Source organism: Rhamphochromis sp. 'chilingali' (assembly GCF_963969265.1).
Source record: "Rhamphochromis sp. 'chilingali' genome assembly, chromosome: 15".
NCBI lineage: Eukaryota > Metazoa > Chordata > Actinopteri > Cichliformes > Cichlidae > Rhamphochromis > Rhamphochromis sp. 'chilingali'.
In genome coordinates this window covers 26238327-26357915 of record NC_137942.1, presented here as the reverse complement: position 1 = coordinate 26357915, position 119589 = coordinate 26238327, and the positions used below count along the sequence as shown (strand labels likewise).

At 42.2% G+C, this 119589-nt stretch overlaps 8 protein-coding genes and 2 long non-coding RNA genes across 17 annotated transcripts; 6 read left to right on the top strand and 4 right to left on the bottom strand.

Moving 5' to 3' along the window:
- The first annotated feature begins 16452 nt into the window (after positions 1 to 16452).
- Positions 16453 to 19135, top strand: mgp (matrix Gla protein). 4 transcript variants are annotated; one of them, XM_080905591.1, is made up of 5 exons: positions 16453 to 16581; positions 17820 to 17907; positions 18040 to 18069; positions 18260 to 18365; positions 18651 to 19135. In XM_080905591.1, exons 2-5 carry the CDS (start codon positions 17847 to 17849, stop codon positions 18805 to 18807), a joined length of 354 nt encoding a protein of 117 aa, XP_080761717.1. In that variant the 5' UTR covers positions 16453 to 16581; positions 17820 to 17846; the 3' UTR covers positions 18808 to 19135. The 4 variants fall into 4 exon arrangements, with proteins under 4 accessions (XP_080761717.1, XP_080761719.1, XP_080761718.1 ...); XM_080905592.1 differs by having other exon boundaries at positions 16459 to 16581; positions 17823 to 17907; XM_080905593.1 differs by lacking the exon at positions 18040 to 18069.
- Positions 19136 to 24854: 5719 nt separating this feature from the next.
- bglap (bone gamma-carboxyglutamate (gla) protein) lies at positions 24855 to 27174 on the top strand (the record flags this gene model as incomplete). The annotated part of the gene is made up of 4 exons (XM_080905871.1): positions 24855 to 24912; positions 25021 to 25068; positions 25334 to 25418; positions 27072 to 27174. The coding sequence occupies 4 exons, from the start codon at positions 24855 to 24857 to the stop codon at positions 27172 to 27174; spliced, it is 294 nt and encodes a 97-aa protein (XP_080761997.1).
- Positions 25847 to 26948, bottom strand: LOC308411835. The gene is made up of 2 exons (XR_013974453.1): positions 26680 to 26948; positions 25847 to 26095 (listed from the first exon to the last, which is right to left on the bottom strand). It is a non-coding gene; the product is annotated as an uncharacterized lncRNA (long non-coding RNA).
- Positions 27175 to 36986: 9812 nt separating the features above from the next.
- LOC308411847 (pleckstrin homology domain-containing family F member 2-like) lies at positions 36987 to 38918 on the top strand. The gene is made up of 2 exons (XM_080905884.1): positions 36987 to 37607; positions 37877 to 38918. The coding sequence occupies exons 1-2, from the start codon at positions 37361 to 37363 to the stop codon at positions 38470 to 38472; spliced, it is 843 nt and encodes a 280-aa protein (XP_080762010.1). The 5' UTR covers positions 36987 to 37360; the 3' UTR covers positions 38473 to 38918.
- A 7880-nt stretch (positions 38919 to 46798) lies between these two features.
- LOC308412008 lies at positions 46799 to 47489 on the top strand. The gene is made up of 3 exons (XR_013974515.1): positions 46799 to 46846; positions 47003 to 47292; positions 47402 to 47489. It is a non-coding gene; the product is annotated as an uncharacterized lncRNA (long non-coding RNA).
- Positions 47490 to 54627: 7138 nt separating this feature from the next.
- On the top strand, positions 54628 to 62098 carry cd9r (CD9 molecule related). Of its 2 annotated transcripts, none has more exons than XM_080905764.1 (9): positions 54628 to 54765; positions 55022 to 55133; positions 57018 to 57123; positions 57227 to 57324; positions 59532 to 59606; positions 59700 to 59801; positions 60063 to 60158; positions 60271 to 60354; positions 61420 to 62098. In XM_080905764.1, the coding sequence occupies exons 2-9, from the start codon at positions 55068 to 55070 to the stop codon at positions 61507 to 61509; spliced, it is 717 nt and encodes a 238-aa protein (XP_080761890.1). In that variant the 5' UTR covers positions 54628 to 54765; positions 55022 to 55067; the 3' UTR covers positions 61510 to 62098. The 2 variants fall into 2 exon arrangements, with proteins under 2 accessions (XP_080761890.1, XP_080761889.1); XM_080905763.1 differs by having other exon boundaries at positions 60613 to 62098.
- LOC308411747 (uncharacterized protein) lies at positions 62060 to 76539 on the bottom strand. Of its 2 annotated transcripts, XM_080905761.1 has the most exons (14): positions 73099 to 76539; positions 72598 to 72753; positions 72303 to 72421; positions 70578 to 70749; positions 70348 to 70466; positions 68535 to 70194; positions 68160 to 68270; positions 67738 to 67913; positions 67314 to 67405; positions 65947 to 66080; positions 65659 to 65839; positions 64789 to 64918; positions 64593 to 64653; positions 62060 to 62853 (listed from the first exon to the last, which is right to left on the bottom strand). In XM_080905761.1, the coding sequence occupies exons 1-14, from the start codon at positions 73604 to 73606 to the stop codon at positions 62834 to 62836; spliced, it is 3639 nt and encodes a 1212-aa protein (XP_080761887.1). In that variant the 5' UTR covers positions 73607 to 76539; the 3' UTR covers positions 62060 to 62833. The 2 variants fall into 2 exon arrangements, with proteins under 2 accessions (XP_080761887.1, XP_080761888.1); XM_080905762.1 differs by lacking the exons at positions 62060 to 62853; positions 72598 to 72753 and having other exon boundaries at positions 63938 to 64653.
- Positions 76540 to 76732: 193 nt separating this feature from the next.
- LOC308411749 (epithelial membrane protein 1) lies at positions 76733 to 86673 on the top strand. 2 transcript variants are annotated; one of them, XM_080905766.1, is made up of 5 exons: positions 76733 to 76881; positions 83715 to 83802; positions 84348 to 84456; positions 85157 to 85297; positions 85410 to 86673. In XM_080905766.1, the coding sequence occupies exons 2-5, from the start codon at positions 83725 to 83727 to the stop codon at positions 85574 to 85576; spliced, it is 495 nt and encodes a 164-aa protein (XP_080761892.1). In that variant the 5' UTR covers positions 76733 to 76881; positions 83715 to 83724; the 3' UTR covers positions 85577 to 86673. The 2 variants fall into 2 exon arrangements, with proteins under 2 accessions (XP_080761892.1, XP_080761891.1); XM_080905765.1 differs by lacking the exon at positions 76733 to 76881 and adding an exon at positions 82022 to 82191.
- A 437-nt stretch (positions 86674 to 87110) lies between these two features.
- Positions 87111 to 92551, bottom strand: gsg1 (germ cell associated 1). The gene is made up of 5 exons (XM_080905802.1): positions 92069 to 92551; positions 89339 to 89386; positions 89086 to 89250; positions 88869 to 88980; positions 87111 to 88020 (listed from the first exon to the last, which is right to left on the bottom strand). Exons 1-5 carry the CDS (start codon positions 92361 to 92363, stop codon positions 87540 to 87542), a joined length of 1101 nt encoding a protein of 366 aa, XP_080761928.1. The 5' UTR covers positions 92364 to 92551; the 3' UTR covers positions 87111 to 87539.
- Positions 92552 to 96315: 3764 nt separating this feature from the next.
- On the bottom strand, positions 96316 to 111324 carry tcf20 (transcription factor 20). Of its 2 annotated transcripts, none has more exons than XM_080905013.1 (6): positions 111004 to 111324; positions 100621 to 109047; positions 100267 to 100360; positions 100088 to 100137; positions 99817 to 99917; positions 96316 to 97882 (listed from the first exon to the last, which is right to left on the bottom strand). In XM_080905013.1, the coding sequence occupies exons 2-5, from the start codon at positions 107818 to 107820 to the stop codon at positions 99858 to 99860; spliced, it is 7404 nt and encodes a 2467-aa protein (XP_080761139.1). In that variant the 5' UTR covers positions 107821 to 109047; positions 111004 to 111324; the 3' UTR covers positions 96316 to 97882; positions 99817 to 99857. The 2 variants fall into 2 exon arrangements, with proteins under 2 accessions (XP_080761139.1, XP_080761138.1); XM_080905012.1 differs by having other exon boundaries at positions 96317 to 97882; positions 100074 to 100137.
- Positions 111325 to 119589: the final 8265 nt, after the last annotated feature.

Sequence of the window (119589 nt, the reverse complement as noted above, 5' to 3'; positions counted from 1 at the left end):
ACTTACAGAATGGCACTGAAAAGGTGGCTCCAAGCAGCCCTGTGTTTCCTTCAGTGTGGGCGTTTTGCTTATGGCTCTATCAAATCTGTTACTGCCAACTCCCCACAGAGTACTTTTGGTCGTCTAAAGTGAAAAATGCAACTCCTGGAATCTAATATTAAATTATTTTTAAAATGCCGGGACCTTTTACATCAGGCCATCCATCCTGTGTTACTCTATTCCACAAATGTGTCCACTGGGGACATTTATTTGCATATTTACACCACACATCAAAGAGCCAGACACATTTTTGCTCCAGTATTTATGGTTACATATAGATTGGAACCTCTTCTTCACTCAAATTGCGGCAATACGCAGAAGGATGAGGGAAAAAAAGAATATATTGTGAGAAGCAAAGGAAAGACTGAACAAAGAAAAGAGGTGGAAAGAAAAAGATGAGAAAGAGATGCTGCGATTCCTTTTGAGAGGGAGAGGTAAAAAACTTTTGCAATGGTGCTCCAGGAGAAGAGAAAAGAGAAGAGGGAATAGCACTTTCCACCCCACCCCAGATACCGCTGTCAGTGCTAATATCTCATTACTAGCAGGCAGCTCTCAGGCAGTCAGGCGGAGGTCAGGAAAGCTTCGGAGAGACAGACTAACAGCGAGGCACTCATTGAGTCTAATAGCATAAAAGTCTAGAGACATGCAAAGACTCTGAGGAATAGTCTCAGAAGACAATTCAGAAGGAGAAACGTCCATATTGGCACTGTGTGGGAACTGGGTTTTTGCAGCACTCACACAAATCAGTCTAAAATAAAGGTTCTCGTGGTGATCACTTGGTGGCTTTCTTATTTTAAAAGAAATACTGGAGAGAGGACACAATAAGTAAATAAAGGTTTAACTGAGGATTTGCAGAACCAGCAGGTGAGAATGAAGAAAGTCTCTGAGCTCACTCACTCAGCTGCAGTTCAATCAACTAGCTCTCTGTATTACATCTGTTTTATTTATGTGCTCTGAAAATAAACAGGAAGATAAGAGTCACATTCGTGTACCGGTAATTACTCTCTTCCACCAGTAGGGGGCGTATGGGCACACTCAGAGAGTCCCTCCGTTCAGCACAGCAGGCAGGTGAAAACCACTTCTAGTTTCAGGGGAGGTTAAAGAGGACAGATTACTAAAGTTTCTCACTGCTGCATTTTTGGTCAAAGCTCAGCATTATACATTTTTCATGCATACCACAGTCAGCTATGAATAAATAAAGTGGTTTCGTGGACAAGCTGAACTTGCACTCTTCTGCACAATAATATCTACACTTTGTAAACAGTGCACAGGGGATCTTCTGCTAAAACCTGATCTATGCTTACTTTACTTATAAATACATGCATAGATAAAACTGTGCATTGATCTGGATTATAATATGTACTGTAAATGGTAAATGGACTGGTGCTTATAAAAGTGTATTCTCTTCTTAAGGCTACAAGACCCCAAGTGCTTTTTTTTACTATCACCCACACGCTGATGCATCAGTGGTGATTATTTCATTATCAGTTATAGCACTTTATCATTTTATGTGTAACATTTCAGCTCCGTGTTAAAGCTTCTTGCAAAAGTTTGGTTTCTACGTGCTGCTGTTTATGGTTTGGCTGAGTACTGAACACTCCATGTGCCTTGGACAGAATAAATAAAGTGAAGGCCTCAAGTGGCTGCAGGAGGAGCTGCATTTTTTCCTGCAACTTCTGCAGTACAAAGCAAGTGTTACACACTCAGTGTGTATCGTCCTTAGGGACTAGAAAAGCGCTATACAAATGCAGGCCATTTACCATTTGAAGTGCACACCGTCCACCCATGTTGGTGTTTATTATAAAAGAAGCCTAACATTCAGCCACAGCTCAGAGAGACCGGAGAGCGCTACCTAAACAGGAAACCAGGGGTATAGACCTCATGACTCATCTTGTAGCAATGTGAATAGTTAGATAGACAAATATTGCTCATGTTGACTACGATCCCAGTTTTCAAAAATGAATGTTTTCCATTCATTTTCTCTTTACATCAGAAAAGCTCAGACACATGTGTCACATAACTTTATTGCAGATTGATTCACATTAAAAAGTTCCACTTCTGTGCTTTAAATCATATTTTAATAACATGGTGCAAACGTGTTAATTTCATCTCTATAATGTTCGTCAAGTCTGTGGGGACTGAGCTCACTTTTGGATACCTTAATATCAGTAATCTGGCTCAGCAGTCACACGAAGGTTGTTCTCAAGTCAATAATTCAACCCAGAGTTTCCTGATCTATGAAGCTGCGACTGCATTCGTGTGAAAAAGGAGGCGTTGACAGCATGTGACCAATCACAGACACGGATAAATCTAAAGGCAGCACAGTGGCACTTTTTTACAAAGAAATTCAAACCATAATAAAAAATAATATAAAAAATTTGAAAAATGAGCAGGTCAAATTAAACCAAGCACTACTACTACCAGTGCTGTGACTGTGTTAACAGACTTGTCAGTTGCAGCTCTTTTGTTAGGACATGAAGTCAATGGATCTGCTATGATCTGCATGTTAAATGAACAAGTTATGTTGTTTGATGTGAATAACATCACTTTCGTCTTGTTCTTTCAGCTGCAGCCTCTTACATGGTGAGAAAGGAAAGAGAAAGATTTGCTGTTTTAACTTAATGTCTCTATTAAAGATTTTTTTAAAATTAAAACTTGCTTGCACCAAAGCTCCTCCTACAAATCTCTATTATGGTCCCTCAGTCTTGGATTCAGAGATTTGAGAGTTTATTATACCTTTTGGGGTTTTGGGAAGTAGTTTATGTTCATGGTTTTCCCTTAATGTTGTTTGGATTTCCTTGTGCTCACGATTGGTTGTCTTTCTCTCTTTCCATGTTAAATTTGTCTGTTAAGTCTTTGTTTTGGTGCAGTTGATTAGTAGTTTTATTTTGGCGGTCTCTTGTGGTTTGCATTTTATTTAACTTCCCCTTGTTTTGTTATCCCTGATTTGTTCCTGCTGTGTCTCCCAACTGTTTTCCCCATAGCCTCATTATCTTGTGTATAAACTGTCTCTGTGTCGTGTTGTCCCTCAGTGCTGTGTGCTCACCTTCTCCAGATTCCCTGGTTTTTGTTTTCAGGTTGTGTTTTGGACTTTGTTTATTTTCTCATCTGACAGCTATAAAGTTGCATTTTGAGTTTATGCTGTGACCCCCCCACAGCCCTACTTCTACTAACTCAGGGGTGGGCAACTCCAGGCCTCGAGGGCCGGTGTCCTGCAGGTTTTCGATGTGTCCTTGATCCAACACAGCTGATTTAAGACATGTTGAGGAGGTAATTTAGCCATTTAAAGTTCTCCAGAGGCTTTCACTACTTTCATAATGTTGAAAGTTCAGGGTCATACCTGAAGTTACCTTGCCAAGCCCCTATTCTTGCTTCATATTTCAGACCTCTAACCCTGCTTGAAGGTAATTTTCTAATGCTAGACATCCTGACTCCTGACACAACCAAGGCTCTTCCATGGTGAATATTTGTACGTTAAGCTTTGATGGTGGAAGTAAAGCTTTTAGAGGCTTTTTTGTTAACAGTTTATTAGAACAAATTACTTTCCCCCCTTATCCTATCCCAGACAGAAAAATGACGAGCTTGTGGGTTTGGCACTGCTTGCTAGAACAATCTCTCTCTGGATTACTTTAGATTACTAGCTCATGTTTACCAGATTAGTTCACTGTGATTGTGAGCACACTAACCTTTGCCAGATGGCACCAAACTCAGACATCTGTGGCTCATTGTGATGTCATGATTTTTGAATTTATTTCAATTAAAAATACTAATAATTAAAAAAAAATCCCAAGGCTTTATTTAAGTGCTTCACAGGAAGCTGCCCTCTAACAATGTAAAAGTCCAAAGTACACACTCTGCAATTTGCTTACTTTGGTGAATGAGAACATTTTGAAGCGCAGCAAGTTAAATCGGCAGACGTTTGAAGCTGTACACGTTTCCTCACTGAGCGTGTCCATGTAAAATAAGACAACAGCTAGAGGAATGTACATCTGAAAGAGCTCACAGAGGTTGTTAGGTCCAGCTATGGGTCCTCGACCCTTTGTGCCAGTAGCTGCATGCGTGTCACAAGTCCTTTGCAGACGAAGTACCGGTTTACTGCTTGGCCTGTTGTGTTAGTGGCTGCATGCATGTGATTACAGTAACCGAGCCTTGCTGCCACGAAGGGAAAGAGAAAAGATAGAAAGCTGGGGTGAAAAGGACAGATAAAGAGAGCAGACACAAAGTTACTGGCGAGGAGAATGAGAGAGCATGCCTAACAAAATCAGGCGATTAAATGAAGCTGAAATATCAGAGGGTGAATAAAAGAAAAAGTACAGCAACAGAAGGAAGCAAGATAACAAATTGCTATGGTAGTATGGTGCCGTCACATGAACACGGGCAACAGCAATTAATTATAGAGATTAGACCTGCGATCACCTAAAAAGCATGTTAGTCCCAGTAACGCAGGTCTAGAGACCAGTCTGTAACCATTACCTTGGCAAGTGGTTATGGGATGTTGCTTGCCAATTCTATGCAAATTGGTTGCATACATCGTGCTGTACCAAAAACCTAATTGCAACATGTCTGCAAACACGCAGCAAAAATTCACTTAGCTGTTGTAAAACTGTGAAGAGCGTGATGTAAACCAGAACCCGAGACGTTTACTTTCAGAGTAAAAGTTGTATGTTTTGAAACAAATTGGTTTCAAGACAAAGAGGATGTAAAAGATGGCTGCAACTACTTTGAAACCATCCACTGGTTTCTGAAGCTCTGTTTGAGCGTTTCTGCAATAGACAACTTAGTTCAAAAAATACAATAAATAGTCTAGTTCTATGTGGTGCATTAAAATGAATAAATATCTGCAGCGACAAAAGCAACTGCACCTTTTTGTGACTGTTTTCACCCTGAGACAGCGAGCAATCACTCACCAACCAAGTCAGGAATCCCATTTTTCCCTAACAATGGGAGGTTGTCCAGGGATCACCAACAGGTCTCTAGGCCAACAAACATTCCCAAACATTTCATATGAATGTTTCTGCATAGTTATATACTTTGATTGATGGGGGACAGCTTGAAGGTCATGTGTAAAGTTCTATTTCAGAACCCCCATGTACCAATGTACAGTCCAAGAATTCAGCTTTGGATAATTAGCAGGAACACAGAGCCAAGAGGGGAGGATGCAAGGCAACAGTGGCAACTGGGACCATTTGACATTTTTCTAAAAAAAATGGCAGACAACCTGATAAGAAAAGTGTGTAAGAGAAGTGGAATGTGTGGCCGCAAGAAAGGCAGGTAGAAGCAGGAGGAAAGAGGCAGAAAGATGAGACAAGAGAAGTTGCTTGTTACTTAAGAGACGCCGAGCAGATTGTTGCATTTAGGGCGTTCGTGGTCATGCATAACAATCACTGTCTCATCTTGGTTGAGAAAATTCCTCCGTGGGCTTAGGGCAAAATGCTCATGGCATTCTCTCACATTGCTTACAGAGCCACAGTCTGCGATCGCTTTGTGGTGTCTGTCGTTCGGTGGATTTACGTGTGAACTTCTTTGCAGGCTGGGTGGATGCTGGTCACAAACCCCGCAGGTCTGTTTGTTGGACTTGGCTCCACGGCAGAGTGTGTGTCTCTGGTGGAGTGGGATACTAAAGTAAACAGCACATAAAAGGGAAAAAGCTGGATGGTGCTCTTATGAGAACTAGACCCAGACGATGCACAGCTATGCAGAAACAGAAACATGCGCTCCCACACAGTTAGATGCACACAAGCATGCAGCAAAGGTTCCTTATTTGACCCCTTTATTAACAAGACATATTTCAACAATTTAGCCTGTGTGCAATAAATGTAACACCAAAGCTAACATATAGCCTTTTTTCCCAAGTGTTTTTTTTCCAAGGTACACAAATAAAAACCTGTTATGCAACTATCTGTGAAACCGACCCCTCACCAGAGATTAAAGCCCAAATTATGCAGGACTCAACCTGATGCTATGCTCTGGTATCAAGGTAAACTATTTCCTAATTGGAGTTGTGTGTACTTATGTGATCTCCCTGCAATAAGAGAGATTACAGGAGATGAAGAGCAAGAGCTAAGACACCAGGATTCCCCATGCTGTCTCTCATTTCTCCACCTTTTAGCTTGAAGCAGGAAACATGATTTTTGTTTTGGAGTTCAACTGTGATTCCAGTGTTTGAGAGAAGGACATCCTGATTATGAGAGCATAAATATAATGCCTCATTTGCAGTTTGCAACCCTGAAGCCCACCTTAAATACTGATTTAGACAGAGAAATGCATCATACATCTTCGATTACACTGTCTTCATCATTAGCACTGGTTGGCATCATAGATATAGGCAGGTGCAGGAAAGGAAAGTCAGATGATTAGCTTTTTAGTTGATGTGTAATTTTTAGAGATGCAAAGGTGAAATTCAAAGACATTTAGGGGGAATATGCTCATTTGGTTCTTTGTTAAGCATTAATATGAGAAAAACAGCAGTCTACTGTAAATATCCCATGAAGCACACTGACAGAGGTTCAAGAAAGCAGCCTGTGTATATAGTTTTTCTACTTCAGGTTTCAGGAGCGGAGCAGGGCTGTTGCATGGAGGGTAAGGGCTAATCAGCCAGTCACATGGCAACAACTCAGGGCAGATGAGCTACAGCAGCAGAAGACCACACTGGGTGATGCTCCTGCCAGCAGATTGTAACCTGCCTGGTATGATGAACTTTCGGGTGGAGTCATTTTGCACAAACGACATGAAAGCATGGATCCAGCCTGCCTTGTGGTTCAGCCTGGTGACATAATGATGAGGAGAATGTTTACTTGTCACACTTTGAACCCCATAGTGCCATCACCACAGCTCCCCTCAGGTTTGTTATGTCCATCCCTTTATAATCATAGCTGTCTGATTGAAGCCAAAGTGGGTCCAAACTCTACCTGCAAAGTGTACCTAATGAAGGGCCCACTGAATATATAGTAATGGAAAGGCAGGAGTAAGTCCTTTAAAACAAACACTTCACCCCCCCCCCCCACCCCCCCCCCCCCCCCCACCCTCCATAACCTGCTACTTTCTCCTGCTTCAGATCCATACAGACATTCAGATGCACCAAAACCAGCCAGCACTATGCAGTCCTATGACTTTAAGAAGTCAGCTTTCTCCACCAGTGCCTTATTTTTCAGTATTTTTTATTGCCTTGGGATTCCCTTATTTTTTTATGACAGCAATGTACTAAACCTAAATTCAAGTCAGTGCTGCAAGGAAAATATTATATTAATGACTTCTTTTTCTTCTTCTTTTTTTGCTGCATATAGAGGCAGGGCATGCTGGTGGATCAAGATCTCTGAGGCTGGGTCAGGATCCTGAACTGTATATGTGCACTGTATTTTGTAAATATGTTGTGATTCTGAGATATATATATATATATATATATATATATATATATATATATATATATATATATATATATATATATATATATATATATGTATATGTACATACAGTGGGGCAAAAAAGTATTTAGTCAGCCACCGATTGTGCAAGTTCCCCCACTTAAAATGATGACAGAGGTCAGTAATTTGCACCAGAGGTACACTTCAACTGTGAGAGACAGAATGTGAAAAAAAAATCCATGAATTCACATGGTAGGATTTGTAAAGAATTTATTCGTAAATCAGGGTGGAAAATAAGTATTTGGTCACCTCAAACATGGAAAATCTCTGGCTCTCACAGACCTGTAACGTCTTATGTAAGACGCTTTTCTGTCCCCCACTCGTTACCTGTATGAATGGCACCTGTTTGAACTCATCATCTGTATAAAAGACACCTGTCCACAGCCTCAAACAGTCAGACTCCAAACTCCGCCATGGCCAAGACCAAAGAGCTTTCGAAGGACACCAGGAAAAGTATTGTAGACCTGCACCAGACTGGGAAGAGTGAATCTACAATAGGCAAGCAGCTTGGTGTGAACAAATCAACTGTGGGAGCAATCATCAGAAAATGGAAGACATACAAGACCACTGATAATCTCCCACGATCTGGGGCTCCACGCAAGATCTCATCCCGTGGGGTCAAAATGATCATGAGAACGGTGAGCAAAGATCCCAGAACCACACGGGGGGACCTGGTGAATGACCTGCAGAGAGCTGGGACCAAAGTAACAAAGGTCACCATCAGTAACACACTACAACGGCAGGGAATCTAATCCCGCAGTGCCAGACGTGTTCCGCTGCTGAAGCCAGTGCATGTCCAGGCCCGTCTGAAGTTTGCCAGAGAGCACATGGATGATACAGCAGAGGATTGGGAGAATGTCATGTGGTCAGATGAAACCAAAGTAGAACTTTTTGGTATAAACTCAACTCGTCGTGTTTGGAGGACGAAGAATACTGAGTTGCATCCCAAGAACACCATACCTACTGTGAAGCATGGGGGTGGAAACATCATGCTATGGGGCTGTTTTTCTGCCAAGGGGACAGGACGACTGATCCGTGTTAAGGACAGAATGAATGGGGCCATGTATCGTGAGATTTTGAGCCAAAACCTCCTTCCATCAGTGAGAACTTTGAAGATGAAACGAGGCTGGGTCTTCCAACATGACAATGATCCAAAACACACCGCCCGGGCAACAAAGGAGTGGCTCCGTAAGAAGCATTTGAAAGTCCTGGAGTGGCCTAGCCAGTCTCCAGACCTCAACCCCATAGAAAATCTGTGGCGGGAGTTGAAAGTCCGTGTTGCTCGGCGACAGCCCCAAAGCATCACTGCTCTCGAGAAGATCTGCATGGAGGAATGGGCCAAAATACCAGCTACTGTGTGTGCAAACCTGGTAAAGACCTATAGTAAACGTTTGACCTCTGTTATTGCCAACAAAGGTTATGTTACAAAGTATTGAGTTGTATTTTTGTTATTGACCAAATACTTATTTTCCACCCTGATTTACGAATAAATTCTTTACAAATCCTACCATGTGGATTCATGGATTTTTTTTTCACATTCTGTCTCTCACAGTTGAAGTGTACCTCTGGTGCAAATTACTGACCTCTGTCATCATTTTAAGTGGGGGAACTTGCACAATCGGTGGCTGACTAAATACTTTTTTGCCCCACTGTATATACATATATATATGTATGTATGTATATATATATATATATATATATGTGTATATATATATATATATATATATATATATATATATATATATATATATATATATATATATATATATATATATATATATATATATATCTATCATCAGTAAAAACTGACACACCTGAAGATGTGTGTGCCCTGCTGGATGTCGGTATTATGCAACATCAATAAATCCGTAGAAAGTTTTGTTAACGTTCACATGGCAAAATTCACAGCCATCAGAGGAGGACAGCCCTGACTAATGTCTGTCCTTCATCCAGTCTGGCCGGATCCCTCGGCCATCCCACGGGTAGGGCCGGGGAATGAGCTTACATCACATGATGTTTTCATTGACTCAGTGTGAGTCACTCACTCCTTAATGTGTCTACTGTTTTCAAACAGAACGTAAAGTGAATCACAGCAATGCCCGTTAAGGAAGGAAAGGGTAAAAATAGCAGGAACAAAAATATGGAACGAGTGTTTGCCTGCGCTCTGCCCGCTCTGACCGAGCAAGCCGCAGAGCAGCCTGAGGTTCACCTGCTCGCCCACTGAGGGAAATGCAACCCTGCCCAATTAGGTTACAATATGTGTTTATGCAGACACGACTTGGTTAGCGTACACATTTGTGGCCTTCTCTTAATTATGAACTCCACGCTCATTCTTTCATTTAATCTATTTATTTTTTTCCTTTCAATTTCCTTCGGCCGAGCGTTCATTCTTTCCTCCTTCCTCCCACCAGTTTCCTGCACGCCTTGCACGGACATGTCTCTTGCTATCATATGTTCAGAATCAACTGAGTCTGATGCAGAAATTTTCCTCCCTCAAGCTTGTTCTGTGTCTCCCTCCTACTCGATTTAATTAAAACCACATTTAATTCAAACTATCGCCAGTTCAAGCACAGATGTGCCATACAGGTGAACCGTATTACTCACAGCAGTCATGCACCAGTCCCGCCAGTTGACTCCCATCCTGTTTTTCCAGTTTTTGTGCGTCTGGGACTCTGGCACACTTCGCTGCTTACAAAAACATGATTCTGGCTCTCCTAACGTGCAATTTAAATATTTCTCTGGAGATAGATAGTGTGTGTTTTGTTGTTGATGTTGTTGTGCCCTGGTGTGACCAAGGAGGTGACAGGTCAGGACAGGAACTTGCAGAAAAGAGAGTGAGATAAGAAGAGGGAAAAGTTCCACAAGATTATCAAAGGATTATCAATTGTCAGAGAGAAAACACTGGGGTAGCATGACTGGAACAAAACAGAGAACATCTGACAGCTTTTTTCCTCTCCGCCTCATCTCAATCACCCATCTGATCCCCTTTTGCCCGTCTCCAAATTTAAGAGCAAATTTAGAGCTGTTAACTAGCAAGCCTCCAAAATCTCCAAATCCCCCCCTTAACATGCAAACAACTAAAAATATGGAGACTAAAGACAAATCCCTCTCATTCACTTTTATTCCCCTCGTTTTTGTCGTGTGGAAAGAGATCGGAGCTGCAGCTCAGCGGTTCCACAGTTAACAGCCTAATATGACCACATCACTGAATGTGTCTGCAGACGAAGTGCCAAAAACATCCAACCACAGCAACATGTGCTTTCTCTGTCCCTGCACCATCTGACTCAGTTTCTCTCTTTCTGCTTTTTTGAACCCAAGCACCCCTCTTCTTCTTATCTCTATCGTTATGTCTGTCTTAATGTTTATCTGTCTGTCTGAGCCGCACTGGTTCCTGGCATAGGCTGACCTCCTGTTTGGATTTGTTTATCATTGGTGAAGGCGGATTCTACCTCAGCTATTCACAGAGAGCTCTGGCTGAGTCAAATGTGATGGTGGTGTTACATAACTCTCAGATAGGCACTATAGGGGTATTGTGTAACTGCAATGTTAACTTTAATGTAGGTGCCTTTGGAGAGCTGTCTGATGAAGTGCGACTTATGCACGCATGCTTCGGTAGATATGATCTGTTCTTAATAGATTGGCCAGCCCACTATATATCAATTTAAATCCTGCTCCTGCTTTAAATACACCTGAGGTGAACTTGAGCAGGTGTTAACTATATGATTATAGGATCATACACTATATAAAAGATGCAATGTGATGCCACAGTGAAGTCACCCATTAGCTAGTGGTCTCCATTGGCCCTTGGTGTCTTTTTGGAGCCAGACAAAAAGGCTGGTTAGAAGCGGCACTGCGAGCTGTACAGGTACATCAAATTAACAAAGATACCTACTGATTAGCTTGGTGTGTTCAAACAAACTGCTATAAAACACTTAAATACTAAATTTTCACCCACTGAAACTGAAGCAACAGCTTTTCGGATGGGCTGCTAGTGTAATTATCCTCACAGTAGGCCACATTCTTTACCAGATAATTGCATTAAAAATACTCCAAAAGGTGCCAATACCACAAACCCAGTGGAGAGGTCCAGTCAAGTGGCTGCCTGTGTGGCTGAAAAATAAAGTAATTGCAGAAGTGCCAAAAAAGGCTTCTGATTCCTAAAATGAGTCAAATCCAATTGACTCCCATGTGAAAATGTCCAACTTTAGAAAATTAATAAGCTTGTTTTCAGCCTACAAAAAAGGTTTACCTGTGTGGATAGTTTGCTCCTTCACAACAACTGATTCATCTATTTGGATTCTGGATTTAGGGTCGCGGCTATTTGGACTGACAAGACTCCCAGTGTTTAAAGATAGAGCTAATCAGTGGTGCTAAGCTGCACCTCAGCTAACAGCTGAACTGAATCTCTTTGTCACGACTGTTAGTATCATGGCTGACTGCACGATGCAGACCATCACAGATGATTGTGTGTTAGTTTTGATGAGCGAAAGTGCTTCATTCATTCATCTGTGTGACATGCAGCATGCTAACCTAGCTTGCTAGCATTAGCTAATGCACGAAGGGGGTGTCCAAATTCATAGGCTGCATCCTACTGAGGCCTCATTTGTAGGCCGATTATGTCACAGCAATGCGACAAAGGCTGTCCAAATTCCTAGACTCCTTTAAATGCAGTCAACAAATGCGTCCCCCTTTTCCCCAGATTCAAAGGCTAGGTCGGGTGTATCCTTCGTAGCCCACCATATCCCAGAATTCATAGCGTGGGCCAGCCAATTCCAGTTTCCAACAATGGCGGCGGCTACTTAGTTTTAATATTACTCTTATTACTCTTTCTGGGTCACAAAATAAACTTTTAAGATGTTTCAGGCGAGAATGTAGCTTTGTAAATGTCAAATATCTGCTCGATTTATCAAGACATCACATATTTGCAAAAGTGCTCTGACGTTTTTGGAGATGTCTGTTACCCACCAGCTCAATAGCTAGAACAGCGAACTCCCGGCACATTGTTTTCAGACCTCCCGCGGTCTTTTGCTACTCAGGTTAAACATGATATATAAGTCACTTCGATACCTTAACAATGTTATTGTTTGCCTTTTTTTCAGTGTTTTATTTGTTCAAGAGTAAATCGGTTTGGCTGAGATCACAGCTGAATAAATGTCAAACAGAAAACTGATTAAACAGAACTACGCCACTTTCCTGTTATATTTTAGATAGCAAGGAGCAGGCAGCTGAGTTTATTAAACTCTAGTGAGACAGCTAGTGACGCAAAACTGAATGCTAGACCGTCCAATTTCACAGCCGCTCACTTCCGGCCAACCCGGCTTTTGGAGGACCTGGCCCACATACACGGCGAAGGCCGGGTCCTCGGGAGGATGCAGCCTACAAATTTTGACACCCCCAAACATTCCAGCTTTCAAATATGGAATTTCTGTCTTCAAAACTCCAACATCGTGATGGGAAGAGCACCTTCAAAATCCAGAGTTCAAAACCAGTGGGTCACAGCACAGTTGTCCATCTTTTATATACAGGTCTGTTTCAGTGATTGCCTATAATGATGTAAAACTTGAGTTTTAACAATATTAAAACAGGCAATATATAAAATAAATTAATGCACACTTGTTAGCAGAGTAAAACTGAATATAGAGACCAAGACATGTTTTCATGAACATGCTTTTTTCTGCAGTAAAGGTTAGCATTTTAACACTGGAGCCACCGTCAAGTGGGCATTTGAGAAACTGCAGTTTTGGCAAATCTATGTTGGTGTCCTTTTTCAGCAAAATGCTTTGCACCGTTTTCATAACAATGAAAGGGAACATCCATAGCATTCTTAGACAGGGGCTGAAGACAAAAACACAGTTAATTATGTTTTCTTAAAACTCAGGGTCTTCTACTTCTACTAACTTCTACTAAATTTATGTGTGATACCTTACACTCTCGCACTAACCCAGAGCCCCACATGTTCTCCTTCTGATGGAAAACCCCTTCCACTATTATACAATAGCTTCCTTTCATAAAATTTCCCTTGAAACATCTCCAGTCTGCTCTCGATAACAACCTACTCACTTTACTTTAACGATCCAAACCCCACCAAATGGCTCGCACTACAGCAAGCTGATTTAAGGGCATACACATTGATTCATATATGTGGGTTTTTATTTCTTTTTATTCAGACTTCTCCGCAGGGAAACACTGACTATTACTAAAGTTGTGCTTTACTTCAGTGTCACTTATTATCTGTTTACACAGTGGACTTCTTTTATGGTAGCGCAAAAGAAGAGTTACAGTTATTGCTGACCACAATCATAAATGCTTCTCCTTTAAACCATTTATTAAAAATGTGCTTGGCAACGGGAAGATTTAAAGTAAAGACCAGCACTGTCGTATGTGCTATTTCTGTGCTCTCAGAGACATATTTAGATCACAATCTGCAACCATTTCATGTTTTATCTGAACTTTTTTGTTATCTCTCATATCATGCAGGCATGCTGGCAAACAGTGGCAAATATTATCATGTACCTACTATGAAGCAGCTTAGTTGTCATCGTGCCACCCTTTCCCTCACCCTCTTCTCTGTCTCTCTGTTTACCCCCGGCTTGTTTTTCTCCAGTTCTGAATCTCTTTGTCACGACTGTTAGTATCATGGCTGACTGCACGATGCAGACCATCACAGATGATTGTGTGTTAGTTTTGATGAGCGAAAGTGCTTCATTCATTCATCTGTGTGACATGCAGCATGCTAACCTAGCTTGCTAGCATTAGCTAATGCACGAAGGGGGTGTCCAAATTCATAGGCTGCATCCTACTGAGGCCTCATTTGTAGGCCGATTATGTCACAGCAATGCGACAAAGGCTGTCCAAATTCCTAGACTCCTTTAAATGCAGTCAACAAATGCGTCCCCCTTTTCCCCAGATTCAAAGGCTGGGTCGGGTGTATCCTTCGTAGCCCACCATATCCCAGAATTCATAGCGTGGGCCAGCCAATTCCAGTTTCCAACAATGGCGGCGGCTACTTAGTTTTAATATTACTCTTATTACTCTTTCTGGGTCACAAAATAAACTTTTAAGATGTTTCAGGCGAGAATGTAGCTTTGTAAATGTCAAATATCTGCTCGATTTATCAAGACATCACATATTTGCAAAAGTGCTCTGACGTTTTTGGAGATGTCTGTTACCCACCAGCTCAATAGCTAGAACAGCGAACTCCCGGCACATTGTTTTCAGACCTCCCGCGGTCTTTTGCTACTCAGGTTAAACATGATATATAAGTCACTTCGATACCTTAACAATGTTATTGTTTGCCTTTTTTTCAGTGTTTTATTTGTTCAAGAGTAAATCGGTTTGGCTGAGATCACAGCTGAATAAATGTCAAACAGAAAACTGATTAAACAGAACTACGCCACTTTCCTGTTATATTTTAGATAGCAAGGAGCAGGCAGCTGAGTTTATTAAACTCTAGTGAGACAGCTAGTGACGCAAAACTGAATGCTAGACCGTCCAATTTCACAGCCGCTCACTTCCGGCCAACCCGGCTTTTGGAGGACCTGGCCCACATACACGGCGAAGGCCGGGTCCTCGGGAGGATGCAGCCTACAAATTTTGACACCCCCAAACATTCCAGCTTTCAAATATGGAATTTCTGTCTTCAAAACTCCAACATCGTGATGGGAAGAGCACCTTCAAAATCCAGAGTTCAAAACCAGTGGGTCACAGCACAGTTGTCCATCTTTTATATACAGGTCTGTTTCAGTGATTGCCTATAATGATGTAAAACTTGAGTTTTAACAATATTAAAACAGGCAATATATAAAATAAATTAATGCACACTTGTTAGCAGGGTAAAACTGAATATAGAGACCAAGACATGTTTTCATGAACATGCTTTTTTCTGCAGTAAAGGTTAGCATTTTAACACTGGAGCCACCGTCAAGTGGGCATTTGAGAAACTGCCGTTTTGGCAAATCTATGTTGGTGTCCTTTTTCAGCAAAATGCTTTGCACCGTTTTCATAACAATGAAAGGGAACATCCATAGCATTCTTAGACAGGGGCTGAAGACAAAAACACAGTTAATTATGTTTTCTTAAAACTCAGGGTCTTCTACTTCTACTAACTTCTACTAAATTTATGTGTGATACCTTATACTCTCGCACTAACCCAGAGCCCCACATGTTCTCCTTCTGATGGAAAACCCCTTCCACTATTATACAATAGCTTCCTTTCATAAAATTTCCCTTGAAACATCTCCAGTCTGCTCTCGATAACAACCTACTCACTTTACTTTAACGATCCAAACCCCACCAAATGGCTCGCACTACAGCAAGCTGATTTAAGGGCATACACATTGATTCATATATGTGGGTTTTTATTTCTTTTTATTCAGACTTCGCCGCAGGGAAACACTGACTATTACTAAAGTTGTGCTTTACTTCAGTGTCACTTATTATCTGTTTACACAGTGGACTTCTTTTATGGTAGCGCAAAAGAAGAGTTACAGTTATTGCTGACCACAATCATAAATGCTTCTCCTTTAAACCATTTATTAAAAATGTGCTTGGCAACGGGAAGATTTAAAGTAAAGACCAGCACTGTCGTATGTGCTATTTCTGTGCTCTCAGAGACATATTTAGATCACAATCTGCAACCATTTCATGTTTTATCTGAACTTTTTTGTTATCTCTCATATCATGCAGGCATGCTGGCAAACAGTGGCAAATATTATCATGTACCTACTATGAAGCAGCTTAGTTGTCATCGTGCCACCCTTTCCCTCACCCTCTTCTCTGTCTTTCTGTTTACCCCCGGCTTGTTTTTCTCCAGTTCTCCTGCCATCACCACCAGCTCTGTTTATTTCGGTAAAAGCGTAGGAGTTGGGGAGAGAGTGAGCTAATACCCCGGTCTTATTAACTGGTAGAAAAAACGGTGGGTGGGTGGGTGGGTGGGTGTGGGGTGATAGTAAGGGAAGGGAGGAGAAATTGCGAGGACTAAAAGGGAGGTGGATGGAGACAGAAAAATGAAGGGGTGGGGGGACAGAGATGAGTATAAAAAGCTTTGCCATGAGGAATTAGGAAATGTTCCTGAGGAGAAGGTATTGAGACAGTTTCCATCACTCCATAATTTTCCTTCAAGGTAAGTAAATTACAGCAAATGATCTCTTAAAACTCTTTGCAGGTGAAAAGTAGGAGAAGTTTTGAGTTTTGGACACAATCAGGCAAACGTAGCTTTTATTTTGTGACTATTTTTATAGTACTTTACTTTTTTTTTTTTTCAATTATCTGCCAATGAAAATACGGTAGAAAAGTAGGCCTGTGGCCCTCCTCTTTTTGTTAAAGAGTTTTTAATGTACACCCTCATCTTGGTTCTTTGGCTTTTTCCAATGATGTGTGCACATTCTGTCTGCAGGGAAGGAAGCTGGGACTTCACTAGGACCCCTATTGAGACTCAGACAGGCATTAAACTCTGTAGACACTCTTGTCAGCACCACACACACACACACACACACACACACACACACACACACACACACACTCACTCACTCACTTAGCTATCCTTGCCAGTCTTTGGGAGTCGCTTTTTGAACTTTAGGCCCCAGGCTCGCTGTTTCTGTGCCCACTGTGGGTCTGGCTTACACTGCAGACAAATATGCCTGAGGGGATCATGTGTCAGTGTGTGTGTGTGCTTCTGAATGTATAATGAAAGCTGCTATTGATGGTGAAAAAGAGCGCTGCCGAAACAAGCGCTCCATCCAAATCCCACAAACAGAACGTGGGGATGAAAGCTTTTCTGCAGACATCTGGCACTGCTGTTTATACAGGTGGCACTTACCCTACCTCAGGTCACTCACACTTACACGTTGAGTGTTTACATGTAGACACGTGCGGTGCGAGCGTACACCCCGAGCCACCCTCAACTTCATAATTCCAGTCTGTTCATTCGCTGGCTGTTAAGCAGCTCCTCTCGGCCACAGCTATTCTCTTACGGTTCTTCCTTGCAACCTGAGGTTTCATTGCGTGGTGCAGATTGGCCTCAACCTAAGGCCAGCACAGTGAAAAGACTTTTTGACTCATATCTGTGGTTTTGTGTTTGTTCCATTAAAAAAAAATCTGCAGCACTGTGCCAGCATGCACAGAGATTTTTTTCATATATTGGTTGTTTATCTGCACAAAACCCACAGAAATGTTGTCACTTTTTACCCCAGCTTGAGGTTTTGGTCTGTTTACCCACCCTCAAAATGCAAAAAAGTGTTCTGCATCCTTCCCTTTGCCTTATTTTGTCTCATTTTTTTCTATTTTTTCCCTACTGCCTATCTAACTCTTACTTCAGCACTACCACGACTTACCAAAAATACTTGTCTGCTTTGTTTCCAGCAGGCAGGCAGATAAACAAACCCCAGGATGAGGAGCCTTCTTCGTCTTCTGGCACTCTGTGCTGCAGTCTCTCTCTGCGTCTGCTATGGTATAGATCCTCCCAGACGCCCTCACTTTGCTATCGCTCGGCAGCCATTATTTATTCATAACCTGCAACATAACAAAATGTAATAAGACATTCATCATTTATGATTAACCCGATTCCATGTTTTTCCCGTAGAGTCTCATGAAAGCACAGAATCCACTGAAGGTGACTGAAATGTTGTTTCTCGGTTCTGGAAAAACATGCATGCCATTATAACAAATGTGATGTATTTAATCCTCATTTAGTCTTTACTAACATGCCCTCAGCCCTTGTTTCACCTGATCTGCTGCATGACCGGCATGCCAGATGCTGATTGAAATCAAATTTTCCCACTAGTTAAGTTTTGTGGTTTCAGATTTGTTTGTGCCTCCAAACCGAGCCAACTCATTCATCCCACCACAGAGAGGCAACATATACATCCCATCCAGAGGGAATGGCTTCGGCAGTTACAACTTCAGGAGGTAAAACCTAAAACCATGGGCAGGCATGCAATGCAGAGCACTTTATCTCCTGCATGTTTAAAACCACAAACCCACAGAAAATGCATGCTTGCCATACATATACGGCACTGTGCCTCATTAAGACAAAGCCTAATTGGACCATTAAACATCTACATGTGCTTCAAGAATCCACAGACACAAACACAGAGCCTGGAGTGCAGGATAAAAGAGAATTATTAAATTCATTTCTGTTTAGAGTTCCTCTACTTTTCTTCATTTTGAAAACCTTCTTGTTTTAATTCCCAGGACATTCAAGTCTCCAGCAGAAAGACGCGCAGAGATCTGCGAGGACTACTCCCCCTGCCGCTTCTATGCCTATCACCACGGTGCCCAGCAGGCCTACAACAGATACTTTGGCGCTAGAAGTCAACCACGGCGGCCTGCTGTGACTCGCCGATACTAAGCTGGACCTCACATGCAAAAGTCTCATTATCATCTGGTCCTTTAGTCCACATATCATCAGTTTTTAGATAATTTATGTAATTGTTTTTGTGGGCTCTTTTGGCAAGAAAACTGTTTTTTATATATAAACACCAGAACTTCCAGTCAATGTGGCTCAAATCACACAGCAGCCCATCATTATATTCATGTAGAAATTTACAGCCTGTTTCTTGTGTAATCTCAGGATGACTTTTATCAAGTATCACTGCATGATCCCAGCATTTATGAGCTTTATGGGATATGCTCGAGTGAAGCGTTTGGCTCACTTTCCGCTAACCATTTCTTACAATCTCCACTTACTTATGCTGTCAATAAACAAATATAATGACTTTTAATGGGTTTGGTCTTAATCCTGTTTTTGCAATTTGCTTGCCACATGAGTTTGTGAGAACTTTGGGGATTCTCAGTGTTTTTCAATATATGCCAGATGTTATATGTAATATAACAATATTTGGGAGTGCTTAAGAACCATTAGGAAAGTTAAATACGGCCTTGTGCATAAATATGAGACACATTACAAGAATCAGAATCAATACTTTATTAATCCCCAAGGAAATTATATAAATGTAAGAAGCCCACTTTAACACAAACAGTCTATAAATACTGGAAACCACTTGGTTATTCTAGTGTTTATCACATGGTTTAGAATTCAAATGTAAATCTGGTGAGTGCTTCTATAAAACAAAGTACAGTAATGTAGTGCAGCAGAAGTACATAGTGCAGTAAAATGGGAAGAAATCAAGTACAAGTATCTAAAAAGCTCTACAGAACCTGATTGAATGTGTTGTTACACAACTGACGTGTTGAGGAGTTACATTATGATTTCAGTATGCACTGTCGGTGTCTGGTCTCTTGCAGTCTTGAGAAGAATGTACTGCACATGTGCAGACAGACACAAGGACAGCTCAGCACATGGCAGATGTCAAAATGCTGTAGAAGTAAAATGACAGTTATACTGGGTGTTTGTCTGTCTGTGCTGCCACATGGCCACGAAAGTGTATAATTATAATTGTCCTGAGGGTAAATCCTTGTAGTCTGTCACTGAAACGAGACAAAAGGCACCAGCATTGACCCAGACTGTGAAATTACAACCCATATGCTCTACTACTGTCCGGACCGGTCCAGCTTCGAAATCTCTAGTTAGAAATAGCAACAAAGGGCATCCATGTCACAAAGTGAACTTAAAAGGCTCAGCTTTGAAAATAAAAATGATATGTTTGTGTTACTGGGACGGTATTCAGTAGAGCATTGACATTATGATTTCTAGTACACCATTAAACTACCATGTGATCGCTAACCTTGGAGGTAATCCAGGGTACCACGACTAGATCTCTTAAAACAGCTGTTACAGCTGGAGGCACGATATGGTCCTTACAAAAATGTGCAAGTGGACACAGACAGCCTACAGAGGGTCAAAGGCAAGAAACAACAGATCAATGTCGTCCTTTCTAAACTTGTGACTGGAAAAATGCGAGTTGACCTAAGGAGGACAGAAAGACCTCTGTGACCTTCCTCTGATTAAACTTGATTCTATGGTCCTGAAGCACAAAAAAATCTTAATAACTGAACTTGAAATGACCTGGGAGGGCGGGTTAGTTATCTCTCACCACCTGAAGAAAGCCAAATACCAAGATTTGATCAACAAGGCTCTAGTTCACGAATGGAAAACAGCTGCCATTGTTTCCAAGGATGTGAAAAACAACCACATTGCTGATAAGTTACTGAAGTGCAAGCTGCGTTTAATTTTTCAGTTAAATTCAGTCAACTACTATCATTTCTGCAGCAGTCGTGGTGAGTCGTATGACTGAGGAGGACATTGAGTGGATGGATGCAAGTCAGATTTAGGACGTATCTGTCATGCTTCTTTGAAACTAAAAACGTGTTATTCATCAGCTTGTGCAGCTAGTTGTACTATTTGAGTCGTGACTGTACTCAAAAGCTGCAAAACAAATGGGAATTGCAATGTTAAAGATATCGTGCGCTCACAGTCAGCTGTCCTAGTGTGTGGTGAACTCAGTGATCGACTTCTGCACCTATACAAAAGTCTCTCCTCTTTCTCTCTACCTCCTAAGACATGTGGTCTACTTTTGTAACTGTGGTCTCTGTGAGTGTACTTTGTGTGCATGTTTGTAATTATGCATTGCAAGTGTTAGTGGAAACACATTTTCTTTTTCAGTTTTATGTAATAGCAAAGTGACTTGACTCAAATGTCCCCTGTCAAAGCCGTTTTCCTATCCACATCACCTGGTCTGGTGCCAACGCAAGTTTTCCAGGTACAACTTTCCTGAAGGTTCTAGGTAGTGAACTGTTTAGCAAGGTACACCAACAGCTGAACACAGTTAACAAGCCAGCACAGCTGAGACCAGTTAAAGAAGGCTATGTTTGCCTATGTTAAAGCTGGAGGCTAATTTGATGTAGGATTTTTCGTGTTGCAGAGCACATAATTTTGGTGAGCAAACAATGCCAAGTGCTTGCATGCAATAATCTGACAAAACTAACAGTGCATAACATCTGTGTAGGTTCTCAGTGATTCCAGTCATGGTACCCAGCATGTTCAAATCTCAGCAGTTCCTCAGACGCAAACGCTCATTGTGGTTTCACCCTTGACCCCTGGTGAGGACCCATACCTTGTTTTTGGTTTGGTTGCCTTCTTTTTTTCACACCTTAGAACAAAACACAGCCAAGTTGTGATGATGCTATGTGTAGGATGAATATTTATTGAAAGTTTAGTTAAACTGGAGTGGTATATCACCACAAAGAGGAAGACATGCAGAACATTAAAAAAAAAAAGCAGTGTGAGAAACATAGACGATGCCTACAGCAGACAGATTGATTTTAACACTTTTTCACTTGACTTTCACCTCTTACAGGTTATGCCACATATTTTTCACACTGCCTCCTAGTGACTGTACAGAGCTACAGCATGTAGATCTGCTCTGCAAAGCTATGATAGCACCAACCCACAACTATAACCCTGGTATATGAGGATCCCCCAACAGTGTGAATGTTCTGCCCACCCTGCTAATATCGTATGACATCAAGAGAGGAGCTGCCGAACCACAGGTAATCCTGCAGTGTCTGCTTGAAACAAAAGATGTTTGATGTGTACCCCACAAAAGATAAGATAAGATAAGATAAGATAGAACTTTATTAATCCCTCGGGTGGGTTCCTCTGGGAAATTCGATTTCCAAAAAAGCACAGCACCGACAGAAGTTACAGAGTTACAGAATATTATACATACACACACACACACACACACACACACACACACACACACACACACACACACACACACACACACACACACACATATATAAATACAGAGACAATATAAATAAAATATACGAAGGGGATAAATAGAATAAATAGGAATAAAAAATAAAAATACAAGTGAATTGCACATTTCAAGTATTGAGTCTATTGCACTGTTGACTATTTACAAAAGTATTGCACAAAAGGTATTGCACAGTGAGGTGAAGAGGCACTACAGCTTAGTTGTTCCCCCCTCCTTTGTCCTCCTGTTTCCCCTCCCTCTCCCCTCCAGAGAGGAGTTAAACAGTCTGATGGCGTGTGGGACAAAGGAGTTTTTAAGTCTGTTAGTTCTTGTCTTTGGGAGAAGCAACCTGTCACTGAACAGACTCTTCTGGTTGTTAATGGCCGTGTGCAGAGGATGCCTGGCATTGTCCATAATGTCCATCAGTTTCTTTAATGTCCTTTTCTCTGCCACTGTCACCAGAGTGTCCAGCTTCATGCCGACCACAGAGCTAGCCTTCCTGATCAGTTTCTCCAGCCTGGATGAGTCCTTCTTTGCTGTGCTGCTCCCCCAGCACACCACAGCATAGAAAAGTACTCCAGCAACCACCGACTGGTAAAACATCCTCAGGAGCTTCCTGCAGATGTTAAAAGACCTCAGCCTCCTGAGGAAGTACAGTCGGCTTTGTGCTTTTTTATACAGGTGCTCTGTGTTGCATGACCAGTCCAGTTTATTGTCCACCCACAGCCCGAGGTACTTGTACTTGTTGACCACCTCCACCTCCTCCCCCTCTATCTGAACCGGCAGTGGACCTGCTCTAGACCTCCCGAAGTCCACAACCAGTTCCTTAGTCTTTGAGGTGTTGAGTTGCAGGTGGTTTGTGTGACTCCATGCGACAAAGTTCCTGACCAGACTTCTGTACTCTTCTTCCTGATCATCCCAGATACACCCCATGATGGCTGTGTCGTCTGCAAACTTCTGAATGTGGCATAATTCAGAGTTGTAGCAGAAGTCAGAGGTGTACAGGGTGAAGAGAAGAGGGGACAGCACAGTTCCCTGTGGTGCTCCTGTGCTGCTGACCACTGTGTCAGACGTGATGTCCTTCAGCCTGACGTACTGTGGTCTGTCGGTGAGGTAGTCGGAGATCCAAGCGACCAGGCAGGGGTCCACCTCCATCCTGTTCAGTTTTTCCTGAAGCATACAGGGCCGGATGGTATTAAAGGCACTGGAAAAGTCAAGAAACAGGATCCTGACCGTGCCTTTTCCCCCATCCAGGTGTGAGTGAGCTCTGTGTAGGAGGTACAGGATGGCATCCTCCACTCCGACACCCGCCTTGTATGCAAACTGTAGTGGGTCCTGGGCATGTTGTACCTGTGGTCGGAGGAGGTTGAGGAAGAGCCGCTCTAGAGTCTTCATAAGATGTGACGTCAGTGCCACCGGTCGGAAGTCATTCAGCTCATTGGGCCGGTTCTTTTTGGGGACCGGGACGATGCAGGATGTCTTCCATAGGGCGGGCACTCTCCCCAGTCGCAGACTGAGGTTGAAGACTCGTTGTAGCGGCTCCCCAAGTTCAGCAGCACACGCCTTTAGCATCCTAGGACACACCTTGTCTGGGCCTGGTGCCTTTCTGGGGCGAAGCTTCCTCAGTTGTCTCCTGACCTGATCCACTGTGACACTGGGAGATGTTTGGGAGGAGGGGAGGGGGGGAGATGTCTTGCTGCTGAGAGAGGGATTGGAGGAGGGGGGTGTCATGGTGTCAGGAAAGGATTACATTTTAGGAGTGGCATGAGAGTATTAGGCACTTTGCTTGTGGGAAGTCTTGTTTTCATTAAAAATCAAACGACATGTTCCACTCGACATCATGCAGCTTTCCTCTGCTTAACTGTCGAACCACCCACTTGTTGTGGTAAAAATATCTGTGCACATTTAAATGGCCCGTCTACAAAGCTTCAAACAAACATGGTTGTTTCTAAATGTTGCTTTCTCTATGTAGGAAATCACTGTGGTTTGCAATAAAAAGAAAGCCCTCAGATTAAAATAATGCAGCATAATGTGGGACAGTGGTTTTTCCTTTTTAGTGAGTAAGCCATGGTTTTTCTCTGCCTCATGCACTTACTGAACTAAATGTACAAGTGTGTGGGCGCTTTAAAAGTCTGACCTGTCCGAGCTGCTTTCCTGAAAGAGTTCATTAAATTTTATATTACTACCACTACGTATGATGAGATATCGGTGACAGTGATTTGATTTGATTTCATTCTTTCTGTTTTTTGTCTCCTTTTTGTTTGTTTTTTTATTTTAACAGAGATAACTGCAAATTTTGCAAAGATGAGGAAAAGGAAACTGTGATTCTTAACACAAATCTGGTAAGTAGGTCAAATGAAGCTGTAAAATAATGTTGATTGAAAGATCCTTCCAGTGGCATATATTTGTGGCTCCTCACCTATGCTTTAAAACATTGCCCACCTTTTGGACCCCTTATTCTGCAACGCTGTGAGTGTGGATGCCCTTTTCTTTCTTTCTTTTTTTACACATACATATATATATACTTCATTTTTGCAGAGGTGTGTATTTCTGCATCTGTGTGGGTGTGTGATACATGATTCCCTAACCAATCACATATCCATGTCACACAAGGGCTACATCTATAAACCGAGTGTGTTTTTACATAATGTCTAAGAGAAGGAAAGACGGAGAGAGTGAGTGATACAGCTCGGGCCATTTTCCCTTAAACTGAAGGCTGAAAAAGAAAGAAAAGATGAAGACCGTGGCTATCCTGGCTCTCTGCTTCTTGGTAGTTATCTGTGTCGCTTCGGGTAAGAGCTGTAGCAATATTTGCAATGTAATTTTTTAACCTTAAACCTTTAAACTAAATTAGTTTTTTAAAGTTAGTCTGTTCTTATTTTTCCCCTTCTGTTTGATAGATGCTGCCACCGACCCTCAGACTGCTGGTGACAACCCTGCTGAGGAGGGTATGATTAATATTAGTTTATTCGTCCAGAGTTTAATGGAGAAGGGGTTCGAACTTTCAGGCACTGCATGAGTGAAATGATATACCAAGAATGATGAATGATGAATGACTTTTTGCAAAAAATTTTCTATACTCTTGTTTTTTGTTGTTTGTTGTTTTTTCTCTATGACTTTTTTTGTTTTTATGCTATACTGATCTTTAAAAAAAAAAAAAAAATTTCATAAACAACAGCAGGTTGACAGATGTCTTATGACTGTGATGTGCAGGTTTGTTTGTGGAGAGGGAGCAGGCCTCCACGGTGGTGAGGCAGAAGAGAGCTGCTGGACAGTTATCCTTGGTACAGCTGGAGAGGTATCTCACACCTTATCTACAAACCTTATTGCTGCATGTTTTTAGACATGTTCTTATCTTTAATAGGGTTGGGTTGGATATGGAAAGTTTTCATGAAGGTACACAGCAAATCCAGCATGTCCAAATTAACACTGTCGGATTTGATTTCAACACTATTAAAGTGTCTATATGGGTCCACACCAGAGAGTGTTAATTTAACTCTTTTTGGAGAGTTGGTACGTTAACTCTGATTTAGTGTTAAACACCAAATCTGTCTGGAGTTGATAATTTAACACTTGGTGTTAAGAGTTTATATATTAACTCTCAAAGAGTAATTTAGTTTAACTACGTAAGAGTTATCTTCTAATTCATTCTAAAAAGCGGTAATTTTACTGTTCTGAACTTCTAGAAATTTCTTTTGGAAATAAACATTTACTAAAAAGACGCAATGGTTTTTGAAAAACATTTATTCTGAACTGTGCACCACAATTTCAAAACATTTTCTGAAAGATGTAACAGTGTACATGTTCTCACTTTCATTAGAATTTTGTTTATCAAAAGGTCTGACATGGTAAATGCAAATAACAGCATTCTCATCCCTTATTTCTTCAATACAATATGCATGTCCTTCATTCATCCCTTTGTGGAACTTCAACGCACTTCTGCTCTCCCCCATATTCCATCTTCACAAGCATATCCTGTGCGGAGATTGAATAAAAATTAGTTGACACTAATTAATGGCACAAATAATCCAGTAAACAATTGCAGCACAGTAAAAAAAAAAAAAAGGAATCCTCTTTGAGCCATTACTTGTGTAAAGTATTTTCCCAAAAGACAAGGACACAGGCAACAGGTAATACTGAACTAAATGTAAAACCTCAACCTTTTTCATTTTTACCTAAACCGTGTGCACAAAACTCTGGAGGGATCTATGCTAACGTAGAATCCAGTCAGGACGTCTGCTACTGCTGTTTGCTCGGTTTTTTTTCATGGGCGATCGTTTTCAGGCTTCAAGTAGCACCATTATACCAACATTTCACATTCTAGACATTGTTTTAGGTGTATTTGACCAAAAGTTTGACTGAAAATTCACATGCAAGCTTTTTTCAAGGCTGTGGTATTTGCCTGCAAACAATACCTTTCAGCTAGCTAAAACAGAATATTATGCTATCAGCGAGCAACATGGCTAATGCCTTTCACACAGCTTTGTCTCAACTCCAAAGAGCCACAGAAGTAAAAGCTCATAATAATAATTGAAACAATCTTTGAAAAAATGACTTACCAAGCGTGGCAAACAACTCAAATATGTAGAGCAAAATGTTCTGAAACGGCTTCACTTCAGCTTCGATTGGAGCCGTGCTGGGGGCGGAGTCTGTGAATTTACTCTATTGGTGTCATAGCCCCTGTAGGAGTTCAGAGTTAAGAGGTCAAGAGTTAATGTTTCCATTTTAACACCTCCAGATTTGACAGAGAAACACTCATTTTTAACACTCGATTTTAACTACTATCATTTTACACCTCAGAGTTACATTAAAAGAATGTGACTCTGCTTAGAGTAAAATTAACTCTACTTTTGCAAGAAGACTATTAACACCAAAACATTTAACACTTTTGAATTTGCTGTGTATGAAACATCATAAGTAACTGTGTGTGTGTCCTCTCTCCTCCATTCAGCCTGAGAGAAGTGTGTGAGGCCAACGTGGCTTGTGAGCACATGATGGACATAAACGGCATCATCGCCGCCTACACTGCCTACTATGGACCAATCCCCTATTAGAGGCTACAGCTGACTGCGCACCAGAGCTGCCTTTTTTCTTGCATTGCCACCTCTGAGCTCGGCTTTTTCTTTGTCTAAAAGTGTGGCAGACGGATCAGACTGGAAGAAACCAAACACCAGCAGGTGGATTTACTTTCTTTCCTAACTGCACCTTCAAGAATATCTCTGTAATTCTGTCATTTTTCTCCGCCTGTAGAGTTGAAACGGAATAAAAATGAATATCATTCTGCTGTGTGTGCTGTTTTCTAAAGCCTTATTTGTTGTATTGGATTAGGAATCATTCACGTAACTCATGAAGCAGATTTGACAAGTTTTAGCCACTAGATGTCCCTATTAGGCTATATTATATGTAAGGCTAATGAACCTTTATCATCTCTATAATATAACATTGCAGTTCTTTTAAGGTATTCAGTTTGCTTTTTTTTTTTTAAAGAATACTTTTAGTGAATACAGTTTGCAGTAACTTTAAAAATCACATTTCTCAGACTAAAGTGATCCAGTCCTACTCCTTTATCAAAAGGGTATCCCTACATATCAGTGACCACGGTAAACAGGGCCTGAGAGTGGCTCAGAAATGTGGTTCATGATTTATTTAAACATTTTCACACAAAAGAAAATCGCTGAAACTCTGAAGCTTTTGTGCCATGTGATTCCCCGTCTGTTTGTTTCCTTTGATAGATCTGTGCATTCCCGACATCATCCCGGCAGCACCGGGGTGTCCAGTCGGACGGGTCTATTGTGCATCATGATGTAATTTCTTCCTTTGTATTCCGGTAGTTCGCTTGTTTTCTTCTTGGTGTTTATGTTTGGCTGTGCAGAAAGCAATTGATGACAGAGATAGCACAGTTAACATAGCTGAGACAAGGTGCACAGAATGAGTTGTCTATATGCCACAAATCATAAATAAAACTGAGACAAGCAGAAAAACAAATCATAGACAATGTGTGAATGTGTACGCACGTGAATATGTTTGTGAATGTTCGACTCTGTGGTACCTTCGTTCTGCTTCTGTTTCTTACTTTTTGATCAGTTTCTCTATTAATACAAAGAAAAATCCATCAGGTTGATGCGAGATGAGATGAACCTAAACAGATGTAGATGTATGGTTAGTGATGCCGTACCGTAGTTTTAAAAGTTTTAAAAACCACCACCATGCTGCTTCTTTCTGTTTTGCATTGTTACATTTAGAGGTGTTTAATTACAGCTGACTTATTATTTAACCTGCACAGAGGAGCATTTAGGTATTTTGTTTTTCGAATCAGGTGGCTGACTAAACAAGTTTCCCAACATGTTTGTCTTTGAAACTTAGATCGTAGATTACATTATTGTGTTGTTAAAGTGTTGTTAAAGTGTTGTGTTGTTAAAGAAAAAAAAGTTTTTGCAGTTTGCTGGTCTGGAGCTCTGGAGTGGAGATCCCAGCAAATTCCCACCAAGGTCAGAAAGTGCAAAAATGGAACAAACCCATGATCTACATTTCAGTCTCTACAGGCCTCATTTAGCACATTAAATGTTTACAGTTGTGACAGTAGAAGAGGAAAAAGGACTGAACAAATATGACTTGTCTGCATTTTGATTTCGTTTTTATTATGTCATATGTCACTGTTACAGTTCTTTTTTTTTAAACAATGTGATATGTAAAACTTTAGACTCGAAAGAGGACATACTTTCTTCTTTCACATGACAGCATAGATATATTTACCACATTTTCATGGGAGCAGTAAAGAAAAAAAAGCAAAAACAAACGTTTCCAGTCATATAGCTACTTCACCGTTTACTGTTGTAAAATGTTTTATTCATTCGATAATAAATAGGTCATCTTTTACTTCCTGTCAGTCCAGAGCAACTTACTGGCAATGTTACTGGCATTTGTTTTCCCTCATTAAGATATGCACATGCCAACAGGACTTTGCAGCAGTGTGTTTATTTTTAAATGAACCAGCTGAGCTACTCAACAAGTCTCACGCATGTTTGACTTTGAAACTGTCGGCGTTTCCTGCTTCCTACAGAGCATTGCATCATTATTTCCTTTAACCTGTTTTTGCTTTTATCTACATTCATTTTGTGCCTTATACTAAAACACTTTTTTTGACCTTTTTTTTCTGAGGTCCATGAGAAGATCAAACAGAATATCTTCAGTATGAGAACATGTCTCTCTGCACATATAAAATACATTTTTAACACATTTTGGTTGTGATTTTTAAATTAAATGTACAGCAGCATAAGATTTGACAATTCTTCTAGTGTGACAGCACAAATAATAAATTCTGCCTCCCTGATACTCAGAAATAAATATCTTAACAACTCTGTAAGCTTCCAAGCAAATATTCGTTATGACTTTGTTGATCCCCTTACTTTGCCTTAAATATCCCTTACACTGTTGTGATTGTTATGAGTCGGCTCTATATTACTGTGGCCCCTAGAGACAAAGCATGTACAAACTCCAAAACACTTACATAACATTTTTGTCATTCTGAAAACCCAACTTACTGGCAAGCTTTTAAAGCCTGAGCTGAGACTCTTGAGCAGCACAACTTGTTCATACCAAAGACATGATGGATGAGTTGCGCTTTGAATGAGAGAACCGTAAACTTATCCAGGCCGTGGCGAATTCATTCCAAACCACAACAGTGCCCTGGTTTAAACCAGGCTGGATCTCATTGGAGAAGGAACTATTCTGATCAAGCGCATCAGAAAGAAAATATTCTCACTCTTCAGTGGTAATTTGGTGTACGTCAGCATTGTTGTTAATGGTCACCTGAGATAAGATGCATAAGATGAGATGGGCCGCACTGTTGTCTCACAGCAAGAAGGTCCCGAGTTCGATTCCACCATCAGGCTGGGGTCTTTCTGTGTGGTGGTTGTATGTTCTCCCCGTGTTTGCTTGGGTTCTCTCCGGGTACTCTGGCTTCCTCACATTTAAACGATTAAATGTTCACTTTTGGGGCCTCTCCAGCCTGATACAGAACCCCCTAGCAGGGGGATACATAGCTGAACTGCTTATAGAGTCCAGAATCTGAGCAAATTAAAAGTGAAATCCGAAGCACATGTGCTTTATCCGCATAATAATTAATAGACTGACATGTTGCATTTAATTGTTAGAAACAAAAAGAACAAGGCTAGCTCATTTCCACGTGCGCTGTTTTTGTGCTGAGCTAACTAGTGGCTACAAATTAACGCAATATATTTAATAGTTAATGGTTGCTTACTGGGGGCAGGGGCCTGGGAGGAGTTGACAGTATGGTCGGGGTCTGGGACGCTGGGCCATCCCTGCGGCTGCTGGGCCGGGGGCAGTCTGCTTGCCTCCACCCCAGGGAAAAGGGTAACATCTCCTGGGTCAGGGGGCTGATTGCCCCCCTGAGGGCGGTGATACCTGGACCTGGGAGTATAGAGTACGTTTGGAGAGTGTGAATGGGTGTTCATTACTGTTTCTCTCCACATTGGGCGAGTGCTGAGTATTTGTATTTGTTTGCATGAGGGTGGGAATGTAAGCTTGTGTCTGGTGTGTGTCCGGTTGACTCTCCACCTCCTCCTCTCTGGGAACATCTCAGGCCACCCCCCAGGTGTGGAGGGCTGTCTCCACCCACGACACTCCCTGCCGGTGGCTGATGCCTTTAGCCGTCGGTGCCTTGGTGGTTGATGTCCGGGACTGGGCGCTCAGGTATGTACCCGGCTCACTCCCAGCAGCTGCTTGGCAGGGCCAGGTCAGGCCCCTTCCGGGGGGTGGGGTTCCCTCGGACCTCTGGAACCTGTGCTCAATCTGCTCTGGCGCAACTGGCTGCGGGCTCGTCACCGCAGCCCCCTGTGGCTTCTGCACCGTAGCTCCTAGGTGACCTCACATCTGGAGCTCTCCTCAGCTCTTTCCGGCGCGGTTGCCTCTCCGGTGGTCCTCTTTGGGCTTTCACACTCTGGTGGGCCTCTGGATGTCTGGGCCTGGGTCCATGCCTGCTTCATGCTTTGGGGGGCAGGGCTATGTCTCCCCACACCCTCTAACAGATCGTTACATGGATAAACCTTTTGAACTCAAGCTTGCTCACAGACAAACTATATCTTCCTTGGCTGCTACCTTAAAGCATATCGTTCACTGTCAGTCTTGCGTGCTGCTCGACAATTTAATATTTAGTATTTAGTGTTACTTACACGTATCTAGGTTGTTGTCTTTGATCTCTGTATTGTGTTGTTCTCTTGTTGTTTGTTTTCTTTTTTCTCCTTGTAACAGGTGATCCAATGGATTTTCTCAGTGTCTTGTCTTACTGTCCTCCTTCACCTCTATTTTTAATTTTCCCTTTCTTTCTTTCTGTCTTTCTTTCTGTCTAATTGTCTGTCCAATTTGTAATAAAATTAAATTAAATAGATCCAATCAAGTGGACCAATATGGCATTACCATATCTTCTCCACTTGAAAAAATTAATCCGTTGGGCATCCTTCGTGGCCTTCAGACAACAATTCTGATTGGTAAATGGCCTGTATTTGTATAGTGCTTTTCTAGTCCCTAAGGACCCCAAAGCGCTTTACACAACCAGTCATCCACCCATTCACACACTGGTGATGGCAATCTACATTGTAGCCACAGCCACCCTGGGGCGCACTGACAGAGGCGAGGCTGCCGGACACTGGCGCCACCGGGCCCTCTGACCACCACCAGTAAGCAACGGGTGAAGTGTCTTGCCCAAGGACACAACGACCGAGACTGTCCAAGCCGGGGCTCAAACCGGCAACCTTCCGATTACAAGGCGAACTCCTGAACTCCCAACTCTTGAGCCACGATCGCCCCATTGTTAAAGTACAGGCAAAAAAAAAAAAAAAGAGTTAATAATTGTTCATTATTTATCTGGTTGTTCAGTGATGACACGACGAATCCTACTTCCGGGCCTAAAGTAGTCTGCGTTTAATATGGCTTTTGTGTTGTTAACGTGCTTAATGTTATGTATTTTCTTCTATTTGATCTCAAAAAGCTCCTAAAACAGTCAGTGATCACTGTTGACCTCCCTCGGCTTTTATTACCGCTAATCATTTATTTAAGCTCAGTTTTTAAAACCTTAGGATGTAACTACAGCTCAGCCCATGCAGCAGTATATGAATGACTAACCTCGTATTGTGGATGGATTATCTCAGTTGTTCTCCTGGCTGGAGTTTGGTCCTTTTACAGCATCCTGCCATGCGATTACATTTGTTCCTGACCACCGAGAACACTCACGTTAACTTTTATCGAGTGGGAAAAAAAGTTAGCTTGCTTATATTATGCTAACATAGCTGTGTCGCTAGCAGTCACGTAGCACATCATTATATACCAGCTAGCCAAACTTCAGTAACCCTACAAACGTCACTGCTGTTTAGTTTTCTGTCTTCATTTATGTTGGAAGTGATAACAGAGCTGTACGTTTTAATTTGTTTCCAAACCGCCGCAGTCAGGACATACTATATTGTATTTAGATAGAAGCTAGCGAGCTAACTCCCTGCTAACTTCTAACTCCGTTAAATATCATAAATTCCGTTTTCATGGATGCCTAGATGTTAAACTCAATTATTACACCTGGTAGAGCAGAACGCTGATCATTTTATTAAAGATGAAAGACTTTAGACAGTTTTTCAACTCTCAGTAATGCCATACTGATCGTTTGATATATGGACCTGCAGCAGAGTTTAGGTCCAGACACGGCTAGTGACGTCAGACTGAACAATCGGATTGTTGTGCATTGTTTTTATTTATTCATTAATAAATAGGTTATCTTCTACTTTCAGTCCACAACTGACAATTTTACTGGCAACTGTTTACCCCTTTGCGATAACAGAAACATCCAGGAATTATGCCTTGTGCACACCCCATAGAAGCCTTTAGGCATGAAATAAATACCTCCTGTCTGCCTAATTTGCATAGTTAGTTTCTATATTTAGAACTGAATTAAAGAGGCCAAGGGCTTGGCAGCATAAAGCAGTGCACTGTGTTTGTTTTACATGTGGCTGGCTGAGTTTCATAACCTGTTTTACTATGAATTTTAACTCTTTGATTGCTTTGTTATTCCATTTTAATCTGTTGTTTCATCAAGAAGCATTTTACAGGTTACCCTGACATAAAACGTCACATTGCATGAGTTAGAGCTAAAAACAAAAACAAAACACAAAATAAAAAGTTAAAAATGCTTCTTTTTTCTAAGGTCCGTGAGAATATGGAAAAGCAAAAAACTTCCATCCATCCATCCATCTTCATCCGCTTTATCCGAGGCCGGGTCGCGGGGGCAGCAGCCTAAGCAAAGAGGCCCAGACCTCTCTCTCCCCAGCCACCTCCTCCAGCTTATCCGGGGGAATACCAAGGCGTTCCCAGGCCAGCCGAGAGATATAATCTCTCCAGCGTGTCCTGGGTCTGCCCCGGGGCCTCCTCCCGGTGGGACATGCCTGGAACACCTCACCTAGGAGGCGCCCAGGGGGCATCCTTGTCAGATGCCTGAACCACCTCAGCTGGCTCTTTTCGATGTGGAGCAGCAGCTGCTCTACTCCGAGCCCCTCCCGGATGGCCGAACTTCTCACCCTATCTCTAAGGGAGAGGCCAGCCACCCTTCGGAGGAAGCTCATTTCTGCCGCTTGTATCCGCGATCTCGTTCTTTCGGTCACTACCCACAGCTCGTGGCCATAGGTGAGGGTAGGGACGTAGATCGACCGGTAAATTGAGAGCTTCGCTTTTACACTCAGCTCCCTCTTCACCACGCCAGACCGGTGCAGCGTCCGCATTACTGCAGCTGCAGCCCCAATCCGTCTGTCGATCTCCGGCTCCCTTCTCCCATCACTCGCGAACAAGACCCCAAGATACTTGAATTCCTCCACTTGGGGCAGGAACTCATCCCCGACCCGGAGTGGGCACTCCACCCTTTTCCGGCTGAGAACCATGGCCTCAGATTTGGAGGTGCTGATCCTCATTCCCGCTGCTTCACACTCGGCTGCGAACCGTTCCAGTGCGAGCTGGAGGCCCTCACCCGATGAAGCCAACAGAACCACATCATCTGCAAAAAGCAGAGATGAGATTCTGAGGCCACCAAAGCGAAAGCCCTCCGCCACTTGGCTGCGCCTAGAAATCCTGTCCATAAAAATTATGAACAGAACCGGAGACAAAGGGCAGCCCTGGCGGAGCCCATCACCCACCGGGAACGAGTCTGACTTATTGCCGGCAATGCGAACCAAGCTCTTGCAACGGTCGTATAGGGATCGAATGGCCCGTAGCAATGGGCCAGACACCCCATACTCCCGCAACACCTCCCACAGGACACCCCGAGGGACACGGTCGAATGCCTTCTCCAAGTCCACAAAACACATGTAGACTGGTTGGGCAAACTCCCATGCACCCTCAAGTATCCTCGAGAGGATAAAGAGCTGGTCCAGTGTTCCGCGACCAGGACGAAAACCGCATTGTTCCTCCTGTGTCCGAGGTTCGACTAGCGGACGGACTCTCCTTTCCAGCACCCTGGCATAGACTTTCCCAGGGAGGCTGAGGAGTGTGATCCCCCTGTAGTTGGAACACACCCTCCGGTCCCCCTTCTTAAAGATGGGGACCACCACCCCGGTCTGCCAGTCCACAGGTACTGCCCCTGATCTCCACGCAACATTGCAGAGGCGTGTCAACCAAGACAGCCCTACAACGTCCAGAGCCTTCAGGAACTCGGGGCGGACCTCATCAACACCAGGGGCTCTGCCACCAAGGAGTTGTTTAACTGCCTCAGTGACCTCGCCCCCGGAAATTGGCGGGTCATTCCCCTCATCCCCAGACTCTGCTTCCTCCTTGGAAGACGTGTCAGTGGGATTAAGGAGGTCCTCGAAGTATTCCTTCCACCGCCTGACAATTTTCTCAGTCGACGTCAGCAGCGCTCCGCCAGCACTATACACAGTGCAGGTAGAGCACCGCTTTCCCCTCCTGAGACGCCTGACGGTTTGCCAGAATCTCTTCGAGGCAGTCCGAAAGTCTTTTTCCATGGCCTCCCCGAACTCCTCCCACACCCGAGTTTTTGCTTCAGCCACTGACCGAGCCGCATTCTGCTTGGCCTGTCGATACCTGTCGGCTGCCTCCGGATTCCCACAGGTTAACCAAGCCCGATAGGACTCCTTCTTCAGCCTGGTGGATCCCTTCACCTCTGGTGTCCACCATTTGGTTCGGGGATTACCACCACGGCAGGCACCACCACCTTGTGGCCGCAGCTCAATGCAGCAGCTTCGGCAATGGAGACGCTGAACATGGTCCATTCGGCCTCAATGTCCCCAGTCTCCCTCGGAATGCTGTTGAAGCTCTGCGTTGAAGATCTCGCGGACCGGGGCCTCTGCTAGACGTTCCCAGCACACCCTCACTACGCGTTTAGGTGCACCAGGTCTGTCCAGCGTCCTCCCCCGCCACCTGATCCAACTCACCACCAGGTGGTGATCAGTTGACAGCTCAGCCCCTCTCTTTACCCGAGTGTCCAGAACATATGGTCGCAGGTCTGGTGATACGATTACAAAATCGATCATCGACCTACGGCCTAGAGCGTCCTGGTGCCACGTGCACTTATGGACACTCTTATGTTCGAACAGGGTGTTCGTTATGGCCAAACTGTGATTAGCACAGAAGTCCAATAACAAAACACTGCTCGGGTTCAGATCAGGGAGGCCGTTCCTCCCAATCACGCCCCTCCAGGTCTCGCTGTCGTTACCCACGTGAGCATTGAAGTCTCCCAGCAGGACAACAGAGTCTCCAGGTCAGGTGGAGCACCTTCCAGCACCCCCCCAGGGACTCTAAGAAGGCTGGGTACTCTGAACTGCCACTCGGCGCATAAGCACAGATGACAGTCAGGACCCGTTCCCCGACCCTAAGGCGCAGGGAACAAACCCTCTCGTCCACCGGGAAAAACCCCAACGTACCGGCAGCAAGCCGAGGGGATATTAGAATACCCACCCCAGCCCGCCGCCTCTCACCAGGGGCAACTCCAGACTGAGACAGAGTCCAGCCCCTCTCCAGGAGACTGGTTCCAGAGCCCAAGCCATGCGTAGAGGTGAGCCCGACTATATCTAGCCGGTACCTCTCAACCTCACGCACTAACTCAGGCTCCTTCCCCACCAGAGAGGTGACATTCCATGTCCCTATTGCCAGTTTTGGCAGCCGGGGGTCAGTCCGCCAGGGCCTCCGCTCCTGGCCGCCACCCGGCACACAATGCACCCAACCCCTATGGCGCCTCCTGCGGGTGGTGGGCCTGCGGGAGGATGGGCCCATGTCTCCCCTTCGGGCTGTGCCCGGCCGGGCCTCATGGACTAAGGCCCGGCCACCAGACGTTTGCCCTCGGGCACCCTCCCCGGGCCTGGCTCCAGGGCGGGGCCCCGGTAACCCTATCCCGGGCAGGGTAAACTGTTCCCTCGATATCCTTTTCATAAGGGTCTTCTGAATCGCTCTTTGTCTGGTCCCTCACCCAGGACCAATTTGCCATGGGAGACCCTACCAGGGGGCAAAAGCCCCCAGACAACATAGCCCCTGGGATCCCTGGGACACACAAACCCCTCCACCACGATAAGGTAGCGATTCAAGGAGGAGAAAACAAAACAAACTTTTTAAAACAAAAAACTTTAAAAATGAAAACATCTCACTCTAGAAGTCTTTTAGCAAGGCGATAAGAATCATAAAGTCAGCCTGCCGGGCATCCCACCTCTAACCCAAAGGGTCAAAACTTATGTTCGCATTCTCCATAAAAATGCTCATACTGATTGAGCAATGTTGTGCAAGCATAATTTATTTTGTTTTTTTCATTAAGGACGGGAAAAGAATTCTGACATTCCTGCACCTCTCTGTGAAGTGACTCTGCAGAGGGAGACAATCATACTGTTGATTTTACCGTGCACTCTTCTGCCAAATAAGAATTAAGATATTGTTTTGGAAATAGCAAGTGAAAGTTGTTGTTGCACAAAAGGGAGCTTTCCTCGTTTAAAGCAACTTATAAATATGTAATACTGTATAATCTTTCCATAACGACTCCACTTTTTTTAAATGTTCTTTCTTTCTTGATTGTTTTGTTTGACCAGTTTCTATTTTTCCAGTAAGTACTGCCTCACTACTCCCTTTTCTTGCCTTCCAGTATAACATGTTTGTCACTTGGCCCGCCCCGTTACATCACCACCAATAGTTTAAAAAGGCACTCTGGAGTTCAGACACTATCAAGCTGCACAACTTGTTCACACCAAAGAAATGATGGATCACCCAACCTTTGAACGAGAGAACCAAGAGCGTGTGCAGGCGGTGGAGAGTTCATTCCATCAAGCAGGGAAGCCCTTGTCCAAGCCGGGCCGGATTCTAATCGGAGAGGGAACTGTGTTTAAGCAGGGTCGCAAGAAGATACAGCAGAAAATCCTCTTCCTCTTCACTGATATTCTGGTGTACGGCAGCATTGTTGTGCCTGGTCGCTGGTACAAAAAGCAGAAGATCATCCCTTTAGGTGAGACATTCATCTGCGTTTCCTGCAGCTAACCTACTGTGAGAAGATTAATGTGAAACTGCCAAAAAACAATTTTATGACTGAAGAGAAAGTAATATAGACAAAAGCTTCAAGAAGAGCCAACACTATTGAATACTGTTCATAATATGACTGGCAAGTAGAAAATAGCAAGTGTGCTGTGCTAATTTAACTTCATATGTTCAGCTTTCTGCTCATACCATTTTATCCATGTAATTTTTATGTTGTTATCAAATTCACTATGATTTTAGAGGACATTGAGCTGGAAGACCTGGAGGACAGTGACATATTCAAGCATCAGTGGCTGATCCGAACACCGAGCAAGTCTTTTTTTGTGTCCGCCCCTTCATACGAGGAGAAGAAGGCCTGGATAGAGCACATCAATGAATGCCGGTCCAGCCTAATGCAGGGCACCAGCTGCAAACCTTCCAAGAAGTTTGCTGTTTCCTGGATTCCTGATCCGGCTGCTTGCAAATGCATGCGGTGCCTCTCTACAAAGTTTGGTGGGGTCAATCGTCGACACCACTGCAGGAATTGCGGCTTCTTGGTCTGCAATTCATGCTCCAAGCAACGTGCCGTTATCGATCACATCCACCCCACTAAAAAGCTGAGGATCTGCAGTTTCTGCTACAAGAATATTAATGAAGAGAAGTTTCGCGACAGGGGAGACAGCGCCGGGAAAAGCAGCTCAGAGGAGGAAGAGTTTTGTCCTTCTGGTGAGGAAAATGAGAAAGTGGAGGAAGGAGAGATAGGGATCTATTCTCCCAGCAACTGGCTGGACACCAAAAACGGGACTTGGGAACGACTGAGCATTTATGATTACCCAAAGTCAATACCATCACAGTAGCCAATAAACTGCAACAAAGACGCTTTTGAATGGATTCAGATTACAGAAAGTTGATTTTCTTACATGAAGTTACATAAATGTAAAGATAAATGTGACGACGTATTATTTGTTTGTGTCTATTTGTGTTTTAATCTTAGGCTGTACACGCAACAATTTGCACTGTAAATAACAAATCAGGAGTGAGTCGAAAAAATCATTTTAAAAAGACAAGAATATATCATCTTTGTACATATTCAGTGCCATTAACCATGCTAGTTAAATGAATAATGCTCCATCTGCCTGTCACTTTGCTGCTGGAACAGCTGAATTTCACAATAAAGGATATTTCTATTCCAAAAAGCACTGTCTTCTCCCTGTGCATGTGACTCTGAATGCACGTTTCTTTGTTTGAATGCATGTAAAGTATTTGCATCCAGTATCTGCTCTTTTGCTGCTCCTTAACCTCAACAATAAAGTGCAGATAATCAATTTGTGAGAGATGTTATACAACACTGAAATCTCATCATTTAGTAATAAGTCCTCTGTTTAGCCCTCAGAGTCTTATTGGAGCATATTACAGTGTTTTCTTTTACTTCTGTGACTTTTTGGGGTTTTTATTGTGCAAGTCAAGGTCAGTGAAGTAACCGTATATAGTTCCTCACCCACAGTATACATTTTTCCAATAAGCATGTATATAAAAACCATTCGGGAAAACACACAGAACCTTTACAGCACCATTGATTTATCATCATTTTTCTTCTCACTGGCATTTTTCATAAATATAACATACAAACATACATATCAAACTGTAGCACGTCCTAGTGTTACAGTACTTGATGACGCTGCTATAATAATGCGGTAATAACAGAATGTGGCTAAACATTTACACTTCTTTTCAAAGATTTAAGTTCATTCTAGTTAACTCTCTGAATCGAGCACATCCTAATACAGTAGACAGCTCCAAAACAAAAGCGAGTACATTTTTGAGTCAGTCAGCCAGTTTTGAAAGAACAGTAAATCGACTGAAAGCAAAATACTGATGTAGAAATTGTAACTATGTAACAAGAAGTAGACAAATAGCATTCTAACTAGTGGTGGTTTCTGCACATTTTTTGTATGCAACTCAATTAAAATTAAATAAATTATAAATATTGAATTATTCCGTTAATTTTAGCAGTAATAAGACTTACAGTAAAAGTAAACACCAATATATGTGATTTAAGTATAATAAAACTATTATAAGGTCACAAAAAAATAAATGAATAAATAAAATGATGTATAAATGGGTCAAATCTGTCACTGGATCACTGTACAGTGATATGCAAGGTTCTGGCAACATCAAATATCCTGTTTACCTATGTTCTATGTTTATTTATTTATTTATTTATTTATTTATTTATTTATTTATTAGGAGTGTTTTTTGTTTTTCTGGAGTTTTTTTGTTTGTGTTTTGTTTTGTTTTGTTTTGTTTTGGAGATATCATGGCTCCTTAGATCCGTCTGGTCAATGTCTAATACCTGCTGCTAATTTTAAGTAAACAGGTCACCATCTTTATACTACACATTTCACTAATTTCTAAAAGTTAAACAATCTTTTAAGTTTTTCTAATGCAAGGGTTTCATTAAGTTACCCCTGTTTGATGTTATGATGACCAGTGTTGGTCAAGTTACTTGAAAAAAAAAAATTAGTAACTAATTACTGATTACTTCTCCAAAAAAACGTAATCCCGTTACTTTACTGACTGCTTATTTTCAAAAGTAATTAGTTACTCAGTTACTTAGTTACTTTTTAAAAACATGATACACAACCTGAATAGGCAATAAAGCAATAGACCTTTCAGCCCAATTCTACTTTTTCTGCATAATACATCATACAAAATGTAATCAAATAAAAAAGTCTCTTTTCAAAACTTGTTTTATTAGTTTTAATCTTTTAACTTTGTGCACATTGCATCAAGCAAAAATTAAATTATATGCAACAGTCTTTGACAATTAAACCTATTTTCTGCATATTCCAGAATATAAAATAAGATATATTTTTTTCTGTTTACACTCACTATTTCAAATAGATGCAAGTAAAACACTCCCTTACTTTACTCATTACTTGAAAAAAGTAATCGGATTACAATGATACATTACTTGTAACGTGTTACTGCCCATCTCTGATGATGACAAGTGTGTGAGTAGCTAAGGCCAAAAACACCCAGTTTCCTGAATTCTTGAAGAACGCTGAAGTTTGAAATACTTCAGGCTGATCGAGCTGATGCAGTGATCTCACTGCATTATCTGCCACATAACCTGATCTTTGCTGATTGACTGGAAGAAATTCACCTGGTTCTACGAAATCACAGTGAGTCATAACGAGGTCAATGTTGATGTCCATTTAAGTTACCAAAAATGGCTCCTTGTGCAGTGAAGGGTTTATTAGACTGAGAGGCAAACTGCTTCTCGCTCAGTCGTGTGGAATGGTTTCCACAGAACCCATTTAATATCAGCACTAGTACTGATACTGGTCAACACAGAGCATGAAGTACAAATAAATACTTGTTGGTTTAAGAAAAAATACATGAATCCCTTTTGAGAAGTTTAATAGAAGTACAGCCACAAAGACTAGAACACCTAGTGTTCAAAAGTAAAATTACCACATTGTCGGGATGCTTGGGGCTTCCCATGCTTTAATTACAATATGATCAGACACATAGAGCTATTTGTCTGTTTGTATATCTGTCAGCGAATTTCCTGAAAGTGGGTGAAGAGGTGGAGCATGAGGAAATGAAGATCTTGGTACAGATTCAGACTGCTTACTTGAAATATGAAAAATAGGCCACTGGCTTTGGCAGATGATGTGCTGCTTTAACTGTTGAAAGTTTATCCCCTCACCTGTCAGTATCTTGGATATATTTGGCATTCTTTTAATTATTATTATTATTATTATTATTATTATTATGTATAGCAGATATGATAATGTTGGGGAGTAATATTAATTGCTCTTTGAGGTTGACTGATTTATGTGACCATCCTCTGAGAGAAGAGGAGCCTTCTTCGAGCTCCTATTCCAGGGTATGTTGAGAGTGGAGGAGAGCTGGGCATACAAGATGCCCAGCTCTCTGTGAGGTTTGGAACTCTGCAGCTTTGAGTTGACAGAGCGTTGGTGATTTTTACACACTATAGACTCAGCACTCAGCGAGAACACGTTCTAAAAGTTCATGGCTAAGTTGCTGTGGTTCCACTTTGCAACAATAGCACTAACAGCTGATTGTTGTACATGTAGGACCAAAGAAATTTCACAAACTAACTTGTTGCAACTGTTGCATCCTATCACACTATCACACTCAAATTCAGTGAGCTCTTAAGAACAACCCGTTCATTCACAAACAATATGTTATAAAGGCAGACTGCATGGCTTGTTACTACATTTTACACACCTATGGCCACAGGACTGAAAACATCTAAATTCAAAGATTTAAAGAGTTTGGCCTAATACTTTTGTCAACGTAGTGGATAGTCTTGACTTTCCCCTTTGTTAAGGTGTTCACCTGTCTTCCTTTTTCTTGTGCTCAGGTGTTGGATTCCTGTTCTGTTTTATTTCCTTGTGCACAGCTTAGCTCTTTGGGACTTTTTCCTGTTTTTGCATTACGCCAGTAAAGGTGCATATTTGTTATTTACCTTCCTTATGTGCCCTGCACTTCTTACTTCTTACCGTCTTCTTACCAGGTTTGAAGGTGTGCCAATGAATAGATAGAGTATCTTCTGTTCTTTCACTGATGGATGAACAATTTCTTTGACAGACATTTGTGTGGGTAATCTTTCAAATATGTAACAGCACAACTTTTTATTGGAACTGCTCCATAGCTTTAATGTTTCTTGACACAGGCCTGAGGCAAAAGCTTCATAATCTCAAAAATCAATAAAACTTTAACCTCCTTTCATCATTTTTTGTGCTTTAAATGATTACTTTATTTTTTTTAATGGTTTAAACACTTGCAGAACTTTTTTTGACAGTGTAGCTTTGTTTTGTTTTTATAACTAAATGGTGACACCGTCACATCTTCTGTAAACATCCAGCTCTTTCTTAGAATGAAGAGCAACCTGTTTATGACCACATGGAACAAGGAAATGTTGCCTCTTTTATACACTTACCGAAATCCACATTGCACAGTCCAGTCATTGTTTCTCTCTTGTTATGTACAGGGAGTGCAGAATTATTAGGCAAATGAGTATTTTGTCCACATCATCCTCTTCATGCATGTTGTCTTACTCCAAGCTGTATAGGCTCGAAAGCCTACTACCAATTAAGCATATTAGGTGATGTGCACCTCTGTAATGAGAAGGGGTGTGGTCTAATGACATCAACACCCTATATCAGGTGTGCATAATTATTAGGCAACGTCCTTTCCTTTGGCAAAATGGGTCAAAAGAAGGACTTGACAGGCTCAGAAAAGTCAAAAATAGTGAGATATCTTGCAGAGGGATGCAGCAGTCTCAAAATTGCAAAGCTTCTGAAGCGTGATCATCGAACAATCAAGCGTTTCATTCAAAATAGTCAACAGGGTCGCAAGAAGCGTGTGGAAAAACCAAGGCGCAAAATAACTGCCCATGAACTGAGAAAAGTCAAGCGTGCAGCTGCCAAGATGCCACTTGCCACCAGTTTGGCCATATTTCAGAGCTGCAACATCACTGGAGTGCCCAAAAGCACAAGGTGTGCAATACTCAGAGACATGGCCAAGGTAAGAAAGGCTGAAAGACGACCACCACTGAACAAGACACACAAGCTGAAACGTCAAGACTGGGCCAAGAAATATCTCAAGACTGGTTTTTCTAAGGTTTTATGGACTGATGAAATGAGAGTGAGTCTTGATGGGCCAGATGGATGGGCCCGTGGCTGGATTGGTAAAGGCCAGAGAGCTCCAGTCCAACTCAGACGCCAGCAAGGTGGAGGTGGAGTACTGGTTTGGGCTGGTATCATCAAAGATGAGCTTGTGGGGCCTTTTCAGGTTGAGGATGGAGTCAAGCTCAACTCCCAGTCCTACTGCCAGTTTCTGGAAGACACCTTCTTCAAGCAGTGGTACAGGAAGAAGTCTGCATCCTTCAAGAAAAACATGATTTTCATGCAGGACAATGCTCCATCACACGCGTCCAAGTACTCCACAGCGTGGCTGGCAAGAAAGGGTATAAAAGAAGAAAAACTAATGACATGGCCTCCTTGTTCACCTGATCTGAACCCCATTGAGAACCTGTGGTCCATCATCAAATGTGAGATTTACAAGGAGGGAAAACAGTACACCTCTCTGAACAGTGTCTGGGAGGCTGTGGTTGCTGCTGCACGCAATGTTGATGGTGAACAGATCAAAACACTGACAGAATCCATGGATGGCAGGCTTTTGAGTGTCCTTGCAAAGAAAGGTGGCTATATTGGTCGCTGATTTGTTTTTGTTTTGTTTTTGAATGTCAGAAATTCATATTTGTGAATGTGGAGATGTTATATTGGTGTCACTGGTAAAAATAAATAATTGAAATGGGTATATATTTGTTTTTTGTTAAGTTGCCTAATAATTATGCACAGTAATAGTCACCTGCACACACAGATATCCCCCTAAAATAGCTAAAACTAAAAACAAACTAAAAACTACTTCCACAAACATTCAGCTTTGATATTAATGAGTTTTTTGGGTTCATTGAGAACATGGTTGTTGTTCAATAATAAAATTATTCCTCAAAAATACAACTTGCCTAATAATTCTGCACTCCCTGTAGTCATTCGTTTTTTTGTTTTTGTTTTTTAAACCATCTGGGTTCATGTTGCTTAAGCAAAAGTTCTTTTAGTGATGCAACAACAAAGCAGATACTGTATGCCATAAACAGTATAGAGTGAGAATGCATGTCAATGTTATTTAAAAAACACTATAAAAGGGTATGAATGTGTGTGTCAATGGGTGAATGAGGCATGTTTCATAAAGTGCTCTGAGTGTGCAAGTGGAGCAGAAAAGTGCTGTATAAAAAACAGACAATTTACATTTATGTATTATTATGTATTATATAATTGTCCCTTTTTGTTTTATTTAAAATCTTCTTTCAGATGTAACTGTTTTCTGTTTTCAAGACCGCAACAAAACGAATGTCAAAAACTGACCACAGGGCGATATATCAAACTAAAACGTCTTAAATCCATTTCTGAGGCTGGGACAGACAGTGCGTTGCATGTGGATTCATGAGCATGAGCCAACAAAAATGTCACCACAGACTAAGGCACTGCAAACTGACAGAGCATAACAGAGATTTTTATACAGACACCTTTTGGAAAGAAGTTATTACTGCAACAGATCTCTCTAGCGATTGACTTTGGAGCTGTACATAGCTGGTTCCACGGTAAAAGGGTGACACCTATTGGTGAAAGTGGGTAGTGCAGCGGGTTCAGTACAGTGAGTAGAAAGAGAGAATTTGCTACTCTCCGGGCCATTTATAAAATAAGCACAACTTATGAAATCCAGTAGTTTTCAAATACAATGAGCTGCTGTGATATGCTGTGGCAAATAAAACCACTTTTGCTCTGTTTTGACGTATTTTCGTATGATCATTACGCACCACTTTGATGGAGTAATTATGTGGATGCCTAAATATTAAAAAAGCCGCCATAACTGAGGTTGAACTGAAGGAAAAACTCACTAAAAACAATTATTACAGTGATTTTTAACAGTAGGTACAAAAATGCGTGATTTAACATGACAGGTTGCGTGGTTGCTATGCGTCTCCAGGTTCTATTTGCATTGCATCTTTTGGTATAGTTCAGACAGATTTCACTCGGCGTGTTGTGCAAAGCTACAAGGGATTTCTGCAAATTTCTGCAAAAGTAAGACAACTTTCTGCTCAAGACTTCTTGCAGCCTTACAAGTGTCCAACTCCCATGTCACGGAGGAAAGCGACCCAGCAACCATCATCCATCATGGAAAATGTGAGATTTTATGACCGTTTTCAATAAGTTTTGAATATTTACTCGACGGCCAGAAAGAGTTCACTTTGCAACAGGGCAACATGAAAATATAGACGACATAAATGTGGATAAAAAGCATTAAAAACGTGCCTGTGCACGTGGGAGTTATACCTGCATGTTAGACTGGTGCACTGTAGCTGTAAACGGGTAAACTGTGCATAAAGTCATTTAAACTAGTATGTTACCTATAATAACGTTTTCTTTTGTGTGTATTAAATGATCTTGTGGCAGACATGTCACCAAAGTTTGCAGCTGGGATAAAAATGTTCAGTTTTTGCTAATAAGTAGAGTATCTTACATCTCGAATTAACTCAAGTGCATAATGATCACCAGGCCTGTTTCTAGCTTTTTTTTTTTTTGGGGGGGGGGGGGGGGGGGGGGTGGGTGGGCTGTGCATGTTCCTGATTGGGGGCCTTTATTTTGTATTTAAAACTAAAATCAGGGAATAAAACAAGTAAACACTGAGACTTTATTCACTGTAGAAAAGCTAATCCCCAAAATGTTTATTTACAAATATGCAAGCAATGTTCTGCAGCATCATCTGAATTCTCAAATGTACACACACTGTCACATGTTTACAGGAGCCACATGTAACTGTGATCATCTTTAAAATCCTCAAAGCTTCTGCTTTTGGGCTTTTTTAACTAAAGTTTTAATCTCCTTCTTCATTGTGGCTTATGCTACAATTATTCACCTGATAAGACAGTCACCTCTGGGTAGAGGTCCCTCATTACACCACAGCCTAATGATGATCTTGAACTCATTACCCCCCACACACAAGGCAGGGCTCTCCTATTATTGCAGCTTGCTTTTCTTTATATCCTACATGTCATTTTAAACCATATAAGTGCCACACGTGACCAAGCTTGGCCAGTTACAAAGGTATTTTGTGCATCTGCATTGTTCAAAAACGGCAATAAGCAGCAATGATTATAACAGAAATTAGAGTTTAATACAACATGGACTTTGGTGTTTGTTTAGCTTATGCAAATTATTATTTGACATGTCATTTGGGGGTATGCAGCAGTGAAGCTCTAACACGACGAGCCCATAAGTTGACACGTCTTTTATTACACTGACCTTGATGCATTGTCCTGGTTTTAGTTCTTATGATTTTATGTGAACATGTTGGATATTTTTTGTCGTTACAATCACTGTGGACAAGTTATTCAACCGTGCGAGTGGTTTAAGTAGTTTATGGACATATGAAAGGGTTTGTTATTTTTTTAATGTTTCATGAACTACTAACTGATGTCTGCATTACTGTCATTTTTGTGTATACCTGCAGCTTACGGTGCCTGATCACCTCAAAGACCATAATTATTGTAAGAGAAACACTGCATGCCAGGCCCGTGATGCAAAGAAACCCAGAGCCAGCAGGAAACAACTGTGCTGCAGCAAGGACCAGGTTGGATGTGTAAAATTTCAGGAACAGAATCATTTGAGGGTTTTGGAGTTTGGACTTCATTGTGGTTCATCAAATTTATATTTTTGTCTTGTTTGAAAAAAAATGAGGTTGCTATTAACTACTGACATTCCCTTGTGTGCTTCTGACCTTTCCCAGGTTGTTAATTCAACCCAGAGGCCCCGGCGCCGTGACAGAACAGTCAGTCAGCCCCGGAAAAGGAAGCGAAGCCCAGCATCCAGTTCTTCCCGACCTCCAAAGACCTCAGTGCCTCCCTCTGCAATCTCACATGATGACCTGCCAGTGTCAAAATAATTGCCCCCCAGACCCGAGCCATGCAGTACTGACCACCAGCCAACCAGCTCCAGTGACAGCCCTTTAAAAATCCACAACCTCTCAGTGGAAGATTATCAGCGAGTCTACCATGAGGTGGTAGATAGCATGCTGACGTACGTTTGTCTCCAAATGTCCTGTCACTTTTTAAAATCGCCAGCTCTAAAATGGTTACAGTATGGTTTTTGACCACATGCATCATTTTGATTGAATTTCTTCTTGCAGGTCCAAGAATGGCCGCAAACGTCCCTACAGTTTAGAGCTGGGGAGAAGTATTAAACAAAAGCTGTGGGAGAGACTGAATCGTCCTATGGTGGAGACATCAACCAACGAGGACGGACTTGAAGAAATTGACATTGTGTATGGGCAAAAAGTCAAAATCCCACAATATGATTTTCTGTAAATAGTTCACATGTGACTTTGATTAAAATGTAATTTCTGCACAAGTTTGTGTTTCTGTGTATTATAGATATATTCCACTGTGTGTTTGGACAACTGTTTAAGGTCACTGCTGAGAAAATTCATAAAACCTTCATAGGACTTTTATTTTGAAAAAGCAATTCAATTCAATTCAATTTTATTTATATAGCGCCAAATCACAACATAAGTCGCCTCAAGGCGCTTCATAGATACAGAGAAAAACCCAACAATCATATGACCCCCTATGAGCAAGCACTTTGGCAACAGTGGGAAGGAAAAAACTCCCTTTTAACAGGAAGAAACCTCCGGCAGAACCAGGCTCAGGGAGGGGCGGCCATCTGCTGTGACCGGTTGGGGTGAGAGAAGGAAGACAGGATAAAAGACATGCTGTGGAAGAGAGACAGAGGTTAATAACAGATATGATTCAATGCAGAGAGGTCTGTTAATACATAGTGAGCAAGAAAGGTGACTGGAAAGGAAAAACTCAATGCATAATGGGAATCCCCCGGCAGCCTACGTCTATTGCAGCATAACTAAGGGAGGATTCAGGGTCACCTGGTCCAGCCCTAACTATATGCTTTAGCAAAAAGGAAAGTTTTAAGCCTAATCTTGAAAGTAGAGATAGTGTCTGTCTCCTGAATCCAAACTGGAAGCTGGTTCCACAGAAGAGGGGCCTGAAAACTGAAGGCTCTGCCTCCCATTCTACTTTTAAATACTCTAGGAACAACAAGTAGGCCTGCAGAGCGAGAGCGAAGTGCTCTAATAGGGTGATATGGTACTACAAGGTCATTAAGATAAGATGGGGCCTGATTATTCAAGACCTTGTATGTGAGGAGCAGGATTTTGAATTCAATTCTGGATTTAACAGGAAGCCAATGAAGGGAAGCCAAAACAGGAGAAATATGTTCTCTCTTTCTAGTCCCTGTCAGGACTCTTGCTGCAGCATTTTGGATTAGCTGAAGGCTTTTCAGTGAGTTTTTTGGACATCCTGATAATAATGAATTACAGTAGTCCAGCCTGGAAGTAATAAATGCATGAACTAGTTTTTCAGCGTCACTCTGAGACAGGATATTTCTAATTTTAGAGATGTTGCGCAAATGGAAGAACACAGTCTTACATATTTGTTTAATATGTGCATTGAAGGACATGTCCTGGTCAAAAATGACTCCAAGGTTCCTCACAGCGTTACTGGAGGCCAAGGTAATGCCATCCAGAGTAAGAATCTGGTTAGATACCATATTTCTAGGCCTTTCAGGGCCGAGTACAATAACCTCAGTTTGATCTGAATTAAGAAGCAGAAAGTTAGCGGCCATCCAGGTCTTTATGTCTTTAAGACATTCCTGCAGTTTAACTAATTGGTGTGTGTTATCTGGCTTCATGGACAGATAGAGCTGGGTGTCATCCGCATAGCAGTGAAAATGTATGCTATGTCTTCTAATGATACTGCCTAAGGGAAGCATGTATAGTGTAAACAGAATTGGTCCTAGCACTGAACCCTGTGGAACTCCATAATTAACCTCAGTGTGTGAAGAGGACTCTCCATTTACATGAACAAATTGGAGTCTATTAGATAGATATGATACAAACCACTGCAGTGCAGTACCTGTAATACCTACAGCATGTTCTAATCGCTCTAATAGGATATTATGGTCGACAGTATCGAATGCTGCACTAAGGTCTAGCAGGACAAGCACAGAGATGAGTCCACTGTCAGAGGCCATAAGAAGATCATTTGTAACCTTCACTAAAGCTGTTTCTGTGCTGTGATGAGCTCTGAAACCTGACTGAAACTCTTCAAATAAACCATTCCTCTGCAGATGATCTGTTAGCTGTTTGACAACTACTCTTTCAAGGATTTTTGATATGAAAGGAAGGTTGGAGAGAAATCACTACTTAGAGCTGGGCGATAGAACGATAACGATATGTATCGCGATATAACTTTTACTCGATAGAGAAATTAAGCTATCGCGATAGACCTCGCCGCTCTTGTCCTCTTAAAAAAAAAAAAAAAAAAAAAAAAGGTCAGCCAATCCAAATCAAGTAGCGCAGAGCCGAACCAATCACAGCCGCAGTGTCACGTCGCGTCACTTGTTATGTACAGCACAAGTGCCAAGCCGCACGTGTGTTTGTTTGGGAAGCAGCCAGCGGGTAATGGAGCCAGCGCATAATGGAGGAAATGAGTGTGCCGACTAGAAAAATCAACCGAGCGTGACCGAAGAGAAAACAGATGATGGTTCCAATGCCGGAGACATTGTCGAACGGAAGAGCCAAAGAAGTTCCGTAGTGTGAAGGTATTTCGGCTATTTCAAGTCTGACAAAAAACAGAGTAGCGTGCACTGTAAATTGTGCCGAAAGCAAGTCTGGAAATACAATAAACTGGTGCATGCGTCACACTGTGCGCCACGTTATTGTTTCGGTGAAATGAATTTCTACAATACTGTTACTGTTAATTCTACTCTCTGCAGTGTTTAAATGCTTACACATACACACAGTTACTGTCCGTCCACACATACGACTCGGTTCTGCTTCTATGCCGCAGCTTTGTTTACTTTTTCCCACCGAGGCTTCTAGACTTCTGATTGGCCAACATTTCTGCACGGTTAGGAATCTAGCGCCACCTGCTGCTTTGGCATGTTCATAGCAGCGTTTTCCTTCATTTCTCCCTTTATGTGCGGACGGGATTATTTTTTAAAACGAAAACGGAAAATCTCAGTTTTCAAAAATACCCGTGTACGTGTGGACGTAGCCTCAGTCTCTGACTGGAAGCGCTAATTCGTCATTCGGCTTTTGTCAGACTAAAGTAACTGTTAAAACTGTTTGAAAAGCTAAGCTATACAACAAGGAGAGATTGAGAATTTCCTTTTAGTTCTCAGTTTATTTGATACTGACAAAAGTTAGTCAGTTAGTCAGTTTTGTCTGTTCTTCTGTAAAACAAACTAAGATTTATTTTTAGAATTAATACTTTATTTCTAAGTGGAATTGACAATTTAGTCTGTTTCATTTGTTCTATTTTGAAACTTAAACGCTTTAGCGGCTGTCTTTTGTGTAGTTTGCAATATTTGCCTTTATTTATCTGAAAAAGTCTCATGTTCCTTAAGTACATCTACCCTGTTGAACTTATTATGGGAAATAAATATTTAAATAAAAACAAGCTTCTGATTATTTCACATTTTACTTGTGAGCAACGGCACATTTAAATCTTACAAATATAGTTATTTGGCTCATATCGTGATAGATATCGTTATCGCCTGAAATGAAAAAAACATATCGTGATATGAAAAAATCTCATATCGCCCAGCTCTAGTGAAAAGACTAAAGCGCGAGGTGTCAGGTAAAGGTGATGAGTGTCTCAGCACATACAACAGGATAGAATTAAATTATGTTAAAGGATCCACCAGCTCATTCACGTTTGATTTGTGTGACGTCATTAAGTGTGCAGGAGCTAGTAGCAGCTGGAGAGCATATGATGTGTGGGTCTGAAATCACCCTATGATATGCTCCAGTCATGTTTATTGGAGCCCCTCCTGGGGCAAACACATCCATACATACACAGCAGGTCAGTGGTGCTCCTGGGAAAATGTGGTAGGTTGGACAGGAGTAGGATGGCAGTCACATGTCCCGGAAGGCCTGCAAGGAATAGTAATTCAAAGGGTTTATTCTGTTTTTCATAACCCTGTCACCATCTTCTTAGGTCCATGGAATATACTGCCTAAAGCCGAGAGCCCGGGAGGCGTATTCTATCTGGTAATCGGGGTGGACGTGTCAGGAACAGATTCGTTTGGGGTAATTAGGGTACACTTAGTTTACCCCAAAGCCTGAGTTGCACTTAAAAACTCAATGACAAATCTAACTGATAAACTAATAATCTCGGCACCAAACACGATAGGGCAAGCAGAGAATGCCAATTCATTTATGCCAAAACAAGATAACTATACATGTTTCAAGTTTTCTAAAGATAATGTAAAGTACCAAGTGGGAGAAATCGACCCTACTTGGTGTGCCGTCACACCCACCGGAAGAACCACGAATAATGTGAGTGACCCGAGCACATTAATTAGAACATGGACAAGAAGTGGGTTGTATTATTATTGTGGGCAAAGCACCCTTTTGGTTCGTGTCCCAATGGGAAGCGTAGGGACCCCGGAGCGGTCGTTCCGGTGTTCCAGTGTCCATTGAGGAACTTAGATGCCATAGAGTGGGCTGAGGAGTGATACAACACGAGGTGTGGTGACATTTCTTTTGGAATGTCAAAAGAGGGAATGTGGAGATACAGAAATTCTTTCATTGCTGCCATATAATCTGTATCATTATAATTGCATTAATAACATTCTTTACAGCATTATTTCATTTAATATTTCTTACAGTATTGATATTGCATTTGAGGATCCTTTTATTATGTTTACTTTTATTACAGGTACAGCCAGAAGTATTTTATACACATTGCATAAATATTTGTGCTCATTCAGAGTTGTTGCATTAGTCTACAGAGGGTCTCAAGCTCTGTCTGGCTTAGTGCATAAAAGGATAACTGCAATGCATGCTTACAGTACATATAATACATATAATCTAGGAATGTATCCGGCCTGAGGCCTTAACTCATTTGGTGTCTTACTATATTTTATTCTACTTGGTAACAGACGATCAGAGTCAATAATTAGCCTCAGAGACCCTGAGGGCTTGAAGTTTATTACCTTGTATGGAAGGTGTTATCGAAAAGAGAAGTTCTATGTCTGCTTATAGCTATTAAAAATGTACGATTAACGGTGACTAATGTCACGGGGGGGCGTGTACCCCACTGCTTTATAAGTATCCACAACATGTATTTTGGTCAGAGGACTAGTGATGTGCGATACCACTGATTTCCTTTCCGATCCGATACCAAGTAATATTCAGGGTGGTATCGACGATACTGATCCGATACCGATACTTTGTACAAAACGGATTTTATTTATTGTATCTCAAATTATAGCGTCATAATGATTACAGGACATCAGAATACCTTCTTCTTATCACTTAATAATGCAGAGTTCATCATATAGAAATAAAAAAACTAAAGTTGTGTGCTATTTGAACACCTTGCCTGCCTGGAGGACTAAAGGACTCCGTGAGAGACTCTCACCCTAGCAGCACCTGTCCCTCTCCTCCTCTTCAGTTCGCCTCAACATACGCTCGTCATATTTTGTGATATGATTTACTCTGAGGTGTTTGACAAGGTTAGTGATGTTGCCACAACCATACATGCCAACCCTCCCGATTTTTCCGGGAGAATCCCACCTTTCTCCAGATTTTCCACCCGGACAACAAAGTTGAAAAACCATATCGCAGAATTCATAGCGCGGCCCAGCCAATTCCAGTTTCCAACAATGACGGCAGCGACTTAGTTTTAATATCACTCTTATTTCTCTTTCTGGGTCGCAAAAAAACTTTTAACATATTTTCAGGTGAGAATGTAGCTGTGTAAACTTCAAATATCTGAGCCGACCGACACATCGTCTTCAAACCCCCGCGGTCTTTCACCACTCGGGTTAAACATGATGTACAAGTCACTTTGATAACTTAAAAATGTTCTTGTTTGGCTTTTTCAGTGTTTTATTTGTTCGTGAGTAAATCGGTTTGGCTGAGATTAAAGTTATTAGATTAGATTAAATTAAATTAAACTTTATTATTCCCTCGGGAGGGTTCCTCCGGGGTTTTCACACAGCTGAATAAACGTCAAACAGAAAACTGATTAAACAGAAGAGTTTACGTCAGTGTCCGGTTATATTTTAGACAGCAAGGAGCAGACGGCAGAGTTTCACTCCACCGAGGGAGCTCGTGACGTACTACCCGGCTTTCTTTAGACCGCGAAGGCCGGTCCTCAGGTGGAAGCAGCCTCTGAATTTGGACACCCCCGCTGTTTCCGGGCCGGCCAATAATAACGGTGACATTTAACGTATTTTATCCGATAAATAAACCCTGTAAAATATATTTATCCGCCCAAACAGCCCTTTTGAATGTCTCCCTAATTCTGAGGTCTCAAGGTTGGCAAGTATGGCCACAACACCTCACTTTTTTTGCCACATTTATTGCAAACCACGGCTCAGCTGTTTGTGGAGGTAAAATACATCCGCACAATTACGCTCAGCCATTGTTGTGAGTGCGCACGCCAAGGGGCTGCGAGACATTTATACAGCCGTATTTCGTACATGACTATGAAAGGCGGAAGAGGAAGTAGTTCCTTTGAATGTAGGCAATCCGAATGTTATAGTTTCTTTCCACTGTGTTCCTGTTAATGATAAACTACAAATTTACTCTAAATTACTAAAATATCGATATTTTAATGTGAGAATCGATTCTAGAACATAAATGATTGGTATCGGAGGAATCGATATTTCAGGATCGATCCGCACATCACTACAGAGGACATATGCTGATGTTTTCTCGCGTGTGTTAATAAACTCATCGTTTGATTGCACTTTTCTGGGGCTTCCGTGGTTTGTGACACTGCTCTACATTGATCGATTTCGCGTCTTTCATGTCCTCTTTAATGAAGCAGGTTGAGATTTCTTTAGACTGGCATATGTTACATTTGTCCTAATCTTTAATCTGTATTACTGGATAACTGAGAACTGACACGGGTGGCATAAAGCAATAAAATCTGGAGAACACAATTGTCAGATATTTGGTATTATTTTTGTATTTTGCTGTGTGCACAGAACGGAAGCCACACGTGTGCTGTGTGGGACTCCTCCCCACCCAAAAAAACAAGAAAAAAAAAGAAATAAGAAAGATTATAACTGTAATAGACAAAAAAAAGCTTAGATCCCTATTCTTCGTGTTTTTTTTTTTTATGTTTATGCAAAATTAGAACATTTTAAATGACGCAAACAGTCACGGTCTGTTTGCTGGTATGCGTAAATCACACTATCGCTGTCGTTTTAACTCTCGTTTCTCCCTAAGTTTCCTTTTCTTTCTTCTTCTTCTAAAACAGATCCGTTGCTGCGCCTTCTCATGGGTCAAAGCATGTGTCACTCACGTGGTTTGCCCAATGAGAAGACCGAGCGAGGACGAAGAGGCGGAGCGTGACGCAGATCGAGTCTTGGAAAACCACACGCAGCAGCGTTCAAGATTTAGTTGTTTCGTTTCCCACCTGCTGAGCTGACCGATCAGGCAGACAAACATCGATAAAGGTATTGATCGATTGGTTTGGGAGATGATTTCGCAGCGAGCGTTTCTGCCACGCTGTGATCTATTTGAAATCAAAAAGACTACTAAACCTTTTAAACGCAATACTGGCTGCTTAATGCGCATTAACGGATTAAATAGAGTGAAATAGTAGAAACTAACACAGCAGCACAGAAAACGTTTGTATTGTATTTTTAAATGCGCATAATCTGCCAGGCCTGCTCGGAGTGGTGAGGGAATTCTGCTTTTTGCACTTTACAGACTTTCACCGTGTGTCCAGCTCAACGATCCGCTGATCATCATCATCATGGCTCTGGATGGATGTGGCTTGTTCTGCAAATATATCCTCATCATTTTCAACATCATCTTCGCGGTAAGTCCGGCTCGATTTTAATACTGCGTGGTTAATTACGGGAGGGTAGAGGGAAAGGCCAAGCATGGCTTTCGTTTTCTTTCGCCTGTTTTGTGATCAATTCTTGAGATAAACGGGCAGAAAAAAGGCGTTTGTTTTTTTACATGAAGGATTAAAAGTTGTAATTTTGCGATGAAACAGGGGTGTTGTGCCAAAAAGTGGTTTCTGGTATTTGCCAAACAATTTGAACTTCTATTAATGAACTGTTGGACTCTAATCTGTAAAACACATTTCAAGTTGCAATAAATATAACAATAGTTCTCCAAAGATATTACAGGTGGTCTGGACTGGAATGGTTACAATGTGGGTACAATAAAAGAGTCTTACAGATACTTACAAAACAGGTCATTTATTTTACTTATAATCCCATAAATCACATTGGCTACAGTTAGTTTACTGATATAAGCAAAGACATTACACAAAATTAAAAAAAACAACCCACGTAGAAACGTAGACTGTTTTGCACACGATCACTTTTTGGAACAACACCAGGTTTCCTTGTGGTTTCGTTTCTTAGGATACCAAGAGAGGTTACTTTCATTTTCAGGAATCACCTTTACCATCAGTGTAAACTGTGTGCTTGGCACATCTATAAGCTGATAGGAACCCAACAGTATTTAATTTTTGAAATATATATATATATATGTGTGTGTGTGTGTGTGTGTGTGTGTGTGTGTGTGTGTGTGTGTGTGTGTGTGTGTATTAATAGTCACAAAAATAACAAAATAGGAGTTGTATGGGATTGGATCAAATTAAGACCCACCAATTCATTTTTGTTCTTAGCTATTTAGTGGGATTTCAGAAATGTGAGGTTAAATTGTACAGACTCTTTAAAATAAGGCAGTATCTCCGATGAGTGGAAGAAGAATAAAGCCGTCTGAAAAGAAGAAGTGAAAACTTTCCTAAACAGCATGAACAATGCTGCCGCGGATAGATGATTACCCTTCACACCTCGGTGTTTTGTGCAGCAACTGAGAAACCAAATGCCACCACGTCAGAGTCTTAGCTTACACTATACTTCAAAGTCCATAATAGACTTTGAATCATGTAGTCCCCACTAAGGCTCCTCAAAAGCTGGTATGTCCTCAATCTCAGCTTTCACCTGTTTCTTTCTGACCCTCCTCCACCTCGTCTCCTGACACCACTTCCAGAGTTGTGAGTAAAATCCTGTCGGCCTCATTTAGCCATCACATCGTTCTGTGACCAAACAAGACCTGAAACATGTTTCTATGAAACACGATATGTAAATTATATGTAATAAATGTAAATATTTAAAAATAAAATCTTTTGAGTGCCGGACAAAAAGACTGATACAACATGGTATCACTGCGACATTTTCAACTTCTTTAATTCTATAAACTCTGTCTTATTGCAACATTTGTAGCAGGTTTCAGTGCCAGTGTTGGTATGCTTGACAATCAAAAAAACAAAGTGAGAGAACTTTATGGTATTGGATAAAATACTAAATAATACTTTATACTATAATACTAAATGGTTTAACTTTTCTATTTTAACTGTTCTTCTTGGTTCTGTATGACATCAACGAGAGCAAAATCCTTAATGTGGTCATCACAGCATCAGTCCCGCCCACATCCCGTGTAAATGTTATGCTTGCGAGGGACAGCCAATCAGAAGAAAGCTGTCTTAAATGCCTGAAATGCCAATTTCTTGGTTGTTTGTCCCCTCTGCCAGCTGTTCTGCACAGTGTGAAAAACACTCATCTGTCACACAGCATGGTTTATAAATATAGACCCTAAAAACCTATATTTCAGTAACCAGATGTGAAAGTAACCAAGAATGTTGTTCATTACACTTTTGTCCTGGTTTTATTTCCTCATGTGACAGGTGGTGGGGTTTGCCTTCCTTGGACTTGGTTTGTGGTTGAGGTTCAGCGACAACACAAGAGCGATCTTCCATGTGGAGGAATTAAGCTCCAGCGCATTTGTTATGGGTCGGTGCATTTATTAGGTCGAAGAATCACGATGGTACAGTTTGCTCCGATGCATATTTAACAGACAGAAACGGCCCTCTTTCCCGCTCTGTTTTGTTAACAGGTGTGACTGTGCTGATCGCTCTCGGGGCAGTGATGCTGTTTGTGGTGATGTTTGGAGACTACGGTGCCTGCAACGAGAAGAGATGCGCTCTGCAAGTGGTGAGTTGTTTTGATGGGTAATGCATGTTGGCTTACAGTCTCACTTTTCCGTAAAGATGGGTGTCAGACCAGCTGTTTCCTGTGCTGTGAACACAAAACCCTGTGTCGCACAGTGGTTACACCTTTTAACTGTTATGGGAAAGTTTTAGGTTGCTTTTTAGGTTTAGTCAGAGAAACCAAAACAAAAATGTGTTAGTAACGTTTAGTATACCCCTAGTAATCCCATTTGGTCTCGTTTCTTAGGAGTCATTAAATAAAAATAAAATAAAATAAAAAAAACCGCCCTGAACAAGAAGTGCCCTGCAAAGACATGTTCAGAACAAGCTTAAATACCCCGCTGCTTCCTGGAGGACTCCTTTATTCATTAACTTTATGGCAAATTTTAACGTTACTGTTCAGGCTTTTATCTGTGTTTAACAGGAAGACGGTGAAACGTTTTAAAACCACCCCAGTGCCAGCATCAGAGGTTAAGGTGAATGCTGGAAATGGTGCTTAAATGTTAGAGCACATGCATCACCTACATGCTGGTGCAAATGGTAAAATCTGTGTAAAGTCGTTATTCAGATCAGATCCTTGATTCTAACGTGTACATCAAGTTCAACAAGTTGTTACAACATAATTTCTGTGGAACCACAGAGACAAGTCAGAGTGCCAGAGGAAAGTAATTAATAAGCTGCTCTCCGAGTACTCAGTCTTCTCCATTCATCGATGACACAATGAAACAGGAAGGAAGGAAGGACGGCTATTTACAGAGCTTCTGCTCCCCCCATCAGTCAAATAGTCAAATAGTCAAATAGTCAAAGATGATATGAGATACAAGGCAGGTTAACATCATGTGGCATACTAAGTGTTAAAAGCCGACTTTGTTTAAAGTCAAACAAAAGCCGAGCGTAGCATTGTGGTAAAAACCAAAAGCTTTGTTTTTATTGATGCTACTGTCATTATTGGTTCTGTTTATATAGTTGGTTCCCCATTGATTCCCCTTATTGCTGCCAGATCAGTAAGCCTACTAAGGTTTTTAGCATGAGTGCAAATATTTTATCCTATCTGAGTCTAAACACAGTGTAGAAATAGTGCAGAAAGGTTGGCGTGTGTCTCTGGTCTGCAGGAGCTGCACGGCTAAAAGTTTAGAGATTTGCAATGCAAAACTGTCCCAACCCCACCAATCAGACAAGGTCTTCGCGCAACTGCATTGAATTGTGCAATTCCATTCTTGGATCATGCACTAGAATATCATGACTTTAAATATTAAAAGAGGTTTATAATTGTTAGCCTCAATGACCGAAGTTAGGAACTTCAAGAAAGCTAGCTAATTGCTTTCTTTTAAAGACAGAAGGCCAACATATGGATAAGAAAGTTTGGCCAGCTGGATAAAAGAAAAGAATCTGGTCGTTTATTTCTTTTAACCACCCAAAAGACCACACTGCTCCATCTTTTGGTTTAGATTGGTATTACATCAAAAGTACAGCACAGCTCGAGCTCAACTTAAGTTGATGTCTCTTCAACACAACATGCAGATGTTTTGCACATAAAGTTGCAGAATTTGTTTCTTCACATCTTGCTGAAAGCTGTAGTTACTTTTGGGAGGTCTGAAACACAGGAGTGTGCAAGCACCTTTTGAGCATCTTATATGATGCAGAGGTTTTTGAACCACTTAAACATTTGGCCTTTTGATTCAGACCTTTATCCAGGTTCAGATACACAGAACATTTGATTGCATCGTGTGAAGTGTATTGCCCAGTTGGCCTTGACAGAGGATATTTTGTAACTTTGTGTGTAATCACGCTGACGAAACAGGCAACTGGCAATAATCACACAGTGACCTCTGTTTTCTTGGCTGTTTTTTTTCCCCTTTGCTGTGCAAATGTACGGTGTCCTAACTGTAAATTACATCCTCGGGTCAAGCCCTCTTGGTTTTTAAGGATGTTAAAGTTAAAGGAAATTAATGGATGTCCAGTACCAGTTAAATGTTTTGCTCTGAAATCTTCAGGCTGTATCAAACCTGCAGGAAGAATCCCAGATGCAAGGAAGGGATAGGGAATTTGAACATTTTGTCAAGCTTGAAACAGGTCCTTGTTAGAATTTACTGCAATGTTAAGCCTCGTCTTCTCTTGATGCACCCACATAAAACTGGAAAAGCTGTTTCACTTCCTGTTCCTATGTGTTTAAAAGTGTTTAAGTTAACAGAGTTCTTCCTGTCCCTTCAGTTCTCCGCCCTTCTGGCCATACTGGCTACACTGGTAGTTGTTGTTGGAGTGCTTGTCAACATTAAAAGCAATGAGGTGAGAGAAAATACTGATAAAAGGGATGAAAATCAATTAATGTGTCCAGTATGTCCTGACCATAAGATTGTGTTTTGATCTCTCATGTTAAAGGTTGGACTCAGGTTTGCCGAGTTCTATGCTAGCTTGTATACTATCTATGTGGCCAATCAAGACCCAGGAATTGCTGTCACACTCACCTTCATCCACAACACTGTACGTATATAAGCTGCTGTTTTTCATTTTTACCTAATACTAAATTTTAACTCTTACTTCCTGTATACTCAAGTCTTTTCTGCTTTATGCATACAAGTTATATGGCTGATACACACCGAGAAGACGTCACTGTCAGCTGTTTCCATCAATTCCTGTGGAAGCAGTAAAGGTGTTTAGTTTCTCCACAGGGCTGCGCAGGGTAGTGTTTAAGACTTGTTTTTTGCCTCCCTTCACCTCTTCCTTCATCTGCCTGCTTTGCAGCTTCACTGCTGTGGATTAACTGGCGTCTCCATAATAGAGCTCGTTAAGCAGACCTGCCCCGAACCAGATGGGTTTTTTGAACGCATCAAGATGGATGTAAGTTGGTGCCAATAAATGAAGCCGTTTACAGTGGTCCTGCCACCACTGCTTTACCTCTTTCACTCAGCTGTACTGTACTAGATGCTCAGTTTGTTCGGTCTTCCTGCAGAGCTGTCCTGGCGTCATTGCAGATGTCTTTATCGGTAAAGCACCAATGATGATGGGCATCTTCGTTGGAACTGGAGTGCTCCTGGTAGGCAAATAATGCATGTTTACTTTGCAACAAGTAAAGCTTCAAATGAGTTGGCAAATGCTACAAATAGTAGGGAAGAAGATAGCACAGTCTGTTGTTCCTGTTACTATTAGTCTATACACAGTACTAAAGGTTCTATATTGTTGTTCATGTCAATGGCCATACATTAATCACTTTGCACTCTTCTCTCTTAAATACTTCTTTCCCCTCCCTTTTCGAACTTTTTCTTCTCATTTTATTTCCCCAATCATTCCAAAGTTCATTGCTCTGATTTGCAGCATTACCCTCAGCAGAAAGATCGTTTCTGCCTCAACACCTCAGTACATTATCCTGACTCAGACCACTTCTACTCAGGCTAACTTTCTGCCAGCTCAGCATGAAGTAGTCACCAGCACACGTGCTGACCAGGAGCCGGTCTTTTTCACTCCTCTCAGCGCAGCCAACATCCCTGTGGCTTATGCTTAGTGCACTCTTCATTCTCACTGCGCTTTTCTCGCCATTTTGATTTTACTCCACATTGCTTTAGTGTGAATTACACATACTCTATCTGCTGCTCTCAGCATTGTCTCAAATTTTTATCATTAGCAGTTATAGGAGAAATCCAACCTAACACACACACGACTCAGCTTACAGTTGACAGGTTTGACAGCAGATCACAGCATTTAGCAAATGAGTTTTCACATTTTTAAATCACCAAAGTTGCTTCATCTGCAGAAGGATTGACATTTGCTGGCAAAACAGTATAAGAAACCCTCTGGCGCTCTGAATATTCCCTCCACCACTAGTCAACTCTTCAATCTTTACTTTAGTGCCTTTAAACACACACGGCCAGTATATCAACAGGGTTGGATTTGTCCTGTTTGTTTCGACTTCTCTCTCACACTTTCTCAAACACTTCTGTAGCTGCGTGCTATCTGATTGCTGTGGCTGGAAGGTCTAGCCTCCTTCACACTCTTTCACCTGTTGCTGGTTCAGTTCTCGGGATGATGTAGTGGGTTGGTCATTGCATAGCTCTTTATCCCATCCCTGCTCTTTACTTGCCCTCCTCCTTTGTCTGCACAACAGATGGTGGCCATGGTCTGCGCCATAGTTCTCCTGAACCAGCTCAAGAATGCCCATCAGGAGAGGACAGTGTACTACTCAAATGTGTACTAAGAGGCGGATTAGGGTTTTACACCCTTAACCACTTCCTGTCAAAGGCCACTGCTTTACATACAAGCAGCACATCAGTGTTTACATATTTTCCTTTAGCTATGATTACATTACTTCAGAACCATATTTTGATTAAAAGGTGTTTTTTTGGGGGTTTTTTTTTTTTTTTAGACATTTAGCTTAATAAATCCTGTAACATGTGCACTAACCTGACAGGCCTCTAGATTATTGTGGCCAAACCCAGCCATGAGAACACATTAACAAATTCAGCTGGTAAAACATGAATTTTATTTTTTTTAAAACATTTTTTCTCCTGAAAAGTTACGCTGTTTATTTATGAATGAGTATTAGGGCCACGTTAAAGGGGGAAGAGAAACAACGTGGCCATGAGCATACGGACGCTGAAGGTGCAGAAAGATGCATCTGGTTAAAATGAAATAGCTTGAGATGGACCGATGCAAGGACATTTATGGTCACACTTATGCAGTACAGATGTTGTACCAAAAAAAACACAAGTTTCATCAGCTTAACTCAATGAGGCAGTCTATAGAATTAAAAAAAAAAAAAAAAAAAAAAAAAAAAAAAAAGAAAATCTCCACATTTTCATTATTATTATTAATTTTGAGAATCGTTCCCCCTTCATGTGACCCTAAAACTAATAGTTTGTGTCTGTTGCACACAGTAAAAGTCACTGGATATGGTGAGTCATGACTGTTAAAAGGGAGTCAGTGTATCATCTTTGTTATAGTAGAGGTCCAATTACAGCAAGGTGTAGCATGGTGGGTGTCATCGCTCTAATGTGAGCTTCAATTTCACATTACTTTTTAGTGGCTGTATACTAGAGTATTGTTAAGAAGTGCATTCCTTTTAGATTTCTGGTAGAGGTTGCAGAGGGCCAAAGAGCAGGTCAAAAAAACAAGAACAGCAAAAAAGACAGCCAGGTACCCGAGAGGTTCAGTTTTAGGTCAAACTGTTTAAACATTCCAGACTCAATGCTTCAGAAGACTTGTTTCTGTAAAAGCTTAAAAGCTTTCATCCTGAGAAAAGGGAAAAAAAAATAAGCTCACATTTCATTCCTTTGTATTTTGCTTGTTAACATTTTTTTTTTTTTTTTTTTTTTAAATGACACAATGTTAACCGTCTTGCTGATAAAAAAAAATAAATAAATTTCAAAGGCTAAATGCCTCCAGTTGTCTGTCACTTGTTTTCTTGCCCTGTACTACTTATTTGTACTATTTAGTTATAGAAGCAAAACCTCCAGAGACACTCGTTTCCATTAAGCGACAAAAATCAAGTTGCACTTGTGTAATACTCTTTATTTCGTTGCTTACACACCAGTGTTTGGACCTGTGGAGGAAAAAAAAATGTTAATGTAGTCATTTCACGTAATAAATGAGAAACACTGAGCACTTTATTAGGAACACTGGGTAGCTGTGTGAAACCTGACCAGGTGGTTTCTGTGAATGGAAACTCCAGTAATATGAGCTCCAAGGATAATTTATGTAGCTACATTACTGATCACACCATGCTTTACAACTTTAAGTTTATCGCAGAATGACAGCGGAGCAGGAAATCATGCCACCCTCCACTTTTTGTATTTAACCTCTTTTATATTTAAAAAAAAACAAAAAAAACAAAACTGGTAAGGCTTCTGGCTTTGGTGTAATGTCTCAGAATTGTACTTTTGGCTCGTTTAACCACCAAATAACCAGCGCAACGACCCATCTGGGTATTGTTACTGCATGTGGTTTGCAACAACAATGGCAGCAAGGTCACAAGCCCCTCACGGATCAAACAGAAAACTTTGCAATGTGTTAGAACAGGAAGTACATAATGTGCAAGTCTGCATCATTGTGATTTCAGCAGACTAGAATCTGAAAGCATTTCCCATCCTCTTAGTTTTTTTGGATATTAACTAAGGGTTTGAGAAAAATATTACATTTAAAATGGGGCGATCGTGGCTCAAGAGTTTGGAGTTCGCCTTGTAATCGGAAGTTGCCTACTGGTGGTGGTCAGAGGGCCCGGTGGCGCCAGTGTCCGGCAGCCTCGCCTCTGTCAGTGCGCCCCAGGGTGGCTGTAGCTACAATGTAGCTTGCCATCACCAGTGCGTGAATGGGTGGATGACTGGATGTGTAAAGTGCTTTGGGGTCCTTAGGGACTAGTAAAGCGCTATAAATACAGGCCATTTACCATTAAAAATGACAGATTTCTGCCATTTCCCCCCCACTTTGTTATGTTTTCACAGAGTGAAAAATGATTTGATACACAAACTTAGGCAACATCAGTAATCGGCTGTAAACCCTCTGGCGTCAACGACTGCTGAAGCTCAAGGAAACTGACAAAAAAAAAAAAAAAAAAAAAAAAAACCAAAAAAAACTTAAGAATTTTTACATTTGGCTTCAGATGCTTTCAGGTCCTGTTTGTTTTTGAAACTTTCTGCCTCAGGTAGTGAAAAGTGTTGAGACCAACTTCCCCGTTTAGGCACATTCTTTTATTTACCGGGTTCACGTGTTTAGTTATCGCCCATCAGTACCCAGCGGTGCCTTGGCCTTTGTAGTTTAAGAAGTGCCGTTCAGGTTGAGCATTAGACTGAATCTCAATGGAACGTCGAGTTCCTTTAGCGCTACATATACACAGTCATGCTACAACACGGCCTCCACCACACTGAACAAGTGATTCTTTAGAGCTCGTTCTTCGCTTCAAGTTCATCATTCTTTCCAAAGAAGGCGTTTATTTAGATGCGATGAGCTAAGTCTCACCTGGCCCCTCTGTTTTTGACTATTACCACATTACACAACGTAAATGTCAACTTGCGTCATCATGTTCTGAGGTTTTCCTGCACATTTGTTAGCAAATTTTCAACCACTGAATCCTTATCGCTTCATCGTCTACTTGGGTGACGTATAGAATGAAAAGTTAGAAAACCTTGTTTATCTAGAAGTCTGCAGATATCAGATTTTATTAACGAGTGTTTAAATTAAAACAATTTTCAGTCAGGAATCAAAACTTTTCAAAATTGGAACAAGTATTTTTATACTTTTAAATGAACAAGCTGCCCAGTGTTTCATTTCTCTTTATGGTCTTACCTTCGAGGCATCTTAGGGTGCAGTCATCAGAGCACAATTCTGTCAGGCACAAGAAGTGGATCTGAGTGAGGAGGGAAAGAAAAACCAAAAACAATAGCATTACTACCCGAGTTCACTTATCTGCACTGGGCCTGAACATGAATGTAACTTATACACAAACAGCTGTTTACTTGTGTGCATCTTAGGTGTGAAATACCTCTGGGTCTTCTCGGAGGGAGCCCCCTTTAGTCATGTGTGGTGGAAGCGAGAGGAAGCTGTAAATTGCAATCTTCCGGACCTGCAAGTCCGAGGTCGGAAGCATCTGCAAAACCCCCAGGCTGCTGCAGCTGAACGACATAACAGTGACATGCCTTTACAACCAAAGACTGACCAACAACTGGCATTAAAGAAGCCCCCTTCTTTAATGTTGGAGATTTGTGGCTGCAAGGTTGCCTTCACACAGAGTCAGCAGTAATTTTGGCAAGACAACGCAAATCTTCATTAAAAAGATCATGGCGGCTTTAAAATCAAAGCAGTACAAACATCCACACACTGTGTTACTAAGTAATGCCCACCTGACTGAGTTTGAATTGTGGAAAGTGGAATTTGTGACACGAGGCTTTAGTAAAAATCCACCAATCATTTCCTCCAAGATGGTTAAGATTTTTGTTTTGTTTTTTTCTTTGCATATTTTGCGGGTTTCACGCAGCTTTCAGGAACAGGTTTTAACCTCATACTCATCTACTTGCAGAGGCATGACTGGCATCTATTAGTGCACTAATTGATTAGCAAGCTTTGCAAAGTCAATGGCATTTCTTAAATTGCTGGCACAGCTATCAAATTTACAATTAAAATGGCCGTTTATACTGTTAAACACGTGTCCTTTAACATGAACAACCACAGAGAAACTGTTTTGCAATTAACTAGAAAATTAGTACTTACTAATACAACTACAGTTTCATGCAGTGTGTCCATATCCCCGAGCACACTAAACCACTGATCATGTTAAATGGTTACTGGGGCAGCCAGCAATATGAACAACAAGACCATCTATGAGGACGTCATTTTCCTCCTTGTATAAACATACCCATCATAAACAAGAATCCCACTGGGATATGGAGCGTCAGTGTAAGCCAGGCAGGAGTGAACCAGCAGCACAAGTGTGGACTCTGAGGGGTCCTTCAGGCTAACCTCCACATAAACTGTTCTGCCCTGCAAGAGGCTGAGAGGGAGGTGAGCTTCAGGGTGGTAGCTGGTGAAAGACTCATCTGCAGGGAAAAAGAAAAACGCTTTAAGTGTTTAAGAATACTCTGCCTACTGGCTCCACGCTATGATCTGGTGCTTGAACAGAACACAGATGTTAAAGAAAAATTACCTTCGGCAATTCTCAGTTGCACAGTGACAGCGGCTGGTGTTGGCTGTGAGAGAGGAAGAGGAGGCTGTTCATCCATCACATGAAACTTCACTTCACCTGGAGAATCTGCTGAGGAACTACATCCCACCATAAACCTGTGGAGGGAAGGAGACTGACACATACGAATTTTTTTGAAACAATACACATTTGAAAAGCAGCTGTTGATCAAAGCACTGCTTAAAGAACAAAAACAAAATGAAAGAGAACATAATGGAAACAAGAACAAGCTGAGGATGAAGCCTTGATGGCGCACTTGTGAGATTAGAAAGCCTTTTACAAGATCCTGGTATCTTATTTACCTAAAGGCAGCTGGTTTGGTGTCAAACTGTGCGCCACACAAGAAGCAAGTGACTATGTAAATACAGAAGCCGTGGAAAAACATTTACCACCACAGAGAAAATACAGAATGGCCACTGTGCAGTGGGCCAGGTACATAATTCAGTTGTGAAGATCTAATATTTATGAGATTTTGATGAGTGTCATAACAGCTGGGGGAGGCATCTTTTCTGAGCAGCTGAGACTAAGTCATTTTCATCTTTCACTTCCTATTGAACCAATCGACAGCTGAGAGTTTTAAATAGGGATGAGAAATGATATAAAACGAGGTACTTCTCTTTCATGTTGCAATTTGTCATTAAAGGAAATATAGTTAAAAAAAATATCAATGTGTTGGAATCAGCACCCTCCATCTGTCAGCTGAAAGTGAACAGTTTAAAGATTGGACGATTGTCATGGCATCAAAAATGGTGGACATGGATTAAAGCTGAAAACACTTTGCCTCCATGTTGGACACCTGTGGACAAATAGCAAGTACTTTTTTTTTTTTTTTTAAATTTCCCCACAAAACACTGGTTGAGAAAGATTGAACACATTTGCTCAAACTGTTGACAAACCACAGAACAATGACTTTGCTTTTCCTCACTTCCTGTTATAAATCACCAAAAAGTAAAAAATATTTCCCAAACAAAAAAGGTAAACTTTTGTACAAGTAGGAAAAACTTGATTCATTTCGATAATTGTAGCTCATGAAAGTCAAAGTCCAGATAGAATCCAGTATAGCATTATCAAGGTATTTCAAGTTACTATTCAAACAGTTTAAATATTGTATCCTTGTCCAAGCACACAAGCAGGGTCATGTTGAGGTCAAATCAGAAGTCTGACAACCTTCAGACAAACGGGAGTATAAACCACAGAAGGATTTTGCAGAAACGGCGAATATTTAAGAGAAAACAATCTTTCCTGCTACAGCTGAATGCTTAAAGCTAAGTACTACAAGGCTGCTGGCAATTGTTACAAAAGCAAGTTTCCTGTAAACAGCAGTGACATACCTTAAAGGAGAACTTTCATGTGCAGAATTGCCGTTTTGGTAAGGATGTAAACCTCGAACTTCCAAAAGATGAACCACCGTCTCGCCAAGCATCTATCAAATAAATATAAATATATATATATATATATATATATATATATATATATATATATATATATATATATATATATATATATATATATATATATATATATATATATATATATATATATATATATATATATATATATATATATATATATATATATATATATATATATATATATATATATATATATATATATATATATATATATATATATATATATATATATTTTAAAAAGTTTTAATTTATTCTGCAACAGTGGCGTGTGTTTGTCCATTTTTCCTTCTTTTTGGGGGGTGGGGGGGTCTACATGATGTGATAACATAGGAATGTGCCTTACATGTTTGTTTACTCCGCAGCCATCCAGAGGTACAATGTAGATGTCAAGATCAGGGGTCAACCTCTGCAGCGTGCAGGAAGCATTAATGTCCTCAGGGGAATGAGCCGGAGGAGCAACTGTGGGCTGTACTACAGAGTCAGGCACCGCAAAGACGCAGTACTGTCCCACTGTACAGCCTGCCGACACACATACAGAGTGGGAAATAATTATTGGATCCCCTGCTAACTACAAGAAACATTGTGCCGCTGTGCTTGCAAACAAGGATCTCACCACCAAGCACCAAGTCATGTTTTGCTTGGGGATCAAATACTTATTTAAGGCTTCAAGCCTGAGAGTCGTTGCATTAGTCATTTGCTTTCCCCCTTTACAGTCGTCATCCTTTTAGACAAGTGTTTACAAGCTTTGTATTGTGTGAGACTTACCCTTCACAGTGTTTGAACAGCAGCCTAAAGAGTTACTGCAATCAGTATCTGACACAGATCCAAGGCCGCAGGGTGAGGCGGAGGGCGTGTACGTGTGGGCCTCGAGGTAATCTGAGAGGAAAGCAAACAAAACAAGGAGAACTTCTTATGGATGACTCAGCAGCATGAGATGGAAAATATGCAATACAGGTGTGTAATTACAGCCACAACATTAGGCCGAGGGTTTCCTGCCCCCTTGTGGTGGTGATCTGAAGTCAAAACACTGGTTTTCTGTTTAAGCACAACATTTCAGTGCAGTCAAACTAAAACTGTAAGACCAAACATTTAAACTGCAAGGAATTCAAGCTTGATAAACCCTTAAATGTGATCATTTACCTCTCACTTTGTCTAGATTCTCTTTCGCATCTTCATCAGGTTTCTCAGATTGCTCATTATGGTGCTGCTGAGTAATATAATGTGAATATAAACTATGGAAAGGATTGTGCAGTGGCGGAGGGATGTTAAAATATCCTGCCATCATGCCATAGTCAAAGTCTGAGGGAAGCTGAGATTTAGCAGATTTGTTTTCAGAGTTTATGCTGCCTGTAGGATGGAGCTCGTTGCCTTCAGGCACTTTAGATGGGTAGTATAGATAATAGAAAGGACTATGCATCCAGTTATGAAAACCATACACTGATTGTGCAGGTGGAGTCAGATGTTGAGCCGGAGCAGAAGGTGCTTGAAGAAGATGGGGTGAAGCTGGAGAAACTTGGTTTCCAGGTCTGTAATACATCTGAGAGTAATGATAATAAGGGTGGTAGTAGTACTGGTAAGGATTTAGTTGATTGATGAATGATTGAGTGTGAGGAGGGCGTTGTTGAGGCTCAAGTCTACGATGGGGACCTTGTGAGACTGGAGGCAGCACTGCAGGAGACACCGATGCAGAGCGACTTGCATCATTGTGCTCCAAATGTACTTTAGCAGACAAATTAGGATGTTTGATCTGCTCTGTGCTATATTTTTCAAAGTTCTTGTGTGCTTTTATGTAGGCATTCATGTTGTGCTCATTTACTGGAAGAATTTGTGAAGGAGGAAGTGGTGAGGAATTCGACAAGTTTGTTTCTCCAGGCATGTCGGGATGTGATGGAACCAGTCTTTCAGCCTCAACCCTTGAAATATGTGGAAAGTAATAGTAGTAAAGATATGGGTTTAGAAGGTGAGGAGCATGAGTTTCAAGGGTTTTGTCAACCAATTTAGCATTTTCCGGTTTGGCGTAGGGATAAAAGGTAGTCTCTGACACAGGTGGAGGGAACTGGTCCAAGGTGACTTTCCTGATGCTCTTAGACTGTTCAACATTGGGGGCCAAAGCTGAAAATTCATGTTTACGCAAGTGAGCTGAAGAGATTTCGTGAGAAACATCCAGACCTGAATCAGGGTTTTGAGGTTTGCCAGAAAGGGGGATTTTGGGGTGATGGTAGTAGTGGTAGTATGGATTGAAATCGTGTCTCAGAGGCTGGAAATGCGGCGCTTCGAGCTGAGCTGGAAAGCCTGTAGGTGTGACACTGTGCTTCTCAGAGAACGCCAAAAAAGGAGTTTCTTGATTTTTTCTTCTTTCTGGGTTCTCCCGACGTAAATCTTCCATTTCTTCAACGAGTGACGGAGGACTGTCATACGGCTCCCAGAAAGGCATCTGGTAGACGTAGTAGGGTTGATAATCTGGCTGGAAATCAACAGGAGGGTGAAGCTGAGAGCTAGAAGTCGGCTCAGGAGTCAAAGATGCTGGAGTAGGAGAATCATATGAAGCATGTACTTTAGGACTGGCATAATTATGGTGATATGTAGGGTGAGGATAGTACGGTGGAGCCAGGTAGAAAGGAGGGGCCCATGGAAAAGGCTCCTGAGCCCCTAACATAGGTTCTTCTGCCCCCCTGGTTAGATGAGCTGGGCTGTTGACCAGAGGCTGAGTGTTAACAGAGAGCTCTTCAGGAGAAGACATAGGGCAGGCAAGTGTGAAGATTTCCTTGCCTATCTGGAGAGGAAGTATATATTCTCCATCCTGGAGGAGGAAAAAACAAAAACATTAAAAGACCACAGGAAATGACAATATGCACATGTAGTAATCATCAGATACGATGATTATGCTGGAGAACCAGATGGGCTAAAGAGTCTTGTCTAGTCTGTCTTGTGTATAGTATGCTCTGAAGTTCACCTTTTCTGTGATGCCACATGTAATAAACGGAGCAGCAATTACAGTATCTGCATCTTGCTTAGCCAAAGTGTAGCCACACTGCTCAGCCAACAGAGCTAGAGGGGTCCAATCTCCTCTCACTGCAGACAGAAGAGAAATAAAAGTTCATATTTGATTCAACATATGAGGGCAAAAGGCTAAACTATTATCTAAATTAAGTTTGATGCCAATAGAAAGAAAGGGGAGCCTACCATTTACTCTCTGCTTCTCCAAAGGAGTCGATTCATGTACTTTGACAGTCATCCCATGTGAAGAGCAGCAGAGGGAGGATAGCCCCACAGTGTGAGGGCTGATCTGAGAGACTGGACAGGACATCTTGACCGGGGTTCCCCTCCATAGCAGGGGCAGCACATAACTGCCATCCTGAATAAAAGCAGAGAGCATTTATACCACCCTTGGCTAAAAACACCCCACCTTAGACCATACATGCTCAGGATTTTAAAATAAACATTTGCCAGATTCAAAGATTATTTAACGTGAATGTACAACTCATCTGATCAGTCAAAAGGAGGAAGGTTTTACAAAAAACTCAGTTTTTTTTCTAAATAACAACAATTAGCCCAGTTTTGGACATTTTTCATATAATTTGACACTTAAAACTGTATCAATGCAGCCATAAACAAACACACTACATTATTTTTTGTAGTTTTGGCTGTTTTGCCTCTCTGGCTTTAAAAGGGGGGAAAAAACAAAAAACAAAAAAAACCATGTGATTGAAGTGTAAACTTTACTAAAAAAATTGCATTAACTCCTTAGGAATAACAGTCATTTTTATACACAGTCCAACATTTTTCAGAGGTTCCACATAAACTGCTTAGACTTGGGGACAGCAGAAACTTTACAAGTGGAAAAATCAATAATCTGGTGCAGTGTTAAAAAGAATGACTGCATTGACTGGCTCAGCTGCAACAACGGGCCTGGAAGACCACAGAAGACAACTAAAGTGCATGATGACAGAATTATTTCCATGGTTAAGAAAACCAACTGCACAACATCTAAGCAACTCAAGAACACTCTGGAGGAAGCAGACGGGTCATTGTCAAAGTCTAAAACAAAGAGAAAAGAGTTTATGACAAGACAAAACCTAGTAATACAAACACAACAACATGGCCACATTAGGCTTTGTCATAAGACATCTAAAGAGCCTGCACAGTTATGCAAAAAACAACCTTTAGACCCATCAAACCAAGAACTCGTACCAGAATGATGGGAAGAGGAAAAATGGCTTGTGATCTGAAGCACGCCACATCATCTGTCAAACACGGTGGAGATAATGTGGCACAAATTTTGTTCAGACAGAAAAAAAATAAAAAATAAATAAAAAAATCCAACTACCAGGAAATATTTACAGCTTCTTTTGAGAAGAGCAAATATTAATTTAAATGTTTTGTTTTTTTTTTCAAATCTGGATGCGTGTACCACTGTGCATGCAGCAAAACTGTGGAAGAGTTTGAATGCAGAGTTGAAGCAATGCCAGAACAAAGAAGTTCAAAAAGGAGTTATAAAGATATGATTTTCATGAGAAACAGATGTTGTATTTAAGTGAATGTCTGTTTAGTACGTTTGTTAGTCGTACTTATTCTGATTTTCCTATCAACATTCCAAAACTGGAGGTATTTTGCTTAGATGCGTGAAAGTTATAGAGTTTCATAAAGAAAATGTAAACGATCATTTAAATTTCACATATTTTAATAACAGAATATGTACTCTGTTTAAATCACTTTCTGTGTAATTTTTGAGTTATACTGCTAAACTGATTGGACAGCTCACAGTGCACAACACAGACATCACATCTAGATCGTGTAACTTAATTTACTGTGGTGGCGTCTGAAGGCAAAGTTACAAAAACTGTTTCAAATTTTTTTTTAAGAAACGTAAAAAATTAAAATCTAAGTGTAGCACACAGACACACGCACCTTTTGAATGACATGACAAGCGTAATATGGAACCATCAAACGGAGGTCTCTCCATGTGGTCTGAAGAGTATAACCACACTGTGGTGGTAGCTGGGACAGAGGCACCGATGATTCATTCGCTGGGACACAAATAGACGACACAAAATCTTAATTTTACTAATATTAAGAAACTGTTTGGGTTTCCCAAGAGAAACCTTAAAAAAAAGAAGAAAAAAAAAAAGAAACACTGCAATATAGTGCAAGTATAAAATCCAGGCTACTGGAGCGCATAGACATGCAGAAGGTGTAGCATCACCTCGGTCCAGCAAGAGCTGTGCAGCTCGTCTCCTCCTGACAGTGAGGGTCATGCCGTCCTCCTCACACTCCACCACAGGGAGCAGCCTCTGCCAGCTCTCCACTGTGCTGCTGACCCGGTGACCCCTGAGCCTTGTCTGGCTTCCCAGAGACCGGACTGGTAAACAAAAACAAACCACCTCTGAGAATATGGTGTTAGTGTGAGGATTATACAGAATGTAAAGTGTGTGTGCGTGAGTGAAAGAGGGGGAAATTGGGAGTTTCATGTAGCAAACTAATGGATAAGAAAACTGGACACAAAATGCCTCTTATAGTGAAAAGATTCGTTTTAGTGGTAGAATAGTTTCTAATCATCATGAGGGATTAAAATGTACCAACTACTTTATAAAAATGACTAAAATTATCAAACTGGTTTCGTTAGGGGAGTATTAAAGTAGCAAAGTAAAACGCAAGCACAGTGAGGAGGAGCCTGGGGTCAGGTGAGTTCAGGACAGTGGCTTACCTGAAGCAGAGGACTCTGATTGGTAGTCGAGAGTTGGGACGTTTGGCTCCAGCTGGCCAGCGATGACAAACTTGCCGTAAACTACGTGCTTAATTTTCCCCTCTCTGCAGTCTCCATATGAATAAACCGGCTCGTCCTCGGCTTGCCTGGGGTTGTGACGGTCACTGACACCTGTAGGACCCGAAGAAGACGCCATTTTGGGTCTTAGTCTCTTCTCGGGCTTTTCTTCGGGGCTGCTGCTGGGTTTCTCTTTCCTGCTGTGGAGGTCGTCAGAGTTTAGGAGGTCTTCTGCGCGCCTTGAGCCGAGGTCCAACCGCTCTCCGACGTCAGGGCCGGAGGAATGACTGCTGCTGCTTTCCGTAGTTAAATGACCTTTGCTGTCATCAGGAGGAGAATTCGATTGGAAGGAGGACGCAGTAGGCTCACACCGGCTTACTAGAGGCAAAGCGATTGTTGTGATGGTGTAAATAAGCACAACACCGAAGTATCCTTTATGTTTGAAATGCATTGCCAATACGCGTTTTTGTCTTTGCACCAAAACACTGGGACGGAATGAAGGGCGGCAGTGTTTTTGTAGACTTCCTGTCAACGCACCTGGTCACTTAATTAGCCTTAATTGGCAAAGAGGCACGCGCTCTTACCCGTTACTGTCCCAAGTGTTTATGTTGGCGCTGTTAGCATCCAGCTGCTAATCTAATACCTTTTCCGTCTAGTTATATAGCGTGTGGGATATTATCAATTTAGCATACTACTAGTTAGTCTTATTTATATACTTTCCTTAACACACACAAGATATTTCGTGTTTGTCTTGAGGGTTGTTTTTTTTACTGATTTGGTCACACACTGTGTATAGACATGATTGTGAGTGATGTCTCGGAATAATCTGGGTCTTATTGCCAAAATTAAAATAGCATTGTGTCGCTTCAGCGATCCTGGTTTTGACTGTCACGAATCTTAAATGTGTATTTACGTCTCTGTCCACTAGAGGGCAGCACTGCATTGCACAAAGTCACCGAAGATTTGAAAAGCATTATTTTATGAACCCTACTGAAATCATGTAGACTTACTAATCTGTAAGTCTGGCTAACTGTGTATGTTTCATCTTCTAATACAGTTGAGTAGCTGATTTTTTTCTGGACATGCATTTGCTCAGCTACACATGTGGCTCTGTCTTTCTGATAGATGCCATTTCATCCCTGAAATTCAGATCATTTGACCCCTGCCCTCTTTTTTTGTAAGTCATTTATTTTTATCTGCTGACAGAAAAATTAGTCAGAGGCTAAAAGTAACTCACACTGGAAGAATATTTCCCCACATAACTCCTGCTTTTACTTGCAATGACTCCACTTCCTTTCATTCATTTGCATTTTGCTTTTTTTTTTTCCAAACTGCGTTCATTTTTAATAACTTGCTGATAAACTCCCTTTGGAGAGACCTGCTCTTGGAAAAGACTGTTTAATGGCTTTGTCAGCAGAGAAAAACTGAACCGATCAACTGAGAAAGACGGTCAGCGATAGTTTGCCACCAACTCCATTCGACAGGCAGTGAGTGTGGAGCTGATATCAGTCATGCCATCAGATTGTGGTTCAGATCAACTGACGCCAGAGAGGGGCTGCGTCCTTACAGCATTATCATCAGTGCTGTGTTTCCGCAGCTACCATGAAGTTTAGAAGAGACTGCAGAGATAATGTTAACAGCTACGCTTCTTAAAGAGGACCCAGAGCTGTGTGTGTGTGTGTGTGTGTGTGTGTGTGTGTGTGTGTGTGTGTGTGTGTGTGTGTGTGTGTGTGTGTGTGTGTGTGTGTGTGTGTGGTGGCGGCGGCGGTGGGGGGGTGTTGATCAGTTGATGGGCGCGGCAGTGGGATGACTCATATTTGGAGTTGCCTAGCTACAGGCACGAGTTGTTTTCTTTAGAGTCAGAGCATGAGTACAGTGTGCATGTCTGGCTTTCATTGAGATCGCAGGGCTTTGTGTGGGAGGCATAAACGCAGGGGTGACACCGAGCAGGAAGCGGGAGGAGCAGACATCGTCCCAAAGAGAAGAAGAAACCACGCGGGGACAAACTGGAGTTAAATGTAGTAATAAGAGCAAAGGGAAAGAAGGGGGAGGGCTACGAAAGAGCGCCCTGGGTGAGGAAGTGAATCAAGAATGAAAACCCCTAGCCAGTAACCATGGAGACAGTTTGGCTCAGCTAAATATGAGGCATTATCTTTTTTCCCCTTCTTTTTTATTAAATGTAAACAGTAGCTAGGGCACCACAGTCGACACACAAAACGTTCACCGCACACAAAGTTGTTCTGCAGCCTTCAAAAGTGAAGTGGCTCACATCCACTGTAGAAAACCTCGGCTGTGTCAAGTTCATAATAGACTCCCAAAGCTGCTCCTGTCTCACTTTTCTATTCAAACCACTGGCAGGCAGCCAGCGGGGCACAAGCAAATGCTCAGAGATAAATTCTCTTAGCTGTGCGTTTAGCCGATTCTTTGATGTCTTAATTTGATTTTGATGGCCCTTCACACAGTGTTTACCTCTGTTCTCAGCTTCTCTTCTCCTGCTTCAATAGGTATTGCAGTGTTTGCTCAAATATACAGTGTATGTTGTAAATAAAACAGTAAATGAATAAATAAATCTCTTGTTACTAAGCAGGCGAATAAAAAACAGAACAATATGTTGTAAAGCACCTACAAGTATATGTTTAAAAGGAAATTGTACAAATAAGCATTAGACGTCAGTTTAAAGTATTTAAAATTGTTCATATCAGCCACTAACAGTGCGTACAGCTGTATGTTCAAAACCACACTATTAAAAGTGAGATGAAATCGTTGAAATTAGATTTTTTTTTTTGTAATGTGGAAATTTTGAAATAGATTCAACTGTTTGAATCAGAAACTAAAAACATGTGTGCTTCATAACGTAGTATTTAAAATGTAGTTAAAAATATGCATGAATGAATATGCAATTTAAATAATTTGCATCATCGGGCACCAACAATCTGAAATTATGTTTTCAGAATAAAGATTAGGTTGAACTCAGGATTGTTTTTAAAGAAATGAGGTTATTTTTCAGGTGTATCTTTTCAGCTGCTCGTTAATAGAAATAGCTAATCAGCTGATCTCATGGCAGCAGGTCACTGCATGTAGACATGGAGAAGTTCAAACTAAGCATCAGAATGAAGAATGAAGGTGATTTAAGTGAATGTGGCATGGTTGCTGGTGCCAAATGGGCTGGTCTGAGTGAATCAGGAGCTGTTGATCTACTGGGAAAATGTCCAGAAAGCAGCAGTCCTCCGGGTAGAAATGTCAGTGTTGGGTCAGACGACTGGGCACACTCCTTTGACCTGTGGCATTCAGATAGTAGGGTCTGAATTTGGCGTGAACAACATGAAAGCATGGATCCATTCTGTCTTGTACCAGCGGTTTAGGCTGGTTGCGGTATGTAACGATGTGAAGGATATTTTCATGCCACATTTCTGGCCCCTTTGGACCAACTGTGCATCATTTAAACACCACAGGCTGCCTGATTATTGCCGCCCACCATGTCCATCTCTTTATAACCACACCGTGCTTATCTTCTCCTGGCTGCTTCCAAACAGGACAACACACCACACCGTAACGGTGGGTTCACTGTAGTCAAATGGCCCCCACAGTCACCAGGTGTGGTTTAACAGGAGATTCACATCATGGATGTCCAGCAGCTGTGTGACGCTGTCATGTCAACATGGATCAAAATCTCTGAGGAATGTTTCCAGCACTTCATCGAATCTATGCCACGAAGAATTAAAGCAGGTATGAAGGCAAAAATGGGGTCCAACCTGGTACTAGTAAGGTAGCAAGCTAAGGTTTGGTATGATTTGTATATAAAAAAGAAATAGTTCGTATTAAAAATCCTGAAACCTTTTGAGCTGTTTATGTCAGTAGATGCTAACACTGTGTACAGCTGTGTGTCGGGTATGAAGACTAACACCTTATTATAGTGTAACTTTGCTTAAATGGTAACATGTATTTTAAAATTGAAAAACTGGGGCCAGTTTTGTAAAACAATGGTTATTTTTGTCCATATTTATCAGGTCTTAGAGAAAAAGAACACCTGATTAAAAAGTAGTGTCGTAAATAATATGAATTAACCCACTTTTTTACATCACAGGTGTTACCCTGCTGCTCATTTTGGTTCCTAAATGAACGGTATCTTAAATGTCTTTGTCTAAAGAAAGACTTTTTAAAAAAAAGTTTTACTGGAAACTGAAACTGATGACCATCTCGCCCCAGAGCAGCAGAGAAAAGGAGGGTGGGAATGGAAACTCTGTGTGTTGGTGTGTTTCTCTGTCTGTGAGTAACTCCCTTAGAAGTTGATTAATTTGGAGTACAGTTTGTTCATATTTGCTTTTCTCAAGATGCTCTGCTCACATATCCCTGTGCTTATAAACGCTTTTATGTACATGTGACTGAGCGAGCGGCTCACGCCTTGGCTGACATGCCTGTTCCGGGGCTTTTCATCAGAACCAGTCTGGTGACACCGGGAGCAGAGATAAGGGTGATGGTGTACTTTTGAAATTACACAATTGCCCCTTGGCAAATCAAGAGTTTCAACATCAATTTTTTTTCTGGCCCCTTCGTTCACTCTGGCTTCTTCCAAGGAATCCCAGTCACTGTTTTTATAGGAGAGGTTTAGAAATCTCAGAGCAGGGTGTGACATATTGTGAGATGGAACAGGAATGAGGCGAGTGAGACGCTAACCACAGACAGAGAGCTTTACTATTGTGTAAATACGCCAGCGACTTGGCTGTGGTCAGGCTCACTGTGTTGGCATGTAGGCACCGCTGGGATGGCTTTGTTTCACACGGTCGTGTCGAAATCTTCCCTCACTCCTCGCTCCTAACAGCCACCTTCATTAAAGGATTTTGACGTTGCCCAACCAAAACGTAGCGATCTGCTCTTTTGTACGCCTTGTTCAGGCATCCGCATCACGTGGCTGGGCTGTATCTGAGGCTCGTCTCCAAACATTTTAACATGTGTCAAAGTGATAAATGATTAGCAATACCAGTGCCGCAAACAGCTGCTAAATCAAAAATGCAGGGCTTAGCTCAAGGCTTCAAGGTGAGACAGGTAATCCATGATTGAGAAGCCCTTGTCTTGGTCGGTCTCGTGGCTCATTTGCAGTAATGTGTGTTCCTGCGATTGTTGCAGAGCAGATTGAGTTCTGCTTTTCAGCTCTTTAATGAACCCAACAGTGTGCAATAAACTGAAATTGGACCGCCATGAATGAGCATACGCTGGGGAGGAATCAGTATTAGTACAACACTGTCGATCACACAGTATGACGGCTGTTTTGAGTGATCCAGCACGACAAAGGGCTGTGTGTTGAGCAAGCCACCTGATTGGTTCTCCTTTAACAGTTATGGAGGCACATGATTTGTCGACTTGTGTTTGGATCTGAGAAATCTGCCGTGGCTACGCTCCGACCCCCCCCCCCTCCCCACCCCTCCTGCTGCATGCACAACTGCGGTGTGCAAAACACCCGCTAAGTTTTTCACTCTGAAAAAAAATGATAGCTGACTGATGCATGACTCATGGCAATTTCCTCTCCTAAAATTACACCGAGAACTTAAAAAAAAAGGGGGGCTGGCATGATTCTTGCATAACTGATGTGGCAAAAAAACAAAGAAAGCATTCATTTTGTTTTGTTTTGGGGCTTTTTTCCTCAAACTCCCAACACTTTTCTAATATTATGGCGAGATGAACAGGCTGAAGGGAGTGGCCTGTCGCGCTGAATAGAACATTGCAAACCTGAGCTTAACTTCGCTGCAAGGTGGGGTCGACACGCCCAGAACAGGAGCAGGCCCAACCGCATTCTCCTCTCACAGCTTTGTCTTCTCCTTTCTCCTCCTGTTTTCTTCAGCCAATATCACTTTTTTTCTGATTGTATATTTTAAGCAGTTGCAGTTTTTTATCTGAAGTCACATTGCACAAATTACAGGACTTGATATGATCACATGCACCGATCTCCCAGCTTTCCCACAGAGGATGTTTGGCGTACATTGCTGGATGATGTATGCAACTGCATTCTAAAACCTGAAGTGCGCAATTTCAACGGACTCGGATGCTTTCCCATAGGGCGGGACGTGGAACGTTAGGTCACGTGACCGAGGCGCGGCATCAGAAATAGAGAGTGTTGAAAGAGTGAGTGAATGAATGAAAGACCACTCATTCATCTGAAGGCTTCTGTAGTCTTGATTCTGCTCTTGTCATACTAAAGAACAATGTGAGACAACAGTGTTTTGTATGGAAGCATGCTTGTGTGCGTGCTTTCATGTTATGAGCCACACAGTGAGCCCTGCTGTGACCTCGAGCAGCCTCTGCTCTGGTCTGCAAGTGTGCTATTATCCTGCTGGCTCATACCTGAGGCCGAGGTAGCCTAATACGACGCTAACTCACCGCCAAGCTTTTGACTCAGAAATGTTGTTAGCCATACTTTAATTCTCAGCAGAAGCAAACAAGTGATCTCAGCCTCCCAGTCCACACACAGATTATTTTTGGATGCTTCATCTACATTGTGTTTGACTTTCCTACCTACTTGCATCTGTTGTTATTTTTGTCATCAAATTAGTTTTTTTCAGGAAGTGCCACCTTCCACTTCCTTCTGCTGCAAACCTTGTTTAAAGATCAAAATGTCCAAATGGTCAGAGATATAATCAGTAGACTAAATGATCACACGCAGAATACTCTATCAATTTTGCTGCTCATCAGCTCGTCTTTATCCTCGCCATATGCCCTTACACTTGCTGCAGTTGCCTAGTGACCGAATTCAAACTTTGAACTAGTCTCCGCCTCTCGTGCTTCCGCGCGGTTGACATCATCGTGCTTTACTGTAAGTTCACCTGTCATAGGGATTTACAATGCAAGTGGCATTTCAAGTTCTAACTGTGTGGGAACAATTTACACAAATTTAAAATGAGCTAAAATTAAAATATGATGACATTTCATACTCAAAAAGTCGAAGGCACTCGTTGCTGTGATGTCAGCGACTCTTTTAAAAAGAGGAACTTGTGGCTACAATTCATATTTCTTTTTCTGAGTTAGTCACACTAGACTTGGTGGCTCACATGGAAACAGCATGACTGTTGTATAGCGTAGTCGTCCGGTGCTCCATGAAGCTTCTGCTCTTAATGTGCAGCTTCTTGCAGCAGCATCTATATTTGTAGCTTTGTCTACTGTTGTGTGTAAGCCTTTGTTATTCACACATTAGCTCTATTGCCCATTGAACTTGCACACTCATACACTACACACAGAGCAAAACAGTTACAACAGAGCTTAACAAATCCAGGTCAAATTAGTTTTTGTTTTTTTTGTAGATGTCAGAAATCACAGAGTATTATCCTCATACTCTGTGAAGCAGACAGCATCTATTTTCACACCACCAACTTGGACAACTAACTAACATGTTTCAACTTGATTGGTTAATAGAGGCATACAACCACGATGTGGAAATTCTAGTTTTTCTAATTCGGTCTTCGCCTCTTACTGTGTCCATTACTGTGAGGGAAAACAGGATGTAGAGTGTAACTGCTGTTAGATGTAGTTATGAGGCTCTGACACCAGCACGCTGCATTGTTAATGTTTGATTTGCTGTGGGTTGTGTAACACATTTTAGGCCGTAATGAAATAGTTTATGATGATATGGACTGATCGCCTTTGAAAGGAAACCTGTCATGCTCAACTTCAGCTTCAAATTCTTATTCTTTGACTCAAACTAGGGTGGCTTCAGCATGAGTCACAAGTAGAACGGTTTCCCCTCGTAAACAGAAGGTGGGTCGGGATACGGCTGTCACAACTGAGATGATGTGTACCTGAGATAAGAAATCTACTTATTATGATTATCTATGAAATCCTGTGATTTCATAGTGTTAAACTTTAATTTAACTACAGTGAAACTTGAGAACTGCTTCGCCCTATCATGATTTCAAGCATGGGGAGAACATGCAAACTCGACACATGACCTATATCTGGGGTTGAACCCAGGGCCAGCGCTAACCACTGAACTGCCATGCTGCTAGGCTCATTCAAAGGCTCACAAGGATGCTTACACATACCCCGATCCCATACGTCCACTATTCCTACAGTACACACAGCCTGCATGGCACTGAAAATGAGGACAAGCCTAATAGATTCCCTCTGTAAGGTTCTTCCTGTGAGTAATCTGTGCGATCTGCTAAAGAAGCAGATGACTTTGACTCACTGGAGTCATTGGGAGAACCTCAATCATCAGCAGGAACAGACGAGTAATAATAAGTAATAACTAATGAACTTCGAGCGGCGTGAAATACCTCACTGCCACCCTACTTTCTGCAAAGAACCTCCTCCCCCTTTTCTGCTCCATCTTTTTCACTTAAGCAACGAGCTGCACTCGTTTGGGCCTCCAGCTATTTTTCCCTCGATGGCAAGCACCAACATTCCTTTATCCTGAAACCTCTTCCTCTGTAACAAAAGCTGGAAAAGGCGAATGGCAGTGATTAGGGAGAAACAATAAATTCAGTTATGTGTGTTTGTGTGCGTCTGCGCAGCTAAGTTATGATTGTTGGTACATAACATACACACACTAGTAACAATGTGATTGTGTTTTGGGTGGTTACAGTCTGCTGCCATGGCAACATGCGTAAAATCACTTTCCAAGGCTTTAACACACCCCCCCCCCCCCCCCCCCCCCCCCCCGCTTTTCCCACATAATGTCAGTGAATCATCACGTGTGTCCTCACAGAGAAAATCACCACCATCAGCTGAGTGACAAAGGCAAAACACACCAAACACAGAGAAACTAAGTGTCCGTTTGAGCGTTGGTATGTGTACACATAGAGAGAGAGGGAGGGTGGGACGATGAGTGAAGAGTCGAGGAGGAAGAGACGGGACAGAAAGAAAAAGGGGCAGAGATTATGTGATCAAGTCAGCAAGAGGCTTGTCCTGGGTGTGGACTTAAAAAGAGGGCAGGGTAAAATAGTGGGCAGATTGAGTAGAACTTGTGTTTGTACATTTGGACACAGTCTGAAATCGGTGTCTTTGAGAGCAGGAGGAATTAGACTTGAAGAGACAAACAGCCACCTAACAGTAAGTCAAAGCTTCTTCTTCTTCTTTTGCTTCTTTTCTACAGGTGTTTCATCAAGCTTGAGTGATGTTTGAATAGAAGCTTGTTTTGTAGTTTTGCATTAATGTTTTGGGGGGGTTTTTTTCCATTGGAAGATAAGAAAATCTAATGATAAAAAAGGCTAAAGTGTGGAGACGTGTGTGTCTGTGCATCTGTGAAGTAGAGCCTGTTTACCTTTCTTTGCTCTACCGTTAAAGCAACTTGTTCCTCACCAGGTTTTGCTCCAGTCTCAGTTCCTGCATCAGGACTTGTGGTTTTGCTACATTCTCAGATCTTGCCCCAAACAAATGTGGTCTATTTTGTGTATGGAAAATATGCTAGATTCAGATTTAGTCGGGGGGAAAGCCCACAGGAGCAGTCAACATGTCTTCTTTGATCAAAGTGCTCAGTGTGCGTGTTTTAAATGAAAGCATCAGCTTTAACTTTGTTGTTATTGTTGTTGTTTATCTGCTCACAGCTTTTTTTCATTAAAGTTTGGTCCTTCTTTCTGTATTTGCGTTCTCTGCCTTCAGGCTGAGCCGCAGAGCCAATATTTGCCTTCGCTGTCACTAGATTGGAAGTGGGCAAAACGTGGGAAATTACTTTGCGGGGATGTGCCAGTATGTGTGATCACAGTGCGCGAGCCCCCCTCCCCTTTTCTTTTTGTATACGTGCGTGGTTGCGTATGAAAGTAAGGGAACTGGCGGGCGTGTGAAGCGTGTATGAGGACCCATCCCATGAACACTCCTTTACCAGCCCAGAGAACCAGCGCATTCCAGATGTGCCTCTTTCTCTGGTCACACCCAGAGCAGCCTTATTGTTAGCTACAGCCAAACATAGCTCTTGTATACATTAGATTAGCAAATTCTAAACTAACTGATATCTCATGGGCGGGGTCATCTTTTTTGACTAATCAGTCAGGGGGAACAGTTTTTAAAGCTAGGCTTAAGTTTATTTTTTAAGTCGGGAGATATCGAGCGGTCCGATTCAGACTAAAGGGATCAGGTGTGGAGCATCAAGGTGCAGAGAACAGAGTGTAGTCTCTACAGTTATTTTAGGGAGTGGCAGGTTCCTCCACTGTAATCACCATGCCCTGAGACAAGCCTAAACTCATCTGCCTGTCATGAACTTTCCTCCACAGTTGTCTCTATACCAGAGGTATCTGCTTTCCCAGGGATACACTGATTTTGTTTGAAACACAATTGCCCATCAGCACCTCTGATTCTTTTACTGGGAGCCGTAAACCAGGGTAATTAGACGTTAAGAAGCCACGCCCTGAGCGGGTGCCAGGTTTGGGCCTAGCTTTGGTGCACTGAATGCGTGCGTTCATGAGGATGTGTGTGCGCGCGCACACACTTGGGACTCGCACGAAAGGCTTCCTTTACTAAAGAAAAACCAAACAACACAATGAGTTAGCTGTAGGCCACGCTTGACTGTTCCCTCCTAGTCTGCTTGGTTTATTTTACTCGCCCTGTTACATGTTAAAGTTGTGCCTTCCTCTCTGCAGCACAGTCATCATGCTGATTCTCCTCGCCGCCATCTTTGTTCTCCACATCGCCTGCATCATCATCCTCCTGACAGCCACTATTGACAATGTAAGTGCAATTCTTGTTATCCGTGTATAGACTTCTTCCATGCTCAAGGCATAATTGCCCCAGCATTGCTGCTGGCCTCCTGCCTTAGCTTCAGGCCTTGTGCATCTCTGACATGATGGATGGGCAAAGAGTTGAGACTGATTCATCTGTTGAGGAATTCATTCCTTCTCGGCGTGCGGCCAGCTGTTCTTCTGGATGGCCACATGTTTGACATTTCTGTGCGATATATGGTGACGAGCTCTGTGTCATTACCCCATACCGCTGAGCGTCTTACCCAGATACGTCACACAAGTACGGATACCTATATGCGAGTCTCACCTGCGTTGCAGCCACTGTTGCATACCTGAGTGAGATTTGTCTCAGTTAAAGGAACGAGTGAATTCCTTCTTCATATTGTCATAATTTCCCCCTGCAAATGCACACCATAACTGCTGCTGCAGTATCTACCTGTTTAATTTCCACTCATACTGATTCACCGCTTTTACTTTAGCACACAAGAATTCTGTTAATATTTTTGCAAATATTGTCTTTGTCTTCCCCGTCAGGCCTGGTGGGTCATCTCAGCCGGAAACATGCCCACTGATATATGGGCCCGCTGGGTTTTCGTGAATAACTCATGGCATTCTGTTGATCTTCCACCAAACTACCCAGAGAGTAAGAGAACATGTTTCCATGCTTGCACCTCTCAGTGTTACGTTTTCGTATGTGTAGAATCAAAGTAAGAGATTAGTAATAGTTTGATGCTATGACATGTAGCTGGTCAGTTGTGTTAAGCAGAGCTGCACAGGCACAGTTAGATGCACAAACACACTGTGACTGCATTGTGATTTTAAACAGTGATGCTCCATTTATAAGGGAAGACAACTAAGATTTAAATATATATACAGTGCATTCTGTTAAGAGTACTATCTGATACAATACTTTGGGGCCTGGAGCTCACACATTAAATATAACACCTATTTTAAGCATTGAGAGTTGAATCCAGGAACATGCTTTTTATCTGCATCATTTGGTGGGACACACAATGAGTTTACACTCACCCAAATTCTGTATTATTTGCATTGCAAATGAAGACTTTTTCCTAATCCTTTGGTATGCAGTTATTGCCTTGAGTCAAACATACAAGACTGTTTTAGCTGTTTGTGATCAGCGTCTTTTTACCATAAAGCATTTGGCGTGTTTGAACATAATGTTCCTGCCTGTCAGCATTGCAACTGTGTCTGAGATTTTCAAAGGTTCAATGTGACTGCAGTGCTGCCGTTTCCAGGGAGTGTCCTTAAGCTATTACACCCCCCACACCCTTTCACACACTCTGTATCTTCATTGCGTTTGCTCTCTCTGGCTCCGCCTGCAGGTTACCTCCAAGCAGTGCAGGCCAGCTCAGTGCTAGCTTGTATATTCTCCATCATTGGAATCTTCGTATTTGTGGCTCAACTCTTCACCCTCCCCAAAGGACAGAGGTTCCTCGTCTCTGGTGTCTTTCAGTTCCTTGCCTGTGAGTATTTCTTTTTTCTCTTATGTTTTATTCCTTTCACTGAGGGTGTTTCTCTCTGTATGACATCCGCTGATGTGCATCTTCACTCGTCTCCATGTTTCCTTCACTTCAGGCCTGTGCATCATGATCGCAGCCTCCATCTACACAGACCTCTTCCATACTAATGAACAAAGTCTGGGTAGTTACGGCCATTGCTTCATTTTGGCGTGGATCGCCTTCGCTCTCACATTCCTGTCCTCCATCATTTACTTCGTGCTACGCAAGAAGACTGCGGAGTAGCTCCAGAATTCAAACCTGGAACCCTTAACTGAATCTGCTCTTCCAGCTAAAATCTGGCTTTAATTACAGTGTGTGGTCTGTGTTTACATGTATCTGTTTTGGACATCAGATTTGAGCTGCTAGTGTATTTTCAGCTATAGATATAGTAGATCTGCTGATCCTCCTCAAATACATACTGGTGTTTAACTGAGCCTGCTTTCAGATAATCGGAGTTTCGGGCTTATTTCTGCAGGCTCAGTCGATCACAGCTGTATTTGAGTGTATTTCCAGCCCAGAGTGGGGCTGGATTTATTGAGGGCATCTAATGATAAACAATCCTTTATTTTTTTTAATTACATAAAAAAAGGCCTTAATGTTTATAAGATGCTATCATAGACTAAGACCTATTAATATCCCTCTATTATAAAAAAAAAAAACAGTTTGTAATGTACATTTATAATATGGAAATGGGTGAGTTTTATTGTTTAGATTTTTTTTTGTTGTTAGTTTATTGATTTTTAATTTTTAATTTGCCCTTGTATTACTTCATACAGTGTGCCACTGAATAAACAGAGTGAAAACATAATGCAATCAACCCGTAGCTAATCTGTTTGAAGTCTTACATAATATATAAAAATATAATAAGACTATACAAAGATATACGGTGGAAAGCCGATATTATGATGCTGCTGAGGTTGTGCTGTAATTGTTTGTAATTGGGAAGACACCAAATCAAACCCTGGAGATACAGTTTAATACTAAATGTAAAGGCAAAATGAATTTACTTTGTTTCAGCGTGAAACACATAAAAGCCTTTTGGTTACGTTCTCATGGAGTGTTTGAAAGTTGCCATTTTACATAACTCAAAGACTCAGCTGTCTTTTCTGGTTGTAAATGTAATCACATTAGTTTCTAAAAGCATAGATTCGATCACCCAGATTAAACCTGCTTCCACACTGAAAGGCAACTGGCTTTACTCTTGGTGTATGAGATGTAGTGTGTAAATATAATTTGTTTCCCATGACGCTCTGTATGCTCTTGTTTATTTTTGCTACCTTTGTACGTCATGATGAATGACACTGACGGTGATTTTTACTATATTAAAACGTGAATTTCAATCAGTTATTGGAGGTGTTTTTATTTTTCTTCTCCAGTTGTCATGACATGGATTTCTTAATTAACTACACTGGCTCACAAAGTGAAGGTTGATATACATTTTATACATAATGAGGAGTTTCTGTGTTATGCTCAGTCTTTATCCACATGTTCTTCATTTAAATAACAGACATTGCAGATTGTAAATAACAAATGAATACACTGGTTTATGAATCACTAAAATGTTATTTTCTAACAAAAGCAGTCCAAAGGAAACACATCAAATGTTAAAATTTTATTATGTTCTAAAAAAAAAAGTTTATTTTACAAATATTCAAATATTCTGATTAAATAAATTAATAAATACAAAAAAGTTGTGTAATCTTATAATAATAATAATGGATTGCATTTATATAGCGGTTTTCTAGGCACCCAAAGCGCTTTACAATTCCACTATTCATTCACTCTCACATTCACACACTTATGAAGAAACACGGCAACATCTCACAACAGATGACGTCCATTAGTAACATGAATGGGTTTAGAAGGAAGTAAAGAGAGAGGAAAAACGAAGTATATCTTTAACTGCCTCTGTGTATTAACACAAAATTATCCCCATGTGCTCACAGACGTTATAAAGAAGTGGGCCAAAATTGCTCCACAACAAACAGGAGAATGCAAAACTGTGTTTGCATTTATTTACAACAAGCAGAAAAAGTTAATATTACATATTTTTTCAGTACAGAACTTGTGTTTTCTAACATTGTGTAAATGTGATTGTTACCTATGGGTGCAGGACCTCAAACTGAGAAATGGAGGGAATTTGGGACCATGTTCTATAAAGTTTAATATTCCCAGCACACAGCATTTCTAAGAGAGGTGTAGGTCCTCAGAGGGGGCTGTAGTCCTCTTCCTGCTCGTAATGACTCTCCTGGTGTCTTGGGAGGGTCGTGTGGTAAGAGACGGGTGGTGTAGGTGAGGGAGATGGTGAGGGCAGGGACAGACGGTGAAAAGGTGATCCAGGTGCAGGGTGAGAGGGGGGAGGAGGGAAGGACTTAGAAATCGAGATAGGAAGTGAATGGGAGTGCGTGAGCCTTGGGGTGGGGGCGGAGGGCGGCAATGTTTCCGAAGGGGGGGCATAGTAGGGAGACAAGTGGGAGATCCGAGGAGGAGACAGGGGACAGGTGAGTTTGGAGGCAGGATTTGGTGGTGTGTAGTAAGGAGCAGGTGGCAGAAGTCCCATAAAGTTAAAGCTGCAGGGGTTGAGGTCAGAGGCACGCCTGGGACCCACCATCAGGACCTTTTTGGTATAGTTGTTCAGGGTGGAGACACCTGCAGCCATGCAGATGGTGAAGCCAAGCCAGGCCACACTGTTGGAGGCAGAGGAGGAGAAACAGAAACGGCATCACAAACGTTTCACAACGTTTTGTTTTTTCACAAGTAGTAATATTATTCCGAGTAGCTTTTTGGTGCCCTACTACCATCTTGGATTGTTAACTTCAACTTGGAAGTTGGACTTAAAGGGAAAACTCAGAAACTCTGACTTTTATACTATTTATACTGGACAAGTGGAAAAGAAGAATTGGCAGGCCTAAAGCAGATAAACAGTATCTGAAAGTCATGTCCTTAAAAAATGACACAGGACTTTACTATATTGTATTTCTACATAGAATATACACATATTGTATCCTATGTATGTTGGAATCCGTTGCAATAAATTGATGCACCTATTTCCTAAATAAAATATATAAAGAAATGAGGGATGACTCAAGACTTTTGCACAGTACTGTGTCTCTAAAACGCATCAAGCAACTGTGTGTTTGCAGAAGAACTTATTTCCAGAAGCTGAGAGTTGTAAAACTGTCGTTTTAAGTGGGCAAATGATTTGAGGGCATTTCAGTAGCGTGACAAGCTGGAGGGACTTGATCCCCAGCTGATTGAGAGGTCCCACAAAGAATCCCAAACAAACAGCTCAAGGAATTTGGTGTGGAAAAAAATTGGTCTGATTCACATAAGAGCCAGGAAAAGAATGTTTATTCTCCTGTTTTCATCCCCAAAACAAGAATTTTAGTCAGTCAGACAAGCACTTAGCAATAGACATGAGGAATAGATTATCATCATACCAGTATGGTCTGAGTCAGAGAGGGAACAACTAATTGGGCTGAACCACTGTGATCTTCTACATCTTCTACGTAATATAAATGGTTAAAGAACTCACTAGAATGCCCAGGAGTACCCGTAACTATGTGGCTTGAAGTCTTCTGGTCCCATCGAGGCAGTGGTCTGAAACACCTGCATGAACATCATGTGACCGACCATCCCGAGCAGACCTGAGAGGACAAAACGAGGAAATGTAACAACCTGGTCACTCTGTCGGTGTTTCTGCGGTGTTAACAGAAGTCACTCTGATTTGACTATGCATCTAAATATTGTACCTCCCAGGACTGTGAAGACAGCTGCAAAAGCATTGAGCAGCTGGCCCCAGTGCTGCGTAGAGGGAAACCAGGCCCTGATACACAGCTGCACGGACAGCAGTATGCAGCTGATTAACAGCAGACCGATATTCACGAGCTCCATAGACAGCGACAGCCAAAGCATTGCTGTAGAAGGAGGAGGAGAGGCTGAGAGAGGGGACAGATGAGGGAACGGATTTCAAACGACACTGCGGGAGAAACCGCAAAACTTTACCTTTTTCAGATCCTGGGGGGAGTGTGTAAAAGCCTCGACACTTTTCCTCTAGAAATCAGAAGAAAACATGAGAAGAGTTTATTCTGGAAATGTTTTATGTAAGACCCATTGCAGCATTGTCTCTCCCCAAAATCCGCCAGCCCCTGCGTAATTACTCTCAGTGTAAATAAACACTGCAATCGAATTACTGTGTGAGAAACCAGATTTGAGATGACCGTTTGCATGAGTGCTGTAATGGCCTGAGTTAACCTGGTGATAGGAGATTAAAAGATTAGCTCAGATCTCGAAAAAAGATTGTGGCTACAGGGTCACACATTGAGACTGTTGTGTTTTCCATTTTTATAACATTAGATTAGATTAGATTCATTTCAATATTGCCGCATTTTGTTTCCACCAATCAAACGGGCCGTGCGTTAAAAACAGTAGCAACGTGTGCCAGTAGTGGGTTAAGCCTCTTTGTAGCCTGTTTATCTAATTGTTTACATGGCAGCTGAAATAATTAGAGTACCATATGGCTCTACACCGAGGTGGCCCTGAAAGTACAGCATACGGAGACTTAAGAAAAACAGATGCAAATAAAGGGGGAGAAATGAGGAACAGATTTTCACTAACTTGAACACGCATGTGCAAAGTGCATTAAGAAAAACACAGTAATGAACACACACAGCCGCGTGCTCGTGGCCTTCATCACTCTGCGCTCCCCTCTGTGTTGTTATAGGTTTTCTTCATTTGCTTTGTTTGATTTTTATCTTTGGATTGGTGCTCAGAGCTCCCAAGGACACCGCGCCGCACTTGCTTTGAATTATTTTTGAATTTCAGTCGTGTAAAAAAGAAAGTGCAAACTCTTTCTATTCTACGGTGTTATGTGTCAGGACATAATTATAAGTAAACAGCATCCTCACATCCGTAGGAGGTTGTAAAAAACACGTGACTTATTACACTGATATTATTTATTAAACCAACACTAAGGCTAAATGCCTTCCTTACTGATTTCATTGGAATTAAGAGAGTAGAGAATGATAATCAAACGCACTTAATTAACCGATCATCAGTGAGTGTGAGCACCTCTGTAAAAGCAGTTTTGGAGGACTGCTGATCTGGAGCAGTCAGGTGTGTTAATACAGTGATAAGGAGGAAAGACATCAATGATCCTAGAGAAGTTACTGCCCATCAATCTGGGTTATAAGGTCATTTCTAAACAATCTGAAAACAGAAGGGACCCAAGAGTCTATCCCAGCTGCCACAGGGTCACAGGGCTAACACAGACAGTAAACCATTCAACGTCACATTTGTTATGAACAATTTAGAACCAACCAGTTAACCTAACCCCACTAACTGCATGTCTTTGGTCTGTGGGAAGAAGCCAAAGTTCCTGTAGAGAACCCACACAGACACTGGGAGAACATGCTCCACACAGAAAAGGCCTGGGCGAGATTGTGGATTTGAGTCCTGCTGTGAGGTGACAGCCCTGACTGCAACCCCTTTTTAAACTAAGCGCTCTCTGTCTAATATTCACACACACGTTAATACTAATAGGAGCAACTCAGAGTTCATTATCTTGCCCACACGTATGCAGACTGAAGGAGTCAGGAATCGAACCACAAATTAGTAAATGACTAATATGAAGGTTGCAGATGACCTGATCTACTTCCTGAGCCACACGACTCTCCAAGGAGTGGGCTCAGATCATCCAACGCTCAAAGAAATTGAAAACCCCCCCAAAGTGCTCTATCTCAGACTCTACAGGCCCCAGTTAGCATGTTAAATATTAAAGTTCATGACAGCATGATTAGAAAATAACTGAACAAGTACGGCTTGTTTGGATGGGCTGCTAGGAGAAAGCCTTTTCTCTCTCAACACTTGATTTACTCTGTTGCAGACATGGTAACAGATAGCTGGAGACCACGAGATTAGGGTGCATGCACAGCTCGCGTATTGTAATGTGGAGTTTTACTTAATTAACCATATATGTCAGTTGAATTTTTGAAGGGGCTTATCGTAAATATTGATAATCATCCTTCAAATCTGCTGCAGATCAGCTGCAAATGAGACGGTGAATACCCGGTCGATGTTTGTGAATCCTATCAATCTTTCTCTCTCCGGGTTTTAATCCATAATTGAGTCATGCTGTTGAAGTCTAAATCTCGGCTAGCAGAACATAAACACAGATGATAATCCTCTTTGTGCCGAGCGCCCACCCAAATACAGTCACAATCGCACACGTACAAACACACCTGAGTCCTCACTTCACATTACCACCTTGCACTTCCTCTCTTCCTGTCACCCATTTCGGTGTCTAATGCTGGACTAAGGATTCCTTTCGCTTCCTGTTTCTGGGCAGATGTTTGGCTAACCTTGTTTGGCTACTCACCACACAGTTTAATCATCAAGTATGATCAGGGCGTGCTTATAAAAAACCTTCCGGTGATACTGATTGAATGTTACAAGCATCACTAGATAAATTAGAGAGGAGCATCGGTGCTTATTTTTAGCTTCTTTGTCCAAATCCAGTGCTCTCTCATTCATTAGTGCCTATTCCTGTTAATCCCCTTCAGGGTCAGCGGTGCCACGTCTGGGCTTTTGTAAGAAACTGAGCAACTTTGTCCTTTGACTCTCCATTGTGGTCAGTAAGGACTTCTGTTTGACTTTTGTTTTTACTTTACACAACAGAAATCAATCACAATATTCTGGGCTTGTCACATTTCTACCCACTCCCCTCTTTTCTCTCACCCCACTCATCTATGTAGATGTTCTCCTCACAGATGATGAACAGTCCGGTGTGAAAGTTGGGGAAGACAAAGCGGTCGTCGCCGGTCTCCCAGAAGAACTGAATCCTGGAGGAGTTGGAGACGCCGGGAATGGGGATGCAATTGGTCTGCTTGGTGGGCGAACACAGCGGTTTGGGCACCTTCTGCTTACCCACGCACCAGTAGGAGGACATGAGGGCCGTGGTGCTCAGGAGGAGAGACAAAAATGTCTGGACAAAGGAGAGGCAAGGGGAGCGCATCCGCTGCACGAATGCCATCGCGCGAGGGTTTAAATGAGGGCTTGGGCTGATGGAGGAGAAACAGGGAATGAGACACGATACTGAGACGTGTTTGACTCGATTTAAACAGCAAGTTAAAAAAAAAAAATCTTGCAATGTAAATGAAATGCTTCATAAGGGAATCTGTTAAATTTGCTTGACGTCAGGTATAACTCCTGTATGCCACTAAAAATACCAGCAGCCTGTTATTAGTTTCCAAGGAGAAGCGGCTCTACCCAACTGCCTCAGATTAGTGAGGCATTTAAAAGAGAGAGTGAAGGGGGCCTGATTGGTTTTACACTACTAATCACATTTAAAGAATAAAAAGACTGTGACAGAAAATCACACACTGCTGGTAATTGGTGGGAAGACAGACAGCCAAATCAGAGGAGGAAAACGGGTGAAAATAGCTGTCGCTATGGAAGCTCTCCGGGAGACAGATGCTCAAACTAATACGTCTGAGCACTTTGTGTCAAGCGGTGAATTAAAGCGCACTCACCTGCTTCAGCCTCCCTCACTTTGTCCTCAGTTGCATCATCAAGTGAGTGTGGAAGGTGAAAGAGAAACCTGGCTCCCCTCACAGCTCTGCTCTCCCTCTCACTCCTCATGAGATACTGAGAGTGATGGAGGATTTTGGCCGTCACACTGACCTCTGCGAGCAGTGTGTCTGTCAGTCTTTATGATCCGACCCCGGCAGTCAGACACAACTGTGAGCATCACACACACAAGCACACACTCCTCCTCTTTAATCCATCCTTATAAATCCAAAACAGACAACTCTGTTCCATCTGTTTTTATTTTGGTTCCTAGACTCATTTTGATCTATTTCATTCATCTCTCTTGCCTCTCATCTCCACCCTCCTTCAACACTTTCCAGCCTGTAAGTGCAAGCAGCGCTCTGTTCATGTAGAAATCAAAAATGACCTTGAAAACAGTGACAGGGGCTATAGTGCTACCCAGTACTATATGTGTGCACCATAACTCTCTGATTGTAAGACGTGGCTACTCCACTGTGATTGGCTATAGGGGGTCCACTAGACCCCTGAAGGTGTGCAAAGGTTTAATAGCAGAACACTGCTCAAAACATCACACTGCCTCTTCAGGCTTGCATTCTTCCCATATTGCATCCTGGTGCCAGGTTGCAATATGGGAGGAAACACTCACGTGCCCAGACATCCACATGATGGAAAAGAAAAACACATTTTACAGCTGTAACACTAGCGAAGCCATTACGAATATCATCACTGACACTTGACTTCTAGATTAATAACACCACAGTAACCTCTTAAATCTTTTATTTATTCCTCATACAGAAATCTAAACAGCAGAGGAAACTAAAATATACTAAATTGATTTATTCAGAACCCAGAACGGCCTGAGGGAGATGGAGGTCAAGGCCCAGCACTTGGCAGGAAGCAGCTCCTGGACATGTGAATGAGAAAAGCCTTTTTTATTTATTTTTTAATATACAGTAGGTCTGGCGTACATTCACATGGACTACTCTATTATGGGTGTGTGGCTACCTCAGCTGGTTTAGAGCGCTCAGCAGAGTCAAACAAGATACGCAGGAGAATCAATAGGTTGGAGACCGAAAGGATTTATGAGCTTTGCCATAAGATCACTTTGCAATCATCATGCTGCTGAAGTCAGTGGATGTAAATTAGAAGAATTGTCACCTCATGTTTGTTATATCAGACTAAGGCAGAGGATTGGTGAGCAGATCCAGAAGCAGCTGGAGGAGAAGCTGTTGCAGGATGAGGTGAAAGATCGAGATAAACTACAGATAAGAGAGATGCATGAAAGAATGCATCCAGAATACCTTAAAGTGCAGACACAAGAGGGAGGTGCAGCCCACCCACAGACACCCACCTTTATTGCATGCTCAGACATGCAGCATGTGCAGTACACGTATATGGGATGGGAGTCAGTTTGTTTCTCTGACCGTCTCCTTCCAGGCCAAGGAGGAGGAGGGGGGAGAAGTTGGGTGATACTGGCAGCATCATGGATGAGGCCTTACGACAACAGATGAAGGAGCAAGAGCGCAAAGATCTGCGAGGAGGCCGACCGGTTGATGAGGAAACTATCTAGAACATATTTCTAAGTAAATAAATAAATAGTTACACATCTAGTTTCCTGCTCTGCTGTTAATGTGGTGTTTTCCTGTCCATGTGCCGAGCAAAAGCCATCCCTGAAAAATACTGCAATGACATGAAAGCTGTCAATTAACACCTCCATAGCTCAAATTACTAATGTCACTCTTTATATTAAAGAATGTGACAACAACGCTGCCAAAGACGGCTCTTTTGTGCCCTTGCAGCTAGACTGGGAAAACTCTGGCTTCACTTTCTCAGTCGATAACCACGTTCATGTTGAGGTGAGTGAAACCAGATAACAGAAAGATGGGCTTGATGACAGTACAAGGCCCACACTTATCCTCAAGTATCACCATTTTTTTAAGCTAACTGCTGCATTTCTTTTAGCCTTTAGTCAGTTAATTCTATTTATTTGCTAAATTGTCACTTTTAGTATTAAAGCGTTTCAGTTATCAATTATTTTTAATGCTTAATATTTCAATTGTTAGCCTTTAGCTAATGTGAGATATCTTACCCATTGTTTTTAGGTAATATTAACTATTTCAGGGTTTTTTTTTAACCATTATTTTATACCAAATCTGAACCACTTTAGCTATTGTACGCTATTTTATTCATTATGTTGTAATGTATGCTTAACTACTTTGACCATTTATCCTTTAGCTGCTGTTAGGTATGTTAGCCATTATTGTTAGATCATGCTCTTTCACCATGTTGTACTTGATATACTTTAGCTTATGTAATCATAACCAAAGCATAGCTAAAGCTAGCTCCATTCCACTGTGTTGCATGTCTGTGCTTTTTCAGCTTAATTCACAGAGGTATTTGGGCTTTGATGTTTTTTGTGTAAAATAACCATTGTTATTATCACCACTTTTAGCAAATGTGTACCATTTATCTAGCAACCCAGTATTACCCACTTCACTCAATATTTCCATCTCATATAAACCATTTTAACCTTCAACCCTTTCCCCAGTGTTAGGTATTTTAACTATTTTAGTCACGTAAGAAAAACCTAAATGATGAATGCATACGATTCAACACAGGTGCACTTCATCATACAAAGCAGGTAACTGACATGCCACGCAGTGTGGTTGGACAGTCAGTTTGCTTAAGAAGGTTCTACATGAGCTGAGTGACCTGCAAGTATCTGTGGCAGCCATAAAACAGCCGGTGGAGTTCTCTACATACTAAAGTAAGGTGCTTTCCTTTAATACCTCCTTTAACAGAGGTTACACTAGACTAACCTTTATGAAAGAAGGAAAATAATACCAGCCAAAAATTCATAGCAATACTTTAAATACTCTTGAAAACCACACCCTTTGATTAGCATACTTAGAACTGTTATGAATACTCCACTCCTACACTGAGGGCACCTGGCAATTTTGTAACGTTATAGCAAGGTTTTTTTTCTTGCTTTATTTGAACATTTCCATCTTGATGGGAGTGGTGTCCCTGAGTGAAAGCGCTCTTATCTACAGGGTATGAGGTGGGGAATAGCTTAATTACTATGAAAAAAACATGCATTAGAAGAATGGACTTCCATCCAGAGTTCAGGAGAGTCGTATTAAAGCACACAATGGTTCACATGTTTTCCCCCCTTTTGACCAGTCTCCATGTCCAGCAACTGCTGGTGTTAGAAATTACAGTCCCAAACCATTTGAGACATCTTCTAAAACCTGTCTGATTACATCAGTATGCCGCTAAGCTTCACAGTCAACCAAAGTCAAGAAGAAACAAGAAAGGAAGTGTGCATGTGTACAGAAATGACTACAACTAATGTGGTTATTTTCCAAGAACTCACTGAGAACATAAAAGAGATAGAACGGCTGATTTGTAATAAAAGTAGAGAGAAAAATCGGGGGATAACCATGTTAGACGAACTTGAAACAGGCGGGTTTCCCAGAGGAACAGATGTGAAAACAAATATTTCAGGCACAAGAAGAGGAACATACGTGAAGCATTTTTAAGTGTATTCATAATTCATATACATATTGACAGGTTTCTAATACAGCATGGTTTTGATAGTGTAACTGTCTTTCAGCTTGACCTTTTTTTTCTTACAAGAATAACAATAAAAAATGATAAAGACAACACCATGTACGACTCACTTTTAAATTTTTATGGCAATGCTTCTTTTGAATGGATTTTGCATCTCCCGATTAGAATGCTGCCGTGTCACAGAAGTTTGAAACCATTCAAAAGTACTTGGTTAGGCTCGCCCTCGTTCATATGACACCCTCTCCAAAGTTCGCTTCCAAAAATGTCTGACGTCTGTCAGTCGAACGTAACTTTGCACGAACGTCTTACAAACGCGTGCATCCAGTTCCACACCAATAAAACCTCTTCAGTGTCCTGTCCTTCACCTTTTCCCAGCCGGCGTGGTTAAAGATGGCAGACACACTTTAGTCCATAGTGTTATCTGCTCCTCTTACGAGCGTCTGTCCTTCTCTTTGCACATTATGAACTTTTTGTACTTGAAAAATAAGACTGTGTCCATCATTTTTCGTGAATACTATCTGTACCGTAAAAACCCCGGTGATGAAAAATAAGAACACTTTTCAAAAGGACCAAAAAATGGAATCAAAGACCCAGAAGTCAGCATTTTTTCTTTTTTTCAGTTTTTCCACACGCACTCAATTGCTCACTCATACACGACTTTAGAAAGGCAACAGATGTCCGTTCTCCAAGGCAATAATGTCTTTGTGGCAAACATGACCCTGACATTACAGACAACATCACTCTGGTTCCCCCCTCTCCAGGAATGAGGAAAAAAAATCCAATTAATGCGTAGACTGAATATAAAATGAGATACATCCATTTCATTTCCATGAGTAAATACTGATGAGGTTACAAAATAATGAGGACTAAAATAATAACTGTGATCATCCTAATATTATAAAAGGTAAAATACTAATTGTGAGAGGATACAAAGTTCTCTCCTTTCTTGGGTTTATCACCCAACTTGCTCCCAATATGTCAAAGCAAACAAAAGAAAAACAATAGAAAATACAGATGATGATGATAAGCATGAGTTAAACACTTTAAGGGTGTCACTGGAAAATTAAAGTAAGCCTAGAGAGGAAGGTTGTTTCTTTTGTTCTTTATAGCAGAGTTCCTTTAGTTCCTCTGTCAGTCTTGATGTTTTATCTCATCCCACTTCCATCTTTGTAGTCCTTTTCTTGTAGCTCCATGCCCCTGTGTTGCATGTCCATGGGGGGTTTTTTTGTTTTGTTTTTTTTTCTTTTTTCCGGCTTTTAAGTAAAGAGCAACAATTCTCCTAAAAAAAATGATTTTTCTCCCTCCATTGTCTTAAATGTAAATAATGCTGAATCTTGGTGAGAAATTGTACATTCCCTTTTGTTGTCCTCAGCCGCTGATGACAGGCCAGTCTTTTTCACATTTCTCGGTCTTCTATCCCAAACTAACCTAGGAGAGAAAGAAAAAGGCATAATGAAGCAAAAAGGATACGTTGCAGTTTCGAAAAACCTTAGCATGCCAGCAGCGTTGTACAAAACAGAGACGAGAGGCATCAGTTTCCATGAGGACAGGCTGGATTGGAAGTGAGGGGGAGGCAGCGACAGGCACAAGTACAGCCACTAAGGTGAGGTGAGGAGGAGGAGTGCGAGAGCTACATGATTTTTTTTCCCTCAATGCTACTTGAAGAAACCTGCCAACAAAGAGTGGCTGCTGTGTTGCTTTTTGGAATTTAAATGAACAGAGAAGGTATAAACGAGCCAGAGGCAACAAATCCATCCATTAATGAGACAAAAGTGTCTCCACATCTTTTAATAATTAAACAAAAATAAAATGCAGCATGTGTTTGAACGTTTCTGTGGTAACTGAAGCCATGTGTTGAGGCAGGCTTTCACACTGGAGCTGGTTGCGAGACAACGTAACATTATACACCAACATCCACTTCTACATGATTACATATAGATGACTGCTCCTAGCACACAAGCTCACAATGTGACAACTACGAGGTTTGACCCTTTAAGATCTAGCATAGAATCAAGAGCCAGAGCTTATCTCTATATTCTTACATGCTGTAGTGCCATTTCTGGCAGCATTTCAAGTTGCTATACACCAATACAACCATTATAGCCCAAACTTTAATAATATGTATGCATTAAGCGCATAGTAACTACACAAATTGCAAAAAAGTGCCAAAAAAAAAAAAATATTGAAAATCGTTTTTGTTTTTACATATATTTCTAGTTAGAGAAATTTAAGAGGCTTATCCCTCAAATATGTAAATACAAAAAGGTTGCACAAAATAGTTTCCAACAACAGGAAATTCATTTTGAGTGTCTTAATAGTTTTATTTTTGAGATACACCAATTTTTATATACTGCAGGAAAAACGAAAATAAATATTATAATGCAAATTTGCAAAAAAAAACAACAAAACAGCATGTGCATCAAAATAAACTATTTAAAGCAGTGCAATTTGATTTCTAAGCATCCCAGAAACTATACAGAAAAGCAAAAAGTCAAACATGACTTTTAAAAACACCAGCATAGGCTTATAAGGCCCTGGAGGTTAAAAAAAAGAAACCTACTTCCAGTTTCGGGCAGGTAATGGCGGACATGCAATAGTTCGCGCTGACGTCCTTTTCCAACGCAGGAAGTGTTACGAACAGCTGATCAGATCGGCAAAGCGTGTTTCTGGAATATTATGTTTTTGCTGCTGCAAGTGCTTTTTATGCAATTTTTGCAAACACCGGTCTTAAAGGGTTAAGAGGCTTTTTTTTAAAGAAACAAGTAAACATGTAAATGGTTTTGGATGAGATCTGACAACGTTTGAAAGGATGAAAATCATTTTAAGAAAAGTAAACAGTATCGCTGTATTTTCTTTGAATTTTGCGTTTAAGGAGACAGACTAATTTTTTAAAGTGTTCTTGAGCATTGGCTGGTTTTATTTACTCATATTCAGTGCAGTTCTTGTGCCTGATTATTCAGACAAATGCTTTTTTTGTGTTTAAGGCACTTAACACTGACCTATGAACCATTCAGACATTAAAAAAAGGCAATTTTTAAAATGTATTTTTGGGCACTCTGTTACTAGCAGCCTGTTGCTAAAAAGTGGAATCTGTGCAAAAGTATTTCGAAACATCAACAAGGTGATGAGGTATTAGTCATAAACTCAGGGTGGTGTGCAGTTTGTGCTTTAGGAAATGGAACAAAGAAAGAAGGAAATAAATCAAAAGAACAGAGAAAAGGCGACCATCGTCCAAAGAAAAGCTTTGAATAGAAGAAGAATAAAAGTGGTCGGACTGTATTGCATTGCATCCATTTATCATTTTACCATAGCTCAAGACTTTTGCACACTACTGTATCTTACATATACAGCTGTAAACTTACAGCTCCCAGACTCCTGTGTCTCTTCCTCCTCCCTGTTTCTCTCAGCCTCTCTCTGACTGCTCCAGGTACACTGACTTGGCAGGCCGGATGCTCTGGGTAAACTGAAAGAAGGGAAGGTTGGGGAAAAAAACAAAAACAGGACGAGATAAAAGTGTGAATTAAAGAAGACTGAAGATCCTGAAAGAAATGAGGGGTTCAGGCACTGATTTGGACGTGAAAAGTAAGATATCGCACTGAATTACAAAAAGAAAACGAACCTTTCCTTCTTTACCTTGTGCTTCGGACACCGCAGCGAGAAGTTATCTTCATTCAGAGAGCAATCTGGCAAACAGACAGATTTTCAAGACTCTAAGGACACTGCCATAGACTTTTTTCTTTTTTAATCCAACAACAGACTTTCACATCATTTTACTATTTCCAGTGCACTTGTGCAGTAATGCAGACACTCACCTGCTTCAATAGCACATAAGTAGTGGTAGCGAAGTGTACAGCCTTTACTATAGCAGCCCAGGGTTGAGCCAACCATCTCACAGTATGAGCAGGACTGAGAAAAGATGACATAAATACATAAAAACCGTCAGATACAGAAAGACAGATACAATCTGAAAAAACTGATGAGCAAGCACACTTGATATACTGTATAGTACATGATCCACTGCAGTACTGGGTGTCTTATCAACATGCATGTATACGTGTGATTTTATTAAGCAGTGAAACCTACATAAATTTAAATAAAAAGCATAAATTTGTAATTCCCCCCTCCACCTCACCCCACCCCAAAAATGCCAAATATGTACAACTCACTGTTTCTCTGCCGCCATCTAGTGCTTCCTGCAGGCCATACAGTCTCCCATTGACAAGGTACACTCCACTGGTCCACACTATACATCCTTCATGGACCCACAGCTCCTCTGGATCCATGGGCATCTGAGGCAGTTGTGCCAGCTGTGCCAAGGGTCCCAGGGAATCCAAGGCCGGTGGAGGGGGCTGGAACGGCAGGGAGGCCTTACTGTTGGCTGGCACCATTCTGGGGGAATCCTCACTCGACTTGTGTCTCCTTTTAAAACGGGGATGCGAGGTCAGCTTTCTGTGCTGAGGTCGCTGCTGAGCTTCATCTGCAGGCTGCTGTTTCGGCGGCTGCTGCTGGTCGGTTTCAAGGTCTGGCTCTCTCTTAAGCTCAGGGATAGGTCTGATATCCAGATTCATATCCCAGGTTAGAGAGGTTTTAATGGCAGCGGACGAGGAGGAGGAGGAGGAAGAGGAAGAAGAAGAGGCAGCGTTACTGTGCTTGTCAGCCACATGCGTCATCATTTCCTCCCTCCCAGCTGGAGAAGCAGTTCTGACTGTAGTGTTAAGAGAAGCAGGGTTTGAATCCAGATTGAAGGCATAGTCGCTCTCAGATGAGGGCTTGGTAAACTGAGCATCTTGTGTTTGTGTGTCTTGGATTGTAGTCAAAGGGTTTGAGCTCACGTCTGAATTTGGTCCTGTTTTGTTTGTGCCTGTGGTTGCCTGACATTGCCTGACCTGGGGCTGATTCTTGGGGAGCTTTGCAGCATATTCAGCTGGGTAGAAAGGCCCGTAGAGATCTCCGAGGTGTTTGTAATTTGCCCATTTCTGACACAGGCAACACAGCAGGCGGCCGGAGTGATTGGTCTCCGTAATCACAGGGCCTGAAACAACATAGCCAGATGAAGGAAGTGCTTTTCCTGACTGAAGTGTAGTTTCCACCTCGTCCGTCTCCCGTTTCTCTGATTCTCTGTCTCTCCTAGATAACTGGGAGGAAAGAGCCGAGGTCAGGAGGCATTCAATTCCACTCCCACCAGCTTTCCCTCCAACTGCGCTGCGCTCTCCTTTCATCTTGTCCTCCTCAGCGTTCACAATGGTGCACACCGCCCCTATCTCTGGTACTTTTTTCTCCACGTGTATGTGGGGAACAAACAAGCCCTTTCTGTTAGGATCTGCAAAAGCTCTATTTGCGCCTAAAGGTGTATCTGGATCGTCTTTGGCCACTGAGGGCGTTGCCGCTGCCGCTCCTCGCCGCCTCCTCCTCTGCCGCCCTCTTGCTTCCAGGGGCTCGTCTTCATCTTTGACGCCTCTGCGTCTTCGCCGCACAGGTTTGACCTCGATCTCCGGCTGGGTGTCCTCGCTCTCGACGTCCACCTTCACTACCTGGGTTAACACAGGTGGGGCCAGCGGAGGAGTGGTTTTACTGTCTGGCAGAGGGGGTGCTGGCGGGGCTGTTGTGGTTGTTGTTGTTGTTGTTGTGCTGCTGCTGCTGTTGGTAGTCTGCATTGTTGGTGGAGTTGTGGGAGCAGCTGTAGCTGGAATGGCCGGTGCTGGAGGAGTGCTCAAAGTTGCATTCTGTGTTTGGACTTGAGACTGAGCGCTAGCTTGTGTTTGGACTTGGTTTTGGGCCCGTTTTTGTTTATTCACACTCCCAACAGGCCTGCCTTTTTTCTTGCCAGATGGGAAATAGCCTTTAGGCACAACACTCTCTAGCGGCTTTGAATCTTGTGGTGACAGACTGGACCTACCGGAGGACATCTGATGCTGCCTGTTGAGCATGTGCCCTTGAGCCTGGCCGTGGTGGGGCGGAGTGGTGCCATAGTAGTCGCTGCCAGGATAATCATCAAATCCCATGCCAGATTCTTGAAGTTTCTGTCGAAGAAGGTTAGCGGCAGACTGCTCTCCTCGCCTCGTCTCAAGCTGCTGGTACGTGTTGGTGAAATGCTGAATGTCTGACAGGGCAGACGAAGATGGAGGTGGGGAACCCTGAACCGGGCGAGGAAGAGGTGGAGGAGGAGGCAGTGGTCCGAGCAAAGCAAAATCCTCCTTGTCGCCAGATGCCGATGCCACAGCAGCACCTAATCCAAAGTCAAAGTCCTGTTGTTTGAGGGGCTGAGACGTCTGGTGGGGATCGCATGGGTAAGCTGATGGAGGTAGAGGCCCAGTTTCGTCAACGCCTCTAAAGGGAATCATGTCGTTTAATGAGTGACTTTCATCCATGTAACTATCGTCCCCTCCTGGAACCCTGGGGAAATGTGGCAAGTCTTGGTCCTGCGAGTCATTAAATGTTGGTATTTCGGAGTGAGAGAAGCCTGGGTAATGATTTGACTCATCATCAGTATGGCCTGCTGGCTTTTTAATATTTGGTGTGATTTTCTGCACTATTGCCTCTAGTTTCAAACCACGTCCTTTTCTGGGAGGCAAAGCCTTAGTGTTGCCACTGGATGGAGACAGAGGTTGGGAATAGGTGCTGTCTCTTGGCAGAGGGGATGAGAGCCTGGGACATGGAATATCTGAACTGGATGAGTCATCTTCGTTGTGATGGCCAAGCTCAGACTGGGCCCCAGGAGAGTGATGTGAATTTGTGGCGGCCCTCTGTTGAGACACATCCTGGAGTTGCCTTTTGGCGGGAATGGGAGAGATAAAAGAGCGAACTCTCCTCCGTAATATTAGCGGATTTGTGTCTCCGGAGCCGCCGGCTTTGGTCTGATGCTGCACCTGTGGCTGGGTGGAATTCACGTCAGCAGGAGACTTGGTGGAGCTGGGTGGAGGAGGTGGGCAGGGATGTTTGGCTTCTTCTGTGGCTACTCTGGAGACCTCAGGTTCGGCGGCATTTTGGCCGTGAGGCATCTGCGGCAGAACGGGGCCGTGTGAAACAGGAGTTGGAGGAAGGAGAGGGGGAGGTGGTGGGGGAGGAGGAGGAGGAGGAGGCTGCGCTCTGAAGTAGTCCCCCTCCATCATTCGAACACCTTCTCTTCCGGAGTGTGTCGACTCCCACATTTTCATGTCATAGTAGGCGCTTTGATGATGGAGGGAAGGTTTGCCAGCGTGCGTTTCACTTGGCATGTCAGTTTGAGAGATCATCCTCTGTCTCTGCTCTGACTGGCTGACTTTATGTCTTCCAGGGGACAAGCTGGGCTGCATCATCATCTCCTTGGTGGGCCTGCTCATCGCTTTTACCCAGTCACTCATTTCATGGTGATGAGGTGGGCCGTGAGGGTGAGGATACATTTGAAGCTTAGATGCAGCTTGAGCTGAAGGGGACAGACTGTGGTATGGATGATGGGAGGGAAAATGAGGATTGCTGCGTGACATCATATTGCCCTCTCTTGAATCTCCATATCGATATCCAGGAAATGTGCTGCTGCTGCCAGCTGACAGATCAACGCCGTGAAGGTACGGCTGATGCCTTGACGGCGAAGTTAAAGGATTAGTGTTCATAGGATGAGAAGGCAAGGGGGGAATATCAACATTACTTCGCCTATAGGGGTCAGCATTCATTACAACTGATGAATGGATCGACTTGGAATGATACTCCGTGTCTGCCTCATTAGCCCCACCACTTCCTTGCTGCTCAGTTTGCAAATTTGGAGCTTCCACCCCAGTCTCTTTTGATGCAGTTTCCATTTTCATTACTTGTTTCTCTCCCGTATCCTTTTTAGTTAGATCACTGGCTGCTGCTGCTGGAGAGGAAAATGGCTGTTGAATCACAGAAGCTCCACTCTGACTTTTCTCCCGCTCTCTCTCTCTGTCGCTCTCTCTGTCCCTCTCTGGTGTGCTGCGTCGGTTTGGCGACACATCACAGATGACAGAGCGTCGCTCTGATGGGGCTAATATGCAGCCTGATGATTTCTGAGGCTCAGTTTGACCACCGCTGCCGGTTAGTGGCTCTGGCTCTTGCAAAAGGAGCTCCTGCACAGCAGAGGATGGAGTGGAGACATTAGATAAGGCTTTTCTTGGTGGTAGAGAGTAGTCAGCTAAGTTTATGTGTTTTGTTGCTGCTTGCTGAGACTCGGCCTGTGGTAAATGGCCCTGGGACACACCCACCTCTGTTTTCTCAGCATTTTGCATAATCTTAGCGTTTGACATTTCTGACTTCACTGAGGACTGAGGCTCTGTGGTAAAATCAGGCTCGCTTCCATGCCGCTGGCTTTGGGGTTTTCCAGCGCTACCCATTTGAGCTGAACCCTCAGTTGCTCCACTCTGCATTCTCATACCTTCAGCCATGCCATATGATGGGTGTCTGGACTGAAACTGCTGATGAACTTGAAGATGTGAAGAAAATGCCTGTTCTGGTCTCCCATAGCGACGATCTAAATTGTAACCTTGAAGGACCTCTTGCAAAAGGCTTGGGAATTGCTGAAGCTGTGCATTCTCCTCGAGACCTTTAGCCCCTGATCCCTGGCCTCGCTTCACCAAAGCCTCTGCTACAGAACCACTGTCTTTCTGATGCACAGGTCCGAAACTAGGTTGTGACTGTTGGTATCCTAAATATCTTGGATTTGAATCCATCACACCCACTGGGCCAGGCCTCCCTTTGTTCTTCAAGGATAAATCTGAGCCATATGTTGATTCAGGGTAGCCATACTTATGCGGGCCAGACTGGGAAGGATTATGAGGCCGTCCGAAGTTTGATTTCTGGTAATGGGATGAATACAGACTGAGGTCTACGCCTTCATCGCCATTATGACTGCTCGACTCTCTTAAATAAGAGTGTGAGTGTTTCTCTTCTATACAGTTGTCCTGGGGATTCTTGCTTTTTTCTGTGAGACTTCCCTCAGACCGAGCGGAAACAATCACTCCAACACTACTGGCGTTGTGCTGCTCCTCAGACGTGTGCTTTTCTTCCCTCTCGTTACTGTGTAATCTGGATGTGGAGTGAACCCTATTCTCTTTGTCCTGTCCATTTTGTGTATCGACTTCCCCATCCCGCTGCATTTGGCTGCTGCCTTTCACGGTTTTATCAGCTACACCGTCGCTTTCGTTTTTAATGACTTCATTTTTAATTTCTAGTGTCTTCTTATTGCCACCTCTGCGGTCATTGTATGCTGCCCCAGACTCTGGGACACAGTTTGGCTGAGGGGGAATACTGGAGGAAGTGGATGAGGAAACTGGAGGCATCGGATGTGAGCTTGGGCCAGTCTCTGACGACTGATACACAAAGGATGGAGATGACGATGAAGCAGGAATATGAGCTTCATTTGCCTTCGCTTCAGAGGCAACTGGATCCTTTGATGAATCAGAGGTGATTACTTTGACATTTGATGTTTGTCCAGTCTGTGGTTGGCTTTGGCTCTGTGACTGAGGGTGAGAGCCAGCTGCTTCAGATCCACTGCTTGCACCGCTCATCTGCCTCACTCTCCCATGTTCCCCCTCAGAAAACTGCTCCTCTCGCTCCACCTTGGTTCCTGAGGAGCCTTCGACTGACAACAATGAGGAGTCTTCATCCACCCCGACATCTATGCTGGCTCCATCTCCGGCCCCTACTGCACTTCCATCTTTGACCGTGCTGGTGCTCGAGGCTGCGCTTGCATTGCGACTCCTCGGCTGTGATGGGAGCACGCTATACGTCGCCTGTTGCATCTGTCCGCTTTCTTTCTTCTTAGGTGAAAGCACTGTGTCAGTAAGGACCATGTGCTGAACTGTGTTTGGTAAATTGGCTACTTGTGAGCTCAAGGCATTAAGACTATTCAAGCCGGCATCCTGCATTTTGTCAACTGAAGAGGATGAATAAACAGAAGAACCTTCGTCTCGGGATCCAATTCCCGTGCCTAGCCCCATTTTACTGCGGCCTGTTGGAGGGAGATTGCTCCCTCCGGCTGCACTCATGCTGTGAGGTTTATGACTGCCACTGCTACCACAACTACTGATGCTGCTATTAGAGTTGGGTGTGGGACTTAACTGAGGCATAGTCTGCAGTAATCTACCATGACCATGGCTGCTACGAGGGTTTGATGTAGGAGGATGTGAAGGACCATGACCTGAGGGGGTTCCATGTGCCTCTGAGACACCCATCAAAGGGGAAGGAGAGGAGCTACAGCTGGGGGAGTGCACTGCCGATGCAGCTGGAGAGGGATTGGAAATTGGGCTAAAGTTTTGGTTAATTTGAGTTTGTTGCGCATTGGGATGCATTGGAGATTTGGTTATTTCTTGGGATGCTGGCTGAGGTATACTGGGATTGGAGGCCTGATGATGTTTAGCATATACAGAGCCTGGAGACTGGCCCTGCATCTTGAGAGGTGTGTCATAACCTATCCCTAAATTGTGCTGCGAGTTGCGGTGCTGTAGTGTGGCTTGCTTGTGAAGTGAATGTGTCTGTGGGGAATATCCAGGATAATTTGAAGCATGGTAACTTTGTTGAACATTCTCCATTGGCCCCACATTGTTAGCAGCAACTGAACTGGAGACTGAATTTGAACTGGAGTTGACACTGGGAGAACTGTTGACTTTGGGATCGAACCCAGCGCTGGCAGCCCCGTCGAGATATCTCTGTGGAGGGGGGCTGTACATTCCTGATGACCCCGTGGATGCGCCACCCTGGGGAGAGTAGTGCGGGTACTGATGGGTCATTCTATGTCCAGAGTGTGGATAGCTCCTATGCTGCTGTCCATGATGGATAGCTGGGAAGGTTTGCCCATGCTGGCGGTGCTGCATCTGAGAACCTGGCACTGGCTGCATTGCAGGGTTCTGACTCATATTATACTGATGAGAGGGAGAGAACGCTCCAGTACCTCCTCCTGAACCAGCACTAGAGGCATAGTCTACTGGATATGGCGACATCAGGCCAGATGACGGTGCAGAGCTAGATCCGGGATGCCGGTACTGGTGAGGTATATGTCCATCAATATTGGGGTACCCAAAACCGTAGCCCATACCTCCCCTTCTGTGCCTGTCCTTTCCACCCACTGGAAAATAGTAATCCATGGTCTCTTTCCTGTAAGGGTTATTACTGCTGCCACTGTGAATGTTACCCTGTGTTGGTGTTGGCTCCACAGCTCCTCTGTTTCTAGCACTGTAAACAAGCATGTGGCTGGCTTGACTTGGGTGGTGATGGCCTCTGTGCAGGCTCTGCTGGTGCATCCCTGCATAATCATCTGTCATCCTCGGGGATATCTGGGGCTCTGCTGGCTGTGGGGGATAGGGAGGTACGCCTCCACCCCTCCCACTGAACCCAGGGGGGAGAGAGGGGGGAACTGGACTGTTAGGAAAATTCTGCATTGTTCAGAAAACTAAAATATCTGTTAGTGTTTATATCAGGGAATGATTCCGATCAGAAACTGGAAGGCTTATGACAGTATGAATAAATGACAAAGAGAGAGTCTACGGCCTGTCAGGAAAAGAAAGAAATGCTTTTGAAATCCACCAAAGAGCAAAGCAATACATATACACATACATATATGTATATATTGCAGCTGTAATAATCACTTTTGTAGTGCCAGCAGTGGATCGGGAGGTTAAACTTAGGATGACATCTCCAGTTTTGGAAAAAGGTCAAACTGCAAAAACTGTACTTTTTAAATGTGAACGTGTACTTTCCAACGGGGGGAAAATGTTCACTTAACAGCTGGGTCTTAGAAAACAGATTCTTCTTTAAGATTTATGTCGTGAAGCAGCTTTCTACTTCAAAAAAAAATTAGAAGATTAAAAATGAGCAGTCATTCCCATGAAGCTGAAGCAGTTTGGCACCGAACAGGCAAAAGATATGGATGATTGCCACATCACCATGTGAGTTTTTCAACCTTAAATGTCTTTACGCATATGAACTCCACACTAATAACAGCTCAAGCAGGCAGAGTTATTTCTGGGTTTAAACGGTGTTACGATCCAACACGGTCTTGCAAAATGGAAAAAAACAAAAAAACAAAAAAATATCTCATTAAAACCATCGAGATTGTGCTCCGTCGCGGCGATCCTTCAGTTCGTCAAAGCGTGTAAGACTGCTGGGACTTGACTCACACCTGTGTGAGACAAAAACTCCAGTAATGGAATCAAGTGGTCTGAATCAAGACCCTCACTCAACATCATCCCAGAGGCGAACGCTCCATGGATATATTCACATCGGCTCTTGGATACAGAGTCCAACGCTTTTTCAGGCGTTCGTTTTCTCGGTCTCTCCTTTTTGGATTTCCTTTTTTAGTTTTTTGCAACTGCATGCAATCATCTGGACTGTAGAAGTATTTGATCCCTATATAGTGACCGTTCTCTCCTTGCCTCCACACATCTTGATGCTTTCCTGTGTCTTCAGCACTTAGCCATCTTACCTTTGTTTTTTTCTGTCAACCATCATTTAATTCTACCTAGTTCCATGGCAACAGTTTTCCAAAAGGAGGGTAATCCATTTATTCCACTTCAGGTTGAGTCAATTCATGCTCCTGTTTTCTGTTTCTCTTCAGTATTTCCATGCAGATGTGTTCATTTCCCATGAACTGCTGACCAGAAAAAAACCTGTTGTCAAAAAAAAAAAGAAAAGATAAATCAAATGCGTGCAGATGTAATGCGCCAACATTTATTAAATATACCTCCTGCTAAAGCTCTGTTGTCGTAGGTAAATATTTATAACTAGCAGTGCACTGATTGCTCACAGGGCAATAGCAAAGTGCATTTTGGGCTAATTGACAGTTTTATACTTATATATTGCATATATTACTTTATTAATTAATTAACTGCAACGACTCAGTGGTAAATACAACATATACGTAACACTAACAAAAAAAAACCCCCTCATACTTTATTTTCAAATGATTGATCTGGGGTCACATATTATCTCAGCATTTCTCATAAGTGCACTTTATTTTCCAGTCAGCCGCATAAATATTACGCTGCACTATTGCAAATGCATTTGCAAAAAAGGGCAATAATCTAAACATGACTTAATGTTGCACAAGCAATCTCATTCAACTTCTGTCTTCTCTACTTAAAAGGCTTTCTGGTCTCGTATCATCGCTTCTCTTTTATCATTCTCTGCGAGTACAGCTTTTACTTTGGTCCACACTTTAACAATGCATGCTTAAGGCGTCTCTTGTGACTGATAAACAGACTTGGTGGCTGAAAGGAGGGTAATCAACAGTCTCTGAGTGAGGCAACAAAATACTCATCCTCACAGGTAAACAACCAACCCTGTGGAGTCAAGACAGAAGCAGTCCATCTGTCCTCTTTTTAAAATGAGAAAAGGAGACCATTAACCTTAATGTGCTTAACTTGTTTTTAAAGGATTTAATTGTTATGGGTGATAATTAAAGGGATGATGCCACCTTTATGGGGTTAGTGCCTTTAATTGTCATGTGTGACATAAGCCTCAATTGTATGTCTCTAATACACTGTAAAATTGTTAATGGCCCTAAAACAACTTTGGATGGCTTCTCCCACTGTGGGGACTTTAACTGAGCAACATTATTGGGCATCACTAGAAGCTGCAAGAAAAACATGACAATGAGCAGGGACCATGTGAGGTTGCAAAACAAACCGATCACACCGTGTCAATCGGACTGAGTCAAACCACACAGCACCATCAAACAGGTCTGATCAAATGCTCCGACAGTCACAGTTAAGGTACACCGGCGATGCAGAGCAACAGCTAAAGTTAGGTGGAGACACTTGGTTTCCATCCTTCTGTGAGCTCACGCTTAGGTTATGGACAGATTATTAATTAATCAAAGCAGCTCGCCGAGCACGACCAGGCGGCAGCATTCATAACACAGAGAGCAGTGCAGCAGCAGCAATAATAAAAACTGGCTCAGTGCAGTCTGTCAGCAAGTCAATCAGCTGCATGGCTGCCTAATTGATACGCAGACGCAATGTTTTTGCAGATAATTATCAAACGCTAGCTCCGTTTTATCTGGACAATTTGTCGTCTCAGACTGCCATCAACAAAACACAGGCTTTTGCACCACAACCTTAGTGGCTATATTAGCCAGTAGCAAGGTATACGCATTACAATTAGCCTTTTAGTGCTGCCTCTTTTTTTCTTTTTAGCTCCTTTAGGTTAGCGTTAGCAACAATACCTCAAATGCTGCATATTAAAATTGTAAGCTAGCCGCATATGTTGAGAGCTAGCTAAGCTAGAACCTCCAGTTAGCATTGTAGCAAGGCAGCTAATTTGCGTTTCTTGCATTTAAGACCCTGCACAAAAGAGTAGTTACAGCAGGCTAAAGGAACAGGGGCAGCCAAGCAGCGTTTAGCCACAAATAGAGAAGTGATTAGGTGCAGATGTTCCCCCCTCACATTATTCAGTGGGGCTGTGAGTAAATGGGTTAGCTAGCATAAATAAGAGACCTGGTGTGGGCACTGCAACAGAAAAATTGCCGTCACGCAGCCAGATATTTTTCTTGAATAAACAGAGCTAACGTTTGCCAGGGAGAGGCAAGTCACTCAGAGACAGGCTAGCTAACACACTGTAGATACCTGAAAACGTAGCAATACAGGCCCCTCGAAGAGTGAAAGGCTGTTTTGTGACAATCCCGCTGCTGTGGCAGGAAACCCCAGTCTAGAGTCGACTCCTCCGCCGCTTTTCCCTCAGCGCTTTTGAGTCCAGACAACCCCGACCAGCGGCGGCGAAGTCGGGGGCCCCGTCACGACACTTAGATCCCGGGCCTTTCTTCCGATCCCCCCTTTTTTCTTTTGTCCTCACCTCCAAAAAATGATGAGAGCGGAGCACAATCGGGGTGCCTGTGGGTCCCGTAACCAGCGAGGTCCATACACCCCCGCCCCCTCCCCTCTTGTTCCCTCGCCTCTCGCTCTCTCTCTCCCCCCCTCTTTCACACACCGCTTAGGTGATTCCACCTATCTCGAAGTAAAATTAAACACATTGCCCTCGCACGAGCCTCCATCAGCACGCGAAGCTTTCAGACGTCATTTTCCGTCATTAAATTGCATTTGCATGCCTTCATCAGTAGCTCGACTCATTCGTTTTCCTGTTGGACTACTGTTTTTTTCCCCTTCTTCTTGCAACAGAAAGACCGCCTTAAAAATGCATACACACTCATATTCCTGCACCCCCTCCCTCATCTCTCTCCATCACATCCCTCCCTCCCTGCCTCCCTCTCTCAAGCTTTTGCTATTTCATTGATTTTTACCTATGTCTACAATCAAATCCAAGACTATCCTAATATAGCAAAAGGCAAATTTTGCATGTGTGTCTGAGTATGTTGCCTCTGCCCCTTTGTTCTTATTTCATCTCAAGTGAAAGTGAATTAGCCTGATGAAGGCACCATGGCTACAAAGGCAACATGGAGAGGAGACGGGGCTGGATGGAATGGTAGGTTAATGAAGAAGGCAACAAATGAAAGGCAATTTGTGAGCAAAGAGGTGCGCCTGTATTAGAGGAAGATTGCAGTGCAGTGGACGAAGTTCACAGTGGTCTCTTAATGCTCAAACAGATCTATTACACACACAGTGCAGCTGTATTTCCCCTGTTTTGGCACAAAGAAAAGCCACTTAAGTCATTATGATAATAATATGTAACCATTGGTTAATGTTTGACAGGACAGACTCAGAATATCATCATGGCCGGGACAACAATATAGGTGCTACAAACAATCCTTTTCCCATTAAATTTATTGTGTTGTCTGTGCCTCAGCTTTTCTGCTCTCACACAGGGCCACTGAGTGCAGTACAGACCCACTCACACTCTCCTGCCATCATAATTACGTGCCCTATGCCCTCCATCCATGGTGCTGCACTTTTAATATACTGCAGTGTGTCTTACATGCAAACACGCATTCTGCCTGTGCGTCCGTGTGTGTGTGTGCAGCTCTCTTCATACTCTCTCTTCCTTTCACCACATGTATTGAAAAACACACACGCACATACTGGCAAAACACAATCCCAAAACTCCAGTCTGAAACTCACAAGCGCACCGTTTGCGCACAAGCGTGCACATCCGCATGCAGCCACTCATTTAACCTGCCAATCACCACGGTAAAACCTCTCTTTTTCTAACCAGCAGTTCAATACATTTCATTCCCTTGCAGATACACGTCTATTTCTATCATAGTTGCCATAGCAACTGCATCACAGAGCCTTAACTGTGGATAATTTTTAAGGCTACGTATCTACATTTCTGTGTGTGTGTGTGTTTTCCCTTCTATGAACGATTTCATGCAGACACTGTTGTTTGCTGGTAAAAGAAAAACGTTCAAGCACGAATTGCTCGCGAGCAGTTGTGTACTTGTATCGCCACCAAGTCAAACTGAAAGAGCTGAGAGGCGACATAAAGGGCTCATACTCTGGGCTGGCAAGTCAGCCTAGCCAGGCCTATCCAATCAACACGAGCGCCTGCTGGGATGCACACAGACTCTTTCCATCATGTACAAGGTCACTAAATCTTGTACAGACGAGTGTCAAAGGCACAGCTGTAAAGAAAGCAACCGGTACTGAATACACTTATATGAATAAGCCAAACCCCCTAGCATTAAAATGTTATACCCACATAACCTGTATTAACTTATGAAACTTTCTTTAGATATCCAATTTAAATCATCGTATATTTAATAATGATAATTATACTTAAACATATGATATGTATGGGGCTGGGGGGGGGGGGGGGTATTCTGATTACATGTAATTGGGATAATCAACCTGTATAACCTGTGAGGAGACATGTTATCCAATCATAGCTACATTGTCACAGATTGCTTCATTATATGATGATTAATTCTTAGAACTGTGACATTTATTACATCTTTCTTTATGACAACCAGCGCTTTTAACTCATGAACAGTGCATCTAGACTACAGTAGTGTGCAAAAGTCTTGAACCACCCATTCCCTCGCTGAGCCGCTCGTTTATTTAATTTTTGCTTGGACAATGGGAAACAGGTGCAGTGACTTATTGGATCTTGCACACATAAATGAAAACCCTGTATATAAGGAAAAATCTCTACAATTCTAGCAGACTTTGAAAGTTAATATTTGGTATTACCACAAGCTTTTCTGTAACACAGTCTGATCTCTCTTCCTTAAGAAGTCTTCAGGAATAGTTCTCCAGGCTTCTTCAAGGACATTCAAAGCACTTCTTTGGATGTTGGCTGCCTTTTGTTCTGTCCTCTGTCAAGATGACCCCACACTGCTTCAGTAATGTTGAGGCCAGTCCATCAGTGACGATGCTCCATTGTGTGTTTTTATTTTGCTATCCAGGTATGCTTTCACTGCACTGGCTGTGTGTTTGGGATCATTGTCATGCTGGAAAATGAAGCAGTGGCCAGTCAGACAATTTCCAGATGGTACTCTATGGTGGATCAAAATCTGATGGTACTTTTCCATGTTTGTAATTCTTTCAGTTCTGACAAGATCCCCATCGTTGCTGGCTGAAATGCAGAGCCAAAGCATAACAGAGCCTCCACCATGGCTGTAGACACTCAGTGTTGTCCCTCTCTACTGAACTCCTCAGTATAGATCGATGACAATTTGAACCAAAAATATCAAATTTGGATTAATCACTCCATCAGAATTGTTAATGCTGATTTTCAATCCAGTTCTTGAGCGATTTTGCATACCTCAGCCTTTTCCTCCTGTTTCTAAACACTGTCTTTTTAACTGAGACCATTTATGATAAGGGTTCAGTGAACAGTAGACGGATTAGTTGAAGGCCCAGATGCACCTCTCACATCTTGTTTCAAGTCTGCAGGATTTTTCCTGTATTTCTTATAGATATGAATTTCACATACTGTTCAGCTACTTTTCTTTGGCCTGCCACTTCTTTTTCTTCCAGATTGAGATTTTACAGATCCCGGAATGAATCTGAGAACTGAGCCATAAGCCGACTACATCACTGCAGCCTGACAGAAGCAAAACAGGCACGTTTTGACACTATCTACAGAAATTTGAGCCAGTATTTCCACTAAAGGCATTTCCGTCAAAACTAAGTACATCAAAGCATACAGAAGGTCTACAGCTCAGATATGTGGACAAGATAATGCCATTACGGCAAGCAAATGGATAATTAAAGCTCAGCTGGAACTTAGCTTTATAACAATGGCACATGCAGAGAATAGATGGTTGCACTGTGCTCTCACCGCTCGCTCTGAATACAATCCATTCTCAAGTGTCACCTTTATCTAGAAGCACGAGACTCATTAGAAAGTTCCTATTGCCTACTGACTATTTTATAACATTTCTTAGAGTCAGTGGTTTCCAGAACAGAGCAGCCAATTCTGAGAGGACAAATGTACTGTGTACATTTGGTTACTATTGCTTGAAATATGTAAGCTAATATTTATTTGTTTGCATTGAGGATTGTACATTAAAAATAAATCACTCTTAATTTGAAGGTTCTGTTAGTAAAAGTAATTGGCTTTAATCTTGCAAAACCGTGAATAACAATTGGTTTTGAAAATCGAAAATATTTGGCACCTCATACGTGAAGGTTTACTAAAAACATGGCACAGTCCCAGGCTACATTAGCATCCATGTGGTTCACACATCAGCATCTAGTGATCTGCCCCAAGGTAGCAATAATTTGCAGTTTCCTTGATGACCACATGGAGTCAGAGTCATACAACAAACATTCAGCTGTTCTCTAATGCTCAAGAGCTGGCCTTGCATTTCAGCAGGCTACATATATATATATATATATATATATATATATATATATATATATATATAAAAATCAGTGTCCATCTATCCCTTTGAAGTGCATGCTTCTAAAGTTATGCTCTAGTACAATTTCACAGTCTTTGATCCTTCTCCGTCCCAAGTGTCTTACAATATCACAATTAGTGTCCCACGGACATTAAGTGTTATATCAGTACAGTGGGGCTGCTTTGATAATGTATGGCTGAGAACATATTTCTGAGGACAGAGAGAAATGAGATCTTGATTGCTCCTAGGTGTGGTGACCCTCTCACAATCTCAGTGAAACTCCTTCAGATCAAAGAGTATGATGCAGCCCAGTTGAAATGCAGCAGCAATTCTCTGAATCTGTGACCTTAACAGTCTGGTCTGATGATGCAAAGAAGAATTCCCCTGAAAGGGACATGCTCAGTACTCCCTTTGTCCACCAACATTAAGGTGATTTCCCCCCATCGAACCAGTGATTTTCAGCACAAGCAGTGTAAAAGCACACACTCTAAATTTGCTCGTTCTCGCGCAAACAAAGAGATATGTCTGCACTCACCTGTTTCTGATCCTTTTGCTTGTTCACCAAAATGAGAGGTAGTTTAAGGCACTGAACGGATCCACAGCACTGTCAGTGGTGAGCAGTGGTAAGCAGTGGACAGCAGGGAGCGCTCTCTCCTAACATCCCTCGGCGCTCTAGCACGACTCGCTCTCACACTGAGGCCTGCTGCCACACTCTCCCCGTCTCCTAGCAACCTCCGAACCCTGCCTCCAATCACTACGGATACCGAGAGGGAAGGAGGGAGGGTGGGATAGTGAGGAAGAGGGAGGAGAGGAAGAAGAGGTGGTGAGTCTGGCCTGGCATCAACATCCAAGCTAGCAAAACTGAAAGTGTGCAGAGCTTGAGGTAGCAAGTTGAAGCAATGGTTTTCTAGAGTGGGTGGGGTAGGGTGTGTGTGTGTGTCAGTAGGGGGGAGATGAGCAAGGAAAGGTAAATCATGAAGCCGAGGTTCTCAGGGACAGATTGAGATCATAATTCAAATCAGCCATATTACAGATTGTGAAGTGGAGGAGAGTGATTGCCTCAATTAAGCCAGTTTGTCTTGAGGGTCCTCTTTGCTTAGTCTGCACACCTCACAGTCCCTCCTCTTTCAGCATCTCCTCCCGACTCCTCTTCTTCTACTCTCACCCACCTTCTCCTGTAGCCCATTAAATTTGATGGTGCCATCATCATCTGTGTTCTGTCCTTGTGAGTCGCGGCTGGCCCCTGTGCTTTATGACTCTATGGCTCTTCTTCCTTGGGGGGTCCGTGCCCTATCTGTCTGCGTAATCTATGTTTCTGGGTGACCGCGCGCGTGTGCACCGAGATAAAAAAAATGTGCACATATATGGATAACATGCAGTCCCGCACGACATCACGCACATGTCGCGTGTACACGTGCAGCTGTCCGCACCGCCACGTCACGTAGCATCATTCTGCGGATATGTCATCCACGCCGAACACCTCGCACGCAGGCCCACACACAGTACTCGTCACTCACAGTAACAAAACACAAGCTTTCACACGCTCCTTGTGCGAGGCTACAGTGACCTTAGACACTGCCCTCCCCCTTCCCAACCCCTGTGGCAGCTGTCATGTGGGGATGTGGCACACTGATACACGCATGACAGAGTTTAGTCAGGAAGACGGAGCCATGATCCGTGTCAGGTTGATGCACAACAGGAGTCACCCGGGTGAAGGCTGACAGGTTGTGTGCGGCTTGCAGCAAATGCAAACAAATACGATGCTTGAAGAGAAGGTGCAACATTTTGCCTGCAGGAAATGGAGAATACACAGAGAAAATTATGAATGTTATATTAAAGAAATACAGATGAGTGGGGGTGTTGAGAGGGGGTGTTGTGGCACTGCAGATAAACGTTGCTAATACAGTTCAACCTATACGATTATTATGGTTGCTGTATTATTTACTGTACCTACCCTGTAATTCATTCTCAACAGGACAGCATCGGGTCAGCAATAATATGGAGAAATAATTCCCATGAAGATATGAGAATAATGATCATAATCTTTGAACTATTAGTAATATTATTAACGTTGTCTGACTACAGCAACTGTTTTTTCTATTTATGATAGCTTAGTTGAGTTATGTGGATCAAATATGTGGACACATGGCTTCACAAAGCATTCAGAGAGTACAGAGAACAGGTTTACTTTATGGATATGCAGAGCTAAAGAACAATATCAAGAAAACTTAACTTACATATAGCTTTTTCAAACCATACCTGTACATATACCAGTCAGCCTCTGTTGTAGTGTGATGCATTATGAGATATGATAATATACAATATAGCTCATCTTTGATATGCAAACTAATGTGATGTGATATAATAGGAGATTTTAAAATATACAATATACTGGCCCTTAATAAACATGAAGCAGTACCTTTGACTAAAATGCAACTGAAATATACCAAATTAAAGGTTTATTTATTCAAATAATTATCTATTAGGGGAAATATGCTTGCTATTGAATTTATACCAATCAAGTAAAGTTCATTGTTTTTTACATTGTACTTAAGCAACAAAATTACATTGAAAATTACATGTAATCAAATTACTTAAAGTCAACATTTCAGTCATAGACAGTTTTTTGAGTGTACATGATATCTTTGTATACAGTACACACAGTGGGATATGATGTGATACAAAATATGATGCAACATACAATATGGTGCAATACGACACAATATAGTATGATACAGTGTGTTAAAATACAATACAATACAATACCATGCAATATGGCATGAGATGAAACAATGTAATGCGAATTGATACAATGTAAGCCAAAACAATGCAACGCCATGAAGCATGAGATGAGCCAAACAAACTGAAACAATGTGATGCAAGGATACAAAACTACAACTGTTACCCTCATTAGTAGGGATGGGTATTGATAAGATTTTAACGATTCCGATTCCATTTTCGATTCTGTTTAACGATTCGATTCTTTATCGATTCTCTTATCGATTCTTTTTTTTTTTTTTTAAAAAGGAGAACACTAAGGTCGATTAGCTCAGAGCTTTGTTTTATATCTTCTTTTTGAACAAGATAGAAATTTAGGAGTAACATGGCCTTACAAACCCAACAGTGAGATCTTGAGAGATCCAGCCTACGGCTCTTCAATGGGGTGTCACAGGGTCCCCAGGAAAAAAAATTGTAAATGTAAAATAATAAAATAAATATTCTTGTGAGACATATCACATATTGACGGGGTCGGGTTATGTTAAAAAGTATAAATTGTTATACTTTGTTCATTGGTTCAAAGGTACCCCACACTTCTTTTTTTGTTTGCTTGTTTGTTCTGGTGTATTTTTCATTTGAACTGTTACTCTGCCAGAGTACTCATATTTACAAGATGGCATTGAACGCCCCATTGGTGTATCAGGAAAACTATTTTGTACGTATGTTCCTTGAAGGGGATTGAAGTCGTTCTTTTTTCCACCGCAGCGAAGGGCTAGGAGTAGGAGAGGAGCTGCTGTATGTTTTTGTTATCGAATCGATCTGATTGTGAAATAAAGCATATGCAGTGAGAAAGCAACTCCAGGAGTCATCCCTGCCTTAAAGCTGCAACATTCTTCTGTAGCAATAACAAAGTATAACATAAATTGTTCTGTGGCAATTACACAAGAATATCCAGTAATGTCCCTGCCCACAATTAAACACATTCACTTACCAAAAATCGGGGCATCTGCTGTGGCAAATGGGTGCAAGCCTTTGACCACAAACTTAGACACTGCTCGGTGACATTAGTCTATCCTGGCCTGAAAGGAGACGCTACCGGTAGACTGCAGCGAGAACTACCAGCGAGCGCCAGCCAGACTCTGTCTGTCTCTCTCATCATGGTCACCTACATGCACAGTAATGGCAGGTCTTGTAATAAGGCAGATTGCGCTAACATAATATGCACTGTTAGTTGATTATTTACCTGCCGCATTAACGGGAGAGGACGTGCAAACGTTAGCGCTGCTGCTGGGTTGAGAGTCACGAGTCAGGAGCGGAATTAAAAACGCGTGTTTTGTGAGCAAATGCTTTTGCATATTCGTAGTGTTTCCTCCCTTAAATGAAATATCTACTTTGCAAGTTGCCCTGTTGTCATCGGTTCTCATAAAGTATAATCAAACTTTTGAGCGTTTGAGCCGCCGTGTTTCCTGCCAGGTAAATGACGCTCCGCAACGTGGTGACGTCATTCGGGGCGACTGGAATCGATAAGGGAATCGTTTGCAAAAATGGCAAACGATTCCAAGGAATTGAAACAGTGGGAACCGGTTCTCAACAAGAACCGGTTTTCGATACCCATCCCTACTCATTAGTAATTATTAAACTCCTCCTCATTCTCTTGCTTATTACTCCCAGCCAGTCATGGTAGATGGTTGCC

Excerpts from the sequence above, each read along its gene's own strand:
- mgp (XM_080905591.1), top strand. The coding sequence starts at position 17,847 with ATGAGGAGCCTTCTTCGTCTTCTGGCACTCTGTGCTGCAGTCTCTCTC. Across the intron at positions 17,908-18,039 it reads CTCTCTCTGCGTCTGCTATG|AGTCTCATGAAAGCACAGAA; the intron begins GTATAGATCCTC and ends TTTTTCCCGTAG. Across the intron at positions 18,070-18,259 it reads AAGCACAGAATCCACTGAAG|ATTTGTTTGTGCCTCCAAAC; the intron begins GTGACTGAAATG and ends TTGTGGTTTCAG.
- LOC308411847 (XM_080905884.1), top strand. The coding sequence starts at position 37,361 with ATGATGGATCACCCAACCTTTGAACGAGAGAACCAAGAGCGTGTGCAG. Across the intron at positions 37,608-37,876 it reads GCAGAAGATCATCCCTTTAG|AGGACATTGAGCTGGAAGAC; the intron begins GTGAGACATTCA and ends CTATGATTTTAG.
- cd9r (XM_080905763.1), top strand. The coding sequence starts at position 55,068 with ATGGCTCTGGATGGATGTGGCTTGTTCTGCAAATATATCCTCATCATT. Across the intron at positions 57,124-57,226 it reads CTCCAGCGCATTTGTTATGG|GTGTGACTGTGCTGATCGCT; the intron begins GTCGGTGCATTT and ends TTTTGTTAACAG. Across the intron at positions 59,607-59,699 it reads TCAACATTAAAAGCAATGAG|GTTGGACTCAGGTTTGCCGA; the intron begins GTGAGAGAAAAT and ends CTCATGTTAAAG.
- LOC308411747 (XM_080905761.1), bottom strand. The coding sequence starts at position 73,606 with ATGCATTTCAAACATAAAGGATACTTCGGTGTTGTGCTTATTTACACC. Across the intron at positions 70,195-70,347 it reads CATGTGGCATCACAGAAAAG|GATGGAGAATATATACTTCC; the intron begins GTGAACTTCAGA and ends TTCCTCCTCCAG. Across the intron at positions 64,919-65,658 it reads GGGATTCTTGTTTATGATGG|CTGCAGCAGCCTGGGGGTTT; the intron begins GTATGTTTATAC and ends TATGTCGTTCAG.
- LOC308411749 (XM_080905766.1), top strand. The coding sequence starts at position 83,725 with ATGCTGATTCTCCTCGCCGCCATCTTTGTTCTCCACATCGCCTGCATC. Across the intron at positions 83,803-84,347 it reads TGACAGCCACTATTGACAAT|GCCTGGTGGGTCATCTCAGC; the intron begins GTAAGTGCAATT and ends CTTCCCCGTCAG. Across the intron at positions 84,457-85,156 it reads TCCACCAAACTACCCAGAGA|GTTACCTCCAAGCAGTGCAG; the intron begins GTAAGAGAACAT and ends CTCCGCCTGCAG.
- gsg1 (XM_080905802.1), bottom strand. The coding sequence starts at position 92,363 with ATGGCATTCGTGCAGCGGATGCGCTCCCCTTGCCTCTCCTTTGTCCAG. Across the intron at positions 89,387-92,068 it reads CATCTACATAGATGAGTGGG|AGGAAAAGTGTCGAGGCTTT; the intron begins GTGAGAGAAAAG and ends TCTGATTTCTAG. Across the intron at positions 89,251-89,338 it reads CCCCCCAGGATCTGAAAAAG|CAATGCTTTGGCTGTCGCTG; the intron begins GTAAAGTTTTGC and ends CTCCTTCTACAG.
- tcf20 (XM_080905012.1), bottom strand. The coding sequence starts at position 107,820 with ATGCAGAATTTTCCTAACAGTCCAGTTCCCCCCTCTCTCCCCCCTGGG. Across the intron at positions 100,361-100,620 it reads TAGATGGCGGCAGAGAAACA|TCCTGCTCATACTGTGAGAT; the intron begins GTGAGTTGTACA and ends ATCTTTTCTCAG. Across the intron at positions 100,138-100,266 it reads CTTATGTGCTATTGAAGCAG|ATTGCTCTCTGAATGAAGAT; the intron begins GTGAGTGTCTGC and ends TCTGTTTGCCAG.